The following is a 120,349-nucleotide window of genomic DNA, read 5'->3' on the forward strand; positions in this document are numbered from 1 at the left end:
CCCCTGCACTGCACTACAGAAACAGGGTATAACAGAGAGGGGGGGCAAAATAAATGGCAATATATATTAATATAAAAGCAGCTATAAGGGAGCACTTAATCATAAGGCTATCCCTGTCATATATAGCGCTTTTTGGTGTGTGCTGGCAGACTCTCCCTCTGTCTCCCCAAAGGGCTAGTGGGTCCTGTCTTCGTATAGAGCATTCCCTGTGTGTCTGCTGTGTGTCGGTACGTATGTGTCGACATGTATGAGGACGTTATTGGTGTGGAGGCGGAGCAATTGCCAAATATGAGGATGTCACCTCCTAGGGGGTCGACACCAGAATGGATGCCTTTATTTGTGGAATTACGGGATAGCGTCAACTCGCTTAAGCAGTCGTTTGCCGACATGAGGCGGCCGGACACTCAATTAGTGCCTGTCCAGGCGCCTCAAACACCGTCAGGGGCTGTAAAACGCCCCTTGCCTCAGTCGGTCGACACAGACCCAGACACAGGCACTGATTCCGGTGGTGAAGGTGACGAATCAACCGTATTTTCCAGTAGGGCCACACGTTATATGATTTTGGCAATAAAGGAGATGTTACATTTAGCTGATACTACAGGTACCACTAAACAGGGTATTATGTGGGGTGTGAAAAAACTACCAGTAGTTTTTACCGAATCAGAAGAATTAAATGACGTGTGTGATGAAGCGTGGGGTGCCCCGATAAAAAAACTGCTAATTTCAAAGAAGTTATTGGCTTTATACCCTTTCCCGCCAGAGGTTAGGGAGCGCTGGGAAACACCTCCTAGGGTGGACAAAGCGCTAACACGCTTATCAAAACAAGTGGCGTTACCCTCTCCTGAGACGGCCGCACTTAAAGATCCATCAGATAGGAGGATGGAAAATATCCAAAAAGGTATATACACACATGCAGGTGTTATACTACGACCAGCTATTGCGACTGCCTGGATGTGCAGTGCTGGGGTAGTTTGGTCAGAGTCCCTGATCGAAAATATTGATACCCTGGACAGGGACAATATTTTACTGTCGTTAGAACAAATAAAGGATGCATTTCTTTATATGCGTGATGCACAGAGAGATATCTGCACACTGGCATCACGGGTAAGTGCTATGTCCATTTCGGCCAGAAGAGCTTTATGGACACGACAGTGGACAGGCGATGCGTAGAGGAGTTATTTGGGGTCGGTCTATCGGATTTGGTGGCCACGGCTACGGCCGGGAAATCCACCTTTCTACCTCAAGTCACTCCCCAACAGAAAAAGGCACCGACCTTTCAACCGCAGCCCTTTCGTTCCTTTAAAAATAAGAGAGCAAAGGGCTATTCATATCTGCCACGAGGCAGAGGACGAGGGAAGAGACAGCAACAGGCAGCTCCTTCCCAGGAACAGAAGCCCTCCCCGGCTTCTACAAAAGCCTCAGCATGACGCTGGGGCTTCGCAAGCGGACTCGGGGGCGGTAGGCGGTCGTCTCAAGAATTACAGCGCGCAGTGGGCTCACTCGCAGGTAAATCCCTGGATCCTGCAGATAATATCTCAGGGGTACAGGTTGAAATTAGAGACAGAGCCACCTCGCCGTTTCCTGAAGTCTGCTTTACCAACGTCCCCCTCAGAAAGGGAGACGGTTTTGGAAGCCATTCACAAGCTGTATTCTCAGCAGGTGATAGTCAAGGTACCTCTTCTACAACAAGGGAAGGGGTATTATTCCACTCTTTTTGTGGTACCGAAGCCGGATGGCTCGGTAAGGCCTATTCTAAATCTGAAGTCCTTGAACCTGTACATAAAGAAGTTCAAGTTCAAGATGGAGTCACTCAGAGCAGTGATAGCGAACCTGGAAGAAGGGGACTTTATGGTATCCTTGGACATCAAGGATGCGTATCTCCACGTTCCAATTACCCCTCACACCAGGGGTACCTCAGGTTCGTTGTACAAAACTGTCACTATCAGTTTCAGACGCTGCCGTTTGGTTTGTCCACGGCACCTCGGGTCTTTACAAAGGTAATGGCCGAGATAATATTTCTTCTTCGAAGAAAAGGCGTATTAATTATCCCATACTTGGACGATCTCCTAATAAGGGCAAGGTCCAGAGAACAGCTAGAGATGGGTTTAGCACTATCTCAAGAGGTGCTAAAGCAGCACGGATGGATTCTGAATATTCCAAAATCCCAATTAATGCCGACAACTCGTCTGCTGTTCCTGGGGATGATTCTGGACACAGTTCAGAAAAAGGTTTTTCTTCCCGAAGAAAAAGCCAAGGAGTTATCTGACCTGGTCAGGAACCTCCTAAAACCAGGAAAGGTGTCTGTACATCAATGCACAAGAGTCCTGGGAAAAAATGGTAGCTTCTTACGAAGCAATCCCTTTCGGCAGATTCCATGCAAAGGGATCTGTTGGACAAATGGTCAGGGTCGCATCTTCAGATGCACCTGCGGATAACCCTGTCGCCGAGGACAAGGGTATCCCTTCTGTGGTGGTTGCAGGAGGCTCATCTATTGGAGGGCCGCAGATTCGGCATGCAGGATTGGATCCTGGTGACCACGGATGCCAGCCTGAGAGGCTGGGGAGCAGTCACACAGGGAAGAAATTTCCAGGGAGTGTGGTCGAGCCTGAAAAAGTCTCTTCACATAAGCATTCTGGAACTAAGAGCAATCTACAATGCTCTAAGCCAGGCGGAACCTCTGCTTCAAGGAAGACCGGTGTTGATCCAGTCGGACAACATCACGGCAGTCGCCCATGTAAACAGACAGGGCGGCACAAGAAGCAGGAGGGCAATGGCAGAAGCTGCCAGGATCCTTCGCTGGGCGGAGAATCACGTGATAGCACTGTCAGCAGTATTCATCCCGGGCGTGGACAACTGGGAAGCAGACTTCCTCAGCAGACACGACCTTCACCCGGGAGAGTGGGGACTTCATCCAGAAGTTTTCCACATGCTATTAAACCGTTGGGTAAAACCAATGGTGGACATGATGGCGTCTCGCCTCAACAAAACACTGGACAGGTATTGCGCCAGGTCAAGAGATCCGCAGGCAATAGCTGTGGACGCGCTGGTAACACCTTGGGTGTACCAGTCGGTATATGTGTTTCCTCCTCTGCCTCTCATACCAAAGGTATTGAGGATTATACGGCAAAGAGGAGTAAGACTAGTGGCTCCGGATTGGCCAAGAAGGACTTGGTACCCGGAACTTCAAGAGATGGTCACGGACGATCCGTGGCCTCTACTTCTGAGAAGGGACCTGCTTCAGCAGGGTCCTTGTCTTTTTCAAGACTTACCGCGGCTGCGTTTGACGGCATGGCGTTTGAATGCCAGATCCTAAAAGGAAAAGGCATTCCAGAAGAAGTCATTCCTACCTTGATAAAGGCAAGGAAGGAAGTCACCGCGAAGCATTATCGCCGTATTTGGCGAAAATATGTTGCGTGGTGCGAGCAGCGGAGTGCTCCGATGGAGGAATTTCAACTGGGTCGTTTTCCTACATTTCCTGCAATCAGGATTGTCTATGGGTCTCAAATTGGGATCTATTAAGGTTCAAATTTCGGCCCTATCAATATTCTTCCAAAAAGAATTGGCCTCAGTCCCTGAGGTCCAGATTTTTATCAAAGGAGTACTGCATATACAGCCTCCTGTGGTGCCTAAGGTGGCACCGTGGGATCTAAATGTAGTTTTAGATTTCCTCAAATCCAATTGGTTTGAACCACTAAAGAATGTGGATTTGAAATATCTCACATGGAAAGTGACTATGTTACTGGCCCTGGCTTCGGCCGGGAGAGTATCTGAACTGGCGGCTTTGTTTTATAAAAGCCCTTATTTAATTTTCCATTCGACATAGGGCAGAGCTGCGGACGTGTCCGCATTTTCTCCCTAAGGTGGTATCAGCGTTTCACCTGAACCAGCCTATTGTAGTGCCTGCGGCTACAGACGACTTGAAGGACTCCAAGTTGTTGGACGTTGTCAGAGCCTTAAAAATATACATTTAAAGGACGGCTGGAGTCAGAAAATCTGACTCGCTGTTTATACTGTATGCACCCAACAAGTTGGGTGCACCTGCTTCTAAGCAGTCGATTGCTCGTTGGATTTGTAACAAAATTCAACTTGTACATTCTGTGGCAGGCCTGCCACAGCCTAAATCTGTTAAGGCCCATTCCGCAAGGAAGGTGGGCTCATCTTGGGCGGCTGCCCGAGGGGTCTCGGCATTACAACTCTGCCGAGCAGCTACGTGGTCAGGGGAGAACACGTTTGTAAATTTTTACAAATTTGATACCCTGGCAAAGGAGGACCTGGAGTTCTCTCATTCGGTGCTGCAGAGTCATCCGCACTCTCCCGCCCGTTTGGGAGCTTTGGTATAATCCCCATGGTCCTTTCAGGAACCCCAGCATCCACTTAGGACGATAGAGAAAATAAGAATTTACTTACCGATAATTCTATTTCTCGGAGTCCGTAGTGGATGCTGGGCGCCCATCCCAAGTGCGGATTATCTGCAATACTTGTACATAGTTATTGTTAACTAATTCGGGTTATTGTTTAGGAAGCCATCTTTCAGAGGCTCCTCTGTTATCATACTGTTAACTGGGTTTAGATCACAAGTTGTACGGTGTGATTGGTGTGGCTGGTATGAGTCTTACCCGGGATTCAAAATCCTCCCTTATTGTGTACGCTCGTCCGGGCACAGTACCTAACTGGAGTCTGGAGGAGGGTCATAGGGGGAGGAGCCAGTACACACCACCTGACCTGTAAAAGCTTTACTTTTGTGCCCTGTCTCCTGCGGAGCCGCTATTCCCCATGGTCCTTTCAGGAACCCCAGCATCCACTACGGACTCCGAGAAATAGAATTATCGGTAAGTAAATTCTTATTTTTTCTTAACCCCCTCTTTTTTTTTATAAACATAGAAAATGGATGATTATCCACTGTTGTTTTTGATGTATTTGTATGTGCATATTTGTTGTTTGCAAGAATATGAATATTCACTTGTCACATGATGAACGAAATGACAGGATTGTGCTTTTTTCTTCTTTGTTATTGAAGTCTTGTATCCCACAAAATGCACTAAGTAAATTTTGTTGTATAATTGCAGCTGTTTATTGTGGAAATTGTTCTTCTCAAAATAAAGAATTTATAAAAAAAAGAAATTGTAAGAGAGGAAAGCAGTTCCTTTTATTTCCCCTTTTGGTTGGCTGACATATTCAAAATGTTCTGGCAGGCAAATGTTTGCATTCAGGATGTAGTGGATTTGAGAGAACCCTTCTCCTTTACAGTAGATGTCTTTACTAATCAGGAGCAATTCATGATTTTCAGTCAGATAACATACAAAGCTTAAACATGAGCAATCCGTTAAGGGGGGTACTCATGGAGCGATCGCTGCTTAAAATCTAAGCAATCTGACTAGATTGCTTAGATTTTAACTTAGCAGCGATCACTCCGTGTGTATCCCCCACAGTGATAGCAATGCGCAGCCCCACGCATCGCTATCGCTGGTGCTAGATTGGCCAATCTAACAGGTCGCTCACTTCACCCGCACATCGCGCTGTGCTGAGCGGGGGGAGAGATGTGTGCTGAGCGAACCGCTCAGCACACATCTCTACCCAAATCGTCCCGTGAATACGGCCCTTAAGAGTAACATTACAAGAGCAATTTAAATGGCAGATCTCAGCTACACCCAGTGATGCAGTGAATCAAAGTTAACACATATAGGTTGGCAGCAGGGTCTGGGAATCTTGGTGGTGACTCAATGCACTGAGGGCTTTCCCATTTTGGGCTCTTTAGGTGGCTGCATAGAGAACATCCTCTGCATGGATCAGCTTTGAGGTAGCATTGATCAATTACATTCTTTAGAATGCTGAGTAGAAGCTGATTGGTTAAAGTCATTCTATGGGGCTAGCACTGTGTACCTGCTCTCAGTGCTGGCTCCTGGGGCAGTAGCTCTGTCAGAACCCTGCTCCCCCCAGTTTCGCCTCTGACTATGGGTTAATTGTAATAACCTGGCATTGCCTTTAAACTAATTGCCGCTTTAAATCTAATAAGTATCTCACCAGAATCATGATTGCTCCAGCAAATCGCCAGCTCTGACATTTGGCTCTGAGTCTCTACTTTCTTCACTGATGAAGCTCCATACTTAAACATCAGTGTTTTACTCACGCATGTAACAATGGTGGTCATTCCGAGTTGTTCGCTCGTTGCCGATTTTCACTATATTGCGATTAGTCGCTTAATGCGCATGCGCTAGGTTCGCAAAGCGCATGCGCTTAGTTATTTTACACAAAAGTTAGGTATTTTACTCACGGCATAACAAGGAATTGTCATCGTTCTGGTGATCGTACTGTGATTGACAGGAAGTGGGTGTTTCTGGGCGGAAACTGGCCGTTTTCTGGGTGTGTGCGGAAAAATGCTGGCGTTTCTGGGAAAAACACGGGAGTGTCTGAATAAACGGGGGAGTGTCTGGGCGAACGCTGGGTGTGTTTGTGACGTCAAACCAGGAACGAAACTGACTGAACTGATCGCAATGGCTGAGTAAGTCTGGAGCTACTCAGAAACTGCTAAGAAATTTCTATTCGCAATTGTGCTAATCTTTCGTTCACAATTCTGCTAAGCTAAGATACACTCCCAGAGGGCGGCGGCTTAGCGTGTGCAATGCTGCTAAAAGCAGCTAGCGAGCGAACAACTCGGAATGAGGGCCAATACCCAAGTTATTGCCAGTTTCTTAAGCACAGGAAACCGTAATCTGATTAACATTTACATACATACATGTTCTGGTGAGAGTTGATAAATTGGTCATAGTGTTAGACCTATCCAGCCAAATTTGAATATTACACAGGTTCAATGTCACAAACTAAAATAATTGATTGTACTTGTGTGCAGCTTCTCAGAAATGTACTAATAGCCAAAGAAAAGATGCAATTTAAGTAATGATTTAGTTGTTTATTCATGCTGAATTTAGTGTTGGCCTAAAGACTAATGCTAGATATTAATTACATTTTAGGCCTGATTCTGAGTCACATGTGTTACATTTATTAACAGTTTTTTATATAGCGCAGCAAATTCCGTTAAGCTGTACAGGTGGAAACAACAGTGATAAAACAAACCTGGATAATAACAGACAATTATAACATAGATTGTACACACAGAGACGCTGTGTGATCGGAACATACAGTATCAGAAAGGTGGTGGTGACTGGGAGGTGGCAAGCAGTGCACGCAGAAATGGGGCGTTCAGTGTGTGTGTTATAGGGGTGTTGCAGGTGTGTCACTGCAAGCGGATGCATTTATAGACGCAGGTATAGGAGGCCGTGGTCAGAGGGAGACACTGCAGCTGCCATAGGACTGATGCAATTTGCAATGCTGCGACCGATGGTGGCGAATCAGGACGCACTAATCAGAATTACAACATGCACAAGTGATAAAAGTGGGCATCTCAGTTTTGGCACATTCATCTGCACAGATGTACACAAGGGAAACAGTGTGTAGTCGTAGACGGGCAACAGACAACAGGCGCTGCTGCACGCGCTTTTGTGTACAACACATAATCAGGCCATTCATCATAATGCTACATTACCCCCCAAAAAAACCTGTGATTCCGACTCTTTCACATTTGGTGAGGGCCATTTGTTCTTCCTGTTATCTGGCCTGATACATGACATGTGCAACACCCCTTGTTATGTTTGATAGTCATCCTTAATTACAAAGGATTTGAGAACATTTTACCAGATTCATTGGTGTTTTTATAATGGGTGCAGTATGTGCGGTGCACACCGGTCCCTGGGTCCAGGGGGGCCCAATTTAAATACTTACTTTTCTGAAATCCCTAGTCAGCACTGCAGCCATGGGAAAAATCACTGGGAAAATGTCCACCGCGCATGCGCAGTAGTGTTTACTCGCTGGAACAGGACAGGTGCCATGTTTCCGGAGACCTGCACAGTAGACTCTGGCATAATGCCAGAGTTTATGGCGCTGTAGAGTGGAGGGAGCCCATACGGAGTCGGCACATGGACCGCCTCCTCTGTAAATGCGCCCCTGGTCTGATTATGAGTCACACACAAGACAGAAACCACACGCATGTAGCCATTTTTAGCAAACTGTGCTTGCGTTGTATCATGCATACACACCTTATGTGACTTGGGTGTTTCTGGGTGTCAACTGGGTGGCTGCTTTGAAAATACACACAAAAGAATGGGAGTGATATGGGAATGTTGTGTAGCCAGGGTTCCATCCTAATATAAGCCATGTGGACGCCACCGGTACACCTGTTTCTGATGGCTCTATTACAACTAGCATGAGGTAGATGTAGATGCCAATACTAATAATGACACTTGTGGACGTGGATTGACATCAGTTGGCAGCTGTACATATATCCATATTAACTTAATGTCATAAGTCTGGCTGCCGACGACACCCACACTGGTGGCCTCTTTGTGTTAGAATTAGACCCTTTAGGGTCACTGCACTGCAAGATGCAACATGTTCTGTCAACAGCTGACTTCATTGAGTCTCTACATCCATGAATGACAATATTCTCTTGGTATCTGGATTTGCTCTCCTCACTTTGGGAAAGATAGTTGCGTGAATGGAAGGTGCTGTGCTAGCATATTGGAACAATCCTCCTTTTCCTGCACAAAACAGACATAATTCCAGTTACTCAGGGGGTTATCTACTTCATTACATGCTACTTTAATGTCCTGTGTGTTATTACCTTTCATCCAGCATCCCATTTAAGCACAATTTTCCATATTTCTCCTGCACAATGGAGCCAGGGGCATAACATCTGGCATAGCAGATAATGCAGATGCCATGGAGATATATGGCTACATTCAGCAATACATAGTTTAAGGTATTTCTTTTGAACGGCCTACTCCCCAAAATAGCCAAACCCCTGCTTCCTGACTAATCACAGTCACCAGCTCCCACTTCCTGCTTCTGTTACCGTCAATTCCCAGGGTTTATTCAGCTAGAACAACTTCACTTAAATCATGTGGAAACAAACGTTTCCACATGATTTAAGCATCCCATCTATGTAGGAAAGGCTCAATGGGGAACACAATGCAATTATTTTCTCTGTTAATGCCCAACTCATACAACATAGCAGTGCCGTAACTAGGCATTTTAGCGCTGTGTGCAAGAAACGACAGTGGCGCCCCCCCCCCCCCCATGTAAGATAGGGGCAGTGCGCGCCGCAGGCGTGCGAAAAATTTATAGGGGCGTGGCTTCACGGGGAAGGGGCGTGGCCACAAAATAATAGCAATTCATACTACGGTGCACAGTAGTCTACATTATTCAAATTACGCTGCACAGTAGCGCCACTACACCAGGTAGAGCCCCTTTTATACATTACAGCAGACAGCATCCCCCTTTTTACACATTACAGCAGACAGCGTCCACCTTTTTACACATTACGGCAGCCAGTCCCCCTTTTTACACATTGCGGCAGCCAGGACCCCTTTTTACACATTGCGGCAGCCAGGCCCCCTCTTTACACATTGCAGCAGCCAGGCCCCCTTTTTACACATTGCGGCAGCCAGGACCCCATTTTACACATTGCGGCAGCCAGACCCCCTTTTTATACATTGCGGCAGCCAGGACCCCTTTTTACACATTACGGCAGCCAGTCCCCCTTTTTACACATTACGGCAGCCAGTCCCCCTTTTTACACATTGCGGCAGCCAGGACCCCTTTTTACACATTGCGGCAGCCAGGACCCCTTTTTACACATTGCGGCAGCCAGGACCCCTTTTTACACATTGTGGCAGCCAGGCCCCCTCTTTACACATTGCGGCAGCCAGGACCCCATTTTACACATTGCGGCAGCCAGGAATCCCCCGCCCCCTTTTTACACATTGCGGCAGCCAGACCCCCTTTTTATACATTGCGGCAGCCAGGACCCCTTTTTACACATTGCGGCAGACGGTGTCCCCCTGAGAGAGAGAGAGAGAGAAAGAGAGAGAAAGAAAGAGAGAGAGGGATATACTTACCTTCTCCCCGCTGACAGGCTCCTCGTGCTGGCATCTCCCTCTCGGTGCAGGCAGTGAGATGAGAAGGAGGAGGAGGGAGGGGGAGCAGGGAGCCGCAGCAGCGCTATTTGATTGGTAGTAAGCGCCGCTGCAGCATCCCCCTCTCCTTCTGTATTGGCTGCCCGGCGCTGCTATGGATGCTGGGATGAAGGAACCGCATCCCAGCATCCATAGCAGCACCGGGCAGCCAATACAGAAGGAGAGGGAGATGCTGCAGCGGCGCTTACTACCAATCAAATAGCGCTGCTGCGGCTCCCTGCTCCCCCTCCCTCCTCCTCCTTGAACCCGGCGCTGGTCTCCTCTCCCTCCAGCCGCGCACGGCGCACACAGAGGCGGCATGTAATGAGTCAATTTGACTCATTACATGCCGCTGGCCGTTGCGCCCTCAGGGCAACTGCGCTGTGTGCCAAGCCCCCTTGGCACACACGTAGTTACGGCGCTGCAACATAGCAATGACTAGAGCAAGACATTGGAGGTAATTCTGAGTTGATCGCAGCAGGAACTTTGGCCCTCATTCCGAGTTGTTCGCTCGGTAAAAATCTTCGCATCGCAGCGATTTTCCGCTTAATGCGCATGCGCAATATTCGCACTGCGACTGCGCCAAGTAAATTTGCTTTGCACTTAGTAAAATAACTCACGGCTTTTTCATCGTTCTGGCGATCGTAATGTGATTGACAGGAAATGGGTGTTACTGGGCGGAAACTGGCCGTTTTATGGGCGTGTGGGAAAAAACGCTACCGTTTCCGGAAAAAACGCAGGAGTGGCCGGAGAAACGGAGGAGTGTCTGGGCGAACGCTGGGTGTGTTTGTGACGTCAAACCAGGAACGACAAGCAGTGAAATGATCGCAGATGCCGAGTAAGTCTGGAGCTACTCAGAAACTGCTACGAGGTGTGTAATCGCAATATTGCGAATACTTCGTTCGCAATTTTAAGATGCTAAGATTCACTCCCAGTAGGCGGCGGCTTAGCGCGAGCAACTCTGCTAAAATCGCCTTGCGAGCGAACAACTCGGAATGACCTCCTTTGTTAGCAGTTGGGCAAAACCATGTGCACTGCAGGGGGGGCAGATATAACATGTGCAGAGAGAGTTACATTTGGGTGGGTTATTTTGTTTCTGTGCAGGGTAAATACTGGCTGCTTTATTTTTACACTGCAATTTAGATTGCAGATTGAACACACCACACCCAAATCTAACTCTCTCTGCACTTGTTATATCTGCCTCCCCTGCAGTGCACATGGTTTTGCCCAACTGCTAACAAAGTTCCTGCTGCGATCAACTCAGAATTACCCGCTTTGTTCTCTACAGTACTTAACGTTTTCTGCTATGTAGTTTTACCTTATATAATGCCATCTGAGAATATGGCATTATATGAGGAAAACCCTTAATTCTTCTAAACACTGCAGAGACAGATGGATCTTGTCCAATCAGTCCCTGCAGCCACCTGAAACTCCGCCTACTCCCCTCCACTCTTTCTGTAATTAGATAGCCAGTTATACAGGCACTGTAATATATATATATATATATATATATATATATATATATATATATATATATTGCCCAGATCTGGGAGCTCTCATTGGGTTAGCAGCAAGTCTATCATACCCAGTCCACAGCTGATTGGGCGAGAAACGCCCTCCCACACAGGTTACATCCAATGGGAGGCTCTGTCCTTTGGCTGCTGTGTTTTCCCAGAGCAGGATTAACAGTGGGGCTGATGGAGCTGCAGCTCCAGCTCCACACCCCAAAATAGGCCCACTGCATCTGCAGCAACACACCCTCCTACAATTTACGCATAAAAATTGCTACAGATTCGAAAGGGGCGTGGCCACGGGTACAGTGGCGTGGCCACGCCCCTTTCCCTATACTTTCAGTAGAAGTTTGGAGAGCCAAACATCGGTACAGACCATAAAAAAAAGGTCCTGTACCTGCCAAAAAGGTACAGCTGGAGGGTATGCCACTGCATCTGCAGCAAGTCTCTGCGTTGTAGATAGGAGGAAAAAAAAATCCTTTTACTGCAGCATCCTATGGGGGTCATTCTGACCTGACCAGTCGCTGCAGTTCGTCGCAGTGCAGCGATCAGGTCAGAACTGCACATGCGCTGGCGCCGCAGTGCGCCGGCACATGGCTGACAGCCGACGGCTGTCATTGCCTAGTGTTCACCTCTGCCTGATTGACAGGCAGAGGTGGTCGATGAGTGGGAGGGGGCGGCACGGTGGCGTCTGCTCGCCGTTTTGTGGCCGTGAGGTGGGCGGGCCACAGCGGCTGTGTGACGTCACACGCAGCCACTGCGACCCGGGCAGCGACAAGTAACTCCCAGCCAGCCGCAGGAGCCGCGCTGGTTGGGAGTTACTCTTCAAGAACAAAAGCATCGCCGCTGTGTGTACTTGTGCGGGGGGGGGGGGAGGGGCGGCCCGCATGTCAGTGTAAGTGACCGTAGCTGTGCTAAATTTAGCACAGCTACAATCAGGTCGGAATGACCCCCTATGTCCTGCTGCCAGTCCGCCTGCCCCCTCCGACATCAACAATCCCCACTCCCTAGCCACGGCGCACGTGGAACAAAAGCTGCTACGGCCACCGACATAGATGTGTATGAAAGCGGCGCAGCGGAAGGCTTTCATAGCCCTCCCAGCACCGCATACTCTCTGAGCCCGGAGCCTCCTCTGCGCGTGATGTCACAGAAGTGCCTCCCTGCCATAGCCGCGCACAAATCCCCAGAGGCCCTGACTCCGTAACACAGCACCTGGCCGGCCGGCCGGCCGGCCTGGAAGCCCCGAGATGGCTAATGTAATGGATAGAGTGGGTTATATCGCGGAGGGTAATGTCTGCACGCTGACACTGACACTGCACAGCACTCTCACCTTTTACATTGATTCAGCGAGTCAGTCAGTTCTGCCAGCAGGTCACTATTGTTAGCGCCGGTGTCCCATGGCGCCGCATTACAGGGAAGTATATGCACTAAATAAACTACAGCTCCCAGCAACCCTTGGCGCCGAAGCATTCAGGCGCTAAGGGCTGCTGAGAGCTGTAGTTTATTGAGTGCATTTTCTTCCCTGTAATGCGGTGCGTTGGGACACCGGCGCTAACAATAGTGACTGGCTGCTGTGCGAGTCTCCGGGAGAGCCACTGCCAAAGGGAGGACAGCAGCAGGAGGAGAAGTAGGAGTAGCATTACCCGCACATCCCCCACTCGCAGTACCTCCAGGCCCCATCTGCAGCACCTGCACACACCCCCTCCACCACCCACGGTGGCTCCGGAACCCCTCCCCCACCCGCAGCACCCATGGCACCCCCGCACCCGCGATGGCTCCGGACCCCCCACCCGCGGCACCCGCCCCTTCTTTCACCACCGCACCAGCCCCTTCCCTACCCGCACCACCCCCACAACCACCCCTTCCCCACCCGCGGGCCCCCGGCCCCCCTCCCCCGCACCCACCACTCCCCCAACCACAGCACCTACTAGGTGATTCATCAGGCGCTGCATGCGCTGTTCACGCCGTTGCAAGGGGCTACGACCCTGTAACCATCGCACGCCATTTGTCCGTGCAATATTTAACCACTCACGCAATTATAATTGGAGGTAATACTCCACATAATACAACTATTGCATGCCACAAGAGCGTGCAAGGGTTAAGGGGGCATAGCCCCTCACGACGGTGTGAAGAGCGCCCGTAGGGCGCAATGAATCACCTAGTAAATAAATATATATATATATATATATATATATATATATATATACAGTGCCTTGCTAAAGTATCCCCCCCCCTTACATTTTTCATGGTTTGTTGCCTCGCAACCTGGAATTAAAATGGATTGTCTGAAGGTTTGCATCATTTCATTGACAGAACATTGCTACAACTTTAACCACTTAACTGACGATTTTTGCCTTCAAAAGCGTTAACAACATTGTTTTTTAAAATGTATTTTATTTAATAAAGTTGAAAAAGTATTTTTTTACATATTTAAATATTATATTATGCACATCTGCAGAACGGATCTCCTCGTCAAAAACGGGGCGACAGGGTGGGACGGCGCAGTTGCATGAAATCTGACCATGCCAGTTAAGTTTTTATTGAGAAGCAAACAACAAATAGGACAAAACAACAGAAAACTTCAGTGTGCAGACTTTTTCGAGATCTTCTTTACAAGTGTTTAGTAGTGTACTTGGATGATATCCTAATATTCTCCAAGGATCTGAAGTCTCACAGTCTCCAAGTTAAAGAGGTACTGACCCGTCTGAGGAAAAATCAACTGTATTGTAAGTAGAAGTGTACTTTTGAAGTATCTCCTATACCGTTCCTTGGTTATATCATTTCCGGATCTGAGCTACGTATGGATCCTGTTAAGGTACAAGCTATCCGAGACTGGTCCACTCCTACGACTCTTAGGGGATTTAGCGATTCCTTGGCTTTGCCAATTTCTATAGGAAATTCATTAGAAATTACTCTACGTTGGTCGCTGCCATTACAGCCCTGACCCGCAAAGGAGCAAATCCTACAAACTGGTCGTTTGAAGCAACCAAAGCCTTCTCCGATTTGAAGCAAGCTTTTGTGTCAGCTCCCATTCTTCGACAGCCAGATTTGAACCGTCCCTTTCTAGTGGAGGTAGATGCATCTACGGAAGCAGTGGGAGCTGTGTTGTCGCAAGTCTTTGAAGATAAAAAAGTCCATCCATGTGGATATTTCTCCCGTAAGGTTCTACCGGCTGAACGTAATTATGCTATCGGGGAGCAGGAATTACTTGCTATCAAATTAGCGTCCAAAGAGTGAAGATACCTTCTAGAGCAGGCTTGTCCAACCCGCGGCCCGCAGGCCGCATGCGGCCCAAGTCGGCTAGTAATGCGGCCCAGGAGCAGCGCTGCAGCAGAGGTTTTTTGTTTTTTTTTCCGAGTACGGACACCACATGTGAGGCTGAGCCGGCCCCAGCAGGCTGTCAGCACATCCTGATTGGATTGCTGCTGCTGGGACCAGCACCAGTTCACGCCCTCTCCGCTGTCAGTCACAGTGTAGCCCTCCTCCGCTGCATAGCGGCACACGTGACTGAGCAGCGCGAGAGTAGAGGAGCCCAGCGGAGAAGTTGGTTGTACAAGAACACGTAAGTGAGCCGTGGGTGGGTGTCTGTCCGTGGCCACGCCGCTGTACAGTGTCCCGGGGGGGGGGGAATCAAGATCTGAAGTCCTGCGCCGCTGTACAGTGTCCGGGGAAGGGGGGGGGGAAATCAAGATCTAAAGTCCTGCGCCGCTGTACAGTGTCCGGGGAAGGGGGGGGGGGGGGGGAATCAAGATCTGAAGTCCTGCGCCGCTGTACAGTGTCCGGGAAAGGGGGGGGGGGAATCAAGATCTGAAGACCTGCGCCGCTGTACAGTGTCCGGGGAAGGGGGGAATCAAGATCTGAAGTCCTGCGCCGCTGTACAGTGTCCGGGGAAGGGGGGGGAATCAAGATCTGAAGTCCTGCGCCGCTGTACAGTGTCCGGGGAAGGGGGGGGGGGGGGAATCAAGATCTGAAGTCCGTGGCCGCAGCCTGCGCCGCTGTACAGTGTCCTGTACAGACATCCCTCCCGTAGTACAGCAGAGAGGAGCGGCGGACGGAGACGGAGGCAGCGCTGCAGGAGCGGTAAGTATGTGTCTGTGTGTGTGTGTGTGGTTTTTTTTTACAGCTACAAGGGGCACAGTACAAGGGCGCAGCTACAAGGGGCACAGTACAAGGGGGCAGCTACAGGGCCACAACTACAAGGGGCACAGTACAAGGGGGCAGCTACAAGGGGCACAGTACAAGGGGGCAGCTACAGGGCCACAACTACAAGGGGCACAGTACAAGGGGGCAGCTACAAGGGGCACAGTACAAGGGGGCAGCTACAGGGCCACAACTACAAGGGGCACAGTACAAGGGGGCAGCTACAAGGGGCACAGTACAAAGGGGCAGCTACAGGGCCACAACTACAAGGGGCACAGTACAAGGGGGCAGCTACAAGGCCTCAACTACAAGGGGCACAGTACAAGGGGGCAGCTACAGGGCCACAACTACAAGGGGCACAGTACAAGGGGGCAGCTAGTGCTACAGGGCCACAACTACAAGGGGCACAGTACAAGGGGGCAGCTACAGGGGCACAACTACAAGGGGCACAGTACAAGGGGCGCAGCTACAGGGGCACAACTACAAGGGGCGCAGCTACAGGGGCACAGTACAAGGGGCGCAGCTACAGAGGCACAACTACAAGGGGCGCAGCTACAGGGGCACAACTACAAGGGGCACAGTACAAGGGGGCAGCTACAGGGGCACAACTACAAGGGGCGCAGCTACAGGGGCACAGCTACAAGGGGTGCAGCTACAGGGGCACAACTACAAGGGGCGCAGCTACAGGGGCACAGCTACAAGGGGCGCAGCTACAGGGGCACAACTACAAGGGGCACAACTACAAGGGGCACAGTACAAGGGGCACAGCTACAGGGGCACAACTACAAGGGACACAGTACAAGGGGCGCAGCTACAGGGGCACAACTACAAGGGGCGAACGTCTTCCCGCATCAGTGAGGGCATAATATTCATTCATTCGTTTGTAAGTATAATTTTCATTTTTATAGGTACCGACCCTTTTGGATTCTACTGGACAAGTGGACGTGACCGGCGTGGCATGTAGGTAAGTAATGTGTCTCTCATTCAGGTATCGTTACTGTTATTTTATTTTATGTGCGGCCCAAACCAAATTTTCATCTTCTAATGTGGCCCAGGGAAGGTGAAAGGTTGGACACCCCTGTTCTAGAGGGAGCACAACATCCCATCACAGTATATACTGATCATAAGAATCTTCTTTATCTGCAGTCTGCTCAGTGTTTGAATCCACGACAAGCTCGATGGGCTCTTTTCTTCACCCAATTTAATTTTAAGCTCACCTATCGTCCAGGGTCTCAAAATAAAAAAGCGGATGCCCTTTCTCGGTCCTTTAGTTCCTCTGAGTCAGACAATGCTACCATGAATCAACCCATTGTAAGTCCTATCTCTTTTTGAACGACTCAAACTTCTCCGGTCCCTCCTACTGGCAGAACCTTTGTTGCCTCAAATCTTCGTAAATGACTGCTTACTTGGGCTAACTCTTGGTCTTTCATGGGTCATCCTGGGGTCCAAAAGACTCATAAATTTATTCAACAGTCTTACTGGTGGACACGTCTTAAAGCTGACGTCCAAGAGTTTATAGCAGCATGCCCTAAATGCGCCCAACATAATAATCCAAAGGGTCCTCCTTCAGGTTGCTACAACCATTATCTATACCCAAACAACCTTGGACTCATATTTCAATGGATTTTGTAACTGACTTACCTCCATCAAAAGGGCGGAATACCATTTGGGTGGTAGTGGATCGATTTTAGAAAATGGCGCATTTTTTTCCACTAACAGGATTACCATCAGCTCCTTCACTAAACAGACTATTCATTTCTGAGACCTTTAAGTTGCATGGCCTTCCTCAAGAGATCGTTTCTGATCGTGGAACACAGTTTGTAGCCAAGTTTTGGAGGTTGCTTTGTTCTTCATTAAACATTAAGTTGAATTTTTCTTCCGCATATCATCCCCAGACAGATGGACAAACTGAAAGAGTAAATCAAGATCATGAAACTTACATATCTTCTTCACAGGATGATTGGATAGAGTACCTTCCGTTGGCAGAATTTGCTCATAATAATCTTTTTCATTCATCTTCAGAATCTACACCGTTTTACATTAACTTTGGTTAACATCCTTGTGTGCCGGAGTTCCATCCTTTGCCAGCTTAGGAGGTCCCAGTGGCAGATCAAGTGCTTCAACGTTTGTCTAAAATCTGGAGTGGTGTGCGCAAATCATTGATTAAATCTTCTGCTCGTTATAAATCTTTCGCAGATAGAAAACGTAAGGCTGTACCTAACTACAAGGTATGAGACCAAGTTTGGATTTCAATTCGCAATCTTAAATTCAAAGTTCCTTCTAAGAAGTTTGCTCCCAAGTTTATTGTCCCATTGCCGATAGAAAAGGTACTCAATTCTGTAGCATACAAATTCAAGTTGCCACCTTCTTTTAAAATTTCTAATGCCTTTCATACATCTCTGCTGAAACCTTTGATCCTTAATACGTTTCGTGCTGCCCTGCCCAAACCTCCTAAAATTCACTCTTTGCAAGATGAGGAATTTGAGGATAAGGAGATTGAGGACTCACATCGTCGATATGGACGTCTTCAGTTTCTTGTTGATTGGAAAGGTTATGGTCCGGAGGAGAGGTCCTGGGTCTTTGCCGAAGATGTTCATGCTCCAAGACTGGTTAAAAAATTAGACTCCAACAATCCTGACAAAGTTCAAAGGTGTCCGGAGTCCACCTTTAAAGGGGGGGTACTGTCAAGAACCGGCTGCGGGTTCTGGGGTCCGTCCGTTGCCGGCACTGTTGCTTGCGGTGCTGTGCGGCCACGTGGGGATGCGGCGGGGTTGGTGGCAAAGGTGATGCAGGTTCTGGGAGTCGGGAGTGCGGGGACCTAATGGCCGGAGGCGCCTCTTTGTGTCTACAATCTAGGAGGTGGCCATGTTGGAGACCAAATGCAGCAACTGTGAGCAACTGTGGGTAAGTGTTAGCCAATCCCGTGCTTGTCCTGCCTATAAATTGGCTGGGATTATTTCACTCTTGGCCAGTGCTTTGTTGTAGCTACTCTGTACCCTAGCTCTGTGCTCTCCCTGTGGATTTCTGTGTGATTCCAGTGGTCCTAATATCGCCTCCACTCCCAGAGGTCTGCCTGCAGCCTTCACCGCAAGTGATCCACCAGCTCCCTGCTGGGCTGTCAGTCAATCGCTCTCCAAGTGGCAACAAGTGGATTCCCAGAGTCTCGTGAGAGGTTACCCTGTTCATTCAGTGACTGCCTGCTCTAATCACAAAGCCTGTGAAAGTTTCTACTTAATCCTGGTCCATGGTTTACTCATCTCTCAGTTAACCCATTCTTCACCGTTGTCTTCTGCTGCAGCTCTTCACAGTGTTTCAAGTATAATCTTCACAACCTGCAAGTACTTCTTTCAGTATTGTATCTACGTTTTTGCATCATTCAAAGACAATTCTTCACAGTTCTCCAGTTCAGCCTTTAAGCGTCAGTAACAAGTCTTCACAGTTATTCATCTTTGTCTACAATATCCAGTTAACACTTCTTTACAGTTTGGTACCAATCATAGCTTCATATTGGACAATTCTTTACTAATCTTCAGGCACGTTTTATCTTATTCATATGAACATTTCTTCAATGCATCTTCAATACAGATCCTGCTTATCGTTATCCCATTCATTGCAGTACGTCAGTTTATATATGGTGTCTAATAATTGTCATTTAACTCCTTACTGGAATTGTAGCTTCTAATAAATATATGAAACGGAACTTTCTTCATATATATATATATATATATATATATATATATATAGTTCTATATATAATTCTTCATCTGCCAAATATCTTCTATAAATTCATATGGTCTCACTTCTCTGGAGAAACTCTGCCTAGGAGATTGTGGAACTTGTGGGGAGGGAGCAATAAAAATGCAAGGCATGAGTTATATACAGATGGAGCCACGCTAATCGTGGCTCCGTCTGTGCCTTGGCGTGCCCGGCGAGACGGACCGCCGGGAGCGAACAGAGCATACGTGCGTCGTAGACATGCCCCATTCAAAGGGATGTATGCTCGCCGGCGGGCCGAGGTGCAGGCACGCCTAGGCATGCCGCTCGCCCCTGCCTGCGATGTAGCCATGCTCAATAAGCGTGGCTCCATCTGTACATATACAATCAAATATATATATATATATACTATATGGGCAAGTATTCGGACGCCTGACCATTACACCAACAGAGATTAACATACCGCTTGTCGGGATCCCGGCAGTCTCAATACAGATGCCGGCATCCCAGCAGGGGTTCTATACAGCCGCCGGAATACTGGCAAGGTGGATGATTCCCCCTCTATGAATGTCCACGACAACTACAGTGGGAGAACAGAACCTGTGGCGAGCAAAACTTGCCACGAGCTCGAAAGGGGCTTCTTTGCGCTCGCACCCCTGCTGGAATTCTAGCGCCCGGGATGCCGATGTCTGTATACTGACATTCGACATCCCGAGTGGTAGGATCACATACCGATCTCGTAATTACATTGTATTCAAATACATCTACTTTAATATGGAGTTGGTCTCCCTTTTGCAGTTATAACAGCTTCCACTCTTCTTGGAAGGCTTTCCACAAGATTTTGGAGTGTTTCTGTGGGAATTTGTGTCCATGACCCCGCTCTGTGATTTTACATGGTCTTCCACTTTGTGGCTGAGTTGCTGTTGTTCCCAAACGTTTCCACTTTCTGATAATATCACTTACAGTTGACCGTGGAATATCGAGCAGAGATTAAATTTCACGAACCATTTTATTGCAAAGGTGGCATCCTCTCACAGTACCACGCTTGAAGTCACTGAGCTCTTCAGAATTATCCATCTTGTATGCATGGCTAGGTGCTTGATTTTATACACCTGTGGCAACGGGTCTGATTGAAAAACACCTGAATTCAATAATTAAAAGGTGTGGCCAAATACTCTTGTCCATATATATATATATATATATATATATATATAGTTCATGCTCATGCTGTGTAGAGCAGACAACTGAAAGACTGTCTGTGAGGCCTTCTTAGGGACAGAGCATTAATACAACCACTGTCCCTGTAATGATTTTTCCTGCATATAGAAACCTAAGTAAAAAATGCTAATAATCATGGCGATATTGGTGGTCATTCCGAGTTGATCGCTCGCTAGCAGTTTTTAGCAGCCATGCAAACGCTAGGCCGCCTCCCACTGGGAGTGTATTTTAGCTTAGCAGAAGTGCAAACGAAAGAATCGCAGTGCGGCTACAAAATTATTTTCTGCAGTTTTAGAGTAGCTCAAAACCTACTCCTAGCTTGCGATCACTTCAGACTGTTCAGTTCCTGTTTTGACGTCACAAACACGCCCTGCGTTTGCCCAGCCACGCCTGCGTATTTTCTGGCACGCCTGCGTTTTTCCAAACACTCCCTGAAAACGGTCAGTTGACACCCAGAAACGCCCACTTCATGTCAATCACTCTGCGGCCAGCAGTGCGACTGAAAAGCTTCGCTAGACCTTGTGTGAAACTACATCATTTGTTGTAATATTACTTTGCGCCGCAAACGCATACTCAGAAGTGCCTTTTTTTGCCTGATCGCTGCACAGCGAACGAATGCAGCTAGCGATCAACTCGGAATGACCCCCATTGGCTGCAAATATTCAAGACAATACAGAGATCAGTGCTAAATAGAGCCTTTAGTACCTTCCAATTTGTTAGGTTGGACAATTGAGACAAGGTAGGTGGTGAGGTCACGCATCACAGAGTCATATTCATTACTTTTGACAACTCTGTATGAGGCTGTATTTATCCAAGGACAAAAAGTTATTTTCACCAGCATATGGTATTTGTTCCACTGCGCACTACACATGTAAGTGATAACCATGGCCACTAGCAACACTGTCTCCGGGGATAAGTATGCCAGTGGTCATCACAAACAAAGTTTAACTGATGTCTTGGTGCAGGGAAACCTATTTATCAATCATCTCGGTATAGTGCTAACAAAAATGATAGAAAATGGAAATAAATATTTTTTGTTGTATAAATAATTTCTTTAACAGATGGAAGTTTTGTTGAGATGAGTTGTGCTATTACCATAAACCCAATACTATTTTCTCTCCAAGCCTGGCCACATGCTCCCCTTGACATAATATCCCCAGTTATTTTTTGCATATCCCATACCCTTAGGTCAGTCATGCAAGTATTGCTTTTTTGAGAAGATGATCAACCTCAGTAATTTTAACAGCAAAATTCTGGGAGAAGATAATTGGAATATGGCAAAGAGAAGATCAACACAGAGATAGACAATGTATGAAGTCCTATAGTAATAATATTCTACATAAATGACTTTTACATATCATGTGGAATATGCATGTGAAATAAAGCAAAGTAGAACTTTAAAGCTCAGAGTTGTGCTTACAGTGGACCTAGATGTTCCAAAAATAAGTCATTTAATTCCTGCACTGCATATAATAAGGATATAGGGGGTCATTCCGAGTTGTTCGCTCGTTGACGATTTTCGCAACGGAGCGATTAAGGCAAAAATGCGCATGCGCATGGGACACAGTGCGCATGCGCTAGGTAATGTAGCACAAAACTTAGTAGATTTACTCACGTCCGAACGAAGAATTTTCATCGTTGAAGTGATCGGAGTGTGATTGACAGGAAGTGGGTGTTTCTGGGCGGAAACTGACCGTTTTCTGTGAGTGTGCGGAAAAACGCAGGCGTGCCAGGATAAAACGCAGGAGTGGCTGGAGAAACGGGGGAGTGGCTGGCCGAACACAGGGCGTGTTTGTGACGTCAAACCAGGAACGAAACGGGCTGAGCTGATCGCAGTGTAGGAGTAAGTCTCGAGCTACTCAGAAACTGCTAAGAATTATTTAGTCGCAATTCTGCTACTCTTTCGTTCGCAATTCTGCTAAGCGAAGATACACTCCCAGAGGGCGGCGCCTAGCGTGTGCAATGCTGCTAAAAGCAGCTAGCGAGTGAACAACTCGGAATGAGGGCCATAGAGAACAGGGTACCAGTAAATTCACTGGCTGTTAACAGCGTTATTGTAGCCCAGACGAGGGTCACCAAAATAGGTCAGTGTGGTCTCCCCCACTCACCGTTTATAGAAGCCTTCTCATAATAGCCATCTCTGGAGAAGCCTGAAAGACTTGAAGCGTTAGAGGTAGAGGCGGTGTTGTTAGATCTAGTTGATTGGTAAGAGTCTGATGGCGTCAAGCATATGCGGCCATGTTTTGTGTCTACATTGCTCAGTCTACTCCAATCTGAAAAACAAATTACATATGATATTTTATTATACTGTATGTAATCCTATTATTCTAATTGTGAATTAAATATTTGGATGCAAAGTTTTTCCCGGCAACCTCTAGTCCTCTCCAACTGTCATAATTATATTTTCTCTGTTCTGGCCTAAAACTGGATGTTGATCGTCCTCCCTAGTCACCTGCACTGATTTCTGCAGTCAGGGTACTGGGACCATAATAACAGCAGCATAAGTGGAGAATGTTAAAAATGTAACTAAATATATTGGATAAGTCTCGTACCCAAACTAAAGGTCTACTTTTGGGGAGTAGACAGCAGCGTGTGATAGGGAATCAGTGCACTTAGAAGGATTGACAGCACTTGCAGCCTTTCCAATCAGGTATCCCTTCCATATGGATTGGCCTACCAAACAGGTGTCTTTTTCAAGGCATGATGCACTCTGGCACTCTCTCTTCATTTGATCCCACAAATGAAGATGAAGTATCATCACTCTTCTCATCCTTCTTCTCTATACCTCTTGATCCTTTACCCTCACAAATAAGTAAAGCAGTAAAGCTCTATCTCTGGTGCTCATCCCTTCCTTAACTAACATCTGTAATCTCTCTCTCTCTCTCTCTACTGGTATTTTTGCTTCACTATTCAAGCATGCAGCGATTACTCCCATTTTGGAAAAAAAAAATTCTGACACTAATTCTCTCTCAAACTACCGCCCTATCTCTCAGCTCCCTTGTCTCTCTAAGCTACTTGAGAGACTTGCCTACACTCGACTCACACACTTTCTTAACTCACACAATTTATTGGACCCACTTCAGTCAGGCTTCCGTTCCCAACACTCCAAAGAGACAGCACTGACTAAAATGGTTAATGATTTGGTCACTACGAAGTCTAAAGGCAATTGCTCACTACTTATTCTTCTAGATCTATCTGCTGCCGTGGACACTGTTGACCACTCTCTTCTCATACAAACACCACAATCCCTAGGTCTTAAAGACACAGCCCTTTCTTGGTTCCTATCCTACTTATCTAATCGCTCCTTCAGTGTTCACTTCTCTGAATCTACCTCCTCTTCGCTACCTCTTTCAGTTGAAGTACCGCAAGGCTCAGTCTCGGGTAATCTGCTTTTCTCTATCTATACCTCATCTCTTGGTAAACTAATCAGCTCTTTTGGATTTCAGTATCATCTGTATGCAGATGATACTCAAATCTACCTATCCTCCCCTGATTTGTCCCTATCTGTACTGGGCCGTGTCACTGAATGCCTATCTGCCATTTCATCTTGGATGACATCTCGCCACCTCAAACTTAATATTTCAAAGACAGAGTTAATTATATTTCCACCGGCCAATACTAGGTACCAACCTGATAACTTTATCACTGTTGAAAACTTCACAATCTACCCTACCCCACAAGCTCGCTGCCTACATGTCATCCTTGACTCTGATCTGTCCTTTGTTCCCCACATTCAATCTGTCTCAAAATCATGTTACATACATCTAAAAACATATCCAAAATACGACCATACCTTACACAAGACTCTGCTAAAACTCTAATCCATGCTCCCATTATCTACCGCATTGAGAGGTGCAATAGTCTCCTAATTGGTATTCCCAAAATGAGACTCTCCCCACTACAATCCATTCTGAATGCAGCTGCGAGGTTAATCTTCCTCGCTAGACGTTCATCGTCTGCAGATCCGCTCTGTCAGTCCCTCCATTGGTTACCTGTATTCTACCGTATTCAATATAAAATACTTTTTCTCACACACAAGGCCATTAACCAAACTACACCAAAGTACATCACTTCGCCTATCTCAAAATATCTCCCAACCCGACCTCTTCGCTCTTCACAAGAGGTCGGCTTCACAAGAGGTCGCTCTTCACAAGAGGTCATCCACACTCATTACTCGCTCCCACTCATGACTGCAGGACTTTCATCGGGCTGCACCCACTCTGTGGAATGCCTTACCACATACAACAAGACTCTCCTCTAGTCTCCAAACCCTCAAGCGTTCCCTGAAAACTCACCTCTTCAGGCAAGCGTATCAAATTCCAGAACCGCCCACATAACTTTCATAAACCTTCCTATCAAATTGCATCCACTCTGCACAGTCCAAACATATCCTTACATGTTTTCTCATCCTTCCTCTCGACCCCGGTTGATCATTGCTGTATGACCATATTATACAGCCCACCAAGAACCTTTGCAATCTGGAGGACAACTATGCAATAGATAGCACCTATCCTTGTGTATCCATACCTATTTCCCTATAGATTGTAAGCTGCGAGCAGGGCCTTCCTACCTCTATAACTGTTTGTTATTACCCAGTTTTGTTATATCATTGTTTTGTTATATCATTGTTATTTCCAATTGTAAAGCACATCGGAATTTGCTGCTCTATATAAGAAACTGTTAATAAAACGAGATTTATGGTAAGAACTTACCGCTGTTAAATCTTTTTCTACGAGGTACACTGGGCTCCACAAGGAATAACATCGGGGTGTAGAGTAGGATTTTGATCCGAGGCACCAACAGGCTCAAAGCTTTAGACTGTTCCCAAGATGCACAGCGCCGCCTCCTCTATAACCCCGCCTCCATGCCAGTGAGCTCAGTTTAGTTAACCAGCCCAATGCAGTAGCAGGTACCAGAGACGACAACCGCTCGTAGCCAATTACACCACACACTCACCGCAGGAGAGGGTGTCAGCGACTATGCCAATACCAACCCAAAAAAGCTAAGTGCGTCAGGGTGGGCGCCTTGTGGAGCCCAGTGTACCTCGCAGAAAGAGATTTAACAACGGTAAGTTCTTACCATAAATCTAATTTTCTGCTGCGGGGTACATTGGGCTCCACAAGGAATAACATCAGGGATGTCCTAAAGCAGTTTCTTATGGGAGGGGACGCACTGTAGCGGGCACAAGAACCCGGCGTCCAAAGGAAGCATCCTAGGAAGCGGCAGTATCAAAGGCATAGAACCTAATAAACGTGTTCCTCGAGGACCACGTAGCCGCCTTGCACAATTGTTAAAGGGTCGCACCACGGTGGGCAGCCCAAGAAGGTCCAACCGACCGAGTAGAATGGGCTTTGATGGTAGCAGGAACCGGACGACTGGCCTGTACATAAGCATGTGCAATCACCATTCCAATACATCTGCCCAATGTCAGCTTAGAAGCATGCCAGCCATGTTTGTGAAAACCAAACAACACAAAAAGAGAATCGGATTTCCTAACGGAGGAAGTTCTCTTCACGTAGATATGGAGAGCCGTACCACATCCAAAGACCGCTCTTTGGAAGACAACTCAGGAGAATTAAAGGCCGGAACCACAATCTCCTGGTTAAGGTGGAAAGAAGACACCACCTTGGGTAAATAACCTGGGCATGTCCGAAGAACCGCCCGGTCATGGTGAAAAATCAAATAGGGGAACTTATAGGATAAGGCACCCAAGTCCGAGATCCTTCAAGCTGACGCAATAGCCAACAAAAACAACATCTTACGGGAAAGCCACTTAAGGTCAGCAGAGGTAAGAGGCTCAAACAGAGACTCTTGTAAAGCCACCAAAACCACCGACAGATCCCAAGGGGCCACAGGTGGCACATAAGGAGGCTGAATCCTCAGCACACCCTGAGTGAAAGTATGGACATCAGGTAGGGTAGCGATCTTTCTCTGAAACCAAACCGACAAGGCCGAGATGTGAACCTTGAGGGAGCCCAGACGCAGGCCTAAATCCAGGCCTTGTTGTAGAAAGGCCAATAATTTGGCCGTACTAAACTTGAAAATGTCATGATTGTGAGACGCACATGACGCACGCCAAGAAAAGTAAGTATTCCAGACCCTACGGTATATCCGAGCAGAAGCAGACTTACGGGCCTTCAACATAGTTTGAACGACCGCCTCAGAAAATCCCTTGGCCCTCAGGACGGAAGCTTCAAGAGCCATGCCGTCAAAGCCAGACGAGCCAAATTCTGGTAAACACAAGGGCCCTGAACGAAGAGGTCTGGTCGTTGTGGAAGTAGAAGGGAACGATCCAACGAGAGGCCCTGTAGATCGGAGAACCAGTGCTGCCTGGGCCATGCTGGAGCAACTACAAGTAGGTTTCCTCCTTCTTGCTTGAACGTCTGTATTACTCTGGGTAGGAGGGACACCGGAGGGAACACATACGGCAGCCGAAAGTTCCACGGGATTGATAGAGCATCCACGAACGCTACTTGAGGATCCCTTGTCCATGCTCGGAAGACCGGAACCACATCTGGGAGACCCCACCTGTCCACGAGAAGTTGAAACATCTACGGATGTAGGCTCCACTCTCTGGCGTGCACGTCCTGACGACTGAGATAGTCCACCTCCCAGTTCAGAACGCCCGGAATGATATGGCGTTCTGCCCACTGAAGAATCCTTGATACTTCCCTCATTGCCATGCGGCTTAGAGTGCTGCCCTGATGATTGATGTACGCCACCGTGATGGCGTTGTCCGATTGTACTTGAACAGGTCTGCTCTGTATCAGATGCTGGGCCATTGTCAACGCATTGAACACTGCCCGCAGTTCCAGAATGATTATCGGGAGTAGAGTAGTAGTTGTTCCAACACCGTGCCCCAACCTCTCAGACTGGCATCCATTGTCAGCAGGGCCCAGTTGGATATCCAGAAGGGACGGACCCTGCTCAATCGTTGGTCCGGAAGCCACCAACTCAGGGACAGACGGACCTCCGGAGATAGGGAATCATGTGAGATCTGATCCGGTGAGGCAGGCCGTCCCACTTGGACACAATCAACTTCTGCAGAAGGCGAGAATGGAATTGAGCATACTAAACCATGTCGAAAGCCGACACCATGAGACCTAGCACTTGCTTCGCCGAATGGATCGACACTTGCGGACGGGATAGGAAGCATCGGATCTTGTCCTGAAGTTTCAGGACTTTCTCCTGAGACAGGAACAACCGCTGGTTGTGAGTGTCCAATAACGTTCCCAGGTGTACCATGCTCCGAGCCGGAACCAGAGAGGATTTCTTCCAGTTGATCAGCCATCTGTGGGCTTGCATGCACTGGATTGTCAAATCGAGATGACACAGGAGAAGTTCTGGGGAACTCGCCAGGACCAACAATTCATCTAGGTATGGTAGTATCCTGACGCCTTGACGGCGTAGCCTGGCCGTCATGACCGCCATAACCTTGGTGAAGACCCACGGAGCCGTTGTCAAACCAAAAGGTTACGCCCAAAATTGGTAATGAAGGTTGCCCACTGCAAACTGCAGGTACTGCTGATGAGATTCCACAATAGGAATATGTAGGTATGCATCCTGTATGTCCAGGGAGTCCATACAGTCCCCAGGCTCCATGGCCAGAACAATAGAGCGCAGCGTTTCCATACGGAACTTGGAAATTCGCACATGCTTGTTCAAGGACTTCAGATTGAGAATGACCCACGAGGACCCGTTCGGTTTCGGGACTAGAAACGGCGGTGAATAGAACCCCTTGCCCCTCTGAGTCAGAGGCACCTGTACCACCACTCCTGTGGACAGGAGGGAATGTACCACCGAGTGCAACGTGTTTGCTTTTGCCGGATCCAGAGGCACATCTGTTAAGCAAAATCAATGAGGGGGGGAGGGGCGATTCTTGAAGGGTATGGCGTAACCTCGAGCAGTGACTTCCCTCACCCAGGTATCCGAAGTGGTCTTCAACCATTCCTGGGTAAAACCTAGAAGTCGGCCCCCCACCCTGTGATCCCCCAGAGGAGGCCCGACCCGTCATGCGGTCGAATTATCAGTTTTTGAAGCTGGCTAACGGGCAGCCCAAGCACGCTTCGGTCTGGGCTTAGCAGGCCTGGAAGTACGGGCTTGCTTTGGGTACGCCTGACCTTTTGCTTTACCTGGAGTACGAAAGGGCCAAGGGAAAGTACTTTTTTAGCCTTCTGTGTTGAGGAGCCGTACTAGGTAGGGAAGCTGTTTTAGCAGTAGCCAGATCAGCCACAATCTTATTGAAGTCTTCTCCAAAGAGAATGTCTCCCTTGAAAGGAAGTACCTCCAGGATTTTTCTGGAATCCAAATCCACCGACCAGGATATCAACCAAAGGATACGTCTGGCCAAAACGGACGCAGTAGCAGCCTTGGCCGTGAGCACTTGGCATCGGAGGCCGCCTCCTTAAGGTACAGAGAAGCCGTAGCAATATATGAGAGACATTGTCGAGCATGCTCAGATGCATCAGTAGGCAGTTCCGCCTCGAGTTCCTGAGCCCACGCTTCAACAGCTTCAGCAGCCCAAGTCGCTGCAATAGTTGGCCTTTGTACAGCCCCAGAAAGGGTATAAATCGCTTTTAAACAGCCCTCCACCCATACATCGGTTCCTTCAGAGAGGTGATGGTAGTTACTAGCAGGGCAGAGGAAACAACCATACGTGCCACATGAGAATCTACAGGCGGAGGAGTTTCCCAATTTTTACACACCTCCGCAGAGAGAGGATAGCGAGCCAACAGTCTCTTATTCGGTGTAAACTTTGTCCCCGGATTTTTCCAGGATTCCTGACGTATGTCAATCAGGTGTTTAGAGAAGGGTAGAACCTGCTTAACCACCTTCTTACGCTTAAACCTATCAGGTTTCTTGGAGACAGTCTCAGGCTCAGAATCATCAGCCACCTGAAGAATGAGCTATATCGCCTCAATCAAATCCGAGACATCCACGGACGATTTCCCCTCCCCATCTGAAACATCAGCGTCAGTGTCCGAGGGGTCAGTATAAGCACTGTCCTCCTCGGAGGACGTGTGAATTAAGGCCGCGGATCGGGAGGAGGTAATGGCCCTTTTAGAAGATGAATTAGTCTTATGCGGGCGATAGTGACCCTTAGATTTGGACATGGATCGGTTCAAATGCTGTAACTGAATGGAAAGCTGATCCGCCCATGGTGGGTTCACAGAGGGACCATAATCTGTGGCAGCGGCACAGGTGGACCCACATGGGGTGTCAATTTAATTACAAACGTGTTTAACAATCTGGAAAATGTTGCCAAAGGTGGTTCTTGTGATGCCCCTAGTGCTACAGACCCACTGGGGGGCAAGGAAGCCCCTGAACCTGAACTCTCAGCTGCTAAATTATCCTCCATTCCATCAGTGGCCTCACTACCACGCAGTGTGGGAGAGGCCCCAACGTCGTTGCCACGTGTAGCAGACATAACAATGCGCACAGTAATGAGCAACCCAGTACAAATTTTTTTTTATTTTTGTAGCAGCACTATACCTAATAAGAACTCTCAGAGAAAGGGCCGAAGCTGGCACAGACCGAGGGTTCAACAGGAATAGAACATATAGTGACTATAATTCACAAGTAAAAAATACTCCAGTAGCATATCTTGTGAAACAATCCTATATTATCATCAGAGAAAACCTGAAACACTTGGCCCCCACAGGTATAGTAATATAGGAATAGCACGCTGAGTGAAATACCCTGCAATAAGGCAACCACGCAGCAGCTACATGCACACACATGTATATAGTCACAAACGTACCATGCAGAAATTATGTACCATAAACTGCACTGGACTAGCAATACAAAGTAATACTCAGTATGGCTATATGTGATAACAATAGATATAACAAACGCAGTAGGCGTATATCACAGGGTGTTTGTACCACACAACCCTGACAGTATGCACTCTTTCTTAACTAACACAGTCGCAGTGACAGGTAGAATACTCAAGTGTCCTGCAGGAAGCACAGCACTGGCAGTCAGGCGGTTCCACAGAGGAGGATTTGCCCCAGCAATCCCAGGAACAGCAAGGCTCTATCTGTAATGGCTGCTGACCAGGAGTGAGGGAGAAGGAAGCAGCTCCAGGATGGGAACATTGCATAAATGGCGCCCTGGGGCCGGGGGGAGGGGCCTCAGGTCCGACCTGATCCCCCTGCTGGCATCCCCACCGGGCGTGCGGGCAGTAAAGGAAGCGGGGGGGTAATGGTACAATGTCCCCCCTGACCTGTGCCCATACAGAATCACCCTGGTGGCTAGTGGAACATCAGTGGGAGTATACAGCGCCACTGGGGGTGATAGAGCTGCAGCAGAGACGTCTATCAGACACAGCCTGCTGCAGCCCTTGTAAAATCCTCTTCTTTAAAGTTAAAGCTAAGAATAGGCTGCCTGAAGCAGCCTCCTGTTAAGTGACCTGCTACTGCAGGCACCAACTACAAACTGAGCTCACTGGCATGGAGGCGGGGTTATAGAGGAGGCGGAGCTGTGCATCTTGGAAACAGTCTAAAGCTTTGAGCCTGTTGGTGCCTCGGCTCAAGATCCTACTCTACACCCCGATGTTATTCCTTGTGGAGCCCAGTGTACCCCACAGCAGAAATAATAAATAAATAAAAAGACACATGTGTGTGTTGAAACGTTGGAAAGAGGGCTTTTCAACAGGAGGGACGTTCGAAGGACCATCATTTGGATAGATGGCTGGTTCCAGGGACATCTGGTTGTTACCATCTAAACTTGCTGTTTAGTCTACTTGTTGGTAGACCAATCCATATGGAAGGAAGACCTGATTGGAGAAGCTGCAAGTGCTGTCAATCCTTCTAAGTGCACTGATTCCCTACCACACGCTGCTGTCTACTCCCCAAAAGTAGACCTTTGGTTTGGGTACAAGACTTATCCAATATATTTAGTTACATTTTTAACATGTTATGAGTATGTTACACTATATGTGTTTTATTTGTTTTTACTTTTGAGCGCCCATGGACCCATTTGGTGAATTGTGATTATATGAAATTTCTCAAGTGTAAGGTGACACTTCTTTTCCATTTGGGATCAAGGAGCAGCCATTCTTGGCGCACTTTATTGTATCTATCCTATCCTCTAAGTGGAGGATATGCCTTCACTGTTGATGCCCCACTTATGCATCAGTCACTGGCAACACAGGAACAGGTTGCAGGCCTGGATGCCAGTTGAGAACCTCTTTTCTATCACTAAGAGAAAGACAAAAAATCTGGAGACAATGCTATCACCTTGCCAGGAGTGGATCTAGGCACAGGCAAGTCGGGTGGGTGCCCGGGGTGCTGTGGCCTGCGGGCTCGGACGAAGTCACCCCACAGGCACCCACCGCCCACCTGCTGGTGCCACTGTCAGACGCTAGAGGTCCTAATTGACCCCTAGGGGTATATTTACTAAGGTCCCGATTTTGACCGAGATGCCGTTTTTTCATCAAAGTGTCATCTCGGTAATTTACTAAGCAATAATCACGGCAGTGATGACGGCATTCGTCATTTTTTGGAAGTCCCACAAAAAAATTACGAATGAATACACCATCGGTCAAAACGCAGCTGTTTAACTATGAATCTCTGTAATTTACTAAGAAGTGCAAAGCAAACAAAAAAAAAAACACTGCCGTGAAAAATTACAACTCGTAAAAAAGTGCTAAAAAAAAAACAGACCTGCTTTTTTAATCCGTGATTGTATAGGCATGCAGGGATCCATGAGATCCGTGCATGTATATCAGTGGGAAGGGGTGGGAAAGTGGTTATTTTCTTAAAAAAAATTGCGTGGGGTCCCCCCTCCTAAGCATAACCAGCCTCGGGCTCTTTGAGCCGATCCTGGTTGCAGAAATATGGGGGAAAAATTGACAGGGGTTCCCCCATATTTAAGCAACCAGCATCGGGCTCTGCGCCTGGTCCTGGTTCCAAAAATACGGGGGACAAAAAGAGTAGGGGTCCCCCGTATTTTTAAAACCAGCACCGGGCTCCACTAGCTGGACAGATAATGCCACAGCCGGGGGTCACTTTTATATAGTGCCCTGCGGCCGTGGCATCAAAAATCCAACTAGTCACCCCTGGCCGGGGTACCCTGGGGGAGTGGGGACCCCTTCAATCAAGGGGTCCCCCCCCTCCAGCCACCCAAGGGCCAGGGGTGAAGCCCGAGGCTGTCCCCCCCATCCAATTGGCTGCGGATGGGGGGCTGATAGCCTTTTGTGAAAATGAAAAGATATTGTTTTTAGTAGCAGTACTACAAGGCCCAGCAAGCCTCCCCCGCATGCTGGTACTTGGAGAACCACAAGTACCAGCATGCGGCGGAAAAACGGGCCCGCTGGTACCTGTAGTACTACTACTGAAAAAATACCCAAAAAAAGACAAGACACACACACCTTGAAAGTAAAGATTTATTACATACATCCACACAAACATACATACATACTTACCTTATGTTCACACGAGGGTCGGTCCTCTTCTCCAGTAGAATCCATGGGGTACCTGTTGAATAAATTCTACTCACCAGATCCAGGGTCCCAGGCTCCTCGGAGAATCCTTTTGTAATCCACGTACTTGATTAAAAAAAAAAAACGGACACCCGAGCCACGCACTGAAAGGGGACCCATGTTTGCACATGGGCCCCCTTTCCCCGAATGCCAGAAACCCACTCTGACTGATGTCTAAGTGGGTTTCTTCAGCCAATCAGGGAGCGCCACGTTGTAGCACCCTCCTGATCGGCTGTGTGCTCCTGTACTGACTGACAGGCAGCACGCGGCAGTGTTACAATGTAGCGCCTATGCGCTCCATTGTAACCAATGGTGGGAACTTTCTGCTCAGCGGTGAGGTCACTTTCGGTCAACCGCAGGGCAGAAAGTTCCCACCATTGGTTACAATGGAGCGCATAGGCGCTCCATTGTAACACTGCCGCGTGCTACCTGTCAGTCAGTACAGGAGCACACAGCCGATCAGGAGGGTGCTACAACGTGGCGCTCCCTGATTGGCTGAAGAAACCCACTTAGACATCAGTCAGAGTGGGTTTCTGGCATTCGGGGAAAGGGGGCCCATGTGCAAACATGGGTCCCCTTTCAGTGCATGGCTCGGGTGTCCGTTTTTTTTTTTAATCAAGTACGTGGATTACAAAAGGATTCTCCGAGGAGCCTGGGACCCTGGATCTGGTGAGTAGAATTTATTCAACAGGTACCCCATGGATTCTACTGGAGAAGAGGACCGACCCTCGTGTGAACATAAGGTAAGTATGTATGTATGTTTGTGTGGATGTATGTAATAAATCTTTACTTTCAAGGTGTGTGTGTCTTGTCTTTTTTTGGGTATTTTTTTAGTAGTAGTACTACAGGTACCAGCGGGCCCGTTTTTCCGCCGCATGCTGGTACTTGTGGTTCTCCAAGTACCAGCATGCGGGGGAGGCTTGCTGGGCCTTGTAGTACTGCTACTAAAAACAATATCTTTTCATTTTCACAAAAGGCTATCAGCCCCCCATCCGCAGCCATTTGGATGGGGGGGACAGCCTCGGGCTTCACCCCTGGCCCTTGGGTGGCTGGGGGGGGGACCCCTTGATTGAAGGGGTCCCCACTCCCCCAGGGTACCCCGGCCAGGGGTGACTAGTTGGATTTTTGATGCCACGGCCGCAGGGCACTATATAAAAGTGACCCCCGGCTGTGGCATTATCTGTCCAGCTAGTGGAGCCCGGTGCTGGTTTTAGAAATACGGGGGACCCCTACTCTTTTTGTCCCCCGTATTTTTGGAACCAGGACCAGGCGCAGAGCCCGATGCTGGTTGCTTAAATATGGGGGAACCCCTGTCATTTTTTCCCCCATATTTCTGCAACCAGGGTCGGCTCAAAGAGCCCGAGGCTGGTTATGCTTAGGAGGGGGGATCCCACGCATTTTTTTTCTCCGTTTTACAGTGTTTATTTAAAAAAAAAAAAAAAAAAATGAACCCCAGCACGGATCACACAGATCCGGCCGAGATTCATTGTGATAAAGTCGGCAGTGTTTAGCTAATCACTGCCGTAGAAAACCCGGAAAAAAACACGAATGACATCGACATCGGAACAAATGAAAAATCCGAATACGACAGCTTAGTAAATTAGGCGTAATAAATTCAAAAAGTTGCAGTTTTACACTTTCGATGTCATTCGTGATTGAACTTTGACCTTTTTCCGAAAATTACGAATGTTAGTAAATATACCCCCTAGTGTCTGTGCGGTGCTATGGGAGAGACGTCATGACGTTTCTGCCATAGATCCGAGGGGAAGGGGGGGCAGAGACGGAGGGCAGCAGCGGTTGGAAAGCAGGAGCAGGGCTGGTGAGTATTGTTTTTTTTTATTGTGTGTGTGTGTGTAAGCAGCGCTACTAGGGGGCATAACTACTGGGGGCAAATCTATAGGGGGCACATTTACAGGGGGGCACATCTACTGGGGGCAAATCTTACTGGGGCAAATCTACTGGGGGGCACAACTATAGGGGGCATAACTACAGGGGTCATATCTACAGGGGGGCATAACTACTGAGAGCATATCTACAGGGGGCATATCTACTGAGAGCATATCTACAGGGGGCATAACTACAGTGGGCATATCTAAGGGGGCAATACTACACGGGGGCATTACCACTGGGGGCATTACCACTGGGGGCACTACTAATGAGGGCATTGCATAGGGGGCACCTGGCATATAAGGGTTCTGCTCTACTGTGGTGTAATGTGTGTAAGGGGCTCTAATATGGTATAAGGGGTACTACTGTGTGGTGTAATGTGACTGACAGACACTACTGTGTGGTGTAATGTGACTGACAGACACTACTGTGTGGTGTCATGTGACTGACGGACACTACTGTGTGGTGTAATGTGACTGATGGACACTACTGTGTGGTGTAATGTGACTGACGGACACTACTGTGTGGTGTAATGTGACTGACAGACACTACTGTGTGGTGTAATGTGACTGACAGACACTACTGTGTGGTGTAATGTAACTGACGGACACTACTGTGTGGTGTAATGTGACTGACGGACACTACTGTGTGGTGTAATGTGACTGACGGACACTACTGTGCGGTGTGAATCTTTACTATGAAGCCACGCCCCTATTTTTTTGCTGCGTGCACCAACCCTATTTTGCCTATCAGGAGGGGGGCGCCAAAGGAAACTTTTTCCCTGGGCACCACAAGGTCTAGAACCGCCCCTGCACCTTGCCTCATGAGAGGAACAGCCCTGTGGATCTTTTTACATAGTTTCTTCATGCAGTTGAGGATGACTCCAGGGTAGGAGGGGTACAGGGGAAACCTTCAGTGGGCCCCACTGTCTGAGTGTCCACCCCCTCCTCTAGGGATCAGGTTCCAGACTGTACACTTGTGTTATTCATCATAGACACGTTGCATTATACTGCACAAGACTATGTTGCATTTCAAGACTCTGCAACTCCTCTGGAGGCTGGCCACACACCTATGTACGGGCCCCTATCACGGCATTCCCCCGGTGGGCCCTACATGCCCCAGTCCAACGCTGGATGTCTCTGTGCAATGATGTAGTGTGTCTATACAAATGTGAAATGCAGGTCATTATTGTGCAATAAGGTCTTTGTGCAATGCAGCTTCCACAACCTAGTACATCTTACAGCAGGAGCGGGGAACCTCAGGCCCGCGGGCCGTATAAGGCCTGCAAAGCCACTTGATCTGGCCCTCCCAGGCTCACCTAACCAAGGTAGATGCCGGGCGCCCACTGAGATTTTGTTACTAGCGGGTGCCCGGCTCACTCCTGAGCTCCGGCTTCCGGCTCTGGCAGTGTGCGTGTGCTGCTGTGCGGTGTTATGGGAGAGATGTCATGACGTCTCTCCCGTAGTTCTGAGGAGCGGGCAGCCAGGCAGAGGGCAAGGGTCCGGAATCAGGAGCGTGGCTGGTGAGTATTGTGTTTTTTCTTTCTTTTAAGGTGTGTGTGTAAGCGGTGCTTCTAGGGGTCATATCTAATAGGGGCATATGTACTGGGGGCAGGCTAATTTTTAAGTTGATCATTTTTGTATGGCCCCCGAAGGATTTTATAAATATCCAAATGGCCCTTGGTAGAAAAAAGATTCGCCACCCCTGACTTACAGCCTCAACTTGTGGATGCATTATGCATTAGGAATGCCCAGTGCTTTTTTACTTACATTCTTTTTTTTATCTATATACATTTTAAACTGGCATATCCAGTTTCATACTGGGGTATGAAGGGCCCATAGGTGGAAGGTAATGGTAAGGGCCCATGCTTAAGGGGTGTGGACAGCCACCACAGAGGCTTAGTCAACCATTATAGAGAACATATGGTCTGTTCATCATGTTCTCACATGACTGTGTAATAGACTAACAATGTATTATTCGAACACACTGACATTAGAAGAGGAGGAGGTTCCCTCAGGGCCTGATGCCCTATGTCCAGTGCGCATGCGCACCCAGTGAGATGCGAAAACTCACTGCTGCGATCGCCTCTGCTGCAGTCGCGGGGCGGGAGTGGTCATGCCAACGCCGTTGGTGGGGCGCGGACTGGACAACGCAGGTGTGTCCGGACTGTTTTAGAAGCGGGCCACGGCAGCTGCGTGATGTCACACGCAGCCGCTGCAACCCAACACATGGCTGGTAGCCTCCAGCCAGCGCAGCTAGGTTGCGCAGGTAGCGAGCTACTTGGCGGGTGCGAAAGCATCACCGCCGTGCGATGCTTTCGCACCAGTGCGGGGGGTAGGGCTTGACATTCGGGGCGGACTAGCCCTGTGCGGGGCATGCCCACACATGTCTGAGAAACTGATTGTAGATGTGCTAATTTTAGCACATCTACGATCAGGTCTGAATCACCCCCTCTGTCTAATGCATGCACCACAGGAGTTTTTAGAACTTGTGTGTGATTCCAAATTAGGCCCATTGGTGCCGTTAGAATAACATATACAGTATGTAATAACAATAGTGGTGTACAATTACATCTCCAATACTAGAGAGCCAGAAAAATATATTTTCCATTTTGTAATTATTTACTGTTATTGTTAATGTATTACTTAGGAAGGTGGGTCCCAAACTCGGTCCTCAAGGCACCGTAACGATCTAGTTTTTAAGGATGGCTGAAGACAGATAGTTAAATCAAATGGACTGAGTTCATAATAAGGTCATCTGTGCCCAAGTATGGTTATCCTTAAAAGTGGACCGTTAGGGTTAGGATGCCTTGAGGACCAAAGGCCCTCATTCCGAGTTGTTCGCTCGCTAGCTGCTTTTAGCAGCATTGCACACGCTAGGCCGCCGCCCTCTGGGAGTGTATCTTAACTTAGCAGAATTGCGAACAAAAGATTCGCAGAATTGCGAATAGAAATTTCTTAGCAGTTTCTGAGTAGCTCCAGACTTACTCCTACACTGCGATCAGTTCAGTCAGTTTCGTTCCTGGTTTGACGTCACAAACACACCCAGCGTTCGCCCAGACACTCCCCCGTTTCTTCAGACACTCCCGCGTTTTTCCCAGAAACGCCAGCGTTTTTTCGCACACGCACAGAAAACGGCCAGTTTCCGCCCAGAAACACCCACTTCCTGTCAATCACAGTACGATCACCAGAACGATGACAATTCCTCGTTATGCCGTGAGTAAAATACCTAACTTATATGTAAAATAACTAAGCGCATGCGCTCTGCGAACCTTGCGCATGTGCATTAAGCGACTAATCGCAATATAGCGAAAATCGGCAACGAGCGAACAACTCGGAATGACCACCAAAGTTGGGACTCTCTGATTTAGGAAATTGATGTTGATCGCAGCTTCAGCTTTTTTTTTTTCTGAATACCAAATGTATTCTTTGCCCTTCTTTTTGCCAGACTTGTCATCATTTGTACAATGACATTTTCATCCTTTATCCAGGAAATGAGAAAGCACTAGCCCAACAGCCAACACTTTCCAATTGACACTGCACTTTGGCAATACTATCACAAATCTCAGAAGTGTTTCGAATGCGGACACAACCAGCTCAGTCATGAGCCGGGAACATCTGTCATCCAGAAATAGACTTTCCACACTGATGTGTCACAAAGCAGCAGATAAAGGTTTTTGCATCGTTACATATAAAACATGATTTCTATTAATGTTGCAATTAGAATGTTCTAAATTAGTACAGCAATTTATTACCCTAGTGAAATAAGTTCTCACCTGAATAATTGTCAAGTCGGCATCTTCCACAGCAGAGATACATCCTCCATTGTTTCCTTACACTGTCCTTGATTAGACAGTGAAACACAAAAATAAAAAAGCCTAATATAGAAGAAAATATAGACAAAATTAATATTTCTTTTACATAACATTTGATTTTGAAAATAAATTCTTTGCTTAAAGATGAAAGAGAATGTGTATATTTTTAATTGAGAAAACTGCTATCTCTGTGATTTTTTTTTGTGGTATTACAGCCAGCCCACATAAAAGCTGTCGCCTATGATTCAGCCATGGTTCCATATCAATAGACAAACTTTATATACAGCCCTCGCACAGATGGCGGTCATACAGGTGGGACTTTTCCGGCAGGTCTGTAACGTTGCCACCGGGTAGGCAGAGTTGAATTAGTGTCTTTCAGTCTATTGCTCTCATTTAGACAATTAGTTGATTTGTAAAAGCATACACCTGGTTTACACAGAGGTAGCAGACAAAGAAAAAAGGGGGTCATTCCGAGTTTATCACTTGCTTCGGATTTTCGCAGCGGAGCAATCATGGCAGAACAGGGCTAATCTGCGCATGCGTATGCACCACAATGCGCAGGCGCGTCGTACAAGTACACATCGGTTCGTTATCCAGTGATGGTTTCTATGACGATTCCATTTGCATGGCCGTTCTCATGGCCGTTCGCAAGGAGATTGACAGGAAGAAGGCGTTTCTGGGTGTCAACTGACCGTTTTCCGGTAGTGGTTGGCGAAACGCAGGCATGTCCAAGCGTTTGCAGGGCAGGTGTCTGACGTCAATTCCGGACACGAACAGGCTGAAGTGATCGCAGCGGCTGAGTAAGTCCAGACCTACTCAGAAACTGCACAAAATGTTTTTGCACTGCTCGGCTGCAAATCCATTCACACACTTGCAAAGCAAAAATACACTCCCCTGTGGGCGGCGACTATGCGTTTGCACGGTTGCTAAAAGTAGCTAGCGAGCGATCAACTCGGAATGACCCCCAGTGTAAATAAAAATTAACATGAAATCAGTGTTCTGTTTCCCCTTTAACAGAGTTGTCTGGTACAGACATATATGAGGGGTAGCTGCGGTTCAGTATGTTGCCAATCCCCACAAATTGGGTGTAAACTAAAATAAAAAACAGTATAAACAACGCTTTTTTTTTTTTAGCTTACCAACTATATATATATATATATATATACACAATCCAAAGATCCGGCACTCCACGGGTTCACATAAAAGTAAAAGTTACCGGGTGCCCTCCATGACGGATGTCCTGCACTGATGCGTCCCCACATAAACACCAAAATCGGTGGCACTCCGGTCAATGATACTTCAGTCAGACAGGCTTGTAAGCAACGTTTCAGCGTCCTTTATTGGCGATTTTGTCAAGCTTTATGTATACTGCTTGACAAAAGTGCCATTAAAGGACGCTGAAACGTTGCTTACAAGCCTGTCTGACTGAAGTATCATTGACCTGAGTGCCGCCGATTTTGCTGTTTACATTGTAGGGTTAGCGTTGAGGTTGGGATTAGGCTGAAAATTGGTTGTCAACATTATATACCAGTCAACATTTCTGTTGTTGATATTTTGAACATGTCGACATCTTGTCAACATTTTGCAAGTTGACATTGTAGTTGTTGAAATTTTGTCTGTCGACATAATGATGTCTATATAATGTCTGTCGACACTGTGATTGTCAACAAATATACAAATATCTTTTAAGACAGTACAGCCTTGCAGTATACACTTTTACATTTTTCCTTAAAATCATTCCAAAAAGTAAATATTTGTGTCCAGCCTTCTACAAATCTAGTACTTGTTTTAGAAACACACCGGTACTCAGGATGCCACCAGGACTTACCATTCAGCAGTAGGTGCTTACTCAATTGACTGGAGACCGCAGGGTATTGGCTGGAGCAATATACAAAATGATACAGTACTGGAACCTGATGAGTTAACCTGCAGATACTAAACTAGCTTTCAGCTGAGTGAATGTTGCACTTTGAGATGGAATGCAGGCACAGTGCAGGTGGTGCAGCTGCGCTGTGAATTGGAATGCACAGCACAGTGAGGTATAAACAGGCAGAGTATCCACAGGAACTAGGCAGAGTATTCTTTGGATGGGCAGAGCATCCACAAGAACCTGGGACAGAAACTACACGCAGGGTATAAGCTATAACCGGCAACAGTCAGGTGGGCTAGCTGCCGGCTTATAAAAGGAAGAGTAACTAATAGGAGCAACAAGAAAAGCCTGCCCAGCGTGATTAATTATAGTCTGCAGCTGCATCACAGCATATTCTCCTGACTTCCTGATTCACTAGGCAACCAGGAACGCAATCGCTGACCAGCGTCACGGTTGCACAACAACTAGAGGGAACTGTTGGCCACGGTGGCTGGAAGATGCAATGTCCCTGTTGCCAGGCAACAACCGGGACCCATCACAGAGACAAGCCGCCCGGCGGCTTGTAACACTATAAAAATCAATCTGAACCAATTTGATTCAGGGGTTATAATACACATGTACTAACAGATGCTTTATTATATTACTTTTTGTGTTACTAAATGTGTGTTTTAGCGCCTGATACACAACAATGATTCAGATGGGTTTTCCTCGAGTTTAAATAGGTGAAAATCAATGAAAATCTACCTTTAAAAAATATACCCCTTGGTGTCATCAATCACAGTAATAAAGCAAAACTGACATTAATAAAGAGGTTCAAAGGCCCAGCACACAAGTTTACAGTCTATAGAAATAGAACATAGGTGTTTGATGCAGGAGGTTTAATGCCACAAATACCTTGTAATGTATTAAAAATGGCAAAAAGGTACAAAAAGGCAATTCGAACAGGACCCCATGCAAAGAAGGCAAAGCCCCAAGTTAATCCAAGTAAGAAAGCGAGGCTGAGTGTGTTTTTGATGTCATGAAGAAAGAGTGTCTTCCAATCCTTTATCCTAGTAGACTTCAATGACTTGATTTGAAGGAGCACAACAATAAACATGGATATGTTGGTAAGAAAGATGACAACGAAGTACGCCACGACTGTCACATAGAATACAACATCATTCTGAATCCAACAGCTACAAAGAGAGGTAAACAACATGTTGCATTATTTGGGGATACAGAAAAGAGTTAATGGACATTTTCTTACAAAAATAAATAGGGGGATGTGGTTCTGGAAACGAGCGCACAGAAACAACTGGCGGTTACAGTACCAATAGCGGGCAATTAAATTCTGTCAGTTTTCTCATTCTGTGTAGAAAATGAAAACAAATGACTAATTGGTTCATTTGGTTTACAGCACATTTTCCAGTTTTCCTAACTATCCCAACTATCTCTTATACTTACCTTCCATGGACAAATACTAATGACCTCATGCAGTATGCCACTCTCCTAATGGGGGATCCATCACGGACCTCAACCAATCAGGCAATGCAATATGGTGTGTACTGTAAGTAAGCATTTCTTTCTGATTTCTCCCCAATGAACTTGCATGTTTATTCTTAGTCCCAAAGTGCATAACTTTACATTTTTCCACATTAAACCTCATATTACATTTCGCTTCCCAAACTTCCAGTTTAAATAAGTTGTTCTGAAGAGACTCAACATCCACATTTGAATTGATTACCCTACATATTTTAGTATCTCCTGCAAACTTATTTAAACTGAAAGTTTGGACAGCGAAATGTAATATGAGGTTTAATGTGGAAAAATGTAAAGTTATGCACTTTGGGACTAAGAATAAACATGCAACCTACAAATTAAATGGGGAAAATGTAGGGGAAATGGTAAAAATAGGATTTTAATTATCCTACGGGTAAATCCTTTTCTCGTAGTCGTAGAGGATGCTGGGGTCCACATTAGTACCATGGGGGTATAGACGGGTCCACTAGGAGCCATTGGCACTTTAAGAGTTTGAGAGTGTGGGCTGGCTCCTCCATCTATGCCCCTCCTACCAGACTCAGTCTAGCAACTGTGCCCGAAGAGACGGACATCTTCGAGAGAAGAATTATACACAGATAGTGACGAGATTCATACCAGCTCACACATACAAGGCAAACCAAGCTAACTAGCTTGAAACTCAGCAACAGCTGAAACATTACTTAACAAGTAACAATGCAGTACTCAACTAAAACAAAGTTGTACTGAACCAGATAACGACTGCAGGATAACGAAGCGCTGGGCGGGCGCCCAGCATCCTCTACGGACTACGAGAAAAGTATTTACCGGTAGGTAATAAAAATCTTATTTTCTCTTATGTCCTAGAGGATGCTGGGGTCCACATTAGTACCATGGGGATATACCAAAGCTCCCAGAATGGGAGGAAGATCGCGGAGGTTCCTGCAGAACCAATTGACCAAACTTTAGGTCCTCAGAGGCCAAAGTATTGAACTTGTAGAACTTTGCGAACGTGTTCGACCCCGACCAAGTAGCCGCTCGGCAGAGTTGTAATGCCGAGACACCCCGGGCAGCCGCCCAGGAAGAACCCACCTTATGAGTAGAGTGGGCCTTAACAGATGTAGGACACGGCAAGCCTGCCGTAGAATACGCATGCTGGATAGTGAACCTGATCCAGCGAGAGATCGTCTGCTTAGAAGCAGGACACCCAATCTTCTTGGGATCATACAGGACAAACAGAGAGTCCGACTTTCTGTGATGAGCAGTCCTCCTCACATAGATCCTTAGAGCCCTTACATCATCTAAGAACCTTGAGGAAATTGAGGAGTCAGTCGCAACTGGCACCACAATAGGTTGGTTGATATGAAATGCCGACACAACCTTTGGAAGAAACTGCTGACGTGTTCGAAGCTCAGCTCTATCCTCATTGAAGATCAAGTATGGGCTTTTACATGACAAAGCCCCCAAGTCCGACACTCGTCTAGCAGAAGCTAAGGCCAACAAAGTGACAGCCTTCCACGTGAGAAACTTGACCTCGACCTCCTGTAGAGGCTCAAACCAGTCCGACTGGAGGAACTGCAACACCACGTTAAGATCCCAAGTACAAAGGGAGGTTGGATGTGCAGAACTCCCTTTAAAAAAAGTCTGAACCTCAGGGAGGGCAGCCAACTGTTTCTAAAAGAAAATGGATAGAGCCGAAATTTGGACCTTTATGGAACCTAACCTCAGGCCCATATCCACCCCTGCTTGCAGGAAGAGGAGAAAACATCCCAGTTGAAACTCCACCGCAGGAAGCTTCTTGGACTCACACCAAGATACATATTTTTTCCAAATACAATGGTAATGTTTAGACGTTACCCCTTTCTTAGCCTGTATCAGGGTAGGAATAACCTTGTTCGGAATGCCCTCCCGAGCTAGTATCTGGTGTTCATCCTCCATGCCGTCAATTGTAGCCGCAGTAAGTCTTGATAGGTGAACGGCCCCTGCTGCAGAAGGTCCTCCCGTAGGGGAAGAGGCCATGGCTCTTCTAGCAGTAGATCCAGTAGATCCGTGTACTAAGCCCTTCTTGGCCAGTTCGGAGCAATGAGGATCGCCTGAACTCTTGTTCTCCTTATGAGTTTTAGAACTCTTGGAATGAGTGGAAGTGGAGGAAACACGTACACCGACTGGAACACCCACAGAGTCACTAGGGCGTTCACCGCCACTGCCTGCGGGTCCCTCGACCTGGAACAATACCGCTGAAGCTTCTTGTTGAGACGAGAGGCCATCATGTCGATCTGGGGTACGCCCCAACGATCTGTCACCTCCTTGAACACTTCCGGATGGAGACCCCACTCCCTTGGATGGAGATCGTGTCTGCTGAGGAAGTCCGCTTCCCAGTTGTCTACTCCCGGAATGAAGATCTACTCCCGGAATGAAGATTGCTGTTTTTCTACCCAGAGGATGATTCTTGTTACCTCTGACATTGCAGTTCTGCTCTTCATTCCGCCTTGTCGGTTTATGTAAACCACTGTCGTTACATTGTCCGACTGCACTTGACTGGCCCGATTTCTCAGAAGATAAAGAATGTTTATCAGCAGGCTGGCTTCCAGACTTGACCACCTTCCTTGGAAGGTTTCCCCTTGAGCGACTGCGCCCCAGCCCTGGAGACTTGCATCCATGGTTAGAAGGCTCCAGTCCTGAATCTCAAACCTGCGGCCCTCCAGAAGGTGAGGTAATTGCAGCCACCAGAGGAGTGAAATCCTGGCCTTTGGCGATAGACGTATTCTCTGGTGCATGCGTAGATGGGATCCCGACCACTTGTCCAGGAGATCCCGTACTGCAGTGCCTCATAAGAGGCCACCATCTTCCCCACAAGGCGAATGCACTAATGAACCAACACCCGGGCTGGCTTCAGAACATCCCGGACCATTGTTTATATCACCAACGCTTTCTCCTCTGGAAGAAACAAACTCTGCACCTCCGTGTCGAGGATCATTCCCAGAAAAGACAACCTCCTGGTTGGTTCCAAATGTGATTTCGGAAGATTCAGGATCCAACCATGTTCCCTGAGAAGTTGGGTCGTGAGAGCTATGGACCGTTACAGCTTCTCCTTGGACGATGCCTTTATCAGTAGATCGTCCAGATATGGAATTATGTTCACCCCTTGTCTGCGGAGGAGAACCATAATTTCCGCCATCACCTTGGTGAATACCCTCGGTGCTGTGGAGAGGCCGAATGGCAGGGCCTGGAACTGAAAATGACAGTCCAACAGAGCAAATAGGAGATAAGCTTGATGCGGCTTGAACTCCCTCAGAAAGGGGTTTAGTGATTTTAAGTTCAGAATGGGCCTGACCGAACCATCCGGTTTCGGTACCACGAAAAGGTTTCGAATAGTTACCTTTGTTTTGCATCTGGGGAGGAACTGGTATGATAACCTGTGCCTCCACCAGCTTCTGGATGGCTCCCTGTAGGATAGCCCTGTCTGCCGGCAAAGCTGGCAAGCCTGGTTTGAAGAATCGGTGAGGAGGGAGATCTTGAAATTCCAGCCGGTAACCCCTGGGACACAATATCTAGTACCCAGGGAACCAGGCCGGACGACACCCAGACGTGACTGAAATGTCTGAGTCCCGCCCCCACCGGCCCTACCTCCAAGCCGCGCTGTCCACCATCATGCTGAGGACTTTGGAGTACCAGAAGCAGGTTTCTGTTCCTGGGAACCTGCAGCAGCAGGTTTCTTGGATTTTGGCCGACCTCCTCTAAAGAAGGTGTTGGACGGTTTGGCCTTTCTTGTTTTAATAACATGAAAGGACTGTGATGCCGCTGAAGGAAACGGTTTCTTTGCAGCAGGTGCAGCTGAGGGAAGAAAAGGTGACTTACCCACTGTAGCCGTGGAGATCCACACATCCAACGTTTCCCCAAAGAGAGCCTGACCTGTGTAAGGTAGGGTCTCCACACCTCTCCTGGATTTCGCGTCGGCAGACCACTGGCGCAGCCACAGTCCTCGAAAAGCTGAGACAGACATGGAAGAAATTCCTGCAGCCATTGAACCCAGGTCCTTCATGGATTTCACCATAAATCCTGCAGAATCCTGAATGTTACGTAAAAACAATTCAACGTCACTTTTATCCATAGTATCCAAATCCTCAAGTAATGTGCCTGACCACTTTACTATAGCTTTGGAAATCCATGCACAGGCAATAGTAGGCCGTAGTATCGCCCCTGAAGCCGTGTATATGGATTTGAGCGTAGTATCAATTTTGCTATCAGCCGGCTCTTTTAAGGCGGTAGATCCTGGAACAGGTAAATCCACCTTTTAAGAGAGTCTGGATACAGACGTGTACACTATGGGTGGGTTTTCCCATTTTTTCCTATCCTCCTCAGGGAAGGGAAAAGCAACCAGAACCCTTCTAGGGATCTGGATTTTTTTCTCCGGGTTTTCCCATGCTTTCTGAAATATGGCATTCAATTCTTTGGACACAGGGAAGGTTAGCGAGGCTTTCTTATTGTCAGGGAAGTAAGCATCCTCAACCTGCTCAGGTGTTGTATCTGCAATATTCAACACATCCCTTATAGCCTCTATCATCAACTGCACCCCTTTAGCAAGAGATGCGGCCCCCCTGAGCACATCCCCATCACCGTCTGCCGTGTCAGAGTCGGTATCCATGTCATCCTGCATAATCTGTGCAGGAGCACAGTTATGGGAACTTCCAGAGGGGGGCCCTGAGGTAACAGAACCGGACCAAACTGCCATAGAGTTCTGTAAAACCTGAGTTGCGGATTCATTCTGTGCAACCCTAGTAGAAATCTGAGAAATCATGGATTTGATAGAGGATAACCATTCAGGCTCCCTTACTGGTATCTGTGCTAAAACAGTGCAATCCTGATTACATGGAATGGGATCATCCTGAGAGGACATATCCTCTGCTGCATATGACACAGAGTCCCTGGACATAGCTTAATGGAGACCACAGACACTCCACACACACACAGGGGAGGACAGAGTTTCACCCCCAAGAATGGAAAGAGAGACACAGAGATTGGAGCCAACCCACACACAGCGCTTTCCAGGTATAGGGAGACCCTAAACCAGTGCTGACTGTGTACCTTAATAGGTTATTTTACACAGCCTCCCCCCCTTCTACAACCCCCTGGTACCGTAACAGATAGCTGGAGTTGCTCTGGAGGGACTGCACATCACTGACAGCGTGTCTGCAGGCAGGAAAATGGCGCAAAACGCTGCTGGGTCCGCTCTGAGGAGAAGCTCCACCCCCTTAATGGTGCTGTCTTCCAGCTCTTCATAAGATTATACTGGCCTGAGGATTTATGCTAGCAGAGATCCCGGGACCCTGACAGGCTTGAGAGGTCAGTGTAGGGTGTAGGCGCTGGCTCAGGGCGCGCCCCTCACAGCGCCGCACTATGTACCGCTGAGCCCCGGAGCACAGTTAGTACTGCACTCCATACCCTGTTGCCGCCATCTTCACACCGGCTCCCCACTTGCTAGGGGGGCCGGTGACTAACTCGCCACTGATCTTCTGGCTCTGTAAGGGGGTGGCGGCATGCTGCCGGGGTGAGTGATCCCCTGTGGCGGGGAACGTTCGATCCCCTCAGGAGCTCAGTGTACTGTCAGCGGAGATAGTGGCTCAGACCCCGCAGGGCGGACACTACTCCCCCCTTAGTCCCACGCTGCAGGGAGGCTGTTGCCAGCAGCCTCCCTGTAAAATAAAAAATGCTAAAATAACTTTTATTGAAGAAGCTCTGTAGAGCTCCCTTAGATGTGACCGGCTCCACCGGGCACATTTTCTATACTGAGTCTGGTAGGAGGGGCATAGAGGGAAGAGCCAGCCCACACTCTCAATCTCTTAAAGTGCCAATGGCTCCCAGTGGACCCATCTATACCCCCATGGTACTAATGTGGACCCCAGCATCCTCTAGGACTTAAGAGAAAAAAAAGATTTGGGGGTGCTCATTAATAGAAGACTAAGTGTTAAGAGCGGAGACGTGAGCCAGTGGAGAAGTTGCCCATGGCAAACAATCAGCACTGAAGTAACATCTACAATTTGCCTACTATAAAATTATACAGAGCTGCTGATTGGTTGATGGGGCAACTTCTCCACTGGCTCACTTCTCCGCTCTTATCACTGCTTAGCATAGGCGTGCGCAGCACATTTTATTAGGGGGTGCACGACTGGAATGGTGTGCCTAGCCCCGCCCACTGGGTGTGCCTAGCCCCATATTTTCTTGACATGGATATTACATATTGCTTTTTAATCATTTTGCTGTCTCTGAGTGCCAGTTTTTTATGGACCTTTATATATCTATCTTTCTGAGCACCTGAGCAAGTTGTGCTTTTATGGGAGTGCCGGCTGCTGCTGTAAGGATAGATTATATATATACACTGCTCAAAAAAATAAAGGGAACACTAAAATAACACATCCTAGATCTGAATGAATGAAATATTCTTATTAAATACTTTGTTCTTTACATAGTTGAATGTGCTGACAACAAAATCACACAAAAATTATCAATGGAAATTAAATTTATTAACCCATGGAGGTCTGGATTTGGAGTCACACTCAAAATTAAAGTGGAAAAACACACTACAGGCTGATCCAACTTTGATGTATAGTCCTTAAAACAAGTCAAAATGAGGCTCAGTAGTGTGTGTGGCCTCCACGTGCCTGTATGACCTCCCTACAACCCACACAAGTGGCTCAGGTAGTGCAGCTCATCCAGGATGGCACATCAATGCGAGCTGTGGCAAGAAGGTTTGCTGTGTCTGTCAGCGTAATGTCCAGAGCATGGAGGCGCTACCAGGAGACAGGCCAGTACATCAGGAGACGTGGAGGAGGCCGTAGGAGGGCAACAACCCAGCAGCAGGACCGCTACCTCTGCCTTTGTGCAAGGAGGAACAGGAGGAGCACTGCCAGAGCCCTGCAAAATGACCTCCAGCAAGCCACAAATGTGCATGTGTCTACTCAAACGATCGGAAACAGCCTCCATGAGGGTGGTATGAGGGCCCGACGTCCACAGGTGGGGGTTGTGCTTACAGCCCAACACCGTGCAGGACATTTGGCATTTGCCAGAGAACACCAAGATTGGCAAATTCGCCACTGGCGCCCTGTGCTCTTCACAGATGAAAGCAGGTTCTCACTGAGCACGTGACAGACGTGACAGAGTCTGGAGACGCCAAGGAGAACGTTCTGCTGCCTGCAACATCCTCCAGCATGACCGGTTTGGCAGTGGGTCAGTAATGGTGTGGGGTGGCATTTCTTTGGGGGGCCGCACTGCCCTCCATGTGCTCGCCAGAGGTAGCCTGACTGCCATTAGGTACCGAGATGAGATCCTCAGACCCCTTGTGAGACCATATACTGGTGCGGTTGGCCCTGGGTTCCTCCTAATGCAAGACAATGCTAGACCTCATGTGGCTGGAGTGTGTCAGCAGTTCCTGCAAGATGAAGGCATTGATGCTATGGACTGGCCCGCCTGTTCCCCAGACCTGAATCCAATTGAGCACATCTGGGACATCATGTCTCGCTCCATCCACCAACGCCACGTTGCACCACAGACTGTCCAGGAGTTGGCGGATGCTTTAGTCCAGGTCTGGGAGGAGATCCCTCAGGAGACCATCCGCCACCTCATCAGGAGCATGCCCAGGCGTTGTAGGGAGGTCATACAGGCACGTGGAGGCCACACACACTACTGAGCCTCATTTTGACTTGTTTTAAGGACATTACATCAAAGTTGGATCAGCCTGTGGTGTGTTTTTCCACTTTAATTTTGAGGGTGACTCCAAATCCAGACCTCCATGGGTTAATAAATTTAATTTCCATTGATAATTTTTTTGTGATTTTGTTGTCAGCACATTCAACTATGTAAAGAACAAAGTATTTAATAAGAATACTTAATTCATTCAGATCTAGGATAAGTTATTTTAGTGTTCCCTTTATTTTTCTGAGCAGTGTATGTGTGTGTATATATATATATATATATATATATATATATAAATAAATATAAAAGGTGTAAAGAGCTGGCACTCAATGGATGATCCGTTAGTTGCCTTCCCAAAAACGCCTTGCAGCGAATTAAAGACAGCTTGTAAAAGGCGGCACTCCTAGGACTTACTTATAGATAATATAAATGGGTGACGAGCAACACAATAAGCTGTTAACGTTTCAGTTTTATTACAAAAACTGACGAAAGTATTTGTAATAAAACTGAAACGTTAACAGCTTATTGTGTTGCTCGTCACCCATTTATATTATCTATAAGTAAGTCCTAGGAGTGCCGCCTTTTACAAGCTGTCTTTAATTCGCTGCAAGGCGTTTTTGGGAAGGCAACTAACGGATCATCCATTGAGTGCCAGCTCTTTACACCTTATATATATATATATATATATATATATATATATATATATATAAGCAAGTCCTGGGAGTGCCGCCTTCTACAAGCTATATATATATATATATATATATATATAGTAATAATAATAATAATAATAACCCTTTATTTTCTTATACACCCCCACCCCCTGCCTGGCCTGAACTGTGCCCTGGTGCACATTCTGAAGGCTCAGGCAGGATACTGTTCTCCTCCAGCGGACCAGCGGTCGAAAATGGCAGGGCGGCAGGGCACACACTACTCACTGCCACTGTCTAGAAGTGAGCACGGGCGGGAGCCGGGACTCGGAGGACAGCCGACAAAGCAGGGCAGGAAGGGAGGGAGGGCGCACGGTGTGACGTGCTGAAGTCACACGCGAGGCAATCAGATTATGACGGTGGGTGGGCTGGGCTGTGCGGCCAGCCCACCCGTCCACGAAGAAGCTGCTTATGTTATGTGCAGCTGACAGGGAGCTGTGTGAGTGTGACCGGCGGCGGCGCAGCGGGAAGGGGTGAATGCTGGATGCAGGACTCAGGTTATCCGATCATCGCTATCAGTGCGCTGCTGTAGTAGCAGTAGCACTGCTACAACAGCAGCACACAGACAGCGATGATCGGATTGCAGGTGTGATGTGCGGGGGGTGCCGGACATTAGGGGGTGCCTGTGCGCACCAGGCACCCCCCGTGCGCACGCCTATGCTGCTTAGTAAATGTCCCCCTTAACAACAGTAGTCAAAGAGCAGCAACAAAGGCAAACAAGGTATTAGCATGCATAAAGGGGAATTGAGTTAAGGGATGAGAGTGTAATCCTCCCACTGTTTAAATCATTGATACGACCACATCTTGAGTATTGTGTACAGTTCTGGGCACCACACTATAAAAGAGACATATTAAGGGGTTGGAGGCACTGGACTATGAGGAGAGGCTTTCTAGGTTAGATATGTTTACACTAAAAATGAGACGACTAAGAGGAGATATGGTCAGGGGTATATCTAGAGAGGAGGGGTCCTGTGTGCAGTTTCCAGGTGTTGGCCCCTTCCTTTCCTGTCCCGTAGCTGGTAGCAGCGCTGTTAGCGCTCTGTCTGAGCACTAGAGACTCTGGCACAGTGCCAGAGTCTACAGCGCATGTGCAAGTCTCCGAAAAAATGGTGCTGTGGCCATTTTTTCGGAGACCTGCGCATGCGCTGTAGACTCTGGCACTGTGTCAGAGTCTCTAGCACTCAGACAGAGCGTTAACAGCACTGTTGTGGGCTATAGTAACGGTAGAGGAGGGGGCCCACGCACAGACACCAGAGAGGTAAGTATAGAAGAAATGGGTGCAGTGTGCGCGGTGTGGGCCCCCTCTGGACCCAGGGGCCCATGTGCATCACACACGCTGCACCCATTATAGATACGCCACTGGATATGGTTAATATTTACAAATATATAAAGGGACAATACATGGAGGTATCAGGTGATTTGTTTATTAAGAGATCTCTACACAAAACACATGGACATCCACTAAGGCTTGAGGAGAGGAAATTTTGTACTCAGCGCAGGAAGGAATTCTTGACAGTCAGGGCTATAAGGGTGTGGAATTCTCTGTCAGAGAAGGTTGTAATGGCAGACTTAGTCAATGTGGTTATATACATTTTTAACAGAAAAAGAGATCCGAGGATACTGGATTTAACCAGAATAGAATAGGGAATTTAATATAATTCAGGTTGAACTCGATGGACTACTGGTCTTTTTTCAACCTCAAACTCTGTTACAATGTTAACTACATTTTTAATTTTATGTCTTCTGATGGGTGAGTGTTTTTAATAGGTTTGGGGGTGGTTTTGGATGTCCTATTTTCCACTTCCACAAGAGCCCTAAACAGCATCTTGGTCTTACTTGGTGACATACCTTTTCCATACACCCCAATAGCGATACACTACCTACATATAAAGAAGCTTACAGTCAATTTTCAAGGGACAGTCATGATGTTTGCTATCCCAAAGGGGTGGGAGTTAATGATTTGTTGAGTGGGCTGCAAGGATAATAAGGTACATTTAAGTAGGTGGAGCTATGAGGCATTAGATCAGACACATTGCCTATTTTGGTCCTTTTGTTTTTGACCCCTGAAATATGATATTCACAAAGCTAATATTAAATAGTAATAATGCAGGTTACTATAACTGAGGGACAAAAACTTTAAAGGAAAAAATAGTAAATAAAATAGTAAAGATAAAAGATCACTACAAAATAGAAACAACTAAACTTTCCTCATGCGCCATTCTGATGAGTATGTCTCTTTTAATGTACTAAAATATTTTTTACTCACAATAAGTCAGAGCTGTCACCAACTTCGCTATATTGCGTGTAAGAAGATCCACTCCCATAATAATTGGTGTTTATACTGAGAACTATAACAACTACAATTGTTGGTATTCCTGTCAGAGACAAAAACAGTAAAAGTTGTTAATTCATTTAAAATAAGCAGGACAGCATTTAGCTGAAATGATAAACTAAGGGCAGTTTTGGTCCTTGTGGTAACATTTGTATTTCTATTCAGATAAAGGCACTTATGGGGGATTTCCTGTTGCTTGGGAACTCCAGTGGCCTATTGGTCGGGATCTGGACCAGGCCACAGCCCAAGCTTCCTGGTAACCAGCCACCTTACTATATGTGGATTATTCTGATCTGTTTCATCAACTTCATGTTCTATTCCGGACTCCCCCCACCATGTGTCACCACCTTCTGCCTAGACTGTATGTCACACAATGGGCGCACATCACCTTAAAAGTGCACTGTCCTTCATGAAGAGCCTACCCATACAGCACTGGATTAATGTAGAAAGTGTGTGTGGGCAGGGCTACTCTTATTTAATGGTCAGGTGATGGTTTAATGGTCAGGTGATGTTTGGGAATAAATTATTTAATAGTGGGTAGGGTTATTAATTAGTCCTAGTGGAGGATTTACCACAAGGCAACCAAAGTGGCCTCTTAGGGCCCTGTTGGTCCATGGGGGCCCGTCTACAAGGCTGTATAAAGGGCATTTCTGGTGGGCCACGAACTTCACAGAAATTGTCAGAGATCTGGGCTGGTTGAATACTCCTGGCAGACTGTCAGTGATTAGACAGCTGCCAGTTCCAGCGCATGCGTCTCCAGTCCTGCAGTACTGTGTATGTGACCTGTCATGACACATGTGTGTATGACGTCAGTTGCTTAAAGAGAGGAACCGGGATGTGCACAGAAAAAAACATGAGGTCTTCCAGTGTACTTTATTACAGTATTTTAATTTTATTTTATATTACATCCACCTACTTCAAATTCCAATCAGGCGGGAGTGGTGGATGGGGGTAGGGTGGGGGGAGTTATATTTTAAGTACAGTTTCTATTAACATCTGCCCGCAACAATCATGGCTGGGGAGGAGACAGACACTGACTGGTGATATATCAATATGCTATAATAGTCTATTTTAAGTACTACCGTGTGTGGGAAGGGTTGGGTATGGCTTACTGGCGGCCGACTGTTGGGATTCGATTCAGATGTAGGGGTCAGTATTGTGACCGCCGCTCACATAACTACAACCCTATGGTAGATGCCTGCTACAATCAGTGGGGCACTGTTATATAATTAATACAGTCGAACTGACTGGAGGGTGTAATAATGAGTATTATAAGGGAATCTGCTAGGCTGCTACAATCAGTAAGGGGGGGGGGGAGAGGCACTCATATTTAATGCAGTCAACACTAATGTAATTGGGTGTAATAATAAGTATTATAAGGTATGGGTGCCTACATTAAATATTAGTGCCCCCCTCCTCACTGATTGCAGCACGTCCCCCATTCCATATTAGCAGGTCCCCTATCCGTTATAATACCCATTGTTGCACCCCTCAGTCAATGACTGTATTGACTATATCTCGGTGCTGGATCGGTATGAAATGCCGGCGGACGGGATCCCGGCTGTCGTGATCCCAACAGCGGGATCCCGTTCGCCATAATTCCAGCAGCAGAGCGAGCACTAGAAACCCCCTTGTGAGCTCGCTGCGCTCACTACGTTGCAGGCACGGTGACTCATGGACACCCACAGAGGGAGAATACACTGTGGCGCCGGTGTTCCAGCGGTGGCATGTCACCGCTAGTCGGGATTCCGGTGTCAGCATTGTGACTGCTGGGATTCTGACTAATGGTATTTAAACCGCTTCCCATCAGTGCCTTTAGTGTGACTCCATTATACAAGGTCTGACAATTAAGTCAGCGAACTCGCCACCGCGCAGTAGCGGATTTACCACAACCAAAGAAGCTGCAAGGGCTGGTGGGTCCCAGGGGGCTTGCCGACAGATCATGGAGTCAGGAGGGCATTTCTGATTTTGCCGAAAATGAATACTGCCAGCAGGCTGTTAGTGACTAGATAGCTGCCAGTTGCCTGCACTTGCCTGTGCGCAGTGCCTACAGTATGATTTTAAGGGCAGCACGGCTGGTGTAATGGTTAGCATTACTGCCTCACAGCACTCAGGTCATGGGTTCAATTCCCACCGTGGCCCTAACTGTGTGGAGTTTGTATATTCTCCCCGTACTTGCATGGGTTTCTCCTACAATCCAAAAATATACTGATGGTTTAATTGGCTCCCAACAAAATTAACCGTAGCGTGAATGTGTACATGTGGTAGGGAATATAGGGCCTAATTCAGACCTGATCGCAGCAGCAAATTTGTTTTCTAATGGCCAAAACCATGTGCACTGCTGGGGGGGGGGGGGCAGATGTAACATGTGCAGAGAGAGTTAGATTTGGGTGGGTTATATTGTTTCTGTGCAGGGTAAATACTGGCTGTTGTATTTAATGTGAATGGAAAAATGTTTTCTGTAAAGCGCTGCAGAATATGTGTGCGTTATATAAATAACTGGTAATAAATAATAATAAATACACTAGTACAACTACTATCCGCCTGATATATTGGCGGGGGCAGATTGTGGAGCATACACTGACTGGGGGGCGGCATAATGAACGGGGACCTGACTGCTACAATTGGTGGGGGGAGAGGGACACACTGATGATTGTTTGAGGATGGGGGGGCCCAAATCGGTGTCTTGCTTAGGACCCCATGAGGTCTAAATCTGCCTCTGATTAGTTCTAGTAGTTTAACTGATGTGATGGGACTATGAAAGGCCCTACACACTGGGCGATAAAAGTCAAAGATATGAACGATCTCGTTCATTAATGAACGAGATACCGTTCATATCTTTGAGTGTGGAGGCACCAGCGATGAACAATGTGCGGCCCCGCGCTCGTTCATCGCTGGTGCCCTGTTGGCTGTGCATGCAGGCCAATATGGACGATCTCATCCATATTTGCCTGCACTTCTATGGAGCCGTGTGACGGGGGGAGTGAAGAAACTTCACTCCCCCCGTCACTGCCCCCTCCGCCGCCGGGTCGCCCGTCGGCCGTATCCGCCGTCGGGCAGCTCGGCGGCAGATCTTTAAATGTGTAGGGCCCTTTAGTTTAATGCTGGAATGCTTTTAATTGAATGTGAGGGAAAAGGATAGCTATTCATACAGGATCGGTATGAAATACCTCCAATCAAAATCCCGACGTTCAAAATCCCGACACCAATTGATCGATGGTCAAAATCCCGACAAGGTCAAAATCCCGACATGGACAAAATACCGACATTTAAAATACCGACAAGGTCAAAATACCGACATGTAAAATGCCGACAGGTCAAAATACCGACATGCGGTTTTTGTTGTTTTTTTGTGTGTATGTCGACATAAGTCAACATGGACACCATATAAAGTGTACCGCTGCGCTCGCCATGCTTCGGGCACGGTGCCTCGCTGCGCTCGGCACATTATTATATTCCCCCTCCAGGTCCACTGGGATGGTAAAGTATGCACAAGTCGGTTTCAATGAAAAAAAATATGAAAAACTCATGTCGGTATTTTGACCTGTCGGCATTTTGACCTTGTCGGTATTTTAAATGTCGGTATTTTGTCCATGTCGGGATTTTGACCTTGTCGGGATTTTGACCATCGGTCAATTGGTGTCAGGATTTTGAACGTCGGGATTTTGATTGGAGGTAAACTGACTGCATCCCATTCATACAATATGTAACTATAGAAGAAAGGGAAACGAGTGTGCAGCTATGACCTGAGGAACTTCAACCAATAAAGCTCCATTAAGCCCATATATTTAGAAAGATTGGCAGTGCTTCTCCAACTATTAATTCATTTTTGTGAGTACCACAAACATAAAGAAATGTATATGCAGTATGGCCCTCATTCCGAGTTGTTCGCTCGCTAGCTGCTTTTAGCAGCCGTGCAAACGCTAAGCCGCCGCCCTTTGGGAGTGTATCTAAGCTTAGCAGAAGTGCGAACGAAAGAATCGCAGAGCGCCTACAAAAATATTTTCGAGCAGTTTCAGAGTAGCTCCAGACCTACTCAGCGATTGCGATCACTTCAGACTATTTAGTTCCTGTTTTGACGTCACGAACACGCCCTGCGTTTGGCCAGCCATACCTGCATTTCCCCAGGCACGCCTGCGTTTGTATCTGACACACCTGCGTTTTTCAGCACACTCCCTGAAAATGGTCAGTTACCTCCCAGAAACGCCCCTTTCCTGTCAATCACTCTGCGGCCAGCAGTGCGACAGAAAAGCTTCGCTCGACCTTGTGTAAAAAAACATCGGCTGTTGTGAAAGTACGTCGCGCATGCGCATTGCGCTGCATACGCATGCGCAGAAGTGCCGCTTTTTTGTCTAATCGCTGCGCTGCGAACGAAAACAGCTAGCGAACAGCTCGGAATGACCACCTATGTACACTGTGACTGTGTAATATAAGTGAAACAATCATCCAACAAGTGGTCGTGGTTTGCAGTGTTGTTGTCTGGAGTTTTACTTACCTTATAAAGCTGAGAGTGACCTGCAATAAGCATTGCACCTAAATTGTGAGGTCCTTTTATTTCTACTTACTTCACAATTTTTTCTTTTTACATTATTAGTTTTTTATTATCTATAATAATTATTATATCTTTGTTGTTAATTTCCTGTTTTATCTAGCAATTCAAAGTTTTTACATTGCATAAAATTTAATTGCATCTAATAAATTATAACTTTTTTACCAATTGATGATTTATTAGTGATAAGTGGAAGGTGATAATACACCAGCCAATCACTGTCATTTTTCAAACCTGTAATGATTGACTGGTGCATTATCACATTGCACTTATCACTGCTTTATCACTTCTCCAGGTTTAATACATATGATCCAATGTTATTTTCTCCTCTTGTATTCCATATACCCAGTGAGGACTACAACAGCTGGAATTCCAGGAGACAACACTGCAAACCGTAACCACCAGCAGCTATCAGTGCAATTTTACACAAGGCACAATTCTCTACACCAAATTGTTTGTTTTTCTTATACTACATAGTGTACACTATGGGGGTCATTCCGAGTTGTTCGCTCGCAAGCTGCTTTTAGCAGCTTTGCACACGCTAAGCCGCCGCCTACTGGGAGTGAATCTTAGCATATTAAAATTGCGAACGAAAGATTCGCAATAATGCGAAAAGACTTCTCTGTGCAGTTTCTGAGTAGCTCGAGACTTACTCTGCCAGTGCGATCAGTTCAGTGCTTGTCGTTCCTGGTTTGACGTCACAAACACACCCAGCGTTCGCCCAGACACTCCTCCATTTCTCCAGCCACTCCCGCGTTTTTCCCAGAAACGGTAGCGTTTTTTCACACACACCCATAAAACGGCCCGTTTCCGCCCAGAAACACCCACTTCCTGTCAATCACATTACGATCACCAGAACGAAGAAAAAACCTTGTAATGCCGTGAGTAAAATACCAAACTGCATAGCAAATTAACTTGGCGCAGTCGCACTGCGGGCATTGCGCATGCGCATTAGCGACTAATCACTCCGTTGCGACAAAAAAATAACGAGCGAACAACTCTGAATGACCCCCTATATACATTTTTTTTTCTTTTAGGTGCACAAAAAACACTGCAAGTTAATGGTTGGAGAAGCGCTGGAGCCACCAATCCTTCTATTTAGAAAATATGAATTCCATTCATTTAATATCTGGGATGTTTGGTGGCGAAGTTTTCCTGGTTCTATTTTTCTTAAATACAAATGCTTCTATTGGAGCACTACTGTGTGGCGTGAGGTATATAAGAAGTACTACTGTGTAGCATAAGGTGCATAAGGAGTACTACTGTATGGCGTAAGGTGTAAGAAGTACTACTGTGTAGCATAAGGTGTATAAGGAGTACTACTGTATTGCGTAAGGTGTATAAGCAGTACTGCTGTGTAGGATAAGGTATATAGGGGGTCATTCCGAGTTGATCGCTAGCTGAAAATGTTTGCTGCGCAGCGATGATGCAAAAAAACGGCACTTCTGCGCATGCGTATGCGGTGCAATGCGCACGCGCAAACGTACTTTCACAACAGCCGATGTAGTTTCACACAAGGTCTAGCGAAGCTTTTCAATCGCAGTGCTGGCCGCAGAGAGATTGACATGAAGGGGGCGTTTCTGGGTGTCAACTGACCTTTTTTAGGGAGTGTTCGGAAAAACGCAGGCGTGCCAGGAAAAACGCAGGCATGGCTGGGCGAATGCAGGGCGTGTTTGTGACGTCAAATCCGGAACTGAATGGTCTGAAGTGATCGCAAGCGATGAGTAGGTCTGAAGCTACTCTGAAACTGCACAAAATTATTTTGCTGCCGCTCTGCGATCCTTTCGTTCGCACTTCTGCTAAGCTAAGATACACTCCCAGAGGGCGGCTGCATAGCGTTTGCACGGCTGCTAAAAACTGCTAGCGAGCTAACAACTCGGAATGACCCCCATTAAGAGCACTTCTGTGTAGCATAAGGTATACAAACAGCACTACTATGTAGCATAAGGTATATAAGGAGCACTACTGTGTGGGGTAAGATGTATTAGGAGCACTACTGTGTAGCATAAGGTATATAAAGAGCACTACTGTGTAGCATAAGGTGTATAAGGAGTACTACTGTGTGGGGTAAAATGTATTAGGAGCACTACTATGTATGATAAGGTATATAAAGAGCACTACTGTGTAGCATAAGGTATATAAAGAGCACTACTGTGTAGCATACGGTGTATAAGGAGCATTACTGTATGGTGTAAGTAAGGTGTATAAGGAGTACTACTGTGTGGTGTAATGTGTATTAGGGGCACTACTGTGTAGGATAAGGTATATAAAGAGCACTACTGTGTAGCATAAGGTATATAAAGAGCACTACTGTGTAGCATAAGTTGTAGAAGGAGCACTACTGTATGGTGTAAGTAAGGTGTATAAGGAGTACTACTGTGTGGTGTAAGGAGTATTAGCAGCACTACTGTGTAGGATAAGGTATATAAAGAGCACTACTGTGTAGCATAAGGTGTATAAGGAGCACTAATGTATGGTGTAAGAAGGTGTATAAGGAGTACTACTTTGTGGTGAAATGTGTATTAGGAGCACTACTGTGTAGGATAAGGTATATAAAGAGCACTACTGTGTAGCATAAGGTGTATAAGGAGCACTACTGTATGGTGTAAGTAAGGTGTATAAGGAGTACTACTGTGTGGTGTAATGTGTATTAGGAGCACTACTGTGTAGGATAAGGTATATAAAGAGCACTACTGTGTAGCATAAGGTGTATAAGGAGCACTAATGTATGGTGTAAGAAGGTGTATAAGGAGTACTACTGTGTGGTGAAATGTGTATTAGGAGCACTACTGTGTAGGATAAGGTATATAAAGAGCACTACTGTGTAGCATAAGGTGTATAAGGAGCACTACTGTATGGTGTAAGTAAGGTGTATAAGGAGTACTACTGTGTGGTGTAATGTGTATTAGGAGCACTACTGTGTATGTTAAGGTATATAAAGAGCACTACTGTGTAGCATAAGGTATATAAAGAGCACTACTGTGTAGCATAAGGTGTATAAGGAGCACTGCTGTGTAGCATAAGGTGTATAAGGAGCACTACTGTATGGTGTAAGTAAGGTTTATAAGGAGTACTACTATGTGGTGTAAGGAGTATTAGGAGCACTACTGTGTAGCATAAGGTATATAAAGAGCACTACTGTGTAGCATAAGGTGTATAAGGAGCATTACTGTGTAGCATAAGGTGTATAAGGAGCACTACTGTATGGTGTAAGTAAGGTGTATAAGGAGTACTACTGTGTGGTGTAAGGTGTATTAGGAGCACTACTGTGTAGGATAAGGTATATAAAGAGTAATACTGTGTAGCATAAGGTATATAAGGAGCCTACATGGCTAAGTCTATTTATGGTTGGTTTTAGGGCTTTAGCAGAAATATGTCTGCTTTGACTTCTCTCCTTCTCTACATAGGAACAATCTACGTTTCTTATTATACTATTGTGCTAAATATCTGTTAGCTTTGTTGTATCAATAATAGTAATATAACTTTTTACTGTAACGTTTACATAGTCCGTTGTGACAACCCAGAAATCTCCAGCAGACAGAGGACACACAGCTACTGCATCTGTGATAAAGGTTCATAGTTATATGTACCCCCAGTGTGTCTAAATGACAGAAATGACATTATTATGTACTTACCCCAGCCAGCTATGCATAACTTTAGTATGTATTTATGGACATACGAATTAAAGACTTTGACAAATGCAAAGTACATGTGCACAGCCTCCAGTCCCATCCAGGTGAAGGAGGTCAGTAAGAAGTAATGAAGAGTGGCAGCAATAGAGATGCAGAGACCCTGATTTTGGAATGACGACAACCAGTTATTGACTAAGAAAGTCAAATTAAGCATCAATAGCGAAAAAGAGAGATTAATCAATATTTTAGAAGGGTAATCCTTTCTCAGCTGCCTACAAAGAAACAGAACATAACTCTTTTGTAATAAATGATATACAGACTGGGGTCATTATACTTTCATTGTGATTATACTATAGGGCTAAGGTTTATATTTGCATTAATTCTTTTGTTAGTGAGAGCTACCATGTATGGTTTTTCAACCAAAAATAAAAGCTGTTATTGATAGCAATATTCAGTTCACAGCATAAAGCACAAAACATATAAATAAAAACATTGTTATTCTTTTTATACTGGCAAAGAAGCTTATACTGTAATTGTCCCTTTTGTGGGTGCATTAAGCAGCAAAATAATACATTTCTGATCATTTTAAACTATTATGTTGAAACTATTTAAGTTGAGCTGAATGCATAATAGCAATCTTGGAAAAAGGTGATTCTGATTTAAATATTTTCTGTGTCCTAAACTGGGAACTGTGAACAGCCGCTGCTGTGAAATTCTTGGGATCCAGTCTGAAGACCGACACTGTGTAGGTTGACAATGTTTAGGTCAACCACTGTAGGTCTACAGTCACTAGGTCGACAGGGTTGGTAGGTCGACAGGGTTTCTAGGTCGACATGTGAAAAGGTCGACATGAGGGTTTTTTTTAAATATTTTTTTTTTAACTTTTTCATACTTAACCACGTGGACTATGATTGGAACGAAGCATGGCGAGCGAAGCGAGCCATGCGAGGGGACACGGTGGGGACACGGTGCACTAATTGAGGTTCCCGGTCACTCTACGAAGTAAACGACATAAACCCCCCCAAAAAAACCTCATGTCGATTGACCTGTCGACCTAGCACATTGTCGACCTAGATACTGTCAATTTGATGATCCACACCTGTAATTATTATAAGGCTGCAACCGATGGGCTGTCTATTATGGAAGCTGTAATCCTCCGTTTTGTGTACAAAAGCACACAATCGAGCGGACATCGGTCCTATGGTTGCCCAGAATGTCAGACTGAATTTGTCCACCGGGGTCTGTGGAACTGAATCGTTTAACACAGTCCCTACGCTGTCACGCGCCTGTCACGCCTGCGACTCGAGCAACTTCCCCTGTAACCACCCAGGAAAAACTGTCAGAACTGCGTGGATCTCCATGCAGTTCCGATTTGCGGCAGCCAGCTGTGGCCGTAGGGATGCATGTGAAGTGCGTTTTTGCTTAATGTTTGACTTGCTTCCGGTCTGAATCAGGCCCTGTGACTCCAGAGATTACAGCATTACCCATAATGTTTACATTCAGCAGATCACAGCGATGCAAGCAAGTATTTCATATTGTTCATGCTTTCATTGTACGTTTCTCGCTGGTTTCGGAAATTCAGTGAGCAGAACATAATAATGTGACAAAATGAATAAAAAGAACAGTAAGAACATAAATATAACCCAGTTATCTGTCTTCCCTTCTCCCTAACAGTATTGCCCTTCTCTGGATATCTGCGGAAGAAGCAGTTGCAGCATTTTACTTTTCTTAGGATTGTTATGTGAGGAGAAGCTTGGATATATGAAAAGTTACACATTCCCTTTATTACCTTATGATTTTCATATGATATTTTATGCATTGTATCTTGTAGAATGTACTTTATCCATGCAGTAACTCACCTAAACATTCCATATGTTACAAGGGCAAACCCCAGACACAGAGAAGTAAGGCCACAGCCAACATAAGTCAAGAGGCTCAAAATATGATCGTCTAAAGGGTCGATACCTGTTCTAGAAATATCCTGAAAGAAAGATGAGAGCCCAGCTCAGTATATCTGTATTAAACCCTATAAAATGTTACTGTTTAAAGCTGATTAAAGAGGGTTTTTTTTCTATTAATATACAGAAATCACTGTGTTCTACCTATCATTCATCTTCTACACCACTGTGCTCTACCCATCATTCATCTACAGTACACTGTGCTCAACTTTTCATTCATCTTCTGCATCACTGTGTTACAACCATCATTCATCTTCTCCATTACTGTGTTCTACCCATCATTCATCTTCTGTATTACTGTGTTCTACCCATCATTCATCTTCTGTATTACTGTGTTCTACCCATCATTTATCTTCTCCATAACTGTATTCTACTGATCATTAATCTTCTACAGCACTATGCTCTACCCATCAATCTACACTGTGTTCTACCCATCATTTATCTTCTACAGCACTGTGCTCTACCCATCATGCATCTACACTGTGCTCAACCCTTCATTCATCTTCTGTGTCACTGTATTCTACCCATCATTCATCTTCTCCATAACTGTGTTCTAGCCATCGTTCACCTTCTACAGCACTGTGCTCTACTCATCATTTATCTTCTACACCACTGTGCACAACCCATCATTCATCTTCTTCATCACTGAGATCTACCCATCATTCATATACTATATCACTATGCTCTACCCATCATTCAACTGCTGCATCACAGTGCTCTACCTATCATTCATCCACACTGCACTCTACCCATCATCCATCTTCTACACCAGTATTTCTAACCATCATTCATCTTCTGCATCACAGTGCTCTACCTATCATTCATCGACACTGCACTCTACCCATCATTCATCTTCTACACCAGTATGTTCTAGCCATCATTAATTTTCTACAGCACTGTGCGCTGCTCATCATTCATCTTCTACATCACTGTTTGACCCATCATTCATCTTCTATATCACTGTGTTCTACCGATCATTCATCTTCTGCATCACAGTGCTCTACTCATCATTCATCTACACTGCGCTCTACCCATCATTTTTCTTCCACACCAGTATGTTCTACCCATTATTCCTCTTCTCCATCACTGTACTCAACCCATCATTCATCTTCTATATCACTGTGCTCTATCCATCATTCATCTTCTGCATCACTGTGTTCTACACAATATGAATCTTCTACAGTGCATCCGGGAAGTACAGCGCTTCACTCTTTCCACATTTTGTTATGTTACAGCCTTATTCCAAAATGGAATAAATTCATTTTTTCCCTCAAAATTCTTCACACAATACCCCATAATGACAACGTGAAAAAAGTGTTTTTGAGATTTTTGAAAATTTATTAAAAATAAAAAACTAAGAAATCACATGTACATAAGTATTCACAGCCTTTGCTCAATACTTTGTTGAGGCACCTTTGGCAGCAATTATAGCCTCAAGACTTTTTGAATATGATGCCACAAGCTTGGCACACCTATCTTTGGGCAGCTTCACCCATTCCTCTTTGCAGCACCTCTCAAGCTTCATCAGGTTGGATGGGAAGCGTCAGTGCACAGGCATTTTCAGATCTCTCCAGAGATGTTCAATAGGATTCAAGTCTGGGCTCTGGCAGGGCCACTCAAGGACATTCACAGAGTTGTCCTGAATCCAATCCTTTGACATCTTGGTTGTGTGCTTAAGGTCGTTGTCCAGCTGAAAGATGAACCGTCGCCCCAGTCTGAGGTCAGGATGTCTCTGTACATTGCTGCATTCATCTTTCCCTCTATCCTGATTCCTGACTAGACTCCCAGTTCCTGCTGCTGAAAAACATTCCCACAGCATGATGCTGCCACCACCTTCCTTTACTGTAGGGATGGTATTGGCCTGGTGATGAGCTGTGCCTGGTATCCTCCAAACATGACGCCTGGCATTCACGCCAAAGGCTTTAATCTTTGTCTTATCAGACCAGAGAATTTTGTCTGTTGTGGTCTGATAGTCCTTCAGGTGCATTTTGACAAACTCCAGGCGGGCTGCCATGTGCTTTTTACTAAAGAGTGGCTTCCGTCTGGTCACTCTACCATACAGGCTTGATTGGTGGATTGCTGCAGAAATGGTTGTCCTTCTGGAAGGTTCTCCTCTCTCCACAGAGGAATGCTGTAGCTCTGCCAGAGTGACCATTAGGTTCTTGGTCACCTCCCTGACTAGGGCCCGATCGCTCAGTTTAGATGGCCAGCCAGCTTTAGGAAGAGTCGTGGTGGTTCCAAACTTCTTCCATTTACGGATGATGGAGGCCACTGTGCTCATTGGGACCTTCAAATCAGCAGATATTTTTCTGTACCCTTCCCCAGATTTGTGCCTTGAGACAATCCTGTCTCGGAGGTCTACAGACCATTCCTTTGACTTCATGCTTGGTTCGTGCTCAGACATGCACTGTCAAGTGTGGGACCTTATATAGACAGGTGTGTGCCTTTCCAAATCATGTCCAATCAACTTAATTTTCCAATTAAGCTGTAGGAACATCTCAATGATGATCAGTGGAAACAGGATGCAGCTGAGCTCAATTTTAAGCTTCATGGCAAAGGCTGTGAATACTTATCTACATGTGATTTCTTAGTTTTTTATTTTTAATAAATTTGCAAAAATCTAAAAAAAAAAAACTTTTTCACGTTGTCATTATGGGGTATTGTGTGTAGAATTTTAAGGGAAAAAATGAATTTATTCCATTTTGGAATAAGGCTGTAACATAACAAAAACAAAATGTGGAAAAAGTGAAGTGCTGTAAATAGTTTCCGGATGTACTGTATGTTACTGTGTTCTACCCATCATTCATCTTCTGCATCACTGTGTTCTACCCATCATATATCTTTTACATCACTATTCTCTACTCATCATCCATCTTCTACAGCACTATGTTCTACCTATCATTCATCTTCTATATCACTGTGTTCTATCCATTATGCATCTTCTACAAAATTGTGTTCTACCCATCATTCATCCTCTATGACGTTATGTTTCACCCATTATTCATCTTCTATATCACCGTGTTCTACTCATCATTCATCTTCTATGACGTTGTGCTCCACACATCACTCATCTTCTATATTACTATGTTCTACCTATCATTCATCTTCTGCATCACTGTGGAGGTAATTCAGATCTGATCGCTACTGTGCGTTTTCGCACATCGGGCGATCAGATCCAAACTGCGCATGCGTATGTATGTACCGCACTGCGCCAGAGCATCACACGGCTGCAACAGGGATTGCCGGTCAGCGATGTGATTTTGCGAAGGATCCATTCGCACGGGCGTTCGCATTGACAGGAAGAGGCCGTTTGTGGGTGGCAACTGACCGTTATCAGGGAGTGTCCGGCAAAACACTGGCGGGATCAAACATTTTCAGGGCAGGTGTCTGACGTCAAATCCAGTCTTGAACAGGCTGATGTGATCACAGCAGCTGAGTAAGTCCTGGACTGCGCACAATGGGGGTAATTCCAAGTTGATCGCAGCAGGAATTTTTTTAGCAGTTGGGCAAAACCATGTGCAGTGCAGGGGGGGGGGGGCAGATTTAACATGTGCAGAGAGCGTTAGATTTGGGTGTGGTGTGTTCAATCTGCACTCTAAATTGCAGTGGTAAAAATAAAGCAGCCAGTATTTATCCTGCACAGAAGCAAAATAACCCACCCAAATCTAACTCTCTCTGCAAATGTTATATCTGCCCCCCCTGCAGTGCACATGCTTTTGCCCAATTGCTAAAAAATTTCCTGCTGAGATCAACTTGGAATTACCCCCAATGTGTGCTACACATGCGTTCGCACACTTGCACAGCAAAATTACACTTTCCCTGTAGGCGGCGAATATCTGATCGCAGCACTGCAAAAATCACTGCCTAGCGATCAGATCTGAATTACCCCCTGTGTTCTCTAAATATATATTAGTTTTTGCACTAATTATTAAGAGGTCTGGCATGTGAATTGAACACTTAAATACTCTAAAATACTATATATATATATATATATATATATATATATATACACACATACAGGGTCGGACTGGCCCATAGGGGTACCAGGGAAACCACCGGTAGGCCCCACTGCCTGAGTGCCCACTTCTTCCTCTAGGGATCAGGTTCCACACTGTGCACTTGTATCATACATGGTAGATATGTTGCATTACACTGCACTAGACTATTGTGTATTTCAAGTCTCTGCGGAGGCTGGCCACACACCCTTTGCAGGCTGGCCACACCCTTAAGTATGGGCCCCTATCATTGCATCCCCCCGGTGGGCTCTTCATGCCCCAGTCTGACACTGTATATCTCTCTCTCTCTCGCTATAAATAAATATATATATATATATATATATATATATATAATTATTTTAGAGTATTTGAGTGTTCAATTCACATGCCAGACCTCTTAATAATTAGCACAAAAACTAATATATATTTATTGTTGCACTGTGTCTTTTTGGATACAGATTTGTTTGTAGTCACAAACACATAATAGTTTCTGTACCTGTGAGACACAGAAAAAAATATTTTAGTGATATATGCAGTACTGTATATAGTATTTGTTATGATATGGCTCAGTATTAGTGACTGATTTGAATTCGTTTTGTATAATCATTGTGTTCTACACATCATTTATCATCTATGCCAATAGTTCTACCCATCATTCACTTTCTACGACATTGTTTTCTACCCATGATTTTACGTCTATGACATTATGTTCTACCCATTATTTATCTTCTACTTCACTGTGTTCTACCCATCATCATTCATCTTCCACAGCACTTTGGGTCTAATTCATGTTTGTACGCTATGGCCAATGTAAACGCAAGTGAGGGATCTTCGGCATATTGCACATGTGCTGTGACCATACTGTGCATGTATCAAGGTGCCGCTGCGTTCTTGCTCGCAATGGGGATTTTATGGGAAAGTGATTGAGAGAAAGAGACAATTTGGAGGTGTTAACGGTGTATGGTTGCAAAAACTGAGGCATGTCATGACCATTTTCAGTGTATGTAACTGCCATCAGTTGTGAGCTCATATGTACAAAAACATGATGACTGCGTTGCTACGGCCAAGTCCAGTCTGCGTAGCCATAAGCCAACCCTTAGACCAAATGTTCCTCGCTTTTGCGTATATGCTGCAAATGTGTACTCAGTTGTGAATGAGTTTGTGATAGCTGCAGTTGGCGTCTCTTTTCATTTCTAGGTGGCAACTTCACTTGCTAATATCAGCAGTTGCAAAGCCGAGAAAATCGCACATGCTAGACCATTAGCGTACAAACATGAAGGCCCCGTTTACAACCCATCATTCATCTTCTACAACATTGTGTTCTACCCATCATTCATCTTCTATGACACTGTGTTCTACCCATCATTCATCTTCTACGACATTGTGTTCTACCCATCATTCATCTTCCATGACATTGTGTTCTACCTAGTGATGAGCGGGTTTGGTTTCTCGGAAACCGAACCCCACCGAACTTCACCCTTTTTACATGGGTCCGAGCCATACTCGGATTCTCCCGTATGGCTCGGTTAACCTGAGCGTGCCCGAACATCATCATCCCGCTGTCGGATTCTCGCGAGATTCGGATTCTATATAAGCAGCCGCGCGTCGCCGCCGTTTTCACTCGTGCATTGGAAATGTTAGGGAGAGGACGTGGCTGGCGTCCTCTCCGTTATTGTTGAACTTGATTGTGCACTATTGCTTAATTGTGGGGAGGGCTGGGGAGCAGCTGTATACTATAGGAGGAGTACAGTGCAGAGTTTTGCTGATCAGTGACCACCAGTTATCCTTTCTCTGCCTGAAAAAAACGCTCCATATCTGTGCTCAGTGTGCTGCATATATCTGTGCTCACACTGCTTAATTGTGGGGACTGGGGAGCAGCTGTATTATATAGCAGGAGTACAGTGCAGAGTTTTGCTGACAGTGACCACCAGTATACGTTGTCTGCCTGAAAAACACTCCATATCTGTGCTCAGTGTGCTGCTTTATTGTGGGGACTGGGGACCACCAGTATAATATCATATAGGAGGAGTACAGTGCAGAGTTTTGCTGAGCAGTGACCACCAGTATATAATATATAGCATTATGGTACAGTAGGCCACTGCTGTACCTACCTCTGTGTCATCATTAAGTATACTATCCATCTAGATTCTATACCTGTGGTGCATTTCAGTTGTGCAGTTTGCTGACACAGTGACCACCAGTATATAAAGCAGTACGGTACGGAAGGCCACTGCTGTACACCTACCTCTGTGTCGTCATTAAGTATACTATCCATCTACATTCTATACCTGTGGTGCATTTTAGTTTTGCAGTTTGCTGACACAGTGACCACCAGTATACTATATATAGCAGTACGGTACGGAAGGCCACTGCTGTACCTACCTCTGTGTCGTCATTAAGTATACTATAGATCTACATTCTATACCTGTGGTGCATTTTAGTTTTGCAGTTTGCTGACACAGTGACCACCAGTATACTATATATAGAAGTACAGTACGGAAGGCCACTGCTGTACCTACCTCTGTGTCGTCATTAAGTATACTATCCATCTACATTCTATACCTGTGGTGCATTTTAGTTTTGCAGTTTGCTGACACAGTGACCACCAGTATACTATATATAGCAGTACGGTACGGAAGGCCACTGCTGTACCTACCTCTGTGTCGTCATTAAGTATACTATCCATCTACATTCTATACCTGTGGTGCATTTTAGTTTTGCAGTTTGCTGACACAGTGACCACCAGTATACTATATATAGCAGTACGGTACGGAAGGCCACTGCTGTACCTAACTCTGTGTCGTCATTAAGTATACTATCCATCTACATTCTATACCTGTGGTGCATTTTAGTTTTGCAGTTTGCTGACACAGTGACCACCAGTATATATAGCAGTACGGTACGAAAGGCCACTGCTGTACCTACCTCTGTGTCGTCATTAAGTATACTATCCATCTACATTCTATACCTGTGGTGCATTTTAGTTTTGCAGTTTGCTGACACAGTGACCACCAGTATACTATATAAAGCAGTATGGTACGGAAGGCCACTGCTGTACCTACCTCTGTGTCGTCATTAAGTATACTATCCATCTACATTCTATACCTGTGGTGCATTTTAGTTTTGCAGTTTGCTGACACAGTGACCACCAATATACTATATATAGCAGTACGGTACGGAAGGCCACTGCTGTACCTACCTCTGTGTCATCACTAAGTATACTATCCATCTACATTCTATACCTGTGGTGCATTTTAGTTTTGCAGTTTGCTGACACAGTGACCACCAGTATACTATATATAGCAGTACGGTACGGAAGGCCACTGCTGTACCTACCTCTGTGTCGTCATTAAGTATACTATCCATCTAGATTCTATACCTGTGGTGCATTTTAGTTTTGCAGTTTGCTGACACAGTGACCACCAGTATACTATATATAGCAGTACGGTACGGAAGGCCACTGCTGTACCTACCTCTGTGTCGTCATTAAGTATACTATCCATCTACATTCTATACCTGTGGTGCATTTTAGTTTTGCAGTTTGCTGACACAGTGACCACCAGTATACTATATATAGCAGTACGGTACAGAAGGCCACTGCTGTACCTACATCTGTGTCGTCATTAAGTATACTATCCATCTACATTCTATACCTGTGGTGCATTTTAGTTTTGCAGTTTGCTGACACAGTGACCACCAGTATACTATATATAGCAGTACGGTACGGAAGGCCACTGCTGTACCTACCTCTGTGTCGTCATTAAGTATACTATCCATCTACATTCTATACCTGTGGTGCATTTTAGTTTTGCAGTTTGCTGACACAGTGACCACCAGTATACTATATATAGCAGTACGGTACGGAAGGCCACTGCTGTACCTACCTCTGTGTCGTCATTAAGTATACTATCCATCTACATTCTATACCTGTGGTGCATTTTAGTTTTGCAGTTTGCTGACACAGTGACCACCAGTATACTATATATAGCAGTACGGTACGGAAGGCCACTGCTGTACCTACCTCTGTGTCGTCATTAAGTATACTATCCATCTACATTCTATACCTGTGGTGCATTTTAGTTTTGCAGTTTGCTGACACAGTGACCACCAGTATACTATATATAGCAGTACGGTACGGAAGGCCACTGCTGTACCTACCTCTGTGTCGTCATTAAGTATACTATCCATCTACATTCTATACCTGTGGTGCATTTTAGTTTTGCAGTTTGCTGACACAGTGACCACCAGTATACTATATATAGCAGTATGGTACGGAAGGCCACTGCTGTACCTACCTCTGTGTCGTCATTAAGTATACTATCCATCTACATTCTATACCTGTGGTGCATTTTAGTTTTGCAGTTTGCTGACACAGTGACCACCAGTATACTATATAAAGCAGTACGGTACGGAAGGCCACTGCTGTACCTACCTCTGTGTCGTCATTAAGTATACTATCCATCTACATTCTATACCTGTGGTGCATTTTAGTTTTGCAGTTTGCAGACACAGTGAATACCAGTATACTATATATAGCAGTACGGTACGGAAGGCCACTGCTGTACCTACCTCTGTGTCGTCATTAAGTATACTATCCATCTAGATTCTATACCTGTGGTGCATTTTAGTTTTGCAGTTTGCTGACACAGTGACCACCAGTATACTATATAAAGCAGTACGGTACGGAAGGCCACTGCTGTACCTACCTCTGTGTCGTCATTAAGTATACTATCCATGTACATTCTATACCTGTGGTGCATTTTAGTTTTGCAGTTTGCTGACACAGTGACCACCAGTATACTATATATAGCAGTACGGTACAGAAGGCCACTGCTGTACCTACATCTGTGTCGTCATTAAGTATACTATCCATCTACATTCTATACCTGTGGTGCATTTTAGTTTTGCAGTTTGCTGACACAGTGACCACCAGTATACTATATATAGCAGTACGGTACGGAAGGCCACTGCTGTACCTACCTCTGTGTCGTCATTAAGTATACTATCCATCTACATTCTATACCTGTGGTCCATTTTAGTTTTGCAGTTTGCTGACACAGTGACCACCAGTATACTATATATAGCAGTACGGTACGGAAGGCCACTGCTGTACCTACCTCTGTGTCGTCATTAAGTATACTATCCATCTACATTCTATACCTGTGGTGCATTTTAGTTTTGCAGTTTGCTGACACTGTGAACACCAGTATATATATAGCAGTACGGTACGGAAGGCCACTGCTGTACCTACCTCTGTGTCGTCATTAAGTATACTATCCATCTACATTCTATACCTGTGGTGCATTTTAGTTTTGCAGTTTGCTGACACAGTGACCACCAGTATACTATATAAAGCAGTACGGTACGGAAGGCCACTGCTGTGCCTACCTCTGTGTTGTCATTAAGTATACTATCCATCTACATTCTATACCTGTGGTGCATTTTAGTTTTGCAGTTTGCTGACACAGTGACCACCAGTATACTATATATAGCAGTACGGTACAGAAGGCCACTGCTGTACCTACCTCTGTGTCATCATTAAGTATACTATCCATCTACATTCTATACCTGTGGTGCATTTTAATTTTGCAGTTTGCTGACACAGTGACCACCAGTATACTATATATAGCAGTACGGTACGGAAGGCCACTGCTGTACCTACCTCTGTGTCATCATTAAGTATACTATCCATCTACATTCTATACCTGTGGTGCATTTTAGTTTTGCAGTTTGCTGACACAGTGACCACCAGTATACTATATATAGCAGTACGGTACGGAAGGCCACTGCTGTACCTACCTCTGTGTCGTCATTAAGTATACTATCCATCTACATTCTATACCTGTGGTGCATTTTAGTTTTGCAGTTTGCTGACACAGTGACCACCAGTATACTATATATAGCAGTACGGTACGGAAGGCCACTGCTGTACCTACCTCTGTGTCGTCATTAAGTATACTATCCATCTACATTCTATACCTGTGGTGCATTTTAGTTTTGCAGTTTTCTGACACAGTGACCACCAGTATACTATATATAGCAGTACGGTACGGAAGGCAACTGTTGTACCTACATCTGTGTCGTCATTAAGTATACTATCCATCTACATTCTATACCTGTGGTGCATTTTAGTTTTGCAGTTTGCTGACACAGTGACCACCAGTATACTATATATAGCAGTACGGTACGGAAGGCCACTGCTGTACCTACCTCTGTGTCATCATTAAGTATACTATCCATCTACATTCTATACCTGTGGTGCATTTTAGTTTTGCAGTTTGCTGACACAGTGACCACCAGTATACTATATATAGCAGTACGGTATGGAAGGCCACTGCTGTACCTACCTCTGTGTCGTCATTAAGTGTACTATCCATCTACATTCTATACCTGTGGTGCATTTTAGTTTTGCAGTTTGCTGACACAGTGACCACCAGTATACTATATATAGCAGTACGGTACGGAAGGCCACTGCTGTACCTAACTCTGTGTCGTCATTTAGTATACTATCCATCTACATTCTGTACCTGTGGTGCATTTTAGTTTTGCAGTTTGCTGACACAGTGACCACCAGAATACTATATATAGCAGTATGGTACGGAAGGCCACTGCTGTACCTACCTCTGTGTCGTCATTAGGTATACTATCCATCTACATTCTATACCTGTGGTGCATTTTAGTTTTGCAGTTTGCTGACACAGTGACCACCAGTATACTATATATAGCAGTACGGTACGGAAGGCCACTGCTGTACCTACCTCTGTGTCGTCATTACGTATACTATCCATCTACATTCTATACCTGTGGTGCATTTTAGTTTTGCAGTTTGCTGACACAGTGACCACCAGTATATTATACATAGCAGTACGGTACGGAAGGCCACTGCTGTACCTACCTCTGTGTCGTCATTAAGTATACTATCCATCTACATTCTATACCTGTGGTGCATTTTAGTTTTGCAGTTTGCTGACAGTGACCACCAGTATATATAGCAGTACGGTACGGAAGGCCACTGCTCTACCTACCTCTGTGTCGTCAAGTATACTATCCATCCATACCTGTGGTGCATTTCAGTTGTGCGCAGTATATATAGTAGTAGGCCATTGCTATTGATAGTTACTGGCATATAATTCCACACAATAAAAAATGGAGAACAAAAATGTGGAGGTTAAAATAGGGAAAGATCAAGATCCACTTCCACCTCGTGCTGAAGCTGCTGCCACTAGTCATGGCCGAGACGATGAAATGCCATCAACGTCGTCTGCCAAGGCCGATGCCCAATGTCATAGTAGAGAGCATGTAAAATCCAAAAAACAAAAGTTCAGTAAAATGACCCAAAAATCAAAATTAAAAGCGTCTGAGGAGAAGCGTAAACTTGCCAATATGCCATTTACGACACGGAGTGGCAAGGAACTGCCTATGTTCATGGCTAGTGGTTCAGCTTCACATGAGGATGGAAGCACTCATCCTCTCGCTAGAAAAATGAAAAGACTTAAGCTGGCAAAAGCACAGCAAAGAACTGTGCGTTCTTCTAAATCACAAATACCCAAGGAGAGTCCAATTGTGTCGGTTGCGATGCCTGACCTTCCCAACACTGGACGGGAAGAGCTTGCGCCTTCCACCATTTGCACGCCCCCCTGCAAGTGCTGGAAGGAGCACCCGCAGTCCAGTTCCTGATAGTCAAATTGAAGATGTCACTGTTGAAGTACACCAGGATGAGGATATGGGTGTTGCTGGCGCTGGGGAGGAAATTGACAAGGAGGATTCTGATGGTGAGGTGGTCTGTTTAAGTCAGGCACCCGGGGAGACACCTGTTGTCCGTGGGACGAATATGGCCATTGACATGCCTGGTCAAAATACAAAAAAAATCAGCTCTTCGGTGTGGAATTATTTCAACACAAATGCGGACAACAGGTGTCAAGCCGTGTGTTGCCTTTGTCAAGCTGTAATAAGTAGGGGTAAGGACGTTAACCACCTCGGAACATCCTCCCTTATACGTCACCTGCAGCGCATTCATCATAAGTCAGTGACAAGTTCAAAAACTTTGGGTGACAGCGGAAGCAGTCCACTGACCACTAAATCCCTTCCTCTTGTAACCAAGCTCCTGCAAACCACACCACCAACTCCCTCAGTGTCAATTTTCTCCTTACCCAGGAAAGCCAATAGTCCTGCAGGCCATGTCACTGGCAAGTCTGACGAGTCCTCTCCTGCCTGGGATTCCTCCGATGCATCCCTGAGTGTAACGCCTACTGCTGCTGGCGCTGCTGTTGTAGCTGCTGGGAGTCGATCGTCATCCCAGAGGGGAAGTCGGAAGACCACTTGTACTACTTCCAGTAAGCAATTGACTGTCCAACAGTCCTTTGCGAGGAAGATGAAATATCACAGCAGTCATCCTGCTGCAAAGCAGATAACTCAGGCCTTGGCAGCCTGGGCGGTGAGAAACGTGGTTCCGGTATCCACCGTTAATTCAGAGGCAACTAGAAACTTGATTGAGGTACTGTGTCCCCGGTACCAAATACCATCTAGGTTCCATTTCTCTAGGCAGGCGATACCGAAAATGTACACAGACCTCAGAAAAAGACTCACCAGTGTCCTAAAAAATGCAGTTGTACCCAATGTCCACTTAACCACGGACATGTGGACAAGTGGAGCAGGGCAGACTCAGGACTATATGACTGTGACTGGGTAGATGTATTGCCTCCCGCAGCAAGAACAGCAGCAGCGGCACCAGTAGCAGCATCTCGCAAACGCCAACTCGTTCCTAGGCAGGCTACGCTTTGTATCACCGCTTTCCAGAAGAGGCACACAGCTGACAACCTCTTATGGAAACTGAGGAACATCATTGCAGAATGGCTTACCCCAAATGGACTCTCCTGGGGATTTGTGACATCGGACAACGCCAGCAATATTGTGTGTGCATTACATCTGGGCAAATTCCAGCACGTCCCATGTTTTGCACATACATTGAATTTGGTGGTGCAGAATTATTTAAAAAACGACAGGGGCGTGCAAGAGATGCTGTCGGTGGCCCGAAGAATTGCGGGCCACTTTTGGCATTCAGCCACCGCGTACAGAAGACTGGAGCACCACCAAACATTCCTGAACCTGCCCTGCCATCATCTGAAGCAAGAGGTGGTAACGAGGTGGAATTCAACCCTCTATATGCTTCAGAGGATGGAGGAGCAGCAAAAGGCCATTCAAGCCTATACATCTGCCCACGATATAGGCAAAGGAGGGGGAATGCACCTGACTCAAGCGCAGTGGAGAATGATTTCAACGTTGTGCAAGGTTCTGCAACCCTTTGAACTTGCCACACGTGAAGTCAGTTCAGACACTGCCAGCCTGAGTCAGGTCATTCCCCTCATCAGGCTTTTGCAGAAGAAGCTGGAGACATTGAAGGAGGAGCTAAAACAGAGCGATTCCGCTAGGCATGTGGGACTTGTGGATGGAGCCCTTAATTCGCTTAACCAGGATTCACGGGTGGTCAATCTGTTGAAATCAGAGCACTACATTTTGGCCACCGTACTCTCTCCTAGATTTAAAACCTACGTTGTATCTCTCTTTCCGGCAGACACAAGTCTGCAGAGGTTCAAAGACCTGCTGGTGAGAAAATTGTCAAGTCAAGCGGAACGTGACCCGTCAACATCTACTCCTTCACATTCTCCCGCTACTGGGGGTGCGAGGAAAAGGCTAAGAAATCCGAGCCCACCCGCTGGCGGTGATGCAGGGCAGTCTGGAGTGAGTGCTGACATCTGGTCCGGACTGAAGGAGCTGCCAACGATTACTGACATGTCGTCTACGGTCACTTCATATGATTCTCTCAGCATTGAAAGAATGGTGGAGGATTATATGAGTGACCGCATCCAAGTAGGCACGTCAGACAGTCCGTACGTATACTGGCAGGAAAAAGAGGCAATTTGGAGGCCCTTGCACAAACTGGCTTTATTCTACCTAAGTTGCCCTCCCTCCAGTGTGTACTCCGAAAGAGTGTTTAGTGCAGCCGCTCACCTTGTCAGCAACCGGCGTACGAGGTTACTTCCAGAAAATGTGGAGAAGATAATGTTCATCAAAATGAATTATAATCAATTCCTCCGTGGAGACATTCACCAGCAGCAATTGCCTCCACAAAGTACACAGGGACCTGAGATGGTGGATTCCAGTGGGGACGAATTAATAATCTGTGAGGAGGGGGATGTACACAGTGAAAGGGGTGAGGAATCGGAGGATGATGATGAGGTGGACATCTTGCCTCTGTAGAGCCAGTTTGTGCAAGGAGAGATTGATTGCTTCTTTTTTTGGTGGGGGCCCAAACCAACCAGTCATTTCAGTCACAGTCATGTGGCAGACCCTGTCGCTGAAATGATGGGTTCGTTAAAGTGTGCATGTCCTGTTTATACAACATAAGGGTGGGTGGGAGGGCCCAAGGACAATTCCATCTTGCACCTCTTTTTTCTTTAATTTTTCTTTGCATCATGTGCTGTTTGGGGACAATTTTTTTGAAGTGCCATCCTGCCTGACACTGCAGTGCCACTCCTAGATGGGCCAGGTGTTTGTGTCGGCCACTTGTGTCGCTTAGCTTAGTCACACAGCGACCTTGGTGCACCTCTTTTTTTCTTTGCATCATGTGCTGTTTGGGGACTATTTTTTTGAAGTGCCATCCTGCCTGACACTGCAGTGCCACTCCTAGATGGGCCAGGTGTTTGTGTCGGCCACTTGTGTCGCTTAGCTTAGTCACACAGCGACCTTGGTGCGCCTCTTTTTTTCTTTGCACCATGTGCTGTTTGGGGACTATTTTTTTGAAGTGCCATCCTGCCTGACACTGCAGTTCCACTCCTAGATGGGCCAGGTGTTTGTGTCGGCCACTTGTGTCGCTTAGCTTAGCCATCCAGCGACCTCCGTGCAAATTTTAGGACTAAAAATAATATTGTGAGGTGTGAGGTGTTCAGAATAGACTGTAAATGAGTGGAAATTATGGTTATTGAGGTTAATAATACTATGGGATCAAAATGACCCCCAAATTCTATGATTTAAGCTGTTTTTTAGGGTTTTTTGTAAAAAACACCCGAATCCAAAACACACCCGAATCCGACAAAAAATTTTCGGTGAGGTTTTGCCAAAACGCGTCCGAATCCAAAACACGGCCGCGGAACCGAATCCAAAACCAAAACACAAAACCCGAAAAATGTCCGATGCACATCACTAGTTCTACCCATCATTTATCTTCTACGACATTCTGTTCTACCCATCATTCATCTTCTACGACATTGTGTTCTACCCATCATTCATCTTCTACGACATTGTGTTATACCCATCATTCATCTTCTACGACATTGTGTTATACCCATCATTCAGCTTTTTCATTACTGTCAGAAAACTGAAGCTTTTATTTTTTTAGTAATGTGTACTGTACTTACAAGTAGAACTCCAAAGTGCGTAAGATGACTGCAGTTACAAGATGTATATTCCATGTTTGTAAAGGATTTTGAACACCCGGATTCGTTCCATCCACCTAAATTATCTGTGTCAGAAAGAGATGAAGCAAGACTTAGCTCACTTTGTTAATGTTTTCCAGTCAGCATCATAAAAATCAGGATCATATCACTATTATCCATTTCCTTGTTTAGTAAAGTGCTGGAGTGATTTTTATTTTAATGTGTACTTAGATGATGTGGATGGAAAATCCAGGTATGCAGCAATGCTCTGGGTCTGACTTCTTATAGAGGAAAACTCACAGCGTACCCAGTAACTGTGTTTTACTGGAGTTACAACTAGCACTTTGACATGGAGAAGAATATTAGTCATTAGTAGTGGCGAAACTTCACTCTCAGTGGATTGGAGGCAAGATTCCCCCAACAACCCATGCTTACCGGCTTGTAGAGCAGTGCACTATGGGGCAGGGACCACAGTGCACACAGTGCAGCTTATGTAAGTGTCAGAATGCTACTTCTCTACACTAGAGGCACTAGAGGCGGTGTATGGCCCATACCTGCTGCCCTACACTGCCCTCCCCAACACACCTATTTTGGTAACATTAGAAAGTAATGGTTATCAACTAGTCAAACTGGTTGAGACCTGGCCATTGAATGGTACATAGATTTCACCTATTCAACACATGCTGATACTGTTTATCATCCTGCCACATATTCAAACATGCCTGATAATAATCTGGTCAATTCCAAATGAGTAAATTGTAATTTATTTATTCTGGTGATCTGGCTCATTTTCATGTTATGACTGCTATGACAGTCACTGGCCCAATTACCCAATACAGCAGCATTGTAAGGTATAGTTTGGTGAATTTAGAGTAGGAGAATAGTTGGGACGGGTTCCTATTTTAAGGTATCAAAAGGGAAAACCTAGCGTGACTAAAATGGAGGGAGCAAAACTCATGTCACATGGTGTCAGAAATACCGGATGTGTCCTCTCAGGTGATTATGTGACTGAGGACAGGGTTCTGCGGGCAACCATCATATGATGTTTGGGGGTACATTTACTAAGCAGTGATAAGAGCGGAGAAGTGAGCCAGTGGAGATATTTCCCCATCAACCAATCAGCAACTCTGTATCATTTTATAGTATGCAAATTATAGATGTTACTTCAGTGCTGATTGGTTGCCATGGGCAACTTCTCCACTGGCTCACTGCTCCGCTCTTATCACTGCTTAGTAAATGTACCCCTTGGAGAAGAATGAAGACAAGTTCACAGCAGTAAAGAGTAGTGATATGAAGGTTGTAATGGGTGCAGGAGGACTGTAGTATTAAACATTCCTCTACCTAAAACAAAGTTCATATACCCAACTTATTTATAACTTTTGCAATACTATTAGTCATTTTAATTTTGAACAACAAAAAGATGCCATTATCACTCACTGTTTATATTAAAGTCCCAAAATACACACTTCACTGGGAGACGGTCCTAAAAGACAAGAACAAAACACTTCAAATTTTGAATATAAATAGGTTAAAATGTACAGTATGCTTCATGTAGGTGTGGTGTGGTTAATATACCGGCTGTCGGGATCCCAGTGTTCAGGATACTGATGCCGGAAATTCCGACAGCCGGTGAAATACTGGTGGTTGGAATCCCAAACCCAGCCCAGTATTCCCACTCAGGTGGTGAGACCACGCCACTAATCGAGTGGGAATAGAACCTGTGGCGAGCGAAGCACGTCACCAGGCCCAAAGCGTGGCGAGCGCAGTGTGCCCATGAGGCGACTCGCGCTCTTTGCTGAGATTCCGGATGAAGGTATGCCGCTGTCGGTATAATGACAGCCAACATCCCGTCTGCTGGGCTCGCGTATATATTCCATGCAGGTCTGTGTTTGGGGTGCTGAGGATTTTTACACAGCCCCATACTATTTGCATGTGTAATTAGTGAACTTCTATCGAATGATTTACATTTTCTGGGGCAGATGAACTGAGCCTTGTAAAGTGATAAAATGGAGAGTGATAAAGTAACAGCCAATCAGCTCCTTACTGCTATGTTTGAAAAATGGCAGTTAGGAGCTAATTGGTTGTTACTTTATCACTTTCCACTTTATCACTTTTCAAGGCTAAGCATCTGGCCCAACCGATGTATGTAACAGTACATAAGCTTGTGTTACCTACCACATTTTTATGAAGGTGCCGCAGAGTAACTTCCACCGGCTTCTTCAGTGCTTCTATCTTAGTGCCCTCAACACTGCCACTTATGATATTAGTGTTTAATATGTATTTGCTGGAATCATAATCCTAACAAAAGATACAAAAAAGAGATGGTACATACGATAGGCTGGCCATTTTACCCAATTATACAGATATAGGTGTTCACGTATGTTGCCCAGGTATTAGAGCTATTACAAGGTTATGAATGATGAGGCCACATACAACTTTAATTGTGCACAAAAAATGTCAACCAAAGCAGTGCCTTAGATTCAGCAACGTCACATTTATGGTAGGGTGAGAAGCTGAAAACAAATTCACAGATGTGCGCACGCTCAGAACAGGCTTTGCGATCTCAGGGGAGGCCTGCATTCTCAGATATGTGCGTGGAACATCACCAACGATATCCACGATTTTGGATCCCAGCTTGCTACGTTGGTTACAGTGCTGAGATCGCAATAACAATGCAGGACGCGTCTCTCCTACTGAGAGGTCTCCTGCATGACCCTCCTATAGATCAGAAGTAAATACAATGTTTCTTGCATTCTGCATTGCATTTCCATCCATCTCTGAATCAGACCCACAGCTCCCTCTAAGCCGCAGCATAATTGACATGCTGTGGTCATTTGGAGGAGAGGAAGGGGTGGTGACATCCAGTGTTAAAGAGAACAGGAATGTGTCGGCCCCATTTGCCGTGTGGGTTGAGGCTAGTGTCTCTGTAATTGGATGCAGCTTCACTGGTCCCAGAAGCGTGAATTTCCCGGCCATCTTGAGTAACCTGAGGTGACCGATGGTCACACAGAGTGATCTGATGGTGCAACTTTGAACACAGCAGCAGATCACAGAAGCCATCAGTGGGTGTCTTTCTACTACAGACACCTCCTGCTTTTTTTACATGTTTTTGCACAGCAGCTGTATCCAAAGATGTAGTGCCTTTGTTCTACTGCCAACTTTGATTCTGGCCATTATACCTTTTAGATTTTTAGGACCTATTACTCCATAAAGCAGTGGCGTCACTAGGGGGGTGCTAGGGGTGTTCGATGCTCCCGGGTGTCACCCGCCAAGGGCTCCTCTTCAGTTACAGGAACCTAAAGCTGCACTGTAACATTGCATGCAGCACTTGGCTCCTGTACAGTGTAGAAGCCAGCTCCACAGATGGTCTCTGGGGGCAGCCCAGCATCTCCAGAACCCCTGGAGTGATGAAAATGAGGACTGGCTGCGACTGGCCACACCCTTCCCACAAAGCTACGCTCCTTATCATGAAGCGACATACCTGTCAGCGATGCTCACATGGAGCCTTTCTTCCAAGCGCGTTTCATCAAGGCTAGTGAAACCCCTGCATTAAGCACACATAATTTGATTTCTCCACACTCAGGAGAAGTAACTGCTTACATTGTACACCCAGTTACACCATGTGAAAATAATTGTTGGCAGTATAACAAAATTGTGTTTTCACTATACTGTTATAAAGCATTAAAAGTAGCATGAAATGTATTCCCACATACCATACTGCCAAAAGCAGGTGTTTGCCCTAATGAAACATTTTATTTATGGAGATCCATAAATAAAACATCCAGCCATTACATGCTTTTTGTACTATGCTAGGTATTGATAATTTTATCTTTAACTAGTTATTTCTAGGTCAGACTATAGTCTGTTCTCACTGTGTATTAGTGGGGGTATAGTGATTTGTTCACACCTTGAAGCAGCCTTTTGTTGTGGGTGGAGTTTTCAGAGGGTGGGGGCTGCTACCAATTAACCCTGTACCCATGTCTGCATGGTTATTTAACTAGTATAGATCAATGCTGCAAGCATCTTAGGCTGCAAGCATTTTAGTTGCTAAGTATGTTAGTGTAAAGTATGATATAATCTTTGGAGATATACGGAGATAAACTGGAGAGAAACAGAGGGACAGCAGACTATCTCCCCCACCTCCACAAAAGAACTGCAACCAACAGACTACAGTGAGTTACCTATGCCACTACCAGCAACGACTGCAGCCTGCACAGCCTGGATACTGAACAACCTGTCTGATTAAGTAGCAGCCCTACTGCTTTCACACATTGCTCACACTCTCATTTACACAATCTACAACCACTGTGTATCCATCTCAGCCTTTCCATTCCTACCATTATTTCTTAAAATACAGTTTGCAATGTCTTTTGCTTACATTACACCCCACATTCTCCTTGTTCATTCTATACTACACCTACACCATTCTATTCCCCTGAACACTACTGTACCAAATTATGGCTCCTCGATCCTGTCACATACCAATCCTCACTGCCAGGTCTCATCCCCCAAATTCAAAATCACCCACAAACACTCAGAACCCAACCAACCTTATCCCTATCTCCCCTGTCCCCTCCCTTCCTTTCTCCTGTGCACTCTGGAATGCTAGATCAATCTGCAACAAGCTGCCAACTATCCACGACCTCTTCATCTCCCACTCTTTTCACCTTCTCGCCATCACTGAAACCTGGCTCTCCTCCTCTGACACCACCTCCCCTGCTGCCCTCTCCTACGGAGGCCTCTCCTTCACCCACACAGTCAGAACTGATGGTCGCCAGGGTGGAGGCGTGGGCGTCCTTCTCTCCCCTAACTGCACCTTTCGTGTCATCCCACCTGAGCCCTCTCTCACCTTCTCCACCTTCGAGGTCCACACTATCCGCCTCTTCTACCCCAGTCACCTTCTTGTGGCAGTGATCTACCGCCCCCCTGGCCACTGTTCACCTTTCCTTGACAACTTTGCTGCCTGGCTTCCCCACTTTCTCTCCTCCGACCTCCCCTCTGTCATCCTCGGAGACTTTAACATCCCTATTGACATCACTAATGCCGCTTCCACTAATCTTCTCGCCCTTTCCACCTCCTTTGGACTTTCTCAATGGACCTCCACCGCTACTCACAATCTCGGCCACTCCCTCGACCTTGTCTTCACCCACCGATGTGATCTCTCTGATTTCTCAAACTCTCCCTTCCCTCTCTCTGACCACCATCTGCTTTCTTTCACCCTCTCATCCTCCCTCCTCCTCTCCACACCCAGACCCACCACCACCAGACGCAATCTCGGGTCTCTCAACCCCACTTTCATGTCCTCCCTCGAGACTTTCCTCTCTCCTCTTTCCACTATGACTTGTCCCAACCAGGCAGCCACCTTCTATAACTCTTCCCTAACCGCTGCTCTCGACTCTGTGGCCCCCCTCTCCTCTGTCCCCCTCCGCCGCTCCAAACCCCAACCCTGGCACACCAAACTAACACGTTTCTTACAAAAATGCTCACGCTCTACTGAACGCTCCTGGAGGAAATCTCACTCTCTGGCGGACTTCCTCCATTTCAAGTTTATTCTCTCCTCCTACAGCTCTGCTCTTTCCCTCGCCAAGCAATCCTTTTTCCAAGCACTCATCTCTTCTCAGTCCTCCTGTCCACGCCGTCTCTTTGAAACTTTCAACACTCTCCTTCGCCCCCTCCTCCTCCCCTCCCATCCTCCCTCACTGCCACTGACTTTGCCTCCTTCTTCATCTCCAAAATTGAGGATATCCGACACGACATCTCCCGCCGTCACCCCTCTGCTACCCCCCTGCCCCCTTTATCCCTCCCCTCCATCTATCCCACCCTGTCCTCCTTCCATCCCACTTCAGAAAAGGAAGTCCACTCCCTCATCTTATCCTTCCCCCCCACCACCTGCCCCCTGGACCCCCTTCCCTCCCGTCTTCTCCGCTCCCTCTCCCCCACTGCCTGCTCCCACCTTGCTCACCTCTTTAACCTGTCCCTCTCCACCGGCATCTTCCCCTCACCATTCAAACATGCTCTGGTCTCGCCTATTCTCAAAAAACCCAACCTCGACCCCTCATCACCCACTAACTACCGCCCCATCTCTCTTCTCCCTTTCGCCTCCAAATTACTTAAACGACTAGTCTACAGCCGTCTCACAAGCTACCTCTCTGACAACTCCATCCTCGATCCACTACAATCTGGCTTTCGCCCACTCCACTCAACTGAGACTGCCCTGGTGAAAGTCACCAATGACCTGCTTTCGGCCAAATCCAGGGGCCACTTCTCTCTGCTCATCCTTCTGGACCTCTCTGCTGCCTTTGACACCGTAGATCATCCTCTCCTCCTCGGCACACTCCAAAACGCTGGCCTCTCTAGCACTGTCCTTGACTAGTTTTCTTCTTACCTCACTAACCGCTCCTTCTCTGTGTCTGCCTCAAACACCACCTCACACCCTTCCATCCTTCCTGTTGGTGTCCCTCAGGGTTCTGTCCTTGGACCCCTTCTGTTCTCCCTGTATACCTCTTCCCTGGGTGCGCTCATTAACTCATTTGGCCTTCAATACCACCTCTATGCTGATGACACACAACTCTACCTCTCATCTCCTGATCTGTCCCCCTCTGTCCTCTCTCAGGTTTCCAGCTGCCTCTCTGCAATCTCCTCCTGGATGTCTGAACGCTCTCTAAAGCTCAACATAGACAAAACGGAACTCATCATCTTCTCCCCATCCAGAGCAACACCCCCGACCAATATCTCCATCATTGTTGACAACACCACCATCTCCCCCGTTCCCCAACTCCGCTGCCTGGGCGTCACTCTTGACTCCTCCCTCTCCTTTGTACCCCACATCCAAGCCCTGGCACAATCCTGTCGTTTCCAGCTACGCAACATTGCTCTTATCAGGCCATATCTCTCCCAGAGTGCAACTAAACTCATCATCCACTCACTGGTCATCTCACGACTTGACTACTGCAATGTCCTCCTCACTGGCCTTGCTTGCTCCCATCTTGCTCCCCTCCAATCTGTCCTGAACTCCGCAGCTAGGCTTATCTTCCTCTCCCGCCGCACCACATCTGCCACTCCCCTTCAACAAAATCTACACTGGCTCCCATTCCCCTACAGAATCCTCTTCAAACTCCTCACCCTCACATACAAGGCCATCTCTAATTCCACTGCTCCCTACATCTCCAACCTCCTTTCCCTTCATACTCCCTCCCGCCCCCTGCGGTCGACTAATGACCGTCGCCTCTCCACCGCCCTGGTCACTGCTTCCCATGCACGAGTTCACGATTTTGCCCGTGCTGCACCCCTTCAGTGGAACGCACTCCCCCGCTCCATTAGACTCTCCCCAACCTTGCAAAGCTTTAAACGGGCACTAAAAACCCACCTATTCATCAAAGCATACCCTCCCGATGCATAACCCAGTGCTTTAGCCGCGCCTCCACCCCCCTGCCTCATGCCGTGAACATCTCAGCTTTGCTTGCATACTGCCATCAGGCTACCTCCCACTTGCCTGCACCTCTTGTCATCTGTCTGTCGCCCCTCCCCAATAGATTGTTAGCTCTTCAGAGCAGGGCCCTCTTTCCTCTTGTTATCTAAGCCCTCGTCTCAACACATTTCACTCATAGCTCTCCCCTACTCAATGACCATCTTTATCCTGCTAGTAAAGGCTCATCTCCATCTATGGCCACCAGCCTCTAGTAGTACGATGATCACTCCCTCAATACTTACATCTTAGCTGTATTATGTCTTGAGAATGTGTGGTGCTCTGTTACCTGTACTCTATTTGTTATTTATTTACTGTAATGCAATGTTTTGTCCCCTGTACTGTCCTTTGTACGGCGCTGCGAAACACATGTGGCGCCTTATAAATAAAATGTAATAATAATAATAATACATCAGGAAATTGTGCAAAAAACAATGTAGTCTTTTTTAAGGGGTGTAGTATGGTATGCCGGCGGCCGGGCTCCCGGCGACCAGCATACCGGCGCCGGGAGCCCGACCGCCGGCATACCGACAGCATGGCGAGCGCAAATGAGCCCCTTGCGGGCGCGCTGTGCTCGCCGCGCTGCGAGCACGTTCCTCCAGGGGGGTCGTGGACCCCCACGAGGGAGAATATGTGTCAGTATACCGGGTGTCGGGATTCCGGCACCGGTATACTGTGCGCCGGGATCCCGACATTCGGCAACCAGAAGACCACCCTTTTTCAAGGGTTAATCAAGATTTTCTTTGCAAACAAACAGACAAGGCTAAGTGGTTTGAGATGCTGCCATTGTAATACAAGAATACAGTATATCCCAGTTATACCCCCAGTTATACCCTTTTCATATAGCTATTGCCAAGTTGCACCCGGGATTGTACGTGGCTCCTTCCCAGGTGCGACTCGGCAAGACCCCTTACAGACAGGCAACCCGGCAAGCGCTGCCTCTTCCTATGCAGTGATCGGGTCCCGGGGACGCATCGACCAGGTTTACACGTTCTCACCACACCACGAGTTCAACCCTGCTTGCTGCCCAAGTTGAAATACCGGATTATTGCAACTGGCTCCTTTCAGACTGCACCGCAACCCGAGTTGCTGCGCACACTCACATGCAATAAACCAGGTTCTTACTGGCGGGCTGAAGGGGGTAGTATTATTCATTTAGAAATATTATAAGGCACATAAGCAAACTCATGCTTGCTCCCAGGCGAGCCTGTCCTCTTCCAGTTCATACTTATTGTTAACTAGCTGAATAACCGTGCTTCTCTACAGGATGAGGATGGTAAATTAGAATTATAGTTGTTTGTTAACTGACGTTGGTTGGAGATCTATTATATAGGCATATCTTGCTTCCCTGACCCACTTTGTGTAGTGGCCGGACCCCTTTTTGGTCCTCCACTATACAACTCTCAGTCTGTGGCTTCTTGCTGCCTCCATTCCCCTCCTCACATCATGTCAGTGCCCCTGTGAAATGATCGATTTATTGTCAGTTTCTTATATAGTGCGGCAGATTAAACATCTCCTGATATACTCTGTGCTGCTAAGGGACCCTGCTACTTCCACTATTTAACTCTCAGTGTGTGGGTTCGTGCTACCTCCATTCCCCTCCTGACATTATGTCACTGCCCCTGTCACAAGCAGCCTTGTCCTGCCTGACATATCATGCATCTCCTAATATACCCTGTGCTGCTGGGGACCCTGCTATTCCCACTATATGACTCCCAGCATGTGGCTTCCTGCTACCTCCATTCTCCTCCTCACATCATGTCATTGCTAATGCCATATGAAGCGCTGTCGTCACTGACATACAGTATCATGCATTTCCTGATATAGTCTGTGCAGCTGGCCCACCCCTAGGGTTGCTAGGGGTGTGTTACCCCAACAGTGTTTGTTCCCAGATTATAAGGCATATGTGTACGAAGTTTGGTGTAAATTGCACCAGGCATTCCAGAGTTATGCTGTCTGCTGAAATACTATGTGCTACTGCTTCACCCCTAGGGGTGTCTTACCCACACAGTATTTGTTCCCCAATTGTAAGTTATATGTGTAGCAAGTTTGGTGTAAACTGGTCCAGGCATTCCAGAGTTATGCTATCTCCTGAAATACCCTGTGCTGCTGTCCAACCCCTAGGGGTGCTAGGGGTGTCTTACACCCACAGTGTTTGTTCCCAGATTGTAAGTCATATGTGTACCAAGTTTGGAGTAAATTGCTCCAGGCATTCCAGAGTTATGCTGTCTGCAGAAATACTCTGTGCTGCTGAATCACCCCTAGGGGTGGTGGGGGTGTCTTACCCCCACAGTATTTGTTCCCAGATTGTAACTCATATGTGTATCAAGTTCGGAGTAAATTGCTCCAGGCATTCCAGAGTTATGCTGTCTACTGAAATACTCTGTGCTGCTGCATCACCCCTAGAGGTGGTAGGGGTGTATTACCCCCACAGTGTTTGTTCCCAGATTGTAAGTCATATATGTACCAAGTTTGGTGTATATTGCTGCAGGCATTCCGAAGTTATGCTGGAACATACATATACACATACATACTGTACATACACACATCTATTTTTTGCGATTTCTGTGGATGGGCAGTAACATTTGTAAAACCGCTTCTTAGTAAGCACATGGGACCTAAGGAGAAGCTACCTGCCAAGTTTCAAGATTGTAGGCCTTGTGGTTTAAGAGATTTCGTGGTGAGTCAATCAGTGAGTCAATCTCCTTTTTTGCCTTTTATATATACAGGTTGAGTATCCCTTATCCAAAATGCTTGGGACCAGAGGTATTTTAAATATGGGATTTTTCCGTATTTTGGAATAATGGCATACTATAATGAGATATCATGATGATGGGACCTAAATCTAAGCACATAATGCATTTATGTTTTATATGCACCTTATACACACAGCCTGAAGGTCATTTTAGCCAATATTTTTTATAACTTTGTGCATTAAACAAAGTGTGTCTACATTCACACAATTCATTTATGTTTCATATACATCTTATACACACAGCCTGAAGGTCATTTAATACAATATTTTTAATAACTTTGTGTATTAAACAAAGTTTGTGTATATTGAGCCATCGAAAAACAAAGGTTTCACTATCTCACTCTCACTCAAAAAAGTCCGTATTTCGGAATATTCCGTACTTCGGAATATTTGGATATGGGATACTCAACCTGTATAGATAAAATGAAGAAATACTTAGACATAAGGGGGGTAATTCAGACTTGATCGTAGCAGCAAATTTGTTAGCAGTTGAGCAAAACCATGTGCACTGCAGGGGGGACAGATATAACACGTGCAGAGAGAGTAGATTTGGGTGGGGTGTGTTCAAACTGAAATCTAAATTGCAGTGTAAAAATAAAGCAGGCAGTATTTACCCTGCATAGAAACAAAATAACCCACCCAAATCTAACTCTCTCTGCACATGTTATATCTGCCTCCCCTGCAGTGCACATGGGGCCTAATTCAGACCTGATCGCTGCTGTGCATTTTCGCACAGCAGTCGATCAGGTCTGAACTGCGCATGCGCTGGCGCATGCCAGACAGCCGCCGGCTGTCTCAGCCCTGCGATCGCCTCTGCCTGATTGACAGGCAGAGGCAGTCGCTGGGCGGGAGGGAGCGGGCCGGCAGCGTTTGGCTGCCATTTAGGGGGCGCGGTCCAGGCAATGCAGGCTGCCCGTACCATTGGGTGGGGCGAGCCGTGGCGGCTGTGTGGCATCACACGCAGCCGCTGCAACCATCACAGTGACGAGTAGCTCCTGCCAGCGTGCAGGAGCTGCGCTAGCAGGGAGCTGCTCCTACAGTACAAAAGCATCGCCGCTGTGTGATGCTTTAGTACTTGTGCGGGGGGTTGGGCCTGACATGCAGGGAGCGTACTAGCCCTGTGCTGGGTGTCCCCCCGCATGTCTGTGTGACTGATTGTAGATGTGCTAAATTTAGTTAATTGGTTTTGCCCAACTGCTAACAAATTTGCTGCAGGTCTGAATTACCCCCAAGGTGACAATACTTTTATTTTTACCTTAAAAAGTGATGAATTCCCAAAAAAGTTAAACTGCACTTTGGAACCTGCTGCAGCCACTTGGTCTTTTATTTCTTCAGGTAAATGGATGTAGGCAACAGCCTGGTCTACAGGCACATTTTCTAGTGTTATCTGTTGAAATAGTTACCAAAATGACTATCAGAAGACTTATTTATATTTATCATGTACACCAATGGTTATCGACTAATCATATTTTTTTTAAACTCAAATGCATTTGATTTATAATACAGGAATAAAGTTAAAATACAGTGAAAAGTTGTATTATAATTTACTGTATATGCCTAGTAGTGATTCAGTACTTGAAAAATGCAAGTATAGGTAGTAGGCACATCACTGGGATTGATGAAAATTCCAGGGGCAGGATTCCACTATTTACAGTAAGGAAGGATAATGGGAAAAGGAATTTCAGTGACATTTTGAGCAGACAATAAGTAACAACAACCCCCTGATAAACTCACTCCCAGGTATGTCAGCACATAAAGCTCAGCTGTGAATCTCAAGTTCCATAAGTACATAATGTATGTAGAGAAATGGAGTTTGATTCATAACATTAGTTCACCCACAATGTCTAAATGCAGATATGTATTGTATGGCGTTTTTTTTTTTTTTTTTCATTCAAATCATAGGGAAATGCAGGGGAAGTTTCCGGTTGCCGGGAAACCCCCCCTTCTCATAGCCAGCAGCTCAAAATATGACTATGATAGAAATAGTATGTAATACGATTACTACAGCAGTGTAAGGGACAAAGCGGAGCTGCTGCACATGCCCAGAAGAAGAGATAGGCGCCTTACCATGAGGTGGGAGAATATGTGCTTAGAAAGTGCAGTTCTGTCTCCTACTGGTTCTATTATGTTTCTTTATTTATTATGGAAAGTTTAACCTTTTCCTTACCACATATGTTTAGAATAGTTAAATATGTTGGACAGTTATGGTGCCCCCACACGGTGCTATCTGTGCTAGGTGCAATTTGAGCTATACTATTTGTGCTATGTGATTTGTACTTTAGTGGTATGCTATCTGAACTACATGCGATTTGAACTACATGCAATTTGAACTACACCCGATTTTGGCTACACTACGATATGTAATGTATGTGATGTGGTTCAGAAATACCTGCCTGCACATACTATTTTGCCTTGCAATATTGACTACACGGGAGCACGCATCGCATCGCATCGCATCGCAAGGGAAACTAAACACGGTGCGATGTGATTTAGACGCGATGCTATTTGAACTAAAAAGATCAAATAGCATGCGATAAGCGCACTGTGTGTGGGCACCATTAGTGAGCCTTGAGGACTCAAGTTGGGAAACACTGGCCTATACCATCTACACCCTCTAGTGTTAATTATTAATACTATTTTCCATACACTAGGAGGTTCTTCTAAGAGCTCCCCCCAACTCCTGTGCTTGCTCCAGTTTTCTGCAGAGCAGGAGATTGTTATTTACATTTGGAATTCCCCCACTAGAAATCCAGCATTTGTCCCTGCAAATAACTGTACTTTTTCATTGTTTTTCTTAGTTTAAATGAAACAATTCCCGTCGGAGCCATATGTATACATTTTCTAACTCCTTTTTTAGTCAGTAATTGCAAGCGCAGTGCATGGTAATCATACCTCTATGTCCTTCCCATCCAGGTATGACTCAACGGTGAAGTAAAGTTCTTTAAAGTTCTTAAAATCAACATTTGCTACAAGTAAAGCCAGAGAATCAACAGTGACATTTGCTGTGTCTCCAGGAAAATCAATTGCGAAACCAATTTCCTCCGTAATGTTTAGTATCCTGAAAAGCAAATTATAAAACCTCAATAAATATTTAGGAAAAGAAAAGAATCATGTTACAAAATTATATTTATGAGTCACTATTGACATACTGTAGTTTCTGGTTAACTCTAAATTTGTTGCACGTGGCAATTTCGTCTGCCTTTTTAGTCATTTTATACAGCGCTGTGCTAAAATAGTTATGTCTAGGACCACAACAACCAGTGGGCTGGAAAAGAATAACATTTGAAAAAAATAAAACAGAATACAGTAAATGGTTTATATAAGATCTTGGGTTAGATTTAATAAAAATAAAAAATAAATTATAAAAGTGCTAGTCAGTTAATATTCATTTATTTCATTTTATGCAATAAAATGTTTTAATTACATAACATACATAATTGTTTTAGGAAGGGCACTTGGCAAAGTTAGTAGTTTTTAATTTAGTCCAGCAAACAATAAAAATGCAAGAGCAACCTTGCCAACAGAGCCATGCAAAAAGCAGGTGGTGTTAAAATATATTCAATCCAGCAGAAGCAGCTTAAGTTAGTGTTATATATTTCAATGGAGTTTAAAAGTTCTAGAGACAGCTAAAAAGAGATGAGAGCTTAATAAGCATAAGGTTATATGAGTCCTTCGTTTTTTGCAATTGGTTTATAATTTGTCAACTGTTGCTAGGTAGATTATGTTTGGGGAATTTTGTGATTGGTCAGGTTTGGCATATCAGGGAATCTTAAGGAGTGGCTAGCGCGGCATCCCTCTTGCTAGATGGTGTTTGTCCCTCCCTCCCTATTTTTTCCCCCCTTGTTTAGTTTTTACTGTCTCTTTATATCACTGCACGTCACTGCTTTATATATAAGGTGCTGTTGGACGGGAAGGCGCTACAACCCAGCTGCCACGTTAGGTGTAAGAAGCCGTTGTGGAGCACATACTCTGTGAAGGGTGGCTAGTACCTCTGCGGGAGGACTTTGGGCGTCTGTCCGTGTGGACATGCTTGTACTATCTTTTAGAAGGGGTTGTGGGTCTTTGCAGCTCAGATTACACGTGTCACAGAGGGGACGTATCAGTTTAGAATCATATGTGTGGAGCTGAGTGTTTGTAGCATCCTTCTTTACTCCCCCAAAATAAGTAAAAGCTCAGGATCATGCCTTTAATAAATCAAGTTATGACCTTTAAACCAAAGTAGCCTGTGTCCATGTGGTTATTTTTAGTGATACAATAGTTAAATAAGTTGCACATATTGGTTAATTGCAATAACGTTATGGACGACTTATTGGTTAGTTGTAAATAGAGGGAGAGTCTAGACAGATGGTTAATTGCAAACCACAAGTCCTATGCTCAACACCTTTACGCTTAACATAAAAAATGCTGTTTTCACCAAGATAATAAACTGGGAAATCCTAGGCAGTAATCCTCTGCATAGGAGATTAGCTCAGTTCCAATATAGGGCCTGTTTCAGACTTGTACATTAACCCGGTGGTTAGCATACAAGTCCGATGGTGGGGACACTGCACATGTGCAGAACGGGTCCTGCGTCCTCGCATGCAGTGCCCCCTAAGCCCCAGCAAGATTGACAGGCTGAGGGCATTTGGGGGCAGGGAAGGGGCGGCAACTAGTTGAGTTCCACAAAATGGAGGTGTGTCGCCCCCGTTTTGTGGAAGTGCCAATGTCAGTGTCTGCATCTGGCGACTCAGATTTACTAACCTCAGCTGCATGTCATCGATGGTCATCGTGAGAAACCTGAAGGTAACTCGGATGACCGATGGCCATGCAGAGTGATCCGATGGTGCATCTTCAGACGCACCAGCAGATCACAGAAGCAGTCAGGAGGCGTCTATTTACACCAGACGCCTCCTGACTGCATTAGTATATTAGCTGTACGATATTGCACAGCTGCTTCCTTGTGTCAGTGCTATATTGTACAACTCGGAATCAGGCCCATAGTTCAGTTACCTCTTGAACCCATTGACAGTATAATATCAATATCACCAGACAATTTCTGCAGAGTGTATGATAAATAATGGGGCGCCTCTTAAAATGTTTCTTTGGATTAAAAGCTCATAGGCACATTAAACTAGTTAATATAATAACTAGAATCTGATTGGCTGCCATAGGCAACACTTTATTTTTATTTTTTTATAGGAAATCTATCCAATTAACCTCTACTGGGGATATACTGAATAGGGATCATTTTTGTTTTACGTGTTATAGCTTGTCCCTAGACTGGACTAGATTTTGTAGAGTGGATGTAAGAATATTTAGTAGAGTATCACAATTAAAATGAAATGAAAACAATAATGTTGTGTATGTGTTGCTGTATGTTACAGTTCTTTTTATTGCATGATTATAGAAGTGAATGGTAAATTGTCATAACTTCAGCCAACACACCTATAAAGGGGATACGCACAAGTTGCCGGCGGACGGGATGTGGGCTGTCATTATCCCGATAGCGGGATCCCGTCCGCCAGAATGCCGGCAGCGGGGCAAGCTCTAGAAAGCCCCTTGTGCACTCGCCACAGGTTATATTCTTCCTCTGTGGGTGTCGTGGACACCCACAGAGGCAGAATAGCCTGTGTCGGCGGTATTCCAGCGGCGGCATTTCATCCAGTCGGGATTCAGGCGTCGGTATTTTGACCACCGGGATCCCGACTGGTGGTATTTTAACTGCTTAGACAATCAGTCTATGATTTATTTTATTTTTTTTACTATGAAACAGAAAACATATAGAGTTGGAATACTCACTGGTTGGTAAACATCGGCAATGAATTGTCAGCTTTTGTCAAAATTAAACTTATTAACGCCAAATTAATATTTGCAGTCTCAAGACCCATTTTTCCCAGTGCAATTATTTCAGACAGTTTGGTGAGAATGATTCTTATATTGTTTTCAGGTAAGGACGACATTTTCCTCGTTAGATTTAAAATCTGCTCTGCCAAATAGTTTGCGTTTTCTACGACAAGGGAAAAAACAAGTGTTAATATGAGTTATTACTGCAAGTATTGCAGAATACGATCTGATGTATCAAGTGTTTCTGAATATTGAATTCCATACAAATCCAATTTTGGGGGGTTTGTACGATATTGCTTGTAGTCCCATCTTAGCCTCAGCATGACTGACATTCTATGGTGTCGGGGGGCAGAGCAGGGGTAGCGACGAAGTCCATTGTACAAAATAAGTGTGTCTCACCAGTTTTGTAGGCATTTTGGGATCAGGGCCTGCATCATCGGATGCACACTTTCTGGGTCTGGATGACCTGTTCCAACGGCCAATCTGAAAAAGCTTGGTCACGACAGGGATCTGATGCTGCATCTTCAGACGCAGCATTTGGATCTCAGAAGTTGGCCTTAGGCGGCTATTTCCTACAGATGTCTCCTGCTACATTTGCATTTCATTTGTATGGTATTGCACAGCCGCTTTCCTGCTGCTGTGCAATAACGTACAAATCAGAACAAGGTGATCTTTATTAGGTGATATTTATTTATCTTTATTATTTATCTTTACCTGTATTACGGGTGGGGCAAGATTACATTTTTTGTGAATACACGGGCCCTCCTCACATGCTGTGCTGCATGGCTATGCCATCTTGAGGGTGTGGCTGCCAGACACGGGTCCCCAGACAGGCTCGGGACCAGGTACTCTGTACACTCCCCACCCCCCTCTGGGGCTTACGGTCATTAGGTCGACAAGACTTAGGTCGACAGTCATTAGGTCGACCAATATTGCTCGACATGCACTAGGTCGACATGAACAAGGTTGACATGAGTTTTTCAAATTTTTTTTACTTTTTTATACTTTACGATCCACGTGGACTACAATTGGGAACGGTAACCTGTGCCGAACGAGGTATCTTGCCCAGAGCATGGCGAGCCATGCGAGGGTCCACAGTGCACTAATTGGGGTTCCCTGTCACTATACGAAGAAAACAACACCCACAAAACTAAAAATAACTCATGTCGACCTTTTTCAATGTCGACCTTTTTCAGGACGACCTAGTCATCCTATCGACTTAATGCATGCCGACCAATAGTGGTCGACCTAGTGACTGTCGACCTACATGTTGTCGACCTAATGACCCAGACCCACCCTCTGTTATTAGTACATATCCATTCCTGCAGTACTCCAGGCAGAAATGACTAATAGGTAATACAGATAGGTGGCCAGTGCATAACGTCAAATAGCAGCAATCCTAATGAATGAAGTACTATCAGCTAGATGTGTCACTATGCAAACAGCTGATCAGATGCACCATCATACATATCGTTACACAACACCTGTAGTGTCTTTTAAAGATACCGCTTATCACTAATATTGGAGGCCATTATCTGACGGAGAATCTGCAGCTTCTTTAGGGCTGGTGCAAGTTTCCTTGGAGCAACTGATGAAGACACCGCAGACAGTATTAGCAGGCAGCTCAGCCCTTGCACAGTCAGACGCACACAGTGTCGGACTGGGGCATGGAGGGCCCACCGAGGGGATGTGGCCAGCCTCTACAGAGGCTTGAAATACACAATAGTACACAATAGTCTAGTGCAGTGTAATGCAACATATCTACCATGTATAATACAAGTGCACAGTCTGGAACCTGATCCCTAGAGGAAGGAGTGGGCCCTCAGGCAGTGGGGCCTACCGGTGGTTTCCCTGGTACCCCTGTGGGCCAGTCCGACCCTGGACGCACACCTGTATGGCAGGGGAAGGCCTGATACTGGCATAAACATAAAGTTTCAGATGAGACTATGACAAAAGTGGTGGCAGTAGTGTCTGACTTACAAATCCGACCCTCTATCTATGGCACTTACATGCACACTCCCTTACTGTACTATGTTTGCCTGCCCCCATTATGCATACCCAGGAATCAGCCTCACAATCTAGATATAAATGCAATGTGATAAGTATCGGCAGCATAGCGATAGAAATGCCAACCCATCCCACCCTCCGATCCGCCACTGGATGCTAGTACTTCTCATCCTTGCACCCTGGGCAGCAGCACCGGTCACACAACCTTAGTTACGCCTGGTATATCACTGAAGGGAATATAAGATCTGTTATGTGTGAGTCCTATAACATCCATTATGGTCATGAAAATACATGAATGATAATCGAGCCCTAGAGATGTAAATGATAATTATTATGACATTTTTATAGCACCAATATAACATATTGCACAATACAACATGGGACATTGCCGTACAAACAGTAAGCACACATGGAAAAGAGAACAAAATGTACAAAGATTCCTGCCAATGAGAGCTTGCACTCTAAAGGGTGACGTGATACAAACGGCGTACTTCATGTCTGTACACAACTAAGCGATCATCATCAGACTGCACATGCACGTGGCAAGGTACCTCTGTGATTCCGATCGCAGTGAGAACTTCATCGCAGAGCGATTGACAGGAAGATACCTTTGGGATGGTAATAGGGAGTGTCAGCAAAACGCAGGTGTGTCATGGTCATTTTCAGGGTGTGTATCTGTGGTCAGCTGCAATCATATACATAGAGAAACATGATTCCTGTGTCACTACTGCTGTGTCCAGTCTGCACAGCCAAAGGGCTACCATAGAAGTCGATGTTTCTCATTAATGTGTATAGCATGCGTATGTGTACGCAGTTGCAAATTAGTTTTTGCAATGGTTCCGGTGGGCATCTATTTTGTTTTCTGGGCGGCAGCTTCACTTGCGATGATTAGCAATTAAGAAGCCTAAAAAAAAAAATCACAGCTGTGTAGGCAAGTGCGTACAAACATGAATCAGGCCCACTGTGTATGGGAACTGAGTGAAATGAACAGGAAATTTCCACTGAATGACAAAATGAGGATGATAGGGAGCAATTTGGTACCCTTGCTTTGGTTACAAAAATTCTTCTCCCGTCATACTATCATCTCATATCAGCCACAAAAAGAATCATCACTGTTCAGTGTTCCTAGACTCTCTGTGCCAGGCACATCTTTAGAATAATAAGAATACTATACTACAGGTTATTATTAGTATAAAAGATAAAGTGTAAAAGACATTCCTTTGAAAAGTTCCAAATAACTATACTACTGTGATCTACAAACTGTCACATGTCCCAAATAAAAAGGACATGCTGTACTCTTATAATGCATACTAATGTGAGCATCTGTATTACCTGGTGTTACAGTGACATATTCTAAATCCTCCAATGTACTAGGAACACACATGTTATAGTTAGGATTATCCCATTCTGCATGTTCACTGCTGACATTGATATTGCTAAAAGATATAAAATAAAAATAGATTATCAGGAGTAATATGGAGGCAAAGTGATTACATTTATCTACTTCAATGCATCCTGTGCAGGTCTAATGGCTAGGACAGTGGTCCCTAAACTGTGTGCCTAGGTACCCTGATGTCCTGTGAGGCTCTTGTAGGGGTGCCTAGGGTTAGTGGTCCAGGACCAAGTTATTTACGGTTAAAGTGATATGCACAACCAGCGCTAGTAACTGCTAATCATAAAACATGTGGATAATCAGAAGCACCACTGTACACCACCACATACCTGACAGTAAGGACAGGTAGGCACAATTTACTTAATTTAATAAATTTTTTTTCAAAATGTATCAATAAAACACTTTTATCTTAGGCGTGCCGTGAAAAAAAATGCTGATACTGTACTCTAGGGCGCCGTGATTCAAGAAATTTTGGGAACCACTGGGCTAGGCTGCTGATTCCCTGAGAAAACATCCTTGCACAATTTTTTAATATTGCTGATCTTACCAGTATCTTGTGGCAAACTCAACATGGTTTGTTTGGCATGGTTGTCTAGCTGTTACTGCTGGATTTGTTTCCATCCAAAGATATATAAATTCCCCATTCCCATTGTAGATGGTGGAGTTGCTTGGGCAAGTTCCTGGAACTGTCAGTAATACATAGAAAATGTATAAACATAAACATAAACATGATAGTATTCAATTAGTTCCAAAGTAATAGATACATATATGAGATTGAATGTGCAGATACATACTGTAACCTTCTGAAAAATAAAAAAGATATTTCAACCTAGCACTATAAATCCTACACCTCTCCTTCAGTATACAGTAAAAGGAATAGCCGGTATTTATTTATTTATTTATTTATCTGTTTATGTTAGGTATATTTAATTTTATTTAATTTCATATTTAGGTTTATCATAAACCAAAATTTTGGGCAGCTTGGAGGAACTTTAAAAAAAATCTTGAGTGGAAAACAGGTTACAACCAAGAAACATAAAATGTCCTGGGATACCTCATCAGACCAATACGCCAGGTATGCGGCTGTGTAAAGCACCACACTAAGGAGGGCACCACTGCGACACAGCCTGACATGCGCATGCCGCTGCAAACAGTGACGGTGAGTCACTGTCACTCACTCAGTCCCCCACTGTGCCAGTATTCAGAGGAGCTGCTTGAGGAGCCGTTGGCAGGTCTGCGGCACAAAAACACCAGTATCCCTGACAGGTAAGTTTAGAGGGGTGCTTTGCTGTGCTTAGAGGGGTGTGTACTGAGAGGGGTGCTGTGAGGGATGCTTTGCTGTGAGGGGTGCTGTGTTGAGAAGGTTGCTGTGCTGAGAAGGGTGCTGTGTTGTGAGGGGAGAGGGATGCTTTGTTGTGATGGAAGAGGGGTGCTGTGCTGAGAAGGGTGCTGTGCAGTGAGGGGAGAGGGGTGCTGTGCTTTACTGTGGGAGTGCTGTGAGGAGAAAGAGGGTGCTGTGCTGTGAGGGGTGCTGTGCTCTGTGGGGAGAGAGGGTGCTGTAAGGAGAGAGGGTTGCTGCGCTGCGACAGGAGAGGTGTGCTGTGCTGTGAGGGGAGTGGTGCTGTGAAGAGAGAGGGTTGCTGTGCTGTATTTGGAGAAGGATGCTGTGCTACGAGAGGGGCTGTGCTCTGATGGGGAGAGGGGTGTTATGTGGTGAGGGGTGCTGTGAGGAGAAAGGGTTGCTGTCCTGTGAGGGGAGAGGGGTGTTCTGCTGTGAAGGGAAAGGTGTGCTGTGCTGAAGGAGGTGCTGTGAGGAAAGAGGGGTGCTGTGCTGCCCTGCACCCCAAGAATAGTCAGTGGCACTGAGTGGGGGGGGGGGGGGTACAAATTACCGGGCCAGGGCTGCTAGGGGGCCCAGAGGGGGCCTGGGTCCAGTATCCACCCCAATAAACCTGTGCTGTTGCCGGCATCGGCGGCGCCATCTTTCCGGTGATCTCTTTGGGGAGATGGCGCTGCACATAGAAAGTGTCTTTGCTCTCTAGCGGCCAGTGTCATTTTCCCAAATATCACTGGAAAGATGGTGCTGACCCACTTCATGATAAAGTAAGGTAGGAAGCGGGTACACTTCCCTGCGCCCCACTGTGTTAAGATTGCACCCCCCATGGAGCGCACAGGGCCACAAATGAAGTAAATATTTTATTAGTAACGGGCATCATCACGCCCCCTTTTTAAGCCACCCCCCCTTTACCGGAGCTGGGCATGACTTTCTACGGATCTGTGTAGAATGGTAGCTTTAACTGTAAAAAAACAAGCATGTAAGACACTGTGGGCTTTGTTCAGTTTTGTTAGCAAACCAAAAAAAGCACACTAATGGGCAAAACCATGTTGCACTACAGGTGGGGCAGGTGTAACGTGCAGAGAGAGTAAGATTTGGATGGGGAGTGTACAAACTAAATTCAGGGGCCCCTACAAAATGATGCTATGGGGCCCACAAAATTCTGGCTACATCCCTGCTCTCTGCACATGTTACATTTGCCCCCACCTGCAGTGCAACTGGTTTTGCCCATATAGTGCTTTTTTGGCTTGCTAACAAACCTGAATAACCCCCCAATAAATCTAGGTCCTAATTTGCCCAATGATTGCAGTAACTTAATATTCCTCATATTTATATATAGCAACAGATTATTATCGCCAACCTTAAATTAAAACGTTTGCATCCCTGATCCTTACATGTAGGCCTGAGCCTTTGTGGATCTTATCCAAATAAAGACACATACTGTAGGACACAGAAGAATAGTCAGGCAACGCATTAAGGAAGAAGTAAAAACAAATGAGCATCTAGTAATTTTGTAACTAAACAATATTTCCTTGGGCTGGTTGCAGTTATATTGGCCATGACAATTATACATCAGCCGTTACTGTAGCCTTTTTTTATTGTGTACCTTTAAATGCTAGGATGGTTTGTTTCCATTTACTCTGTTTGAAATGTAACCTTGCAACGCTTGTAAAATCTAATTTGATTCAATATATAGTGTTGTTAATTTGAACCAAATGAAAATGAACCAAATAACTCAGAGATAGTAATTTAATTTTCATAAACTTGTAAAATGTTTTACAGAATTACGTATGTGTTAAACTACTGTGCAATAAGCTTACGTATCCTTCTGACATAAGTTAGCATTGTTTGACTTTCTATGGAAAAGGGAAGTCAATTAAAGAGCAAATAAATGAATTTATGACTGCACAAAATTATTCTTTTGAAAGAAAACAGTTACCTAAGAGCTGTATGTTCACTGATTGTACAGACAGATTTATATTACTGAGCTCTTCATCTGTATAATTCTTATTTTTCAGAAGATTACTCAACATTGCAGCAACTGATTCTGTAGATTCAGACGAAGCAGCCTGGACTATGGATTTGGAGTTATAACTAGAGAAGTAAAAAAAAAAAAGGCACAGTTGCATTTAGTATTATATAAAACATTTCAGATAAAACATCACCACAAATGCACAATAAGGATACAATAATTATACTAACTTGGAAGCATCAAAGGCCACATTGGTTCCTCTTTTCTTGCAGCACAATCAAGAAATATAATTATTTGTAAAAGACAGGAAATCAATATTTTATAAATTACTTTAAGATAAATTAAAACATGATTAGTGAAGCAAATTGAAAAAGAAATAAATTAAAGAGAAACAAAATAAACATTATGGTCTAACACTGCCTCAGAACCTCATTGAAATCTTGGAAGAAACTTAGGACAGACCCCCAGCTAAGACTTCAGAGCTGTAGATGGGTTGTTTGAGCTACTCATGACTAATTATATGTCACTTCCTATGGCTCTGCATTCTCTTTACAGAACACCTGGTTGAACTCTGTCAGGTCCTGCTGGCAACATTAAACCCCACGTTGGTTCAGTCATTTCAAACATTGTGACCATCTTGTAGGTTTATTTCACTTTCATGCTATAGCAAAATGCTGATTAAAGGGCAAATTCCCTAAGAGGCAGGTTGCACGTCATTTAGAAACCAATGGGAATCGCCAACAATATTTGAGTAAAGGATTTACTAAGCATTGAATTTGATGCAGTTTTGTAAACAGCTGTCAATAGCCATAGGGCTCTAACCCCAAACCCACTGCAATCCCACTAGCAAAAATAGGTACATTATAGATCTCTTTTCTACAGTCAATATAAAAAGTCTGCACAAACTTCAGATTTTTGTGATATAAAGCCTGAAATTAAGATAATTCATGTCAGATGCTTCTTTTTACTTGAATGTGAACTTAGAGCCAACAAAATGAAAGTGAAAAAAATTAAAAAATTTTAGAAAAATAACTGAAAATAAAAACCTCACAATACCCTGCTTGCACAAATGTGACTATCCCTAAACTAGTATATTGTGGAATCAGCTTCTTTATCCTCTTCAGACACCTGAGGGTATATTTACTAAGTGCAGGTTTATAGAAGTGGAGTTGTTACCCATAGCAAACCAATCAGACTCTGCTTATGATTTATCTAGCACCTTCTAGAAGATAATAGCTAGAGTCTGATTGGTTGTCATGGGCAACATCTCCACTTCTAGAAACCTGCACTTTAGTAAATATACTACCTGGACTCCATATTTCTATTCCAGGTTTCCATGGATATATGTTCAAGGTCAGAGACATTGGGGAGTTCCTGTGCACAGCCCTTCTGAGGTCAATCAACAGATTTACAATGGTATTGAGGTCCAGGCCATTCCAAGACTTTGATCTTCCTTTTCTGAAGCCTTTCTTTGGTAGAGGAATCGGAATGGATGGTGACTTAGAAGGTGAAAAAACACTTCAGTTTTCTTACAGAGACTAGTAGGTTTCAGTTCAAAGTTTCTTGATATTTTTAGTTATTTATTACATCCTCTATCCCAGGGGTTCTCAAACTCGGTCCTCAGGACCCCACACAGTGCATGTTTTGCAGGTAACCCAGCAAGTGCACAGGTGTATTAATTACTCACTGACCCATTTTAAAAGGTCCACAGGTGGAGCTAATTATTTCACTTGTGATTTTGTGAGGAGACCTGCAAAACATGCACTGTGTGGGGTCCTGAGGATCGAGTTTGAGAACCTGTGCTCTATCCTATGCGTCACAATTCTGTAGTGTTGTCTTTGGGACAAACATATGTTTTAGAATTTTATTCAAATAGTTTAACCACTGTCTCATCAGACAACACTACATTTTCTCACATGGTTTGACGTGATATAATGTTTGGCATTTGTTAGGGATTTGAAGCCCCCCAACTTCAACAGTGCACACTTATGCATCCAGGTTTCACAGGTATTGTATTTCAATTATTTGTACTAAAAATTGTCTGTTTTTCAACATGAAAGGTGGTAAAGGGCAGGGCCGTAACTACGTGTGTGCCAAGTGTGCCTGGCACACAGTGCAGTCGCCCTGAGGGCGCAACTGGCCGCATTGTAATGAGTCAAACTGACTCATTACAAGCTGCCTTTGTGTGCCAGGTGAGGAGCAGCAGCTGCAGGTGCAGGGGAGAAGGCGGAGGAGTGAGGGGGACTCAGGAGCTGCAGCAGTGCACTGTAATTGGTGGCGGCACTGCTGCAGCTGTCCCTCTCCTTCCACTTTTGGCTGGCTGCCACCGCTGTGAATGCTGGGATGAGGGAAGCGCATCCCAGCATTCACAGCGGCGGCGGCCAGCCTATGTGGAAGGAGAGGGACAGCTGCAGTGGCGCCGCCACGAATTACAGTACGCTGCTGAGGCTCCCGAGTCCCCCTTGCTCCTCCTCCTTCTCCCCTGCCCGGGATCTGCCAGCAGCTGCACCGAGGAGCCTGACTGCCTGAGCCAGCGGGGAGATAGTAAGTATCATCTATTCTTTCTGTCTGTCTGTCTATTCTATCTGTCGTAATGTGTAAAAAGGGGACTCTGTCTGCCGCAATGTGTAAAAAAAGGGGACGCTGTCTGCCGTAATGCGTAAAAAAGGGGACGCTGTCTGCCGTAATGTGTAAAAAAGGGGACGCTGTCTGCCGTAATGTGTCAAAAGTGGAATCTGTCTGCCGTAATGTGTCAAAAGTGGAATCTGTCTGCCGTAATGTGTAAAAAAGGGGGACGCTGTCTGCCGTAATGTGTAAAAAAGGGGACGCTGTCTGCTGTAATGTGTAAAAAAGGGGACACTGTCTGCCGCAATGTGTATAAAAGGAGACGCTGTCAGCCGTAATGTGTAAAAAGGGGACGCTGTCTGCCGTAATGTGTAAAAAAAGGGGACGCTGTCTGCCATAGTGTGTAAAAAAAGGGGGACGCTGTCTGCCGTAATGTGTAATGTGTAAAAAAGGGGACGTTGTCTGCCGTAATGTGTAATAAGGGGACTCTGTCTGCCGTAATGTGTAAAAAAAGGGGACACTGTCTGCCGTAATGTGTAATAAGGGGACTCTGTCTGCCGTAGTGTGTAAAAAAGGGGACGCTGTCTGCCGTAATGTGTAAAAAAGAGGACGCTGTCTACCGTAATGTCTAAAAAAGGGGACGCTGTATGCCGTAATGTGTAAAAAAAAGGGACGCTGTCTGCCGTAATGTGTAAAAAAGGGGACGATGTCTGCCGTAATGTGTAAAAATAGGGACACTGTGGGCCGCAATGTGTAAAAAAAGGACCGTGTCTGCCGTAATGTGTAAAAAAGGGGACGCTGTCTGCCGTAATGTGTAAAAAAGGGGGACGTGTCTGCCGTAATGTGTAATAAGGGGACTTTGTCTGCCGTAATGTGTAAAAAAGGGGACGCTGTCTGCCGAAGTGTGTAGAAAAAAGGGGACGCTGTCTGCCGTAATGTGTAATGTGTAAAAAAGGGACGCTGTCTGCCGTAATGTGTAATAAGGGGACTCTGTCTGCCATAATGTGTAATAAGGGGACTCTGTCTGCCGTAATGTGTAAAAAAAGGGGACGCTGTCTGCCGTAGTGTGTAAAAAAAAGGGGACGCTGTCTGCCGTAGTGTGTAAAAAAGGGGACGCTGTCTGCCGTAATGTGTAATAAGGGGACTGTCTGCCGTAATGTGTAAAAGGGGAATCTGTCTGCCGTAATGTGTAAAAAGGGGACGCTGTCTGCCGTAATGTGTAAAAAAGGGGACGCTGTCTGCCGCAATGTGTAAAAAAAGGGATGCTGTCTGCCGTAATGTGTAAAAAAAGGACACTGCCACAATGTGTAAAAAAGGGGATGCTGTCTGCCGTAATGTGTAAGAAAGGGGACACTGTCTGCCGCAATGTGTAAAAAAGGGGACGCTGTCTGCCGTAATGTGTAAAAAAGGGGACACTGTCTGCCGCAATGTGTAAAAAAGGGGACGCTGTCTGCCGTAATGTGTAAAAAAGGGGACACTGTCTGCCGCAATGTGTAAAAAAGGGGACGCTGTCTGCCGTAATGTGTAAAAAAGGGAACGTGTCTGCCATAATGTGTAATAAGAGGACTCTGTCTGCCGTAATGTGTAAAAAAGGGGACACTGTCTGCCGCAATGTGTAAAAAAGGGGACGCTGTCTGCCGTAATGTGTAAAAAAGGGAACGTGTCTGCCATAATGTGTAATAAGAGGACTCTGTCTGCCGTAATGTGTAAAAAAGGGGATGCTGTCTGCCGTAATGTGTAATAAGTGGAATCTCTCCGCTGTAGTGGCGCTACTGTGTGGCGTAATTTGAATAATGGAGACTACTGTGCACCGTAATATGAATTGGTATTATTTTGTGTCCATACCCCTTACCCATGAAGCCATGCCCCTATATTTTTGTCATGAGGGGGTAGGGGCGCCGATGCCGATTCTTGCACACAGCGCTAAAATGTCTAGTTACGGCACTGGTAAAGGGCATGATCATTTTAGGCTTTACAACACAAAAACCTGCAACTTTTTATATCAACTGTTATTGGGGAATGGTTTATTGACATGGAAAATAAAGCCAACGTTTTTCCTGTTTTAAGCTTCTTACTACAGCTCACTCAGGCCTGAAGCACGATAATTACATTCGCTGCTTGTCGTAATCCAATTTTGGCTTCTGCCTCACTTCTGTATTTGCAAGATTAATGCAACTTTACAAATCCCCTTCACAAATGCTACTAATTAAAGGGAAGTAATATAGACTTTTACCTTTTTATTGCTTTTTTGTGTAGGGACATTCACAAGTTCATTACTGCAGCAAACGTTGAGATAATAGCATTAGATCAACAGATACAATTTGATTGCGATGATTCATTTAAAGTGACAGTAGGAAAGAGAAAGATGTAGTTCTAGATCAAGAAAACCATGGGAACATGTGATGATTATAATATTTAAATAGAAGACTAGATCAATTTTACCAAGACTGTTAATTTAAATATTAAAGATCGGTAACAGTTTATTACTGAGTTGTTCATTCGGAATTTAGAAAATGGTTTTCACACTACAGTTCTGACTTTGAGTCGGAGGCATCTGTGAAAACTGATGCATCTCCCGTTTTCGATCTGACTGTTCTGATGTGTCCAAAGTTGCAAGCAGGTGTGAGACTAAAATGAAGTAGGCGTTTCTGGGTGGCAACTGTTCACAGAGGCGTCACTGGGTCTGGCATCTGTATCCATCCGTTTGGTGGAGGTGCGCATCTGAATAGGGGGCAAGGCCTAACTTAAAGGGTTCCCAAAGGCAAGGTATGGGACTGAGCTAATTTGTAACAAAGGGTTCTAACAAGTTGCTACTGAGAATGAGAATGAACAGGTACACCACCGATAACCCTGCACCCTTGGTTACAACACTGTGCCGGATTATCCATTTTACCAGATTACGGTGGTATCAGAGGCACTGGTATCAGCGTCATCCCAACACCCCACCCCCCCTCCATTCCAATCGCAGCATAATTCTATCCTGCAGCCCCACTGTAGCCTATCACCACCCAGCACCTAAACCTCCTGCAGCCCGTCTCCCGCAAGCAGCCCAACTCCCCCCGAGTCCTACTCTGCCCACAGCCTATTTAAGCTTTCCCGCAGCCTAACTCCCAGCCGCAGCCTAACTTCCCCTGGCACCTTATGTGTCCAGATTAAAAGAGATGCCGGACCATCAGGTGTTGGGTCATCAGTGGTCTCCCTGTACTACAGGACTATAAAAACACAACCGGACTCAGTGCATGCCTAGTTAGATACAAGTAAATGATACAACTACAATGAGACAAGTAAATGATACAACTACAATGATGACATTTCCAAAAATGTATTTATAAGTAAAAGAGGTAATATAACATACAACCGTGTGGATAAATACTACAAATAACTGAAAATTAATCAGATATAAGATATTAATTAAGTGCCTAATACCGGTATAAAATGACATACAGTACACATAAAAACATTCAGCAAAAATTTAAAAATATCTCTGTTCTCTGTAAGGGTAGAACCCTTAGATTCAAAGTCCAGTAAAGGAAGTATATACAGTCAATAAAAAGTCAATCAAAATACAGGGCATATGTCTTGGTGATAGAAACATAGAATGTGATAGCAGATAAGAATCACTTGGCCCATCTAGTTTGCCCCTTTTTCTTACCATATTTGTATCTCAAACCTTATTTGATCCTTATTTCTTTGTAATGATACCCTTATGTCTCTCCCATGCATGTTTAAATTGCTCTATTGCCTTAGCCTCTACCCCCTCTGATGGGAGGCTATTCCACTTGTCCGCTACCCTTTCTGTGAAGTAAGTTTTCCTCATATTTCCCCTGAACCTACCTCTCTCCAGCCTCGGTGCATGTCCTCGTGTCCTATTGCTTCTCTTCCCTTGAAGAATGTTTCCCTCCTGGACTTTGTTAAAACCCTGGACATATTTGAAAGTTTCTATAATGCTCCCCCTCCCCCCCCCTTCCCTTCTCTGCTCCAAACTATACATATTGAGATTTTTTAGTCTTCCTGGGAAAGTTTTGTGATGAAGGCCATGCACCATTTTAGTTGCCCTTCTTTGTACAGTCTCTAATGTATTAATATCCTTTTGAAGATATGGCCTCCAGAATTGAACACAGTATTCTAGATGAGGCCGTACCAATGACCTATATAGTGGCATTATTACTTCTTTCTGCTACTGCTGCTTTCTCTCCCAATGCAGCCAAGCATCTGACTAGACTTCCTCACTGATTTGTTGCATTGCTTACCTGCCTTTAAGTCACCTGAAATAGTGACTCCTTTATCCCTTTCCTCCTCAGTAGATTCCAGTATAGTGCCTTAGGACTTTTGAGACCCAAATGCATGATTTTGCATTTTTTTAGCATTAAACTGTAATTGCCACACTCTTGACCATTCCTCTAGTCTACCTAGATCCTCAATCATTTGTTTTACCCCTCCTGGTGTGTCAACCCTGTTGCATACCTTTGTGTCATCTGCAAAAAGGCATACTTTCCTTTTAATTCCATTTGCAATGTCTCCAATAAAGATATTAAAAAGCACTGGTCCAAGTACAGATCCCTGGGGGTAATCCACTGGTAACATTTTCCCTCTTGTGAATGCATTCCATTTACCACAACTCTCTGTTTTCTATCCTTCAACCAAGATTTTATCCATTCAACAATCTTAGTATACAATCCCAAGCTTTAGAGTTTATTTAACAGTCTGCGATGTGGAACAGTGTCAAAAGTCTTACTAAAGTCTAGATAAGCTATGTTCATGGCTCCACCTTTATCCATCACTTTAGTCACACAGTAAAAAGAGTAAATTAAGTTTTTTTGACATGATCCCCCCTAGTGAATCCATGCTATTTGGGATCCTGTAAATTGCTGGATTTGAGATAATCTACAACTCTTTCTTTTAAGAGTGTTTCCATCAATTTTCCTACTAATGAAGTAAGACTACTGAAGTAAAAACTGGTCTGTTGTGGATTGCCTCTTCTTTGTTTCCACTTTTGTGCAGTGGGACTTTTCCAGTTCTCTGGAATTACTACTGTAGCTAATGATTGGTTGAATAATTCTGTTAATGGTGCTGCCAGCACCTCTTTAAGATCTTTTAGTATCCTTGGATGAATCCCACCGGCCCCATAGATTTGTCCACTTTCAGCTTTGAGAGTTCTGTTAGGACCTCCTCCTCTGTATATCTACTTGTATCATTTTCCTGAATATCTTTTAGATTGTAAGCTCGCAAGAGCAGGGACTTCTTTCCTCATGTGCCTTTCCTTTTCTTACACTATCTTACACTCCATACTCCCTTTGATGGCACCTAACCCCCGAGTTTTCTATACCTGTCCTATGTATTGTCTTGTACTGTAAGTGCTGTTTTCTTGTTTGCTCATTTGATTATGTACTGTGTAATGGGCGCTGCAGATCCTTTGTGGCACCATATAAATAAAGGATAATAATAATATTAATAATAATCCCTGCATTTTAAATGTGGCCCCTTCCCCTCTCTTTCAGTAGTGAATACTGAGCAAAAACAATTATTAAGATGATCTATTATCACATTGTCTCCCTCAACAAGACTCCCAGTCTGTCTTTAGTTTTATTATTCTACCTTTTGTTTTTATCCTTTCGCTTATATACCTAAAAAAAATGTAAAGAGGTAAGGGTTTTACTCACCCTGTATATAAGTAAGGTGCTGTAATTGCTGCAATACTTAATAATATAATACAAGGTACTTTGTTGTTACCTAGGATTATATTCCAGTTTTAGCATGCGGATCACCATATTTTGAGGTGTCCTTTACCCATATGGTCGTGTAGCGAGTTATGCCAGTGCTGTCCTTCATGTAAGGTATTTTGATGCCCTTGGCTAGCTCAGGACTTGCTTTAAGTAGAGTGGAGCTATCCAGCTGCACTTCTGTCCTGTACCTTGCCACAGTTCTGGCATTCCCCAGATACCATCCGATGACTTCTGGGTACGGATAGGTCCTCATTTGGATAGTCCAGTATAGCTGGGTGTCTGCTGGCCTACTACCCGATAAGGCCGAGTATAGCACTTCGTGGCACTAATTAGGATTGCTGAGATCTAATATCGATGCAAATCTCCTCAGGTAGACTTCCTCAGGATTACACATTACTGTATCTCCAGCCTTGCCGTATATTTATAGCGGCAGTAGAGTGTTTTATGTGCTCATCCTTCCACCCTTACTGAGGCCGACTTCCACGGATATTTTGCCCTTTTTTAACTCAAACATAACACATAAAACAACAGTCAGGACAAGTGTGGGTGTGGTGTGCAATTAAGCGGAGTATCTGTCAATAAAAATTATATTGGTAAAACTATGCATAGATATGTTGCTAATTGTGGCATTATGAATATAAATGATGATATCTGGAAAAAATCAGGAGAATGCGCCCATAGTGCAGATAAATTTATTTCACACATAAATTAAAAACAGGACATTCCATGGATTATAAAAGACTCGTACCATAAAAGACCCACTCTTTGGGCCAGTTAAAACACATGAAACAATCCACCAGGCTATCCACCAAACCTGCTGCAGTCAAAGAATGGACCATGCACCGCGCCGGTAGAAGCCAAACTCGTCAGGTCACTCACAGTGAAGCAGCCGGGATGTGTGAGCCGGTTGCACAAATTGGCTCTACAGGGCAAGATATCGTCCTCATCCTCAGATCCCCCCACCCCCTTCAGTGTTTACATCCTCACAGAGAAATAATATTCAAACAATTTAGGTGTCAGTGGACTGCTTACACAACTACCCAAAGTTTCTGAACTTGACAATGACTTATGATGAATGTGCTGCAGGTGACGTATAAGGGATGATGTTCCAAGGTGGTTAACGTCCTTACCCCTGCTTATTATGGATTGACAAAGGCAACAGATGGCTTGACACCTGTTATCCAGATTTGTGAAGAAATAATTCCACTCCGAAGAGATGGCTTTTTTGGTATTTTGCTCAGGTATGACAATGGGCTTTTTCATCCCATGGCCAACAACTGTCTCCACTGGTTCCTTATTCAAACAAACCACATCACCATCAGAATCCTCATTGTCAACTTCCTCCGCAGCGCCAGCTACACCCATATCCTCCTTATCCTGGTGTACTTCTACAGTGACATCCTCAATCTCAATATCAGCAACTGGACTGGCGGTGCTCCTTGCAGGGGGCGTACAAATGGTGGTAGGAGCCTCCTCTTCCCATACAGTGTTGTGAAGGTCAGGCCTAGACATCGCAACCGCAGACAGTGCCAGTACCCCTGTATTTTCACAACACCCCTGTAATTTTACAGCATACAAGACAGTGCCAGTGTACATTGATTTTCACTGCACCCTAGAATAATTACAGCATACAAGACAGGTCCAGTGTACATTGATTTTCACTGCACCCTAGAATTATTACAGCATACAAGACAGGGCCAGTGTACACTGATCTTCACTGCACACTAGAATTATTTATTACAGCATAAAAGACAGGGCCAGTGTACATTGATTTTCACTGCACCCTAGAATTGTTACAGCATACAAGACAGGGCCAGTGTACATTGATTTTCACTGCACCCTAGAAAACCTCCGGTTTTGGTTCCTGCGGTCTTTCTTTTAGCTGGCTGATGTGGCTGCGGCAGACAGGAGCTGCGGCAGAGAGGTTCTCCGGTGCGGCTGCCGGGTGTCTGGAGGCCGGGGTCCGGGTCCTGGGGAGCGGAGCATGGCAGCCGGAGGTGTCTGTTTCCAAGTGTTCTGTTGCTGGAGTGCGGCGTCTGGGAGGCTGAAGCCTGAGGTAGTGGCTGTGTGCTGGTTCCATATGTGTCCTCTGTGCAGGGAGCCGCTATGTTGGAGACCAAGCCAAGCCAATAGGTATCCCAGTTCACATCCAGCCAATCCGGTGCAGTCTTCCCTTATAAAAGGTGTTGCTGCTTAGTCATGGTGCCAGTGCTTCAAGTTACTTGCTGCTGTAAGGTGCTCAACCCCTGATATCCTGGTTCTGTTATGGCCGTCTGGTGATAAGTTCTGTTATTGCAGTCCTTTGCTCCCAGTCCACCTGCTCTTGCAGTTTAACTGCTGGGTCCTCTATCTGGTACAGGGTCTCCTTTTGCTGACGGTGCTCACAGCGATCCTCTCTTCAACATTGTTCTTCAATTCAACTCTTCATTCAGTGTTCTTCAGCAATGTTTACAGATCACAAGTCATCTCGTCATTCAGTGTTCTTCTGCATCGTTTACAAATCACAAGTCATCTCTTCATTCATTCTTCTTCAGCATCATTTACAAATCACAAGTCATCTCTTCATTCAGTGTTCTTCAGCGTCGTTTACAAATCACAAGTCATATCTTCATTCAGAGTTCTTCAGCATCGTTTACAAATCACAAGTCACTTCTTCATTCAATATTCTTCAGCATCGTTGACAAGTCACGAACATTTCATATTTCAGAATTCACGCAGACTTATCTCCTAGTCGTTGTGTAGGATTGAGGTCTCAGTAAAGCTGAATGAATCGTTCTTCAGTGTATCGTTCTCGTTCATCGTACTCATTGCTTACCCCTCTACATCTTCGGGCCTAAGTCTTCAATCCATGAGTAAGTACTACATTCAGCCACCTTGTTTCCTTCCTTTGCTTTTAATTTTTAACAACTGCACCCTGAATTTTTACAACATACAGGGCCAGCAGCACCCATATATTTGAAAGCATACAGGAGCAGTGTGCTTTTAATTTTTAACAACTGCATCCCTGAATTTTTACAACATACAGGTCCAGCAGCACCACTATATTTTCCAGCATACAGGAGGACAGTGCCCCTGCACCCTGTACAACACAGTGGCAGCCAGGACAGCAACACCCATATACAGCTGCTGCAGCACATGAAACACCAGTAACAGCCAGGACAGCCAGTACAGAACCCCTAACACAGCACAGGTGCACCACAGTCACTGCAGCAGCACCCCTACAGAGCACACACTAACCCCACCCAACACCACCACCCACAGAGAGAGACAGAGGTCTGTCTCCCTCACTCTCCAAGTCCGGAGTGAAAATGTCGGAGATGCGCGGCTTTTTATATGGGATCCAAAACCCGCGAGATTCCGACAGTGGGATGATGACATATTGACTCGTTCTGGTTTCCAATTCTGGCGGATCCGGGCTCGGAGCATGAAGTTCAGGGGGGTTCGGTTCTTAGGGAACCGAACACGCTCATCTCTATTTAATATACTCATCGGTAGAAAATCCCCATTGCATATTCCCATTATTACATATGTAACATAAAGGTATGGGGATATATAGATCCTATTGGATGTGGTCCCCCTGAAGTTATTGTATGGGATGTGGATACTATAAGCTCCTTATTACGATGCTGTTATGGCATACCGGTGGTGGGTAAGAGCTAGATACACCTTGTGGGGTTTGATTGCTATCACTGGTAGATTGTGCACAGTGATCTTGCTAACTCTAAAGATTAAATTGTGCATGAGAAATGGCCAGATTCATGGTGTTATTAATCCAGTGATGGGAAGATCTTACATAGGTGTAGATTTTATGGTACCTAAAAAAAACTAATATGATTTTTCATTTTAGGGATGGGGCTATTTCCAGGTTGATATTGAGTCCTTTCTATGGTCTTCAGACCTACGTACTGCAGTTCATTGGGATAGCTGTTGTTTTCTCTTTAAAGTGTGCTGGGATACCGTGATTATCCCTTTGGTTTTTAATGTTGCAGACATATTCTTGTACACTTATATGTAACTTCCTCTGTGTTTTGCCTACATACTATAATCTGCAGGGACAAAATAATAGGTATATTACCCCGGCTGTTTGGCAGCTAATCCAGTCTCTAATTGTGTATTGAAAATTAGTTTATCTCTTTCATCAATTTTATTGAGTTATGTTTTGTTTTTCTGCATGCCATACACATCCCGCAGCAACGCATGAAAAGCCTTTTTTCTTAGGTCATGTCTCTATTTTGTTGTCCATCAGATGGATTCTAATGAATGACTATCTAATTGTGGGTGCCCTCAATATATACCATGCGGGAATGTGGCGACAGTATCTCTTTCAGGTCTTCATTTGCCTGTAATACACGCCAGTACTTTTTCATACTTCTTTATAGTAGTCTGCTCTGTGTTGAATAATTGGATATAAATAAGAGATCTTGCATTATTTCCAATTTATTTGGTCTACAGATGGAGCCACGTTAGTCGTGGCTCCGTCCGTACCTAGACGTGATGGACACGTGCCCCATTTGCTGGAATGGGAGAGCGTCTCCATCCGGGCAGGTGCACGCACCCGTGACGGAGACGTGCCCCATTCACTAGAAAGGGAGAATGTCTCTGTGCACTCCCGGCGGGGCTAGGCGGACGGATCGCCTAGTCACGCCGGGAGTGCGCGCCTGCGATGGAGCCGCACTGGATGAGTGCGGCTCCATTTGTATATTGTAGTAGTTCTTCTCTATTCACATTTTTAATTCTTCATTTTTCCTCTTACAGAGTTTCTAACGTAGTTCTTTTCTTTGAAATTTTTCAATAAATCTTCTGCTTGTGCATGAAAATCCTTTTATTTTGAACAGTTATGTCTGGCGTGTCTTAGTTGGCCTCCTAGGATGTTCTTCACCCAGGCCTTATGGTGGTTACTTGTTGTGTTTAGGTAGCTATTATAATCAGTAGGTTTAGTATATGTCTTATGTTCCACTTTGTTGTTTTCAATGAATATTGTCATTTCCAAGAAGTTAATGGAATCCTTACTGATGTCGCTTGTGAACTCTTGATTAATGGTATTTTCATTTAGTTGTTGTATGAATAGTTCTAATTCATTTCATGGGCCCTTCCATATGATAATTACATCGTTGATGTATCTGGCCCATAATTTTACTTTTTCCCCATAGTTTACATCACACCATATGGTCTTCTCCTACCATTGTGCTAAAAATAAATTAGAGTAAGATGGAGCAAATTTAGTTCCCATCTCTGTCCCTTTTGCTCTGCACATAGAATCTGTTGCCAAACCAAAAATAATTGTGGTGGAAAATGAAATGCATCGCTTCCATGACGAACTTTATTTATTCTTGTGCCAGAGTTGGATCTTTCTCCATCCTTTTCTTTACATATTTGCATCCAATATCATGGACTATGCAAGTATAAAGGGCCTTAACGTTGCAGGTGGCCAGAAGATAGTGCTTTTCTCAAGTCAAATTTCTCATAATATTCAGTACCTGTGTAGAATCTTTAATGTATCCTTTTTGTTTAACCACAATGGGCTTCAGAATATATTAACATATCCTGACAAGTTTGCCATTAGAGGTCCAACTCCTGCTATGATGGGTCTCCCAGGTGGGTTTTGTATGTCCTTATGGAGCTTCAGGAGGTGGTAGAAAACTGGAATATTTGGGTCTTTTTGATTGAGGTATTTACATTCTTGCTTTGTGAGAATTACAATTTCTCTTTCTTTGTTAAGTAGTGATGTCAGTTCTTCCATATATTGCTCAGTAGGCCCTTCTTCAGCAGTTAATATGTTGCATTATCGTTTACTTGTTCTCAGTGCCTCGTTGTCATATGTTGTTCAGTACAGGATCAATATCCCGCCTCCTGGTTGTGTTTCCCTAACTTAAAGGGGCATGGGCTCACATGGAATTCTGATTACTTCACTTTGGGAGGTGTGGCCAGCATCCTCAGAGATTCTGGGATCCCCCCTGAAGCACTGTCGGCTCCTCCTCTATTCCAGGAGCCAAATTCTGCAGGATAATGTCCCACTGCAGCACCCGGCTCCTGTCACTGTGGAGGAGCCGGCATTTTGTTGTCACCCCCTCCGAAGGTGACACCTGGCTGCTGCCCACACCCTCCGCACCTCCCTAGTGACACCACTGACTGGGCAGTATGCATCAAGAAGATACACAGAGCTTCTATTTCTAATGGGAGTGTATGCACATCTCCGTGCGATTCATGTGTGCATATAAAGTTAGGTACACACCTATACAATTGAGCTAACCATCAGATATCAGCTGATCTGCCTGATAATTGTACAGGTGTGTATGCAGGAGCATTAGCTGATAGACAGTAGGATTGGCTGATCGTATCTTATGAGCAGCTTAAAATTTGAGATCCATTGAAGAACGTTCACACTGAGCTAGCAGTTAGTCAGTGTGTATGAGCTTCACACTGATAGGGTAATCGCTACAAGGATGCGGTTGGAGGTGCGCTGACTATTGCTACTTTGCGCATGTGCAGAACCTGGTCTGTGTGGTCGCGAATGGATCCTACAACATAATACGCAGTCCCTCATCAGACTGTCAGTGATTGATCGTCTGATGCCATTTGGGCATGGGGAGGGGGCAGCGCCGGCCTACATTGATTAGGGGGAGGGAAGAGGCCAGGGATCTCCATCATAGGACTGAGATTTCCTGGCATCTGTGCAGCTTGTCGTCCGATGGTGAGTGATTTGACGCGTCCTAGGATGCAGGTCAGATCACTACTGCAGCAGGAGATGTCTGCTTGTAATAGACGCCTCCTGCTGCATTACCACCCAGAGCTATGGTAGTGTATTACCATACGTGATAGCACCTCCAACCACACCTGAATCAGGCCCATTATTTTGCCTAAGAACATACAGTATTTTGATAATGTCAACATTACCCACTGTCTCTAATCTTATTCCTAAATAATATATGGTAGACATCATATAATCAGCATAGGAAATACATTTTAGAAATTAGCTTCTGCTAAAAAAAAAGAAAAGAAAGAGCACCTGACCAATATAATTCATGTGGTTTTGGTACATGCAGCTCATAACAACCAAAAATGTGCGAATACGCCCCATGGTAAGTGAAAAAGGCGTAGACTCAATGTAATCATACAATTGTGTGCAGAACCTTACAGTGTGTGACGTTTTGTCCTCCTCACACATACATGCCCCATTACAGTGTCAAGAACTTACTCTGGAACATCAATCGGCAGCTACAATTGCAGGATAATGGAACTGACAAGGAAGTGTCCATGGTGGGAAGAGGGGTGATGGCATCCTCAGCAGCTGTACAGCCTTTTATTCCTAAAATACCGCTCACTTCACCCTAATCTGGGTTTTAAATGTATTTCTAAAATTAATGGCTATCAGGACTTCCTGATTACACTGTTGCATGGGCGGGATCCGGTCTCTAGGTCGACAGTAACTAGGTAGACACTGTCTAGGTCAACCACTACTGGTCGACAGTAACTATGTCGATAGGGTCTCTAGGTCAACATGTTCTAGGTCGACAGGTTAAAAGGTCGACATGAGTTTTTCACAATTTTTTTCTTTTTCTGAACTTTTTCATACTTAACCATCCACGCGGACTACGATTGGGAACAGTAACCTGTGCTGAGCGCAGCAGTAGTGGAGCGAGGCACCTTGCACAAAGCATGGCGAGCGAAGTGAGCCATGCGAGGAGACACGGTGCACTAATTGGAGTTCCCGGTCACTATACGGAGAAAACGACACCCAAAAGAACATTAAAAACTCATGTCGACCTATTGACCTGTCAACATAGACCATGTCAACCTAGAAACCCTGTCGACCTAACATCCCTGTCGACCTAGTTACTGTTGACCAATAGTGGTCGACCTAGACACTGTCGACCTAGACATTGTCAACTTTCCATACCACACCCACATGGGCAGCTGCATTTTCGTACACAACGGACTTGTAAAATGATGCTGACTCAGAAGCCATCTTGTTCGTAGAGACATCCACTGCCAGCGTCTGATATCCGTCACTTACATTCAAAAACTGAAACATTGGGAAGACTGAACGCACATCGGTTGCATCATCGAACCTGGTGGCTCCCTAGCGGCGTATGAATTTGCAGTAACTGACTATGGCCCACCTAGAAAGCAGTCCCGACAAATCTGCTTTCGCCACTGAATCATTATTACCTATGTCATCTTTGATTGTTTTTCTATACAATGGTCTAAATGTATCCACAAATATGTTTTCTCGTTTATTCTTCAACTGGTAGTTCCAGTGAAGTCCAGATAAATCATTTCCTGTTTTGTTTGGTTTGATATTAATCAAGATGACATTTTTGCTTGTTAATAATTTGTTTATGAATATGATACATTTCCTGTTGGAATGCTTTCAGTTACTGTCTATCTTTATCTCTAACATTATTTAATTATTACTCTCTGGGTAATTGAGTTTAATGTAATTACTGTATCATAGTGAGAACTCGACTGCTAGAATATCTAATTCTTTGTCTCTCACTGATGTTAACCAAAATTAGCTCATTAGCACCTAAGATCTACTGTATATTGGATTGGACTCAGATTGCTTAGATCCTTACACCAGTGAGTCTACAGACTATAATTTCATCACTTTAATTATTTATTTTTAGTATTTAAATAGACACCAGTTACAATGGTCAGTTTTCCCATATATCAGGTAATCTGTAACTTTCAATAATACTGTTAACGATTATTATAATTACCCTAACTTAAGTTGTTTAAAAGTATCTATCAGTCTTTAGATCTCTGACTGCTTGACGTAGATGTATTGTGTATTTGTGAACAACTACTCTATCTAATAAAATGGGTGTGGGATGATAGACAGTGTCTAGTTAGAAAGTCAATAGATAGACACCATATGTTATGGTGCCCATACACTTATGAGATAATCGGTGCTACAGTATCCTTCGATTTCGACCACATCTGTGAGAGAAATCGAAGGATTGTATGCACATTTTAGGTACCTTGAGACGCGATGCGCGGGCACGCCGGTCGAATATCGCGTCTCAAGATATTATGTGCTGCACGAAATATTTCTCACATTGCAGTGCGATCGCATGTGGTTTTAAACCCACATGAGATATCGCACTACGATGTGCGATGGGCACCCGCCGGGAGTGGCCTCTGGCCACTCCCACTCTGCAGTGACGTGCCCATCACGTGATTACCATGCGATCTATCACATGATCGCATGGTAACCACTTTGGCAGTTCAGGTGCGATTTGATCGCAACTGAACTGCCGGTGCAATGCCCCGTGATGTCGCGCCGCGGGGCATCGCACAAGTGTATGGCCAGCATCAGATAGACATTAGGTCGACAGGGTCAACAGGTCGACATACAAAAGGTAGACAGTACAAAAGGTCAACAGGGTCAAAAGGTCGACATGAAAATGGTCGACATGAAAAAGGTAGACACCTTTTTTTTGCATTTTTGTGGGTTGTGTGGATAGTTTTGTCATCTGGGACCCCCAACTGTAGAAAGACATCATCTCACGGGGCTCACTTCGCTCGCCATGCTTCGAGCTCAGTGGCTCGCTGCGCTCGCCACAAGGCTTCTAACCAACTCTATGCCGACATGGATAAAGGAGAATGAAATAGTCCAAAAACATGTAAATAAAAAACAAAAAACCTGTGTCTACCTTTTTTATGTCTACCCTTTTTATGGCGACCTTTTGACCCTGTCAACCTAATGTCTGTCTAACATATGGTGTCTATCTATTGACTGTCTAATTAGACACTGTCTATCATCCGGATACCAATAAAATATGCTTTGATCACATAATGCTGAGTTTGCTGGATAGCATTACACAGGATGTAGTCAGCATGTCGGAGTTCGCGATCCCGGCAGTCAGGATGCCGTCGACAGATTCCCGATACCTATTGGAATGCCGGCATTAACGTAAGTATGCCAGGGTGGGTTAAGGTTAGACTGCGGAGGGAGGGTAAGGTTTAGATTGCAGGGAGGGAGGGTTAGGGTTAGGCTGCGGAGGGAGGGTTAGGTTTAGATTGCAGGGAGGGAGGGTTAGGGTTAGGCTGTGGAAGAGGAAGGTTAGGATTAGGCTGCGGGGAGAGGGTTAGGGATAGTGGGGAGGGTTAGTATTAGGGTTACTTTCCTGCTGAGCACCTGTTGGGATTAAGCCCTGTCGGGGTGCTGGGGTCGGTATTTAGACTGCTGCATCTAAACTGACGCTCTCCCGAACCCAAACAGCATCTAGCAGTCATTCTATCTGGGGGACTGTCTTAAAACTGGCTCTTATGCAGTTAGTTTTTGTTTTAATAGCATAATGTCACTGGCACCGTGGAAAAGAAGGCTGCAGCTGCGTATTCCTTTTGGGATAGGGGAATATTCTGATCATGGACTTGTACTTGTCCTAGAATGTCACTAACACACAGACAGCTACAGGGCCTTTTTAATGGCAGGGTGCAATAAAATTGGATGTGCAGGGACGCATCACAACCCGGTTTACTTTCCTTGGAGAGCACGAGTGGGATGACAGCAGGGAAGAACAGCCAGCACCATTACAAAGGTAAGTAAGGACTGCTGTCTGCAGTGTGTGCTATTTGTGGGATTTTGTTGTCTCATGTGGACACCAGTTTACAGATAGTTTACTAGCATGGGGCTGGTGCGTCTGTGTATGCTAGAACAATGGGCAGGACAGGCTTGCACTTTCAGATGCACATGCTTACGACTTTGGGGATGGTTCAGACCTGATCGTAGATGTGATAAATTTAGCAAAGTTTCTCTGACATGCGGGAGGACGCCCAGCACAGGGCTAGTCCGTCCTGCATGTAATGCCTCCCCCCCCCCCCCCTGCGCACGGATGCAAAAGCATTGCACGGCGGTGATTCTTTCGCACCCC

The 120,349-nt window shown here is 45.4% G+C and overlaps 1 protein-coding gene across 1 annotated transcript; it reads right to left on the reverse strand.

Moving 5' to 3' along the window:
• Positions 1-6,910: 6,910 nt before the first annotated feature.
• On the reverse strand, positions 6,911-109,725 carry ADGRG4 (adhesion G protein-coupled receptor G4). The gene is made up of 18 exons (XM_063938553.1): positions 109,537-109,725; positions 101,415-101,449; positions 101,152-101,306; positions 98,424-98,562; positions 97,816-97,919; positions 94,432-94,639; positions 91,546-91,711; positions 89,909-90,040; positions 80,609-80,731; positions 79,871-79,916; positions 78,416-78,519; positions 62,908-63,029; positions 61,052-61,320; positions 52,802-52,910; positions 41,540-41,820; positions 38,737-38,838; positions 22,699-22,863; positions 6,911-8,591 (listed from the first exon to the last, which is right to left on the reverse strand). The coding sequence occupies exons 1-18, from the start codon at positions 109,723-109,725 to the stop codon at positions 8,464-8,466; spliced, it is 2,577 nt and encodes an 858-aa protein (XP_063794623.1). The 3' UTR covers positions 6,911-8,463.
• Between the last annotated feature and the right edge of the window lie 10,624 nt (positions 109,726-120,349).

The sequence above is a fragment of the Pseudophryne corroboree genome, chromosome 8, assembly GCF_028390025.1.
Source record: "Pseudophryne corroboree isolate aPseCor3 chromosome 8, aPseCor3.hap2, whole genome shotgun sequence".
In the NCBI taxonomy this organism is placed as follows: domain Eukaryota; kingdom Metazoa; phylum Chordata; class Amphibia; order Anura; family Myobatrachidae; genus Pseudophryne; species Pseudophryne corroboree.

Bases quoted from the DNA above. Each gene is read 5' to 3' on its own strand.
- ADGRG4 (XM_063938553.1), bottom strand. From the start codon at position 109,725: ATGAGGACCTATCCGTACCCAGAAGTCATCGGATGGTATCTGGGGAAT. The intron at 101,450-109,536 runs GTAAAGGACACC...TTGTGCTGCAAG, and splicing joins CTCGCTACACGACCATATGG to AAAAGAGGAACCAATGTGGC. The intron at 78,520-79,870 runs GTGAGTGATAAT...TTTCTGACACAG, and splicing joins TTGGGACTTTAATATAAACA to ATAATTTAGGTGGATGGAAC.